This window comes from Tiliqua scincoides, chromosome 6, assembly GCF_035046505.1.
Source record: "Tiliqua scincoides isolate rTilSci1 chromosome 6, rTilSci1.hap2, whole genome shotgun sequence".
Lineage (NCBI taxonomy): Eukaryota > Metazoa > Chordata > Lepidosauria > Squamata > Scincidae > Tiliqua > Tiliqua scincoides.
The window spans coordinates 40,966,687-41,110,865 of record NC_089826.1 but is presented as its reverse complement, the minus strand read 5'-3'; the positions used below and the strand labels follow the sequence as shown (position 1 = coordinate 41,110,865).

At 43.7% G+C, this 144,179-nt stretch overlaps 3 protein-coding genes across 6 annotated transcripts; 2 read left to right on the top strand and 1 right to left on the bottom strand.

Annotated features, from left to right (window-relative positions):
- Positions 1-25,584: 25,584 nt before the first annotated feature.
- Positions 25,585-59,834, top strand: OTUD4 (OTU deubiquitinase 4). 3 transcript variants are annotated; one of them, XM_066632647.1, is made up of 21 exons: positions 25,585-25,937; positions 28,188-28,271; positions 29,701-29,751; positions 37,821-37,867; positions 38,426-38,498; positions 39,800-39,881; positions 42,221-42,359; positions 43,158-43,200; positions 43,963-44,080; positions 44,184-44,248; positions 45,704-45,804; positions 48,792-48,913; positions 49,008-49,170; positions 49,727-49,889; positions 51,432-51,570; positions 52,082-52,137; positions 52,223-52,300; positions 53,186-53,324; positions 53,921-54,190; positions 54,787-54,827; positions 55,539-59,834. In XM_066632647.1, the coding sequence occupies exons 1-21, from the start codon at positions 25,773-25,775 to the stop codon at positions 56,754-56,756; spliced, it is 3,357 nt and encodes a 1,118-aa protein (XP_066488744.1). In that variant the 5' UTR covers positions 25,585-25,772; the 3' UTR covers positions 56,757-59,834. The 3 variants fall into 3 exon arrangements, with proteins under 3 accessions (XP_066488744.1, XP_066488743.1, XP_066488745.1); XM_066632646.1 differs by having other exon boundaries at positions 43,158-43,212; XM_066632648.1 differs by lacking the exons at positions 43,158-43,200; positions 43,963-44,080; positions 44,184-44,248; ... (9 more) ...; positions 54,787-54,827; positions 55,539-59,834 and having other exon boundaries at positions 42,221-42,363.
- On the bottom strand, positions 59,440-79,203 carry ABCE1 (ATP binding cassette subfamily E member 1). Its single transcript, XM_066632649.1, has 18 exons — positions 79,066-79,203; positions 73,990-74,161; positions 73,593-73,678; positions 72,005-72,102; positions 70,176-70,293; positions 69,145-69,282; positions 68,908-68,977; positions 68,309-68,405; positions 67,057-67,146; positions 65,373-65,494; positions 64,650-64,871; positions 63,634-63,693; positions 63,486-63,544; positions 63,279-63,389; positions 63,055-63,197; positions 62,809-62,931; positions 60,720-60,831; positions 59,440-59,901 (listed from the first exon to the last, which is right to left on the bottom strand). Exons 2-18 carry the CDS (start codon positions 74,090-74,092, stop codon positions 59,854-59,856), a joined length of 1,800 nt encoding a protein of 599 aa, XP_066488746.1. The 5' UTR covers positions 74,093-74,161; positions 79,066-79,203; the 3' UTR covers positions 59,440-59,853.
- A 163-nt stretch (positions 79,204-79,366) lies between these two features.
- On the top strand, positions 79,367-126,325 carry ANAPC10 (anaphase promoting complex subunit 10). Of its 2 annotated transcripts, XM_066632651.1 has the most exons (6): positions 79,367-79,417; positions 90,003-90,123; positions 95,472-95,562; positions 96,693-96,813; positions 111,243-111,324; positions 126,033-126,125. In XM_066632651.1, exons 2-6 carry the CDS (start codon positions 90,009-90,011, stop codon positions 126,038-126,040), a joined length of 417 nt encoding a protein of 138 aa, XP_066488748.1. In that variant the 5' UTR covers positions 79,367-79,417; positions 90,003-90,008; the 3' UTR covers positions 126,041-126,125. The 2 variants fall into 2 exon arrangements, with proteins under 2 accessions (XP_066488748.1, XP_066488747.1); XM_066632650.1 differs by lacking the exon at positions 111,243-111,324 and having other exon boundaries at positions 126,033-126,325.
- Positions 126,326-144,179: the final 17,854 nt, after the last annotated feature.

Genomic DNA, 144,179 nt, shown 5'->3' with positions numbered 1-144,179 from the left:
TCTTTAATTAGCTACCTGCAACTACAGCACATAACTACATTTTCTTTTCTGGATATATAGTTTATTTAACCTTGAAGGTGGGGCAGGGGGATGGAGAACACCAATTTTTTAGAATACAAGCCTGATTCCAAGACACTCAAAAGGTGTTAATACCATATACAATTTTTGGCACAGACTGAAAGGTATCATCTGTCATGTAAATAGAAGCATAACTATATGGGTGGCAGAGGAAATAAGACAGTAAATGCTCTGCCCTTGCTATTGTTCTGTGCTCATTTACTTGGCTTTCCTTGTTTTCTGTAGTTGGCTTGCATACTCCAGACTTGGTTTAGCTACAGCCACTATTCTTTAATCATTACTGTTATTAATCATTGCTCCAGGCATTGTAGTAGGCAAACATTTTGCCACATCACTACTTCCTTCTTTGTAGTAATGGAAGAAGCTATGACATCATAATAGCTTGCCAAAGGCTATTCATTTTTTTGGCTTTGGAAAGATTTGAATTGATAGTTGATAGATTCAGGGCTAGCATTCTTGCCACTGGACCTCTCATATCCTGATCCAGCTGTACCTGCGTATTAGCAGTCATGGAATCATCTGGTGGGGATCATGTAATGCATTGCATTTTCCTTTAAAAATATACCCAACTATAAAATACATATACTCAATGGGGTCTGAATGAGCATCGGGATTCAGATATGCTCCTGGAAGCCTGCTTCCACATGCTGATCTTCCTTCCTGGGTTGGGGCACCTGGCTATAACTCAAAACACAGAAAGGAAGTCTTGGAGACTATTCTGATATAGTGGTATTATTTCTTTCCCTGCAAAATGCGCCTCTGACATAACATAATTTTTTATTTCCACTGGAAACATTAAACACTCGAAGAAGGGGAAAAGTCTTTAGAAGCTGTGCCAAATAATAAAGTTCTTTTTTTATCTTCAAATAATTCTTTTTAAATAACTAATTGCCTAAATACCTCTATGACAGTGTTATCAGCTAGTTTACTTGGCAATTTATCATCAGTTCTGTGATAGGATCATGGTACCATGAGCTTACATGCATTACAGGAAATTAAATCCCATCAATTGCCATTTAATGGGCACACATTTTTCTGGACCTCATATTTAAGACATGTTGGAAAAAGTTGTCCTGCTGTACTTTTGCTCTGGAATGTTCTGATATTCAAGACAAGTAACTACTATTTCAGGATCACTGAGGTCTAGCAGGGCCAGCCCTTCTGTGAAGTGGCAGATTAGCAAGAGGTATTCATTTTTACTTGCCTGCTATTCCTGCTCCCATTCCCTGAATTTGAAAAGAGGGGAATGAAGAGAAAGTGTAGAGGAGAGTATTGGGTTAAAAAGCATTGGTCCCAATGCTCTAACCCAGGGGTCTCTAAACTTTTTGGCTGAAGGGCCACATCAAATAACTGGCACAGGTCGAGGGTTGGAAAAAAATTAAATATAAAATTTAAATAAATACATTAGAGATGGAACTTAGATGCATGAATAAATAAATGGGCTCAAATGTCCAGGACTTCTCCAAAAACAAACACAGCCCAAGAAATAAAACACACACTTAAATGGACCCCCATTCCCCCACCGCACAAGCACAACTCTGGTTGTGTTTGATCAACTGGGCCAGAGGCTCTCAGGGGATCAGAGACTGGCTGCAGGCCGGATAGAGGCTTGCCGTGGGCCACATCTGGCCCCCGGGCCAGGGTTTGGAGACCCCTGCTCTAACCTACCACTTTTTTCTCCTTCACACCTCCTTTCCACTCCATTCACCTTTTCCTTTTCAAATCCAGGAGGAGGAGCAATGGGCTGGTGTGTCACTGGATAAAGGGAGCATTGTCTTAAACTTTTGATTTTTTAAATAGTAATACCAAAAATTAACAAATGCAGAACCAAATCGTTTCTCTGGTACCAAGTTCTCTGCAACAGAGGAAATAATAATGGAACAATGATAATGGTCCATTGGAAAGCAGACTGTACACATCTTGAGGCATTTCTCTCTGAAATGATTAAATATATATACTTAATGACTGAGAATAGTCAATGGCCAGATTAAATATCCTTATTGTAACAGTTTATGAAATGAAATGCCATGGCATAGCAGATGATTGCATCATTAAACCTAAGAGTGGGAAGACACTCGCTGTCTAATTCTACAACTACTAGTAGTATTTGAGAGGCTAGCTCTATGTCTTTAGGAAAACCTTTTACAAGACAGGGCCTTCTGCATTATCTGTGGGTTCCATTCCAAGAACCCCCGTGGATAAGGAAACCTGTGGGTTTTGGGGGCCCAGTAATCCTCCTCGCCTCCAGAGGATTACAGGGCCCCTGAAATGCAAGTTTGCTTATCCGCAGGGGTTCTGGGAGACCACCTCAGCCCTCTGAAGGCCTTTTAAGGCCTTAAAACAAGGGTTATCAGGAGTCAAACTTCTTGGGAAAGGCAGGAAAGTAATCCCCAGGATCATGTCGCTAACAGGGTAAAGGGGGGATTGACTTAAAGAGGACACTTGCAAGGTCCAGGTGTTGAGGGGAGCCCTGCACAGCCCTCTGCAGGGCTCCCCAAGTCTTAGAATACTGAAAATAAGTGATTGCAAACCACTTTCTGTTTGTGATTGTGAAACCGGAAGTGGTTTCCGATCTATTTTTTTTCCAGTATTCTAAGACTCAGGGAGCACTGCTGCATTATATGTCATCATGACATACCTTGTGAAGATCTTTTCCTCCATAAATCTGTCCAATCCCCTTTTAAAGGTATAATGCCATCACAACAACCTGTGGCAAGGAGTTCTCCTGATCAATGACATGTTGAAAGTGGATGTACCTTTCATTTTGTTGACATTTTCACTCCTCATAACTCCTTGTAAAATTAGCAATTATTTGATATCAATATGGTGTTCTGAAAAATGAATAACACAAGTGGACCCAATTTGTGAAAACTTCTGCTTAAGGGCAAAGGGGAGAGTGTTATTTACCCCCAAAGCAGCAAAGGAGGAGGCATTCAATGTCCTCCACAGTGCAGCATGCTCCTGCACTTATTCAAGCTCCCTTCCGTGGTGTACAGACTTAAAAGGAACTTTCAGTTCACTTCCTGTTAAAATATCTAGTTGGGCCCTCTCACTTATGCAAATCAATAACCAGTTCCTTAAAAACAAGTTACTGATTTCAATGAGGCAATTTGTTTCCAATGTAATGTTGGGCACTCACAAGGTGACTTTTTTAAAACAGTACTGCAAAAGCAGTATCCAATACTGTTTATGGAAGAATTTATTGTTCACATGACTTTTTTGGAGACAAAATAATAAAAAGCTTGACAGGAACAAGATCTAGTTCAGAGATTCCCAAACATTTTAGAGGCTTTAGAACAGTGGTTTTCAAAACTGGTGGGTCACAACCCACCAACCAGGGAAGCATTTGTCCCTACTCCTTAAAGGGGCAAGAGGGGGAAGGCAGCAGCATGATCTTCAGGTTCATGCTGCTGCCAGGGATGGAAGCTTTTTTAAATTACCTGCAGCCAATGTTGCAGTCCTGGGGGGTCCGGGGGGGGGGTCCTCTGCAGGGCTTCCCATGCCTGCAAAATTTAAAAAAAGGGGGGGCACTTCCAGTTGCAACCATTTTTTCCCAAGATCCCCCAGCGCTGGCTGCAGGTAAGTAAAAAACTTCCCTCCTGCTCTTGGCGGTGTCATGATCCTGATGCTGCCGCCTCCCCCACAAGAACTTACAGTGCTCCCAACTCCCTTGTAGAAGCACTTCCCTAGAGACTGCTGCCTGATTTATAAATACCAAGGGGTGTGGCTATAATGGTGATTGGGCAGGCCTGCTCTCCCTTCTAGCTTGTTTAGCCCTTGATGCACATAGCCTAATTTGCTTTGCCAGTTCCCCACCAAAAATTGGGTCATGAACCACTGGTGGGTCCCAGACCCACAGTCTGGGAACTGCTGCAACTTGTAAGAGCTTTTTCAACTGTGACAGTCTGTTTCTATAACTCCTTTCCCAGAAAAGCTTGTCTGAGTTCCAAAGTCTCTTTCTGCATCAGGAAGAGCTAAAAAAATTTATCCCAGACTTTCAAATAATTTTAGTTTTCAGTTGCTAATGGTAATTGCCATTATAAATTAAGTATGTTTTTAATCATAAACTAACTACCTTGAAGGATTATATTTGAAAAGCAAGATATAAATGTTTAAATTTAAACAAATTTATTCCTAGAAGTAAGTAAATAGTGACATAATTTCTGATATAATTTTTCCAAAGGCTGGTTCAAACAACAGCAATGATTAATATTTTAGTCTGGGAGGAGAGCAAAATGTGAGCAAATAACAGAAACTTCACCCTTCTTCTGGCTAATTTTTGATTAGACAGCCAAAATGAAAACCTGATGCAGTTTCATTTGTTAGATCAACATCTGCTTATGTGGCGATTTGGGTTTTTTTCCTAAATGACGTAGAGAATATTTGATTTCAGTCCAAGAAACTAGCCCTGTCAAAATTTCACTGTTTCATCAAATCTTTGTGATGACTAGGATGTTTGAGCTGCCATACTTTTCACAGTTCTGTTCCTAGCTTTAATGCAAAGGTACAAGTGTTTGTGATAATTAAATAACCAATTCTTTGAGGCTGAAAGGCAACACTGAGTGTACAAATTACGGTTACCAAACAATCCAAAATCACAGCCAAGCCTCACGAAGGTGACAGACAGAGAGCTCATGATTTCATCAAGCCAGTGATAAAACAAGACTGAAATAGGAATATAAAATGGTTGGCAACTTTCAGTCTCGAAAGACTATGGTATAAGCCTACAGCAGCTGGTATTCCCAGGCGGTCTCCCATCCAAGTACTAACCAGGTCTGACCCTGCTTAGCTTCTGAGATCAGGCGAGATCAAGCATGTACAGGGTATTTTTAAATCCAATAGGAATATAAGGTTAACCACTTCATTCTCACATTGTTCTGCAGGTTATGACTACAGGTCCAGCCTTGTTATACACGGATTTTTTATACACAGATTTGACTCAACAGGAATGGCCACTACAAATGAGAAGGAATGTGCTGATCCCTGGAGAAGGGGAAAACTGCATCCCTTTAAAATCTGTTTAAAAAACTGAACAGTCCTTTAACAATAGCCTCCTTAATGAGAGGGGGGCAGCTGGCTGACTATCCATCAATCCTTCTGTCTGCAGATGACCCCCCCTTCCCCCTGAACAGTGGAAGAAAGGTGATCACTTTGCATTGGTGAAGGGAGGGACTGAGTGAAACGCCTTTCTAAGCTCTTGGAGGGGGACTGATTGATGGATTGTCTTCTTAACGACTCTTATCTTACATCACAAAGGTCAACAAGGCTGTTTTTAAATCACAGGAGCAAAGAAACTTTGTTTTTTAAATGGATTTGCTATAGTGCATTTTTTGCCATCCACATGAGTGCTTGGAACAGAACCCACAGGAATAATGAGGCTCAACCTGTACTTACCAACCCTCTGATGTTTACTGTGATTTAGCAACACAGCTCCTTTGTTTTTCTGGCATCATTCATCATTCCACCTGGCTGCATCAGAGGGAGAGGTGAGAAAGTAAGGCCTCTTCCACTGGCTCTGCTGGGACTATCCTTCCCTCCAGCAAAGACTGTTCCACCTGGTCATTACATCACAATATGAAGTCTCTGGTTCCTGAATTTGCTTATTTCTCCTTTTTCCTCTCACTGACTTCACTTTAAAAAAATATGTCTATTAAATTGTATGTCATTATTTTGAACAGTGAACCACCTTAAGTGCACTGGCAAAAAGGCAGTAGAGAAGTGTAGTAAATAAATCTGTACAATATATAACTGTTAATTGGGCTAAGGGGCAACTTTTCAGTGGTGGTTTAACGATTGCTAAATATGTCAGCCCAGCAGAACATCTTTTCCAGTGGCTGGTGTCTTTTTTGTGTCTTGTCTTATGTGAGCCCCTTTGGGAGAGGGGATTTTTTCCCCCTTCATATATAAAAAAAAAATGAACCATTTTGTGAACTTTTTTGGAAAAGCGATACAGAATGACATGAAAGCATACATTTCAAAGAATAAAAATGTACCTTAGGTATAAATACATGTGCAAAGCTGCCCATGTGACGTAAAATGATACATCAATTTAATGCAGTGCAATGAGTTATAAAATAAAAGGAAATTCCTTTTTAATGGAAACAGAAGAGGGACTCCAGCAAAACCTTCCTTCCTTCCCCACTATGGGCTTCTTTAGTAGCAACCTGATGTCAGCATATACAGGCACCTCTTGTTTTACATGGATTTGATTTACATATTTTTGAAATTACACACTCCCAAAAACCTAATTTAAGTATGCTAATTTTCAAAATAATAAGGTAAATTCCTAGCTCTCCTGCATGTTTGGCTGGCTTTGCATATGTTCCTTTTGATATTTAATTTTTGCATTTTTGAAATACACACTGATTTCATGAATATAACTCCTGCATGAACTCATTGCACTGCATTCTATAAAAATAATAAACAGGTAGTTTTTTGTGCTTTTTTTTTTTGCTTAGATGTCTCATTGCTTATAAGGTTATAGGGAAGGGGCTATAGCTCAGTGGAAGAGCATCTGCTCTGCATAAAGAAAGTCCTAGGTTCAATCTCTGGCATCTACAGGCAGGGCAAATGAAAAATCCTCTCTGAAACCCTGAAGTGCTGCTGCTGGTCAATGTTGACTGCACTGAGCTAGGTGGACCAATGTTCTGAATCAGTAGTTGGCAGCTTCCTACACAATACCAGCTCTTATAAATGACTATACTCAGTGTCTTTAAGTCAGTGGTTCTCAAACTTTTAGCACTGGGACCTGCCTTTTAGAATGAGAATCTGTCAGGACCCATAGGAAGTGATGAGCAGAAATGACATCATCAAGCAGGAAAATTTTTAGCAATCCTAGGCTGCAATCCTACCCACACATACCCAGGAGTAAGCCCCACTGACTATTATTGTGAAAAGCATGTACAGAGTAGACTGTTAAAAGTATATATCTGCAATTCCCCAAATGCAGTCACATATCATGATCTTTTCACCTGGGCATCTCTTCACCTGAGCAACTGTACTGCTTGGGGGAGAGGCTGTACAAATTTTGATGTAAAAACAATGACATGACACTGGGGTTTTGGGAATGACATGAATAAATTGTTCTTGGAAAGGGATAAATCAGCTTTACTTGGAAGTACATTAGAACTTATCAAAATATTAATAGTGAAATATATGGCAGGGTTTCTGCCAAGGTTAACACCTTGGCCAAGTGTTAACAGAGGGAGGCATATATATGAGTTGATAAATTGTCCATGGGAGCTCCATGGACTCAGTTTGAAGGAAGAGGGATTGGCTTGTGCTAAGAACAGTCAGACTTTTCAAAGGTCCTCAGTGATGATTGGTACTCAAGGAATATCTGAATGTCCAGACCATTTATGGAATGCATAGCTGACCCCATTCCCTGCACTGAGTGTGCCAATGTGGTGGTTGATACACAGCATGTAAAAAGCATCTTGATGTTCTTCTCCTCCAGCACAGTTGACTTGTTTGAATATATTTCATGTTCTGTCTTATTCCGTGTTGGAAAATCTTGTAGTTTTGCTCTATGACATTATGAAGAGAAAGTCTGTATACAAACTGGCACAATTTCTTGATTAATTCTGTATTCGATGTAATTTGGAAGGATCTGAAAATAGAGGTCTGATTTTTCTGAGGTGGATGTCAGGGGCTCGCCACGGGGCCAGCCCGCCTTACCTGGCCAGGCAGTGGGGACGGAGGACAGGCGACGGAAGCCCCCGGAGGGCGGCAGGCAGACTCCGCCAGTCGCCCCCGCAGGCAACCTGGACAGGCGGGGAGGCAACTGCGAGAGAAGGAGCAACCCCCAGCACAGTGGCGGCTCCTCGCCTCACCCGCGGCAACCCAGGGAGTGCGGAGGGAGGCCTTGCGGCCGAGCCCAGCCAGGGAGGGCGAGTGGGGGAGCACCCGGCGGGACGAGGAAGCTCCTGGGGAGAGCGATGCTCTCCGTGGCCGCCGCCGAGGCTCCTCGCCCCACGGCTGGAAGCAGCAGGGAATGAGGCGGCTGCGCACTTGGAGGGGGGAAGGAGCAAGAGGCGGGAAAGGGCGCGACGCCGCTGGGACTGCTCGCAAGACCCCACCAACACCTGCAGCAGGGCGGGGGGGGGAGGCCAGGAGCTGCACAAAGGCGGGGAGGCCGAGGATGAGGAGCCTGCAAGCCGGTGAACGGAAACTGCCTCTGCAACCAGAGGGGGACCAGGGCGAGCCTGAGGTCCCTCCGCCTTGACGTCTCGCCAGATTCTTGATCCAGGCTTCATTTAGAGAACCTCTGCCTGCTTTAAGCTAATTAGGGGATCTTGTGCATTTGCACATAGGGGGAATGTTGCTCTCTACATACCTCACGCAAATTAACGAGACGCGCTCCTGCTGAATAGATGCGCCTTGACAGGGATGCGGGTTCTGTGCCATATCTTGAGAGGTTTAGTGGCACTGTAATGAGACCCACACCTGACTTCTGCCTGTTTTTCTTCCTTCTTGGAGACTGCGTGAAGCTTCGGCAAGATCTTTAGAGACCAGTTCTAAAAACCAGCAAATCATGTGGAATTTTGGTTCTGCCCGGTACAAGCTATGGCCCCTTCTTTCATATAGTATGCAACTGAATCCAGAGTGGCACTTGCCTTTTGAACGTCAAACAGCATCTCTTTTAAGTTATTTGAACAATTAATAAAAAGTCTAGTAGCTTCTTGGTAACGAGGTCCAGCTTGATTCAGGATTCTAGCCACTTCCCACAGTGATTTTCCTGCATTAACACAATTCCTAGATATGGTATCCATAAGGGAACTTAGCAGGCGTCCCATGTTCTCTATTCAGTATAATTTATAACTGTTCCCAGCCACTTCCCTGCCTGCCTGTTTTCAGAATCTTGGGAGGGTTCCTGTTAAGAGAACCTTCTTAGGCATTGTTAGGCATTCTTAGGACTCCAGTGGGGAGGCTCTGCCTCCCCACCCACCCCTCCCCACCCACCCCACAGTCCTGGTATGTATAGGATGTGACAGCCTTCCCCACACACAGAATTCTTCCCGGGGGGAGGAAGTCAAGCAAATGACCCACCTCCTCAGCCTTTCCCACCACAGGCTGCCTAGAAATAGAATTGAATGGGGTTTTACCTTGGCGGGGAAGGTAGCAGGCAACAGGCAGCAGGGAACAACATGGTGCTGGCTGAGGCAGAGAGTGAAGGGAACCCTCCAGCCTGGTGTCTTCACCCACCGCCTCCCCTCCCCTCCCCTCTTCTCCCTCACTTGCAGAAGGCACTCTGGCTCTTCCAAGCAGCCCCTCTGTCCTTTGCCCCCTGGAGAGTCACAGCCTGGGCTCCATATTCCTTCCACTTGTCAAGCCACAGCAGGCACTACTAGCTCCCTCACGCCCACCAGCTCACAGGGCAGTGGCACCGTTGGCTGGACACTTTCAGGAGATGGGAGCTCCTACTACTGTACAGTACTCCGACACGAGGGAGAAAAAAACTACCCTTCCCAGGACGCTTTGCGGGAAAAGCTTCCTCCCCGCCTTTTGCAATGGCAAAGTGCACTCTGGGAGTTGTAAGAAAAAACTACCTTTCCCAGGATGCTTTGGGAAAAAGCGTCCCCCTTTCGCAATGGCGAAGTGTAAGGAAAAAACTACTATTCCCAGAATGCTTTGGGAGGAAAAGCTTACTCCCCTTTCTCTATGGCGATGTGTATCCTAGGAGCTGAAATTGCAACCTGTAACATGGTGGCAGGCTAGTCTACAGAGACCAAAGTAGACCAGAGTCATGGAGATCTCACTCTCATGAGATCTTTCGGGATGGAAGGTTTTTCATGTCTCTCAGGGGCTGAAGTGGCAGACAGCTGACAGCCCAATCCTATCCACACTTTCCTGAGAGTAAGCCCCAGTGACTCTAATGGGACTTACTTCTGAGTAGACAGGCCTACGATTGGGCTCTTAGACTGCTATCCTATCCACACTTACCTGGGAGTAAGCCCCATTGACTATAATGGGGCTTACTTATGAGTAGACAGGCCTAGGATTGGGCCCAGACTCTCACTGCTGCTTTCTCACAGGACTGGCCTCTATGGGCTGTTCCTCCCTCTGTGCTTCTTCATAAGTGGATTGTGGCTGACCCTCAAGCATGCAGCTATCTTCATAGCTAAGTGGGGATTTGAATCTAAGCAGTGGTATACCTAGGCCATCTGTCACCTGGGGCAAACTAAAATTTTGGTGCCCCCCCCCAATTTAATTAATTAATTAAATTAATTAATTTTATTATTTGCAAAACTGTAATTTTTAAAAAGCTGCCTAACACACTGCTGCCTAAGATAGACAGCACCACATTGGACAAGCAGCACCGCAGCTTATTAATGTTGCACAAAAGACTCGATTTGCAGCCCTGGACCGCTTGAGATCATAGGGAAGAACCCTGCTGAACACACTGAGAGCAACATAGATATTTATGGCATAAAACCACAAGACCAGATTTGCAGTGTTAGTGAGACACTGACAGCAAAACAGACATGTGCATGTGAGTTCACTGAAAGCAAAAGAGACTTGTGTGAATGGTTCACAAGACAGCATGGAAACAGGCCAGGGCAAGGCCAATCTAGCATCTCTATTTCCCACAGAAAGCTGGAAAAGGTAGACACCACTATTGGAGAAGCAGCACAACACAGCAGCATTAGCCATCTCACATCTGACAAATGATTTCAAGGCAACACCACTGTAGCAAACATACTTCTGGGCATGGTGAAAACCACAAGGCCAGCAGAAGAGACTTGTGTGAGTGGTTCACAAGAGAGCATAGAAACAAGCTATACTAGAAACAGACCAGGACAAGGACAATCTAGCATCTCTGTTTCCCACAGAAAGCAGCTTAGGGTAGACACCGCTACATTGGAGAAGCAGCACAACACAGCAGTGTTCGCCATCTCACATGTGATTTCAAGGCTACACCACTATAGCAAGCAAACCCAGACTTCTGGGCATGGTGAAAACCACAAGGCCAGCAAAAGAGACACGCGTGAATCAACCTAAGCCAAGGCCAATTTAGTCCTGCTTTCTTTATCTCTGTTTCCCACAGATAGCTGCCTAAGTGGTAGACTAAATAACAGTGAAGGCCAGAACAGCACAATAGTATATTACTGAACACAACACTGTAGCAAGCAAATGCATGATTTGTTTATGTGAAACAACAGTAAGGAGCACTGGAGTTAGAGCATTAGAATAAAGCAGCAGCAGCAGGGCCTCTGAGAAGAATTCTGTCAAGGGGTACAAAGTTTCTTTTGGGCCCCTTTCCAAAGGAGGGGGGCAATGGGGGCAGGCAGAACAGGGGGCTGACAGCCAAAACAGTCTTTGGAGCCTAGGTCTACCAGGCTTCTTGATGCAGAGCCCAGTTCTATCCAACCACGCAGCATTGGCAGCTAGATATAGTAATATGGAAAACCAGACACACTCCTAAATCTCTCTGAAATCTTTGAAATATAGAAAATCCATTGCAGAAAATTAGCATCATCAGGCTTGCACTAGAATGGACAGTGCGCTATGTGCACCAAAATGAACTTCTGCAGCAGCTGTAGCCCCTGAACCCCTATACCAGCCACTGTCAACCACTGTGCCATGGCACATTGGTGTGCTGTGCGTGGTTCACAGGCGTGCCACAGGAATTTGGGGGAAAGTCATTTATTAGTAGGGCCAATGGGGAACAAAATAGGACTCACTTCTGAGTAGAGCCAGCTCTCTGCTGACCCAGGAAGTCAGGAGTGTCAGCTTGAGTTCTGAGTGATGCAGAACCAAAGCTTTACATGTTGGTTCAGGGAGCAGGTGCAGAGCAATGATTCAGCAGAATCAGCAAGCACCTGGGACAGGCACACCCTGGGTGTGACCAAGCCAAATACTGATTGGCTGAGCTGACTATATGAAGATAGTCAGGAGGAGCCTCAAGTGCAGCAGTAGGGGAGTTGATGGAGTAACTGTGAGACTGCTGCCAGTGACTGAAGAGGCTGGATACTGTATGTATGTGATATTACTGAATTATGGACTGAACCTTTGACTGTGTATTATTGGAACTGATTTGGATTTGTTATACTGGAACTGACTGCTCTCTGTGCTGACTCTTGGACTGTTCAATGACTACTCTATATGTGATATCCCTTGACCAATACAACTGCTGAAAGTACTCTGCTGTAGTTGAAGTGTTGTTCTTGCAACCTGCTCATATTGGGACAAGACTGGGAACCTACACCAATCCTCTTATAATTTTATACAAGCCCCCCTTTAACCTTAGCTTGGGTTATGGTCCCTGGAACTGCTGAATTGGTACCAGGAACTGCTGAATTGGTCCCTGCAACTGCTGAGTTGAACCTGTGAGCTACAAGAACTGCTGTTGTTACTATTAGAGCTACAAGTGACTGCAAAGATTTAAAGAGCATGGAGATGAGCACAGTCGCAGCCTCAGGGTTCTTGATAACCTGGTTGAATGGACATAATTATGCCACTTGGCCACGTAAAGTCTCATTACTGCTGAAGCGAGAGGGTCTGTGGAATGTGGTTGTTAATCCACCAGACTTGGCAGTCCTCAATGAGGAGCATGACACAGAACTGATACAAACTTATCAAAGGGAAAATGAAAGAGCGTTATGTTTAATTGGCTTGACCTTGGAGGACCAGCAGCGGGTCCACATTGACGGACAAACCTTGGCTAAAGAATGTTGGGAGGTGCTCAAAAGGATTTATGTGCGAGATAGTGTTGGTGCGCAGATACATCTCATGCAGAAACTACTACAGACACGCCTCCAGCCAGGAGGGAACATGCTGACTCACCTAGAGTTTATGAAACGAACTCTGGGGGAACTCCAGGAAAAAGAGCTAAATTTTACTGAACTGCAACAGGTGTATATAATTCTCTGCTCCCTTGATGAGAGCTATGACCAGTTTGTGGTGGATCTGGAGGTAGTACCTCAAGCAGAACTAACAATTGCCAGCCTGATAAGTTGGCTCCTTGATGAGGAAAGGAGGAGAAAAGACAACAGAGTGCTTAGAAATCACAAGCCGAATTCCTCAGCCCTGCAAAGAGGGAAAGCACCGGTGGAAAGAGTAAGTGACCTTGACTCTGCAAAAGCTTACTCTGCCGTGAGAAAATGTTATAACTGCCAGAGCCCTTCCCACTTTATGGAAGACTGTAGGTCTAAAAGGGGAGAAAAGAAACCCCTCCATTATGGCAAGGGAGGAGGAGTAAATTTGACTGTCACTGGAAAAACAAAGGACTGTGAAACCTATTTTGTTATTGACAGTGAGGCAATGGCAAACATTTGCAAAGATAAGAGACTGTTTCAATCATTTGAGCCAGCAACAAACCAATGTGTTACACTAGCTGATTGAGTCACAGCAAAAGTGTGTGGAAAGGGAAAGGTTGTCTTGCCAGTACCGCACAGAACTCTTGAAATGGTGTATGTGCCAAACCTAACTTACAACCTCCTATCTGTTGCCGCGTTGACAAGGCAGGGCTTCACCCTGCAATTCAATATGGAGGAGTGTAAGATAATGAAAAATGCTGAGCATGTAGCAACTGCTAAACTACATGATGAATTGTATGTGTTATACAGTAGTGCAAAAGAAACTGTGGGGTCAGTGTTGACTAACAGAGCAGCACACTCCCATTGTATTCATAAGTTGCACCGTCAACTTGGTCATGCGTGTTTTCCAGCCCTCAGAAAGACTGTTGAACATTCAGAAGGGATAAAATTAAAACCCTGTGGTTTATACCTGGACTGTGAGGTATGCAAAGCTGTAAAGTCCAAAGCTACACCCACCAGAAAGCCTGGTAAATATGAAACCAAAGAGGTCCTGGATCTAATCTTCATGGACTTAATTGGGCCATTCACTCCCAGCATGGGAGGAGCAAGATTTGTGTTGTCCATCGAGGACCACCATTCTCATTATGCTTTTTGTTATCTAATGGGCACAAAAGCACAGACCAGCCAGACTGTAGGCTAAAGTTTGTCAAAAGAGAAACTGGCAGACTACCAAAATGCATCATAACTGACCGGGGTGGTGAACTTGTAAACCAAAGGTTTGAAAGATTGCTAAAACAAAATGGCATAGAGCACCGTATGACAGCACCTTATCGACCTCAACACAATGCCCACTGTGAGAGAAGGGGTCAAACATTGCAGAATATGGCATTCTGTATGCTTAAGGACAGTGGTCTACCGTTTAAATATTGGGGCGAGGCAATGATGTGTGCTTCGCATACGTTAAATGTGATCTGGCATTCTGGCACTGGAGAGATGCCATACAAGATATGGCATAGGAGAACACCATCACTGGACTATGTACATATGTTTGGTGTCCCTGCTTATGTACACATACCTAAGACTCAAAGGCTTAAAGGACAACTGAAAAGCAGGAAGATGTATTTCCTTGGGTATGATGCGAACCACAAGGCGTACAGATTTGGGTACTTGCACTCAAAGGACATTGTTATCAGTGCAAGTGCAAAATTCCTTGAGGACACTACAGGGTGGGAACATTTGGGGCCATGTGTTGCCACATCCTACCCGATAACAGACGTTAATAGATTACAACCAAAGAAATCTGTCCCTGTGAAGGAGAAAACGCCTAAAAGAATACCTCCTATACTGAAGGAGGAGCCTAGGGATGAGGAGACATCCTCTGAAATGGGTGACAATGAATTGAAATCAAAAACTGAGACTGAAATACCAGACCCACAACCTACTGATGCTACTGATGATTACGTAGATCTACAAGAGAACGTAGGGAGCCTGATCGATTTAAACCCGGATTTATTTGCCAAGTATCCATTGAAACTTCCTCATATGAAGCTATAAAGGACATGCCTTTAACTGAACAAACAGCGTGGAAGGCAGCGATCAATGCTGAATTGCAATCTATGCAACAGCTAAATGTATATGAGGAAGCCTATCTCCCACAAGGGGAGAAAGCAATTGGAAGTAAATGGGTATTCAAGGTGAAGAGGGATGAAAATGGTCAGACAAAATGTAAGGCCAGACTAGTCGCTCAAAGATTTGGGCAGGAAGCAACCGATTATGATGAACTGTTTGCGCCTACTCTCAGGAATAGTTCCTTGTATAGTGCGCTGGTGTTGGCAGCAAAGGAAGGGTATAAAATTAGTCATATAGATGTTAAGACCGCATATTTACATGCGCCACTTAGACACACTGTATACATGAGAAAACCTTTGGGGATTGCTGAAACTGACAAAGGATATTGGCTACTGAAAAAGAGCCTATATGGACTAAAGCAATCTGGATATGAATGGAACCAATGCCTTTCTACTGCACTGAAGGAGGAGGGATTCCACCAAGGCACAGCTGACCCATGCATTTTTACCAGGGGTAAAGGCCAGCTGAAATGTATTGTATTATGTTTTGTAGATGACCTGGCAATATTGTGTAAAAATGAAGAACTAACAAATGGTCTTATTGAAGCATTGAAAAAAGGTTTACATTACGTGATTTAGGGGAAATACGTAATTATGTTGGTTTGGATATAACCAAAGTAGAAACTGGCTATAAAATCTCTCAAAGAGGCAAAATAGCAACCTTACTGAAAAAGTTCAACATGGAACAGTGTAATGGGGTAAAGACGCCCATGGAGGCTAACTTTGAGAAGGATGAATCACCCAGTCCCATGTTTGACACTAGTAGTTGGCAACCTTCAGTCTCGAAAGACTATGGTATCGCGCTCTGAAAGGTGGTTCTGGAACAGCGTCTAGTGTGGCTGAAAAGGCCGAGTCGGGAGTGACAATCCCTTCCACACTGGGAGCAAGTGCAGTCTGTCCCTGGCCTGTCTCCCTGGCTATGGGCCTTCCTTCTTTGCCTCTTTGCCTCAGACTGTTGGCCAAGTGTCTCTTCAAACTGGGAAAGGCCATGTTGCACAGCCTGCCTCCAAGCGGGCCGCTCAGAGGCCAGGGTTTCCCACTTGTCGAGGTCCACTCCTAAGGCCTTCAGATCCCTCTTGCAGATGTCCTTGACACTACCATGTACAAATCATTACTGGGAAACTTAATGTATATTAGTCAGTGGAGTAGACCGGACATAGCAATGGCTTGCAATATATTGGCCAGGGCATCCAGTCAACTAAAACATAAACACTGGATAGCAGCCAAACGTGTTCTGAGGTATTTAAAACAAACAATTGACTTAGCATTGTACCTAGAACCTAAGGGTAGTCTGAGTATTACAGCATATGTAGACGCTAATTTTGCCTCAGACACAGAGACAAGGAAGTCAACCTCAGGCATGACATTATTTTTGGCAGGAGCCTTAGTTGGGTGGAAAACTGTAAAACAGAGACATGTGTCGCTATCCACATGTGAGGCTGAATTTGCCGCGCTGAGTGCAATGTGCACTGAGATTGTGTGGTACAACCAACTACTGATAGACCTGGGCATACAAGTACCTAAACCTATCGAAATAATGGAGGACAATCAGGCAGCCATACAGATGGCTATGACACCTGGTGTGAGAGGGAGATCAAAACACACAGATGTTCGCTTCTAAAACGTGAAGCAATGTGTGTCTGATGGCTTAATAAGCCTAACGTACTGTGAGTTGAGCCAGAACGTGGCAGACGCACTGACCAAAGTGCAAGGAAATAAAAGGCATCATGAAAACTGTGAGATGCTAGGACTAAGGGTCTAAATATGAGAGAGGACCTGAACCAAGGAGGAGAATGTCAGCTTGAGTTCTGAGTGATGCAGAACCAAAGCTTACATGTTGGTTCAGGGAGCAGGTGCAGAGCAATTATTCAGCAGAATCAGCAAGCACCTGGGACAGGCACACCCTGGGTGTGACCAAGCCAAATACTGATTGGCTGAGCTGACTATATGAAGATAGTCAGGAGGAGCCTCAAGTGCAGCAGTAGGGGAGTTGATGGAGTAACTGTGAGACTGCTGCCAGTGACTGAAGAGGCTGGATACTGTATGTATGTGATATTACTGACTTATGGACTGAACCTTTGACTGTGTATTATTGGAACTGATTTGGATTTGTTATACTGGAACTGACTGCTCTCTGTGCTGACTCTTGGACTGTTAAATGACTACTCTATATGTGGTATCCCTTGACCAATACAACTGCTGAAAGTACTCTGCTGTAGTTGAAGTGTTGTTCTTGCAACCTGCTCATATTGGGACAAGACTGGGAACCTACACCAATCCTCTCATAATTTTATACAAGCCCCCCTTTAACCTTAGCAAGGAGCACCCAGCAGCATCATGTGGAATGAGAATGAATGGCTGGGGGGCAGGACTGCAGAAGGAGGGCAGCTCCTGATCCACTGGCAATCAGCCAGTGAAGTGGTCTGTACTGTTCCAAGAGAAAAAAGCTGGGTGGTGATTGGCTTGGGCTAGCTGGAGACTTGGGCAAGGGAGAAAAACACAGGACCTTAGCAGAGTACAGCCAGAAAAATTAAAAAGGGAAACCCAGGTGGGGTGGCCGGACAGGAGGGCAGTGAGCTCAGGGGGCAAAGGGAAGCAGCCCTCCCTCCCCCCAACACACAGAGGCAGAAGTAAAAACACAGCTTCAGCACCCCACCCCAGGCTGCCTGGCCTCAGCGCCTGGGGCTTTTGCCCCGTTTGCCCCATAGCCAGGCCTGCCAGTGGATCTAAGGATGCCATCCTGACCAACTTCCCAGCACTGACTTAGTCGATATGTTTCCCCCAAGGCAAGGCAACAAACATGTCCTTAGCTTGAGGAGGTCCCCTTGACTCCCTCCCCACTGCAAGATGCAGTGCATAACACACTGGCACAACTATGTCAGTGCTGGAAAGTTGGTTCGGATTGTGCCCTAAGTAGACTTCGGCTCCAGGTCCAGGCAGGAGCCCAGGTCTACCCAGCCAGCAAACCTCAGCCACAGAGGCCATCAGCTCAGCTGGGAACTCAGGTCTACCTGGCAGGTAGATCTGGGCTCCAAGTGCAAGTGGGAACACTGGTCTACCTGCCCAGCAAACCCAAGCCACAAAGGCCACAAGCTCAAGTGGGAAGCACAGGTCTAGCCGCCTGACAGACCTGGGCTCTGAAGGTAGCGAATGGGTGACTCTAGGCATCAGTGGTAGGAGGACGCCTGCCAGCACTGGCACTTTGCACGGGGGAAGAGACTGGGCAGGGAGGAGTGTGGAGCAGGACTGCAGGGCGGGAGGCGCTTCAGGTGCACTGCCGGCTGTGGGAGGGAGCTCCCCTGCCAGGCAGCTGCAGCGGGAGGGCAGCGCAGGGCGCGCATCATCTCCGCAGGTGGGTGGGGGCGCTCAGCCGGCCCCACCTGCCTAGCGGGGTCGCTCCTTCCAGCAACCTCAGCATTGTGCAGCAGAGGCTCTGAACACCTCGCAGCCCTTCCCCTCTAGGGCACCCGGGAGGTCACCTCCGACGTTCCCCCCTCAGGGACAGTCGTGGACAAGCCGGCCGCCCCTCGCTCGAGGCAGGGCACGCAGCGCGGAGACATCCTCAGAAGCGCGGAGCACTCACGCCCTGGAATTCCTCCCGGTGCGCGGACGCGAGACCGAACTCAGCTTTGCACGCCCCCTGGGGCGACAGCGGTCAGAGCCGACCCGCCGGGCTGCGGCGGCGGCAGGAGGGGCCCCGTGCGCTCTGGTTCAGGCGGCGTGTGTGACGTCAGCGGTGGGGATTCCTCGCCCGCGGGGGGAATCCTCTTCCTGGAGCAAAGAGGCCCCTCCCCCACCCAGCAGCACTGTCCCAAGTCCCGTTGCTGGTGCAGCTGGGCAGAAGTCAGGCAGTGCCTGTCCTGGTGCGCTCCTGCTGGCCCTTCTCTCTTGACCTCCTGCAGCTGGAGGGCCTGGTCAGTGCAGGTGCCAGCTGCTCACTGGGAGGCCTGGCTATGGGGCAAGCGGGGCAAAAGCCCCAGACGCTTGTTTCACTTAAAAAAAAAAAACCCGGCGCTTCTACAAGCCTCGGAGCCGCCTCTGTATGTTAGGGGGAGGACAGGCTGCTTCCCCTTCCGCCCCCGAGCTTACTGCCCTCCAAGCCCATCCCTCCGTCGCCGCCCTCCTGCTGGTTGGCTGGTAATCTTCAGTCTCGAAAGGCTATGGTATAAGCCTACAGCACCCAGTTTTCCCAAGCGGTCTCCCATCCAAGTGCTAACCAGGCCTGACCCTGCTTAGCTTCCGAGATCAGACGACATCTACTCAGCTGAGGTCCTAGGTTTTTTTTTTCCTTCCTCCAGGTTTGCAGCCAGCTCAGTGAGCCAATCATGATCCAGCAAACTCCTGGGTTTTTTCCCCTTGGAATAGTACAGATCACTTCACTGGCTGATCACCACCCAATCAGGAGCCGCCCTCCTTCTACTGCCCTACCCCCTCAGCTATTCAATCTCACTCCACGTGCTGCTGCTGGCTGCTCCTGCTTCCTGGGTCACCAGAGTTCAGCAGGGATTCTTTTTGGCACCAACCAACTGGAGAGGAGTTCAAAAGAAAAGCTGTAAGTACTGCTTTACTCAAGGGAGGGGGGGGGGAAGAGGAAAATTCAATACTTAGCTCTGAAAAAAAATGATTTGGGGGGCAATCCTGCCCACACTTTCCTGAGAGTAAATCCCATTGAACAAAATAGGACTTATTTCTGAGTAGACCTGCTTAGGATTGTGCATGGGAGGTGGATTGTGCCCTTATATATAAATTTTCTTGTTTGAGAAGTGAGCAGTAGAGCACCTGCTTGCTATTAATAGATACCACTGACCATTCAAAATTTGGGGAGGAGGTAGGCAGAACTGGATTACTTAGCTTTAAAAATATTATTTTCTTGTTTGAGCAGTGGCCACTAGGTCTTGAGTCACCCCCTCCCTGCCAATAATAGAAGCCACCACACATTCATAATCTGCTGGGAGGCAGGGAATTGGCTGTTTATTATTACACTGTTATTCTGTGCCACTGTTAATAATAATAAATATATATGCAGTAAAAAATGAGGACCTGATCTTTGAGTGCTGCTGCTTTTAATGCTCTAACTCCAATGCTCCTTACTGTTGTTTCACATAAACAAATCATGCGTTTGCTTGCTATAGTGCTATGTTCAGTAATAGCTATTGTGCTATCCTGGCCCTCACTGTTGTTTAGTCTGTCACTTGGGCAGCCACCTGTGGGCAACAGAGATAAAGAAAGCAGGACTATATTGACCTTGGTTTAGGTTGATTCACATTTGCCTAGGAACAGTACATTACATCATGCCTAGGAAGAGTATGAGTTGTTTTGGTTTTGTACTTTGGTTGTTCTCTGTGGGAAGCAGAGAACAGCAGAGGCTGGGCTGGATTGGCCTTGCCCTGGCCTGTTTCTCCTATGGCTTGTTTCTATGCTCTCTTGTGAGCCACTCACACATGTCCCTTTTGCTGATTCTCCAATGCACTGTTGTCCGCTTTGATTGTTATCTGTGGAAAACAGAGAACAGCAGAGGCTGGGCTGAATTGGCCTTGCCCTGGCCTGTTTCTCCTAAGGCAGATGTGACACAGCCAATGCTGCTCTGTTGTACTGATTCCCCATGCTCTCTTGTTAACCACTCACACAAGGCACACTTTTGCTTTCAATGAACTCCCATGCATATATCTGTTTACTGTCAGTGTCTCACTAACACTCCAAATCTTGATTGAGACATACAAAGTTATGCATGGGAAGGATAAAATGGATAGAGAGATGCTCTTTACACTCTCACATAACACCAGAACCGGGGAACATCCACTAAAATTGAGTGTTGGGAGGGTTAGGACAAAAGAAAGTATTTCTTTACTCAGCGTGTGGTTCGTCTGTGGAACTCCTTGCCACAGGATGTGGTGACAGCATCTGGCCTAGATGTCTTTAGATGATGATTCTGGCTACGTCAGAATGCCAGATGCAAGGGAGGGCACCAGGATGCAGGTCTCTTGTTACCTGGTGTGCTCCCTGGGGCATTTGGTGGGCTGCTGTGAGATACAGGAAGCTGGACTAGATGGGCCTATGGCCTGATCCAGTGGGGCTGTTCTTATGTTCTTACCATGCAGAGAAACAGAGAACAGCAGAGGCTGGGCTGGCTTGGCCTTGCCCTGGCCTGTTTCTCCTATGGCAGATGTGACACAGCTAATGCTGCTCTGTTGTGCTGATTCTCCAAGCTCTCTTGTGAACCACTCACACAAGGCACACTTTTGCTTTCAGTGAACTCACATGCATATATCTGTTTGCTGTCAGTGTCTCACTAACACTCCAAATCTGGTCTTGTGTTTTATGCCATAAATATCTATGTTGCTCTCAGTGTGTTCAGCAGGGTTCTTCCCTATGCTCTCAGGCAGTCCAGTGCTGCAAATTGAGCTTTCTGTGCGACATTAACACACTACAGTGCTGCTTGTCCTATGTGGTGCTGTCTATCTATGCTGAAGTACTAATACAATTACTCATAGCATTATATACTTGTATTCTATATTATATACTCGTATTTTATACAAGTACTCCTGATATACTCCAACTACCAGTAATCATTTAGTTTAATTGTAGTTCTTATTCATTTCCCAAACATCAACAGGAAAAGCACAATGTATGCTGAAGTACTAATTTTTCATTATGTACTTGACTGCATATATGTATTCATGATACCCAATAAAAGGATCAATAAAGGCCAATATTCTTCATTTTATTAATTTAAAATAAACTTGTAACAGCCTGTGTTTTTAAAATCACATATTTTTGCAAATAATACATTAAATTAATTAATTAATTAATTAAATGGGGGGGCAAAATTTTAGTTCGCCCCAGGTGACAGATGGCCTAGATATGCCACTGCAACTGGTCAGTCCTTCCAGGAGAATGGCCCAGAGTCAGCAGAGACGGCCTCTTCAAGATTCTCCCCAAGATTGCATGTCCACCCAGGCTCCTCAGCATCATCAGATCTTTCCACAAGGACATGAAGGGCACTGTTGTCTTTGATGGCTCCACTTCAGACCCCTTTGACATCCAAAGTGGAGTGAAGCAGGGCTGTGTTCTTGCGCCAACCTTGTTTGGGATTTTCTTCGCTGTCCTGCTGAAGCATGCCTTTGGAACTGCAACAGAAGGCATCTGTCTCTGGACCAGATCAGACGGAAAGCTCTTCAACCTCTCCAGACTGAGAGCAAAGTCCAAAGTCCAGCTGAAATGTCTGTGTGACTTCCTCTTTGCCGACGATGCAGCTGTCACTACCCACTCTGACAAAGATCTCCAGCAGCTCATGGATCGTTTTAGCAAGGCCTGCCAAGATTTTGAACTGACAATCAGCCTGAAGAAAACACAGGTCATGGTTCAGGATGTGGACTCACCTCCCTGCATTACAATCTCTGTGCATGAACTGGAAGTTGTCCATGACTTTGTGTACCTTGGCTCAACTATCTCCGACACTCTTTCTCTGGATACCGAGCTAAACAAGCGCATCGGTAAAGCAACTACCACGTTTTCCAGACTCACAAAGAGAGTCTGGTCCAACAAGAAGCTGACAGAACATACCAAGATCCAGGTCTACAGAGCTTTCGTCCTGAGTACACTTCTGTACTGCAGCGAGTCATGGACTCTTCACTCACAACAGGAGAGGAAACTGAACACTTTCCACATGCGCTGCCTCCGATGCATCCTCGGCATCACCTGGCAGGACAAAGTTCCAAACAACACAGTCCTGGAACAAGCTGGAATCCCTAGCATGTATGCACTGCTGAAACAGAGATGCCTGCGCTGGCTCGGTCATGTCGTGAGAATGGATGATGGCCGGATCCCAAAGGATCTCCTCTATGGTGAACTCGTGCAAGGAAAGCGCCCTACAGGTAGACCACAGCTGCGATACAAGGACATCTGCAAGAGGGATCTGAAGGCCTTAGGAGTTGACCTCAACAAGTGGGAAACCCTGGCCTCTGAGTGGCCCGCTTGGAGGCAGGCTATGCAGCATGGCCTTTCCCAGTTTGAAGAGACACTTGGCCAACAGTCTGAGGCAAAGAGGCAAAGAAGGAAGGCCCATAGCCAGGAAGACAGACCAGGGACAGACTACACTTGCGCCCAGTGTGGAAGGGATTGTCACTCCCGAATCGGACTTTTCAGCCACACTAGACGCTGTTCCAGAACCACCATTCAGAGCGTGATACCATAGTCTTTCGAGACTGAAGGTTGCCAACAAACTGTGTCAGTCCAGAGACACATCCTCTCCTGAACAACATGCCCTGCTCCTCATGCCAGCCTGTGAGGCTTGCCCAAGCAGTTACACATGAGACACTTGAATCAACCAAATTCCGGACAAAATAAACACATTTCTTGGAAGATAGATGGGGTGGGCCATAGAACAGTTCTCCAGCAGGGTATCCCACAGGCAGATGGCACCACTGGAAAGGGCTTTCATGTCTTGCCACTAGCCCTGCACCCACAGATGATGGCATGTGGAGAACCTCCCCAGAACACCTTGGGATGGATAAACTCCAAGGGGCGAAGCTTTCCTTCCAGGATTGACTTCCTTCCCCATTGACTAATGGGGCTTGCTTCTGAATAGGCAGGGCTACGATTGGGCTCTTAGGCTGCCATCCTATCCACACTTACCAGGGAGTAAGGCCCACTGACTATAATGGGGCTTACTTCTAAGTAGACAGGGCTACGATTGGGCTCAGACTCTCACTGCTGCTTTCTGGGCAGCCAGGACTGGCCTCTATGGCAGTGTTTCTCAAACTGTGGGTCAGGACTCACCAGGTGAGTCGCAAGCCAATTTCAGGTGGGTCCCCATTCATTTCAATATATTTGACTTGATGCTATCATGGTATGTGTCTACATTTGGGGAAATATTACAGATCTGTACTTTTAACAGGCTACTATGTATATACTTTTAACAATGATAGTAAATGGGGCTTACTCATGGGTAAGTGTGGGTAGGATTGCAGCATAGGATTATTAAAAAATTTTCTTGCTTGATGTCACTTCCAGTCATGACATCACTTCTGGTGGGTCCTGACAGATTCTCATTCTAAAAAGTGGGTCCCAGTGCTAAATGTGTGAGAATCACTGCTCTATGGGGTGTCCCTCCATAAAAATTGGGCTGTCATCCATTAAAATTGAGTGTCTGTGGAACTCCTTGCCACTGGACGTGGTGACAGAGTGGATAGGGGGTGTTTTCCCTCTCACAGCACCAGAACCAGGGGACATCCATTAAAATTGAGTGTCTGTGGAACTCCTTGCCACTGAATGTGGTGACAGAGTGGATAGGGGGTGTTTTCCCTCTCACAGCACCAGAACCAGGGGACATCCATTAAAATTGAGTGTCTGTGGAACTCCTTGCCACTGAATGTGGTAACAGAGTGGATAGGGGATATTCTTTTCCCTCTCACACAATACCATAAGAACATAAGAACATAAGAACAGCCCCACTGGATCAGGCCACAGGCCCATCTAGTCCAGCTTCCTGTATCTCACAGCGGCCCACCAAATGCCCCAGGGAGCACACCAGATAACAAGAGACCTCATCCTGGTGCCCTCCCTTGCATCTGGCATTCTGACATAACCCATTTCTAAAATCAGGAGGTTGCGCATACACATCATGGCTTGTATCCCCTAATGGATTTTTCCTCTAGAACCTTGTCCAATCCCTTTTTAAAGGCGTCTAGGCTAGACACCAGCACCACATCCTGTGGCAAGGAGTTCCACAGACCGACCACACGCTGAGTAAAGAAATATTTTCTTTTGTCTGTCCTAACCCGCCCAACACTCAATTTTAGTGGATGTCCCCTGGTTCTGGTATTATGTGAGTGTAAAGAGCATCTCCCTATCCACTCTGTCTATCCCCTGCATAATTTTGTATGTCTCAATCATGTCCCCCCTCAGGCGTCTCTTTTCTAGGCTGAAGAGGCCCAAACGCCGTAGCCTTTCCTCATAAGGAAGGTGCCCCAGCCCCATAATCATCTTAGTTGCTCTCTTTTGCACCTTTTCCATTTCCAGAACCAGAACCAGGGGACATCCACTGAAACTGAGTGTCTGGAGAGTTAGGAGAGAGGAAAGAAAATATTTTTTCACCTGGTATGCCATTGACCTGTGGAACTCCCTGCCACAGGATGTGGTGATGGCATCTGTCCTGTTTGCCTTTGAAAGGATTCTGGAGGAAAAGTCCATGGGCCACAAGTCCTGCTGGGCACGTTCCACCTCCAGGTGTTCGAAGGGGGCTGCCTCAGAAGTCCAGGTGGAAGGGAGGGCCCCAGGGTGCAGGTCTCCTGTTGTCCTGGGGCGCCTGGCAAGCCAGTGTGGGAGAGAGGAGGCTGGATGAGACGGCCCCTTGGGCCTGCACCTGCCAGGCTGTGCTGCTGTCCTTCTGTTCTAAGCAGCCTGCAGCAGAGGTGCTGGCCCCTCCCCTCGCTGTGGGTGGGGGCGGGCTTCTCCCCACCCTCTTTGCCCCGCCCCTTCCGGCGGAGTCGGACTACAACTCCCAGGAGCGCCCCGGGGCTCTGAAAGTGAAAACAAACTTTAAGGGCAGCCCGTGGTGGGGCGGGGGGGGGGAGCCTCCCAGGTCTCGTTTCTCTTTTGTTTCTGCCGCCGAGAGGGCGTCCTCGCGAGGGGGAGCGGCGCGGAGGCCCTGGAGGCGGCGGGCCAGGAGCTGCGCAGAAGGCCCGGCTCCTCGCAGGGGCGCCCCATGCGCCCGGCCGGCTCCCGCCCAGAGAGCCGCCTGCGATGTTCTGCGGCCACGCGGGCTGAGGGAGCGCCGGGCTCTCCGCCCTCCCGGCAGTGAGCGAGCATGGAGGGCGGTGGGGAGCAGCAGCGGCAGCCGCCCCTCTCGCCGGGCGGCGGCGCAAAGCCCCCCGCGGACTGCGCCATGGACAGCTACCTGCGCTCTCAGGGACTGCACCGCAAGCGCGTGGCCAAGGACGGCTCCTGCCTCTTCAGGGCCGTGGCTGAGCAGGTACCCCGTCCCGGGCGGGCTCCTCAAAGTCGGTCCCGGTGGAGGTGGGTGGGGTGCAGCCCCAGAGCCCGCTCCTAGGCATGTCTACTCAGAAGTAAGCCCCATTAGAGTCAAGGGGGCTTACTCTCAGGAAAGTGTGGATAGGATTGTAGCCTTAGCCCTAGGAGCTACGGGAGGGGGAGGGGTTCAGTCACAAGTGGAGAAATGTCACAAAATCATAACTGTTGTGAAGGGCCAACAACAACATAATAGTGCTGGATGAGAAAACTCAGTGGAGCTGAGCAAGGAGGGCCCTTTGGGGCAGGCCCCCCTTACTTTCCAAGCCCTCCTAAGTTCCAAGGAACTCAGATGGGGCAGACACGTGCCTGGCAGGGATGTGTGGTGGGTGGGGAGGCAGGTGAGGCAGAACCTCCCCACAGCAGTTCTTCAAAAAGCATTCCCACTGTGTGAGGCACCCTCATGAGGAGTGTGATACCAGAAGGTTTACCCATGGAGGAGGGGTGTGTGTGTGTCTGAGGGATTTGCGGTCAGTGGGGAGGCAGAGCCTCCCCACCAGAGTCCTTTGAAAAGCACCATCACCTTGTGAGGCACCCAAGCACCCACAAGCAGAGCGCATCACACACACACACACACACACACCCCTCCACTAAGGGGTGAACACGCTCTACACACGGGTGGTGGATGCTTGGGTGCCTCACATGACAGCAGTGTTCTGGTGGGGAGGCTCTGCGCACAGGTTGTGAATTCTTGGGTGCTGCATACAGTGGTGGTGCTTTTTGAAGGACTCCAGTGGGGAGGCTCTGCCTCCCCTGCCTCCCCACCCACTGCACGTCCCTGATACCTGGGGCTTTAGCTGGCAAGAAACTAGGAAGCTCTGTAAGTTTTATCTGCTTGTAATAATGCATGGACTCCCGAGAACCCCACGGGAGCAGTGAAGGTGTAGCCACTGAATGAATAAATGGGTCACAGAAAGAGAATCTGGGTGAAAATGATTCCTGAAGCCCTTCCTCCAGCCAAGTGTACTTGATGAACTGGCTACAGGTCATGGTTTCCTTGTTTCTAGGGTAACCTGATTTCCTCCCCAGGAAGCGTTTGTCTTGCTCTTCTGTTCAGACAGTTGTTAGTTCATATTTTTTTAAAAAATATATACACATATTGATCTTCACAGCCTGCTGTTAGGGCAGGTTGTATGCTTTTGTGTATTGTATTTGATGTAAAACATAAGACACATGCACACACAAGTGGCTGTGGAAGAAAAAGTGTAAAAGCTTTTGATCACTTCTGTAAAGAATAAGTTTTTGCAACTAACCCCTATAGTAAAATTACCAAAATGTCTTGGTCCAGTCTAGGGTTACCCTTATTTTTCTCTGGGTGATCAGCAGACTTTACAGAGCACTATGTTCAGTTGGCATTAAAATTCAGCCTGGAGGATGGGCGGAAAGCATCTGGCCTACAGAGCATATGAATGCCTCAAGGGCTGCTTTAATTTAGATTAACTTCCTGTAGCTCTAATGACTTGGCGCCTTTGAAAATCTAGGTGTGGGGGCATTTTACATGTTCCCTATATGTATCTTGCCTATATGTATTTTTTTTTTGAGCAGCTACTGGAGAATTCAGATGGGATTCACTTTAAGTATGTCATCAAATTGGTTTGTGATGCTCAAAACTGAATCTTAAGTCTTGTGTCTGAAAAATGTTGTAATAGTGGCTGAGTATGAATCAGGAAATTCTTGCCATGAATCTCATCTTGTGTTATGATGTTGCTAAGGGGTGGAGCAAGTGGCTCTCAGCCTCCCTGGCAATCTGGAATAATCATACTGTCCTGTCTTAAGGGTGGTTGTAAAGACAATAACTGATGTTGAAAGCACTTTGTACACACTTTGTGATGCTGTTTAAATGTTTATTATTAGTGGGCAAAACATACAACGTGCTGTGAATTGCAGTGTACAGATATAGTCCTGCTTACTTTCATGACTTGCAGCCATCTCTGCACAAGTTGTAGATTGGGAATTAGTGTCCAACCTTTGTGCTCTGTCTTGAATGTCATTTATTAGAACTGGTGTAGTTAAAATGGATTTTCCACTGCTGGTGTTACAGTGTTCAGCTATAGTTGCTCTAATAATTCATTTTTATCACTAAAATGACAGCTTTGACTTTTCTGATAAGCGTTTGCAGGCTTGGGACTCAGTTTGTAGCTTATACAGCTTTTCCATCAGTAGCTCAAACTCCTTATTTTTTTAAATCCTCCAGGTTTTCCACTCTCAGGCTCAGCATATTGCCATTAGGATGGCTTGTATAAACTACCTGCGGAAAAACAGAGAGAAGTTTGAAGAGGTAAGTAAGGATTTCTGGATGGCTGTCTCAGTCCAGGTTGCTTTCCATAGCTTTGCTTTGTAGGCATGATAGAATCTTGCTTTGGCCTGTTCCAGCAGGTGAAGCTGGCTGTTTCCTTGTGCGGCCTTATAGGTCACAGAGTGGGTTAGTTTTATTCCTCTGACACTTGTAAACTTTTGTTTACCTCTGTGGGTCAGAAAAAGGGTTCACTGATTTTTCTGGTCCTGAACATATCTGTGAAGGAGCAGATAATGCAATGGTTTGAGCAAGTCACTGTTGCCTTGTCTACTTCCAACATTACCCATGTTCTCTGTTTCTTCACAGCCACCCCTTTTGAGGCAGGGTCCTTGCCTCCCTCTTCATTCTGGGTGTGGGTCTGGTGATATTTGACAGACCGATTTTTCCTAAGACTTGAAGAAGGTGCCCCAGTATCCTAAGATGGGTGGTCCTGCTTGTGGAGCTGCTTCTTGCTTCATACCTCTGATGTACATTCTTAAAACTCTCTAGTAACAGTATGATGTGTATCTACATAATTTGGTAATAGATTCCTGTTGTGCCTGTGTTTGCTTTTAGCACGCTTTCCAGAAGCATTTTCTATGCATGCGTCTCTGAGACTGACTTAACCAACCTTAGGCTCGTCCATGCAATGTTGCCTGCGCTATCTCGGTTAGTTATGGTTCCACATGTGTATGGAGAAGTTAATGGGTGGCATAGTGCATACCCAGATATTGCTACCAAGAAGCTTCAGCTGTTTGGGCAGCATTTCTACAAGTTGCTATTTTGATAAGGCACTCTCTTGCACAGGCTTTGAAAGATTGCCATGACCCCCAAATGAGGCTTTGCAACCCCTCATAGTTTGAACAACGCTTGTGCAATAGTTTGAACAACACTGTGCATAAGTTATTTTTTCTTCTAACCAATCAAGCAGCCTATTAAGGTGTTGTACAACACTAATAGAATACGAATACAGAAGTGTGTAATGATAAGGAACGTCTTTCTTTTTGTAGTATGGTTATAGTAAAGTTAAGGTAGATATTCTGTGCTCATATACAGGAGAGTTAATCCCACTGACCCATAGTGGGACATACTTTTGAGTAAACATGCATAGGATTGCACTGAAAGAAACAATACTGAAATTTGTTTGGAGCAGCAAATAAATTATTGAATACTTTTATCTATGTATGGAATCCTGGCATCCGTTTTCAATTGCAGGACTTAATATGTGAAGTAAGAATAACAAGTCCCTGAAAAGGTTCAGAGTGCATTTTTCTCACCAAATAAAGAGAGTCCCTCCACAAATCTGGGGTTGTGGGAAGGATTAATCATAAAGGGCCATTTTCAGGAGTATCTGAACCTTGGTAACTTTCTCTAGAAGTATAGTGTCTGTCACCATGCTGCTAATAAAATCTTGGTCTATTGTGTTTTTAAGTTTATAGAGGGATCATTTGAAGACTATTTGAAGAGTCTAGAGAATCCACAGGTGTGTATCTTTGGTTTAAGCTAGTAATATGTACTGTTAAGTTAGTTGTCACTATGTGGTTATTATTATTTTTCTTAAAAATTAAATCAGAAATGTGAACGAGTTTTTCTTGTGTGTTGGTGTTAACACATGTAATACTTGGGCAGCCCAATCCTAGCTAAATCCTTTCACGGCGATGCAATGGTGCAGGCTATGCTGCATAATGCAGCGGATTTTTGTCTACTGGCAGTGTCTGGGTAAGAGGAAATTTGTCCCCTTGCCCTTGGGTAAGCCCCAGCAGCCTCTATGAGTCAGCTTGGACCTCTGTCAACGATATCGCTGGTGCAATTCTGAGTTGATCTGTGCAAACAGATTGAGCCTGGGAAGGGGGTTGGGATTCAACCTGTGCTGCACCTGCTGAACCCACCCCTCCTCTGAGCCTGACCTGCCCACCTTGCCCCATCTCCTCCCTGTTCTGCTCTCTCCCTGGCCCACTCCAGGCTTACCTGCTTTGGTGGGCCTCCATCACTCTGTCAACGCACCAGTTCCCTGCACTGCTGCAAAATGCTTTATGCTGCTTTCATGGCAGCCAGTGTCGGTGGAACACACTTTCAATAGAATTGGGCTGTTAGAAACCTAATAAAAATTGGATGTGTGGGTGTTGGCAAAAGAGGACATAGGAGAACCCCTGACTTTAGGTCATGGAAGAAGTGCTTTATTTGTGAAAGATCAAGGTGCTTGTCAACCTTTGCAAATTGGAATAAAAACATAAGAACAGCCCCACTGGATCAGGCCATAGGCCCATCTAGTCCAGCTTCCTGTATCTCACAGCGGCCCACCAAATGCCCCAGGGAGCACTCCAGATAACAAGAGACCTCATCCTGGTGCCCTCCCTTGCATCTGGCATCCTGACATAACCCATTTCTAAAATCAGGAGGTTGCGCATACACATCATGGCTTGTACCCCATAATGGATTTTTCCTCCAGAAACATGTCCAATCCCCTTTTAAAGGTGTCCAGGCTAGACGCCATCACCACATCCTGTGGCAAGGAGTTCCACAGACCAACCACATGCTGAGTAAAGAATGTGGGTGAATGTGAAGAATGAGTGAATGAGTAAAGAATGAGTGAATGTGGGCACTCTTCTTTCCTGCTGGGGAACAAAGCAACAGAAGAGGCAAACATGGCAATTTAAATTGTTGCATATTCTGCTTTCTAATGTATTTTGATGACATTCTCCAAATCAAAGGGTCTTGATGGATCAATATTCTTTCAGGTTGTGGTCTAGATCAGGGGTGTCAAACATAAGGCCCAGGGGCTGAAAGCGGCCCGCGGAAGCTTTTAATCTGGCCTTCAGGCTCTCAGCTGCTGAGCAGTGCCAAGGCGTTACTGCTGAAAGGGCAGCCTGCCTGAAAATTTGGCTCTGCATATTTTCTCCTCTGCCATTTGCAGCTAATGAGTTTCTAAGTGAGAAAAAAGTTCTTATTTTTGGTTGTGACCTGTTTAATGACATCACTTTCTGCCTAATAACATCACCTCTGGCCCTCAGCAGGCATCATGAATGCTATTTGGCCCGCTGTATGAAATGAGTTTGACATCTAGATCAAGATAAACAAAACCCCTTTGCTCTTGAGGAAGACTGTTATCTAGAGTTTATTGATGTTAAGGGCTAGAATCCAGCAAAGTAGAGATTGAAGGCGGGTCTGACTCCACCATAGAGTCTCAGTTGGTTAAATTACCAGGCCTGAGGAGTGATGTAATACTGAGGGCGTGCTATCGTCCTCCAGACCAGAAACTGGAAGGTGACCTTGAAATGATGAAACAGATCAGGAAGGTGGCAAGGAGGGACAGGATTATAATCATGGGGGACTTCAATTATCCTCATATAGATTGGGTCAATTTGTGTTCTGGTCACGAAAAGGAGACCGGATTCCTTGACATGTTAAATGACTGTGCCTTAGAGAGCAGCTAGTCATGGAGTGCACCAGAGGACAGGTGACTTTGGATTTAATATTGTACAGTACTCAGGACCTGGTTAGAGATGTAAATGTTACTGAGCCATTGGGGAACAGTGATCATGCTGCAATCTGTTTTGACGTGCACATCATAGGAAGAGTACCAGGCAAATCTGTCACAAAAACCCTTGACTTCCAATGAGTAGACTTCCCTCAAATGAGGAAGCTGGTTAGAAGGAGGTTGAAAAAGAGTCCAATCTCTCCAGAGTGCATGGAGGCTGCTTAAAACAAAAGTAATAGAGGCCTAGCAGAAGTGTGTACCGTAAAGGAAGAAGGACTCGACTAAGTCCAGGAGGGTGCCTGCATGGCTAATGAGCCAAGTTAGATAGGCCGTAAAGGGCAAGGAAACTTCCTTCCATAAATGGAAGTCTTGCCCTAATGAGGAGAATAAAAAGGAACATAAACTGTGGCAAAAGAAATGTAAGAAGGTGATACGGGAGGCCAAGTGAGACTATGAGGAACACATGGCTAGCAACTTTAAGGGGAATAATAAAAACTTCTTCAAATATGTTAGAAGCAGGAAACCCGCCAGAGAAGCAGTTGGCCCTCTGGATGGTGAGGGAAGAAAAGGGGAGATAAAAGGAGACTTAGAGATGGCAGAGAAATTAAATGAGTTCTTTACATCTGTCTTCACAACAGAAGACCTTGGGCATATACCGCTGCCTGGACAGCCCCTCCTGACCAAGGAATTAAGTCAGATAGAAGTTAAAAGAGATGTTTCAGACCTAATAGACAAATTAAAGATCAGTAATTCACTGGGCCCTGATGGCATCCACCCAAGAGTTATTAAGGAATTGAAGAATGAAGTTGCTGATCTTTTGACTAAAATATGCAACTTGTCTTAAAAATGGCCATGGTGCCAGAGGATTGGAGGATATCAAATATCACACTGATCTTCAAAAGGGAAGGAGAGGGGACCCGGGAAACTATAGGCCGGTCAGCCTAATATCTATTCCGGGTAAGATGGTGGAATGCCTCATCCAGGATAGACTCTCAAAACACATAGACGAACAAACCTTGCTGAGGGAGAATCAGCATGACTTCTGTAAGGTTAGGTCTTGCCTCACAAACCTTTTAGAATTCTTTGTGAAGGTGAACAGACATGTGGATGCGGGAGAACCCGTGGACCTTATATATCTGGTCTTTCAGAAAGCGTTTGACATGGTCCCTCACCAAAAGCTACTGAGTAAACTCCACAGTCAGGGAGTTAGAGGGCAGGTCCTCTCCTGGATTGAGACCTGGTTGAAGACTAGGAAACAGAAAGTGGGTGTCAATGGGCAGTTTTCACAATGGAGAGAGGTGAAAAGCGGTGTGCCCCAAGGATCTGTCCTGGGACCGGTACTTTTCAACCTCTTCATAAATGACCTGGAGACAGAGTTGAGCAGCAGGGTGGCTAAGTTTGCAGATGACTCCAAGCTTTTCTGAGTGGTGACCAGATGTGATTGTGAGGAGCTCCAGAAGGATCTCTCCAGACTGGCAGAATGGGCAGCAAAATGGCAGATGCGTTTCAATGTAAGTGTAAAGTCATGCACACTGGAGCAAAAAATCAAAACTTCACATATAGGCTGATGGGTTCTGAGCTGTTTGTGACAGATCAGGGCGTAAAGAAGGCCAGTTCTTTGCTTGGGATCATTAGGAAAGGTATTGCGAACAAAACAGCTAATATTATAATGCCGTTGTACAAATCTATGGTAAGGCCACACCTGGAGTATTGTGTCCAGTTCTGGTCACCACATCTCAAAAAGGACATAGTGGAAATGGAAAAGGTGGACAAGAGAGCGACTAAAGTGATTACTGGGCTGGGGCACCTTCCTTATGAGGAAAGGCTACGGCGTTTGGGCCTCTTCAGCCTAGAAAAGAGGTGCCTGCGAGGGACATGATTGAGACATACAAAATTATGCAGGGGATGGACAGAGTGGATAGAGAGATGCTCTTTACCCTCTCGCACAACACCAGAACTAGGGGCATCCACTACAATTGTGTGTTGGAAGAGTTAGGACAGACAAAAGAAAATATTCCTTTACTCAGCATGTGGTTAGTCTGTGGAACTCCTTGCCACAGCATGTGGTGATGACGTGGCCTAGATGCCTTTAAAAGGGATTGGACAAGTTTCTGGAGGAAAAATCCATTATGTGTTACAAGCCATGATGTGTATGTGCAATCTCCTGATTTTAGAAACGGGCTAGAAATTTTAGAAATGGTCAGAATGCCAGATGCAAGGGATGGCACTGGGATGTGGGTCTCTTGTTGTCTTGTGTGCTCTCTGGGGCATTTGGTGGACCACTACGAGATACAGGAAACTGGACTAGATGGGCCTATGATCTGATACTGCAGGGCTGTTTTTATGTTCTTAAGAGGTGTTGGGCAATTTGCCCATAACATGTATTAATGCTAGGCACCATTTAAGTCTTGGTTATCAGATGGTTGCATGTTCTGTTCACCTGGTCCCTTGAGAAAGCAGGGAGCCAGAGGAACAGGACACAATAGTGGAATGGAAGATGCTGTTTCCCTTCTCTGGAATGTTGTCTTTCAACCTTGCACAGCCACATTGAGCTTGTTAGCTCTCCTTCCCCACCATTTGTGAATTGTGTTGCTAAGGTAAGAGCACAGAGCACAGCTGTGCTGCTGTCTCCTCAGATTAAGCTTCAGTGTGATTGGGGTAGGGGCATATTTTCAACTCCATTGCCCCGGAGGCTAATGGATCCTGAAGGTTTCCTGAGGGCTCTGGGGGATTTCCCCACTGCCAAGACTGGCGTCTCATCTGAGGCCCTGGTTGACCTCTGGAATGGCGAAATGACCAGGGCAGTGGATGAAATTGCTCCGGAGCGACCTCTGCCACATCGCAGACTCGGAGCGGCTCCTTGGTTCACTGAGAAGCTGCGAACGATGAAGCGGCAGGGCAGACGTCTAGAGCAACGGTGGCAGAAAACTTGGGATGGATCCAATTGGACATGGAGTAGAACTCATTACAGAGCCTATTCCGTTGCAGTGGTAGCAGCGAAGAGATTGTTCTTCTCTGCTACCATTGTGTCTGCTGACAACCGTCCAGCAGAGCTGTTCTGTGTGGTGTGGGGCCTCCTCCATCAGGCTCCTCCAGTAGACCAGGAGGAACACATGGTCAGCTGCCGTGACGTGTTTGCACAACTTTTTGCAGATAATGTATTTGCAGATAATGTATTCGATCGTATTCGTCACGACTTGGATGCCACTTTGACAGTATCTGACGATGTCCCCTTGGCAACTGCTTGTCCACTGTTGTGGGATTTTTTTCAGCGTGTACAACCTGAGGATGTGGACAGACTCCTTTGGAGTGTGAGACCATCTGCCTGCCTGCTTGATCCTTGCCCAGCTTGGCTGATAAGAGCTGCCCGGGGTGGACTGGCTGAGTGGACAGGGAGGGTGGTCAACTCTTCCTTGATGGAGGGGACATTGCCTTGTGCTTTGAAACAGGCGGTGGTTCGCCCCCTCCTGAAGAGGCCCTCCCTGGATTCCTGGTATTAGACAACTACTGACCAGTCTCCAACATCCCGTTTCTGGGCAAGGTAATTGAGCGGATGGTGGCGTCTCGACTCCAGAGGGTCTTGGATGAAGTGGATTATCGGGATCCTTTTCAATCTAGTTTCAGGCCGGGCTTTGGGACGGAAACTGCCTTGGTGGATGACCTACGCCAGGGACTGGGTAGGGGGAGTGCGTCCCTGTTGGTCCTGCTGGACCACTCAGCGGCTTTCGATACCATCAACCATGGTATCCTTCTGGGCCGATTGGCCAAGTTGGGAGTTGGAGGCACTGTTTTGCGGTGTTTCTGATCCTACTTGGAGGATCGGTCCCAGATGGTGGTGCTGGGGGATGCCTGTTCAACACCCTGACCCTTGAGGTGCGAGGTGTCACAGGGTTCAATTCTGTTCCCCATGCCATTTAATATGAAACCGCTGGAAGAGGTCATCCGGGGATTTGGAGTGGGGTGCCATCAATATGCCGATGACACCCAGCTCTATCTCTCCTTTCCTCCAGACTCCAGGGTGGCGGTTGAGGGCCTGGAGGCAGTGAGGATCTGGATGGGGGCTAACAAGCTGAAATTAAATCCGGATAAGACAGAGGCTCTCCTGGTTCGGAAATCCTCGATTCAGGTGCTGGACTATCGACTTGCACTGAATGGGGTTGCACTCCCCCTGAAGGAGCAGGTCCGCAGCTTGGGGGTCCACCTGGACTCGCAGCTGCTCCTGGATTCCCAGGTGGCGGCTGTGGCTAGGGGGGCCTTTGCTCAGCTTCGGCTGGTGCGCCAGCTGTGGCCGTACTTGGATCATGCAGACTTGGTCACAGTGATCCATGCCACAGTTACATCAAGGTTAGATTATTGTAACACGCTCTGTGCCCTTGAAGACGGTTCGGAAACTGCAACTAGTGCAGAATGCAGTGGCCCGTGTAGTTACTGGAGGTAGGCGGTTTGACTCTGTCAGTCCGTTTCTCCAGCGGCTGCATTGGCTGCCCATTCGTTTCCGGGCCCAATTCAAGGTGCTGGTTTTGACCTTTAAAGCCCTATACTGCTCTGGGCCAGGGTATCTTAGAGATCGCCTACTCCCGTACAATCCGGGTCGTCCACTTAGGTCATCAGAGAAGGCCTTTTACAAGTGCTGCAGCCTAGGGAGGTACATGGGGCGGCGGCAAGGAATAGGGCCTTCTCAGTAGTGGCACCAACACTATGGAATTCCCTTCCCCTTGACTTAAGAATGGCTCCCTCTCTTGAGACTTTTCGGCGAGGCCTGAAGACCCTTCTGTTTAAACAAGCTTTCTGAGTTCTTGGCCTTTTTAACATCTTTTCAACACCTTTTAATATTTTTTAAATACTTGATTACAGGCCTGATTCTTTTATGATTTGCTGCTCTATGCTCTTTTTACCTGATTACTTTTTATCTGACTACTGTTTTTATGATATGTGTTATATGCTTTTATCTGTTTTTTAAATTGTTTTTAATCTGTTTTAATCTGTTGTAAGCCACCTTGAGTCCCTTTGGGGAGAAAGGCGGGGTAAAAATAAAATTATTATTATTATTATTATTGTAGAATTATTATTCCAGAATATCTGCCTTTGCTGTAAACTTTTAAAGTAATATTTTTTATCAGCAAAAAATGTTTTAACAATGAAATTGCTGAGGATATGGTCTAATTGGTACACAGCTGGGTATGCACAACTCTCAATCTATTGGGGAGGAACCTTGGCCCACACCTGGAAGTGGTGGAGAGTCTGAATGGCCCTCAGTTGGGGTTTTAGTCTTATTTAGGGCTACATTTTTTTTATCAGTATGCATATTCTCTTGTTCAGATCATGAACAGAGACTTTGCTCTGGTTGCTAGAGGTACATAAGGTACCCACTAGAAGCAGGGCTTTTTGGTGGTGGTGCCAAACCTTATGAAACCCTCCTGTTGGAGACCTGTAAAGCTCTCAAGTTTTTCTGTCTTATTCTGATGGTGGTTTGAAGCTAGGTGTTTTATTTCATTGTTTCCTTTGTTTTAATTCCTTGTACTTGGCCTTGGGCTGCTGCCTGGGAAGGAAAGATGGGAGAAAAATGTTCGAAATACATTGGGTGGGCGGAAATAAGGAATATGTGAAAATCCCCTTCTAATTGTTTGAAATAGTTGGTTTTGTGTTTACTGAAAATATAATTCTAATGACCTGTAGTTAACACATATTAGCCAAGACATTATGAAATATTAACATTTTAAAAAATGTTCATGCACTTTGTTGTACTTGCACAGAAGAGAGTTTTGGTGGGTTCTGTTTTACCTGTATATATTCTAATGAGCCAGGGTGTTGTAGTGGTTTGGGAGGTGGACTTAGACCTGGACAATCCAGGTTCAAATCCCCCCTCAGCAACGAAGCTTCCTGGGTGACCTTGGACCAGTCACTTTTCTCTCAGCCTCACCTACCTCACAAGGTTGTTGTGAGGACAAGGAGGGGAGTAACTGTGTACACCGCCCTGAGCTCTTTGGAGGAAGGGCAGTATAAAAATGTGAAAAATAAAATAAATAATGCAGCAGTTTATTCAGTACAGTAATTTTTCTCCTTCTCTGTCATAGGAATGGGTTGGACAAGTGGAAATAAGTGCCCTTTCTCTTATGTACAAGTAAGCAATATCTCCATATGCTTCCCTGACATGATTCAGAACAGTCACTTTTAGCTAATGTGAAATATAAACTGCAGTTTTCTAGGCAAATGTCAAGCTAATGGATGGTTTCCGTTCTTGCCACTGGCAGCAGTTCTGTCATTGAGGCCCTAACTGGAGAAGGGTTCTCTGGGGGGATGTGGTTTTATTCCCAGTCCTGGTTATGTTTACTTGGAAGAAAGCTCATTGAAATAAACAAGGCCTTATCCTAAAGTATGGGACTGCTATTTAAAAAACAAAAAATCATCACCTACTGAAAATCAAAGGAAACTGGCACATCTGTTTGTCAGTGTTGGATTTTCAGGCAGTGCATAGAATGTGTTCCTGACATGAACAAGCACAGCTAGCCTGTCCTTGAGCCTAAGACATTAGTCTCTGAGTTAGTGGGGGAGGGGGCACCTGTTTGCTACCCCACCTCCCCAGTTCACTCATTCTCCCTCCCCTCATGCTGTTACTCCTTTCATAGTAAAGCTGGTGGGTTTTTTTTACATTTTGTTTTTTCCTTGCATGTTTTTCTAGGAAAGATTTTATAATCTATCAGGAACCAAATTCAGCTCCTTCGCACGTAACTGAGAATGGCTTTCATGACAAGGTAAGAAAAACATCAATACAACCTGACTGGCTAAGGTGAATAGTTCTGAGGCTTTGGCAGGGGTGGCCCAGGTTGTTTTGCCACCACAAATGCAGGTATTGCCCTCTGCCACAGCCACACTCCAAGATCCTGTACTGTGTTGCTGAGGTTGTTGGATGCAATTACTGGACACTGCACACTTGGGAGGTGAATTCTAATATGCTCTGGGGCACTGCAAGAGTTCCTGGAGTGTGCTGCTTGCTCTTCTCTTTGCTTCATTGGTATCTCCAAAAATGGTATTGCAGCTTGCAGCTAATTGCTTGGATTGATTCTACAATTAGATGAGCCCTGACCTTCTAGAATTAGGGTTCGGTGCAATTTAGGTAGGAGGAATGTGTACAGTATTAGGAAGTCTTAGTGGTCCTATTTAGAAGCCTATGGGGGAAAAAGTTCAATCTTCCAGAACTGTTGACTTGAATGTCACCATTGTATAATAAAGGAATTTTAAAGGGATACTTCAGTGAAAAATGGCAGAACTAAGATTTGTCCAGAAAGTTGATTCTATTCATTTTGGCTTGAACAAAGCTGAAGGTTTTTTATTATCTCACAACACTGTTAAATTAGTTCAGTCAGAAGTCTTGTGTTATTCCCTGATTGTACTTATTTCATGCATTTAGCTTCACTTAAGGATAGTCAACTGCTGTATTTCTTGTCTTCTATGGCCATTTGATCTCATTCCATCACAGGTCTGTACCATTGCCGGATTAGGCATAAGCTAAACAACTACAGCTTAGAGCCTCACAATCCATAGGGGCCCCCCCAGAAAAATCAGTATTTGTTTTTGGGGAGGCTTAAAATTTTATGTGTGCTGAATAATATATTATGTAGACCTTTTTGAAATGGCTTGTGTAGCATATTTTGGTGTAATTTTTTAACAAGGGGCCTCCAAGCTTTATATAGCTGAGGGTCTCTGCAGATCTAAATCCGGCATTGGTCTGCACCCACCCTGGTAGGCTATAATAGGAAACTGTTGTTTCTACTGGAATACTTCAGTTAATCAACTTAACATAGCCAGGGAGTCTGCTGATGTGAATTACCATCTAGTACCACTGTGCTTTGCATAATAATGGTCCCTGACTGTATCTTTTGCATGCCCAGGGACATATCCCCTGAAGTATTTGAGGTATTACTGTATTGTACTACTTTATAAGTATGGGGTATAGAAACAAATCTGTTTGTTTGTCGCGAGTGCATTCTTTTTAGTTTTGCTCACTTACAGATTTTTCTAGCATTGTGTATTAAGTGTTCTTCCCCCCTTCTAGGTGTTGCTGTGTTTTTCAAATGGAAGTCACTATGATATTATCTATCCTGTAGAATATACACTCAGAGCTGCTCTTTGCCAATGTAAGTACTACTGTGATTAATCCACTTTGCAGTCTTGTTGCAGTAAGCCTCAGCAGAATCGCTCCCCAAGCTAGAACCTTGTTTTCTTGGTTTTGGTGCAGCAGTTTTCTCTGCTCCCAAAAAGAAGTCATCTCTTAAACCAGGGGTGTCCAGACATTTTGGCAGGAGGGCCACATTATCTCTCTGACACTGTGTTGGGGGCCAGGAAAAAAATAATTAATTTACATTTCAAATTTGAATACATATACATATATGAATGTATTAGAGATGGAACTTACATGAATGAATGAAGGTATTACAATAGGTCAAGGCCTATAAAAGGTCTTGCACAAAGCAAGACCAGCCTTTCCTTCACTGCCACTGCTGCATCACAGACATGAAAGAGCAAGTAGTGGAGGGCGCCCTCATCCCACAGCTCAGGTGAGAGGTCGAACAGTTGTCCTCGCACTGAGAGCAGTTGCATCAGGCTAACACGGACTCCAGCAAGTCTCAATGAGTCAGAGGCTCATTGGAGACTGGGGGCTCCCCGCGGGCCAGATTGGGAGCCCCCAAGGGCCGCAAGTGGCCCCCGGGCTGGGATTTGGGCACCCCTGTCTTAAACTGAAGGAAGTTCTCACCTTTGGTGAAAAATAATTGACTTTTTACAATACTACCTTAGTTACATCAGTAGTCTTCTTAGCAGCCCCAACATTCTTTATTTTACATGTGTTTAAGGCCATGTACCTCATGTCTCCCACCCCCCCTACCTGCCACCGCTTCAGAATGGACTGAGTGGGGAAGGTCTTGGAAGGAGAATGAGTGAGATGAGAATGGAGCAGCAGTAGAGTAACCAGGAAGGCAATATTATATTGCAAGGGAAGTTGGTGGGCAGCCGTAGGATATCCTTTGCCAGTCTGCCCCCTTCCCCAGTTCATCATTTGAAGCAACTGCTTCATCTCGTCTCATGGATGGCCGAGCCCTGCCTTTAAGAATGCACATCTGCACAGTGTCTTTGAGTTTTGCAATATTTAATGATTAAGTTTTATAATTTATGATATTCTAAACTAGGGTTTAGAATATCCTAAGAACTATTCCTGTTCTAATTCTAAAGACTGAGAACTTCTGAATATGATTGTTGGGGTGCAACTCAGAAATTTGTATTAAAACCCCATTGAGGTGGGTGCTGAAGCAGCTGTGGCTTCCTCTGACCCCTTATTTTCCATTTCTGTTGTTCATCATTCAGCTGGCCAGGAGTCTTCAAATTCTGGCCCATGGTGCACCAGCACAACAATCTCACATGTGGTGGCGGCAACAAAGCTGTACTGTTCTGCTTTGCAGCCGATCTTTCCAGAGAGTTGCACCAGGCAGCCACTTCTGTCACACATCACCCCAGAAGGCTCTGTGCCCTCATTTCTAGGGGGAAGTGGCTGTCCAGTGTGACTTTTTGCAAAGATTGCTGAGAAGATAGGAGGTTGTGGTGCAGTACAAAGAAGTCTTTACCACTGCTGTGCCCAAGTTCTATATGCTGATGCGCCGGATCTGACCTGCTGGCTGGAGTTTGGAAGCCCCTGACCTAACCTGATGTGTCAAATAGAACTATAGGTGTGCTTTATTACAGGTAGGAGAGGGGGACAGCTGAATGGATCCAGGAAGGAATTAGGAACAGCTGAAGACCATGCGGTGCCTCAAATGTGGCACCCCCACCCCCTTACCCAGAAGTGCACCAGCCACCCCATTCCTCCTCCCATCCTGGGTTTAAAAGATAGGAGAATGGAACAGGAGAGGGTGGATTGAAAGATGGTGGATGAAGCCATGCCTACCTCCATTTTCAGCTTCATTGGGTACTTTAAAGACCTAATTTGAGGATGTAGGTCATGACCTGGCTACCCATGTTTGAATGTGTTGCTGAAATTCTGTATTACTTTTGCCTGTCCTGAAGAAATGTTGAAATTTACCAAGAATTTAGGATTGTTAGCATTTTTACCAGAGTACTAAAATAGAAAAATAATTGTCCTGCATTGTCAAATGTAAAAATTCAGGCCCTAGTTCTTAATTGACATCCTATCCTAGATGTAACTCTGTTTACTTCCCCTGACTTACTTGGAGCCCAATCCTATGCATGTCTACTCAGAAGTAAGTTCCTTTAGAGTCAATGGGGTTTACTCCCAGGAAAGTGTGGATAGGATTGGGCAGTTAATGCCCACTGCAGATATTTGTGCAGCCCATTAGTTGCTTAGCACTCCATAAAGGCTATGTTTAATCTTAATGTTTGTCTGTCTGTGTCATTTATGGAACTCTTTAAGAGTATATATATACCTCAGGGTTAAGTAACTAATATATCTTGTCGTTGCCTCCTTTAGCTATTCTGTATGAACTGCTGTACGAGAAAGTATTTGATGTTGAAGTGAGTAAAGTCTTAGAAAGACTTAACTCTCCTGATATGACCGAGGATGGTGATCAGAACAGTGATATATCTGATTCAGAGGATGAAGACTTGGAGTAAGTCTGCAATGTGTTAAAGATAAAATACATGGAGAACTTCATAGCCATCTGCAGTTATAAAAGAAATGATGAAGTAGGAAGTGAAACTTTGTGAGGAAACTTTTCCTGATCTTGAATTTAGCCACTCTTATGTTACAACTTTTAAAGATCAGAACGTTCCAAGAATGCATGTGGAAGTGGTGCTTTTTGGGGTGTTTTTTTTTTTTTAGCAGAAATACAAGAGTTGGCATAGTTTAGTGGTTAAGGTGTTAGACTTTGGAAAATAGATTTTTTTTTTAAGTTGACAGTTGAACTAGTTACACCAATCACTGTGTGTCAGCATTGTGAAGGTTGACTGGGGTGGAGTGGGGTTGGTACTAGATGGGGAAACGTGTATATAGTTTTCAGAGTTTAAAAAACAGCAACTGAATGAATAGTTCTAGTTTCTTCCAGTGGATGGATCTAAAACATATATGTTCCTTATTTCATCCTGGTGTTGTTTGAGCTGGTTAGTCCTGGCTTGATATCTTGCATGTCCATACATAATTGTTTTAAAGCATGTGCTTGATGATTTTCTTGTTTCACTATTAGGTTTTTACCAGTCTAATCTACAATTCAATCAAACCAGGGAACTTCCATTTGAGATAATTCAGTAGTCCTGAAGGTGTTGGGTCTAAGATTGAGTTAGGAATGTGAGCCTATTTGCTTTCTAATCGGTTGGAATGATGAGTGATGCAGTGTGTGTGTCATTCATTGTGTGTGTCAAAGATTCTGCTTCTCTTTTGAAACTTTTCTGTACTGTTTTACTCTTTGCAGAAGTGAAGCATCTGCTACGAGTGACATCAATGGATTGAAGCCTGTAAGCAAGAAGGTATTTTTACTTTTCTGTTTGCCAACTTCAAGAAACCAGTGGGTTCTCTGCCTGCATTTGAAATTTAGTTTCAGTCACATGAGGATGTTAATGCGGGTCTTTAGTAGTGATTTAAACTTGTCTATGAAATGTTGGAGCAAAGTGTTTTTGTATCCCATTGCAAGTAATGGGTTTTATGTTCACAGATATGTTCACAGTCTTTGGTATGCTAATCTGCAAAATTTTCTTGATCATACTCTCTGTATGCAGGGGGAGGGGAATACATCCTGCTTGTTCCATTAATTGAAATGTGGTCAGAAAAGGAACAAAATTCTGATTGCTAAGCAGTGATTCATTGTTTGTGTTCTGTGCAGTTGGGATCCTTCTATATGGTCAGCAGACCAGCGACATAATCCAGCTAGTGTTTGACTAATTTTCGTGAACCTACAAAATTCCTGAATAGTATTAAAATTTTATATTTGTAATGCTTTTATTTGGTATGGATGTTATGTTTTAAAACTTCATGTATTGCCAGTGCTGCTTCGGTGTGCTCACAGTCATGGCCATGTCGCAATACTGTGTCTGGATGTTCAGTGATTATGTTGCGTGTTATTGCTGAACTTCCAGGTTACCAAGCGCCGTGCTACACAGAGCTTGGCTTTGAGGTGCACAGCTTAGTGGGAACTCTGTTCCCAATCTACTTTAAATTGTTAATATCTGTGCAATATTGGTAACCTGTTTCTCTGGGTATCTCTTGTGTTTTATGCATAGAAACTTTTCAAGAATGGAAACCCCACCTCTACTACTTTGCCTTCTAAAGTTCTTAGGTCACTCAATCCATCAGTTTATCAAAATATTGAATATGAAGTCTGGCAACAGTCAAAGAGAGGTAAGATCCAGTGTATAAGATTAACACCCTGGAGGGACAGGGAAGAAAGTTGGGTATTTTTCTGTGTTTACGTAGCATATCATTTTTATTTATTTTTTTGTAGAGCAACAAAGGCAAGATTTTTCTATTGCTGCTGGCATGCAGTACTCGGTTGGAGACAAATGTCAAGTAGGTGGCATTGAATTTAATAATTCCACTTATCCCATGCTACTTTTCCATAGATATGCTGCCTTTTTCCTGACAGGAGCTTTAAGTATGATGGGCAGAAATTCAACAGAAAGTTTTTTTTTTCCCCTCCCAGCATGGAGATACATTAATGGAAGAAGCTGTTGAAATTTCAAGTCACAAAGCCTCTTCAGGGGAGAAGGGAGGCAACTCTCTACTTGTTCTCTGCCTTTCTTGACCTTCTCCTCCATTCTCTTGTTCACCATTTTCATTATCTGGCTATGCTTTTCTGTTCTGATTGGCTAACATGTCTTATGAGTTCACACCTCCCTCTCCTTCCTCCTGCCCCACACTCAGATTTACTTCCTCTTTAGCACGCACTATTGTCCCTGGAGTTTGGCAAGCTCAGAGCTGGCCCATAGAACTTCAACTTGCCCTTAGGTGGAGGACTGGCTGTTTAAAGGGGTGTTGGCTCCTACTGTAGGGCAGTTGCCCTGAGGACTTGCACATTCAGCTATTTGGGACACTTAGCCAGTCAGGTGGAGGTGCACAAGAACTTGTACTCAATGCAAGGCTCATTTTGCCTAGGAACTGTGCCCTACTGTGTCACAGATTGTTAAGATCATTGAGATAGTAGGATACACAAGAACAATTTAAGAACATGCATTTTGAACGCACTGGGAGCGTTAGGCCAGTGAACCAGGTGTGCATAGATGATCAGAGACCCAGGACTGTGACAAGTGGGATCATCAACTAGCAAAAAACCTTGCATAGCTTCTACCCTTAGCAAGAAAAGTACAGATCTACAAATTGCATAATTTATGTGGTTCCCAAATGTTTTGCTGGCATTCCCTTTTTACTTTGGCTTATCTTTTCCAGGTTTCATCAGAAATGTACATTGACATGGGTTACCATTATAAGATTCCATTCTCATAAATGTACTGTTGTCTTATTATAATGAACCTTTTTGGTGTCTTGCAGCACTTTGGAGTATCAATGAATGTTTTAAGAAAAACTAGACAGACTGGCCACCAGATGATGGCTATGTGTATGGTATAGCTGTGCTAACTGTTGCTTAAAGTTCTCTGCATTTTTCTTCCAGGCCAGTTAAGCATGGTAGTTTGCCCTCTTCCTTAGTGTGAATGTGTAGGGTAGTAAGCATGCTATTTGGTGTAAGGCTTCTGAATGTAGGGATAGTCAGTGATATTATCCTATGTGTTCCTAATGAAGAAAGTCCATTTAAGGGGCTTGCTTTTAAGTGAAAAGTTGTAGGAGTTGTAAATATAGTGTGACGCCTTCTCCTTCCTCTCAGTTTTTCATCAGGATCTCTCCTGCCTACTTGTGCAAAATGGTTCAAGAGGAGACTACAAATGGGCCTGCAGATATGTAGGGCATTATGATAGAAAATTTCTTGTTCTACTTAATTTAGTATATATTTTCTTTGTCTTTGCTCCGCAGGTGCGTTTAGACCACAATGGAAAGTTTTACAATGCTCACATCCAAGAAGTCCAATCAGCCAATGGACCTATTATTGTCTTTGTAGAAGAGCTTGGTGCCAAGTAAGTGAATAGTCTCATTTTCACACACAAATGTGGGGTGACATAGTAAAGAGATGACCTGTAGCTGACATGAGTATATTGGCTCCTCTGAAAATTGAGGTGTTCTGTGTGCTGTCTGGTTTTCATGAAGAGGAGTTGAGGCACTATCCTAATCTACCAATCCAAGTTAGATTCCATCTTCTGCAAAACACTTGGAAGCAAGCCTATTATAATGGGGTTACATTGTGAAGGATATACATTTTTCTTGGACAAGTATGAAAATGTACAAAGGGTAATATTAGTGTAACAAAGTTCAATGAAATGATATGTATGTTGTATGATATGTATGCCTTGTTGGCATCCTTCAGTCTTGGAAGACTATGGTATTGCGCTCTGAATGGTGGTTCTGGAACAGAGTGTCCTCTCCAGTGCGCGAAGCCTGGGTAAAGTAGATATGGAGGATAGACTGTTATCTATGCAGCAAATCCCCCCTCTCCACGTCGCTGAAATGGTCCAGTGGAAAGGCAGAAGCCAGTATGGTTGGTTCCAGCGGCGTCACGGGAATTGCCAGAACGTGACTTGTGTGCAGCCATGAACTGCCTCAGGGACTCCGGCTCCAGATTTTGCCTCAAGGTTGACTCCTGAAGCCTTTTCCGTAACTGGATGTAGCCACAAGGCAGGGGAGGTTTGGGATCTGAATTTTCCTTCTCTCAGATGAGTTGCCTTCCCAGGCTGATGAGTCCCATCTACCCGGTGTATGTATGCAGATATATATATGATATGTATGCAGACAAGCATTTGCTGGGGAATTGTACTAAAAGTACTCTTTTGCATAGCTAGAAATAGATTCTGGTTCTGTTGTGATAATCGCTGAGGAAATAAAATCCTGGCTTTGGGGGAGGCAGGATCAGTTAAGGAGTTTTTTTCCCTTGCCTTTTGCAAACACATGTGACTAAAGAAATGAGATTTGGAAGTAGTTTTGTTTGCAAATAAAATTTTGGGTTAAAGTGGAGCTGATTTAGTCTGAGAAAATGGATACAATGTATGGGCTTTACTGCTGACAGGCTGTGCTGAGGGAGAGAAAAAGCAGAGTTTTGTCAGGCACAGTAGTGTACACCACTATCTCAAGGTGACCGAAATGTGAAGGTTTGAGTGTGCCTAGATTGTCCAGAAGGCACTGCAAACCTGCAGTTCTGATTGGGCCACAGGTGACTGCTTCCAATTGGTCATTCAAAATTCCCTCCAAACGCTCTCATTGGCTTTTAACAATGAACCAGTGGTCTGCGAAAGTCTCTTTTATACTTGGTCACAGAGGCCAAGAGAGATGGAATAAAAAGAGCAGCAGAGCTAGTAAGAGAGGTTGTGTGTTAGTTTTGGTGATTGGGATTTGAGAGGTGGTGTTGGTAAGGCAGGAAATGATGATCAGGAGAGAAACTGGTGGCTGATAACCACCAAAGAAGTTGGAGGAGAGAGCTTAAGGAAGCCTTTACAGAGGCTGCTTCTAAATGAAGAACTAGGAGTTGGCTACTTGTTGGTGTCTTAGGGTGGTGATTCAGTGAAAACCTGTGTCCTGAAGCCTTTGGTGAGAGGACCTGAGGGAAGACTTCAGGAAGAAGGTTCCAGAGTTCTGAATTTTCCTGAAGTCTGACACTAGCCTGCTTTCCAGTGAAGCCCTCTAGTGTGTGACTGAGGTGTAGATAGGAAGGATATTGGCTATCCAAATTACCTAAGGAATTGAAGTAGTCACTTGTTTATTCTTAGGAGCTGGTATTAGTGTAGGCTTTATAAGTAATGGAACATCTAAGCAAATAGAGTAACAATTTTATAAATTTTGTTTTGTTCAGTTTAATATCTGGTTGTGTAATCCTTCCAGATTTACCTTGGTTACAAAGAGAGAGGTTTCTAGTCCAAGGCGATAGCAGGTGATTGGAAAAGGATTCCATAGTGGAGATGAAAGCAGAGAGACTTTTTGTAGGAATCCTTCTACTGTTACCATTAATATCCTTGCATGTGATTAAACTGGGTGGGATTTTAGAATGCCCTTATGGTATTGTGTAAAGGCCCATGCTGGGGGCTTCACAGATGAGGATGGTGCCTGACCTGGCTCTTTAATTCATCTTTACCCTCTCCACACACATCAGTGACACATGTTTGAAATGCTGCAAAGCTGGTCTTGGAGATGGGATGGGAGGTACCTGTAAAGGGGTTGGAGACAGGGACTAAATAGCAGACTTCCAGCATAATTTTATTCTTCTGTTCCCAGGTCTTGTTTATATGAAAGCATCTGTGACTATATACAGTTAGATAACAGCAGGACTATGTGTTTCATATAATGGGGTGCTTCTAGTTATGTAATTTCTTAATGCATTTCTTGTGTAAGTTACTGGGTGGTTCATTTCATTAAGGACCCTGAGAGATTGCATAACATCTCTACTAATGTGCAGCTGTGTATATCTGGTGAGAAGACTAGCTAACCAGGATTGCTACTCATAAGTACCTTGACTCCAAAAGGAGTCAGCTGACTATGCATGTACACCAGAATTTTGCAATACCTGATGATGAAAATTCACCTTTACACTTAAAGTAAGAGACTCGTTGGTTTTAATTCCTCCCTGTTTGTATTCTGTGGCTTTTCCCCCCCTTTAAACCTTCGGTATTGTTTGTAACCAAGGGATTGTATCCCCAGAACTGAATGCAGAAATAAGGTGACATTGCACTGTTGCTCATGAGGTTGTGCAGATGAATACCAAAGAAATTGCTCAACAGTGAGGAGCTCACAGCTCAGTTTGACATTTTGTGCAAGTGCAAAGCCAAGTCTGGATTTTGTTCAGATTTGTGAAAACCTTGTGCTATAATTTTCTTTATCCTAGCAGAAGGATAATTTATGGTGCAGTGCTTGGAGCTATGCAATTGAATGCTATACAAATCTAATAAATATTTTTTTTAAATGCAAGTGGTGGTAGCCAATCTGTGTGATACTGTTATGAGTTTTTCTCTCTTCCTTTCAGGCATTCTGTTCTGCTGAAGAACCTGAAGCCACTTCCACAGGGCTCTCCTATGGGAAGCTGGAACACTGTGCCAGGCAAGAAGATGAAAAGGCCTGTCTTGCATGGGCAAAATGTTCCAACTGGTAGGATTCATGTAACCCCCCTCCCCCCTTTTGAATTGTGCAATCCTTATTGCTGGGCAATGTGTCTGTAACAAAAGAAAAACGTGTTTTACAGATGCAGACTGCAGAGGGTCAAAGAATCCAAACAAACCAACAAAACCCCTGCCTCCTCGACTGCAGGGACCGAAGCAGCATCACTTGCCTGCTTCTGGAATGCAATCCCAGCAGACTTCTCCTGAGCAGAGAACTCTTGGCAGAAATCCCTCACCAGCTGTAAGGTGAATCCAGTGTCACTTCAAAGCTTGATATTTGCTCAAGAGATGATGGATTGAATCTCCTGAATTCTCATCACTTTCTAATATGCACACTTTCCTGGAGCAAACTCCACTGAACACAGCGGGATTTACTTCTGAGTAAACATACATAGGATCACACACTGTCTTTGTGTTTCTAGCCTTAAATTATCCCCAAGTACTTGGTGTTGCTCCCAGGTAATGGATTTGCTCCTTAGTTTTAGCAGAAGGCTGAATCTGGCTGCCTTAACAACTTTGTTGCTGTTTGTATTGGTGAGTTTGTTTCAGTGGTGATATTGACTGATATAATGTTGGCATATGGCTAGTGAGCCCATAACTTAGCATCTCCATATGGCTATCTTCTTGCTAGGTACTGTTGCTACTTCCCAACCATTTGACTCCTGCACCATGTTGGGAGTCCATTACCTTAGCTGTGCCTTTTTAAAAAACCAAACTGTAGTTTTGGGGAAGGGTGTATTGGATACAAAGATAGCTATCTTGTACGGTTTCAGTGGCTGAATATTATTTTTTCCCTTTGCAGAAAGGTAGATCGTGAGAGAACAGAAGACTTGGACTGTGCAAGCAGGGACTGTAACTATTTTGGCCATTCTCCAGAGGCACAGAGAGAGAAACAAGCTAGGGAAGAAACGCATTCGCTTGATGAAATTCATTTCTGGGATGAAGACGCCTTTCCTGCACTTTCTGTTTGTGTGCTGTTTTATTTAAATAATGCATTGTTTTCCTGTCAGCTATCAGTTGCTAATTCACTGCTGCTTATTGTCTCATGACTAAAGCATCTTGGAAGGCTCTGTAAATGTAGAGTACATTTATACACAGCAGGACTGTAACAGGCATGCTGGACAAAATTCCAAATGTTTCAGTGAGAACCAAAATTATGGAAATTTATCTGCAGAAATTAATATTTTTATCAAGGAGTGTGATGGGGATGGGGGAGGAGGTTGGGTTGTGGGGATAGCGGTGTTCCTTCCTTTGTTCCAGAGAGCTTTAGTCAAAGCTGCTATTTTTAATATTTTCATTGAGAAGAGGGCACTCTATTTTTAAACTGAAAAGTTGGGGTTCTCTGTGTGGAAGCTGCCAGATTTTGTCCAAATGTCGGTCATGAAACATGCAGTGAAACATGGGAACCGTTGTGTGTGCCCAAGGAGGTGTTATGTTTGTGTTTCATGAATGGCGTGCTACCCCATTCTGTTCACATGCCCTGCCACTTTGTGGTGCAATAGAGATGTCTGTTTAAAGGTGATAAGGGGGAAAAAATCCTGTTCTTAAAGTAGCTCTTTGGATCTGGGCTGCTGTGATTAGTATTATGATTGTACAGGTATTTTTCCCTTGTGACTAGATACATAAGGCACCCCCCCCCCAAAAAAAAAGCTGGGATGCAGGATCAGGATATAAGAGGAGTTGTGAATGTTTTGACAGTTTTGACACACTTTGACTAATGTTGTTCAGGTTGTACTTGCTTAAAACCCTAGTTCCCAGCAATACAAAGCAAATTAAAAGGCATACAGCCTGCATCCATGTGGCCTAATGACATTATTGCAAAAGGAAACAACTAGTTACAGCCAAACTTGGATCAGATGGCCTCCAATACATGATTGTACATGTTTTATCTCAATGCTGCCACTGCAAAAATTAAGTTTGGTAAATGGCATTTTTTCCCTGATCAGGCAGAACAGATTTTTTTCTAAAAAAGGAGGAGGGTGAATAAAGAAGCTAGATAAATATCTTGGAGGACATTGCAACAAGTAGGGACAGATCCTTCACCTGGAATCTAGTAGCATAAGATTGCAGGACTAATGTTGTGCTTGGCATTCTTAGCCTTGGTGAAGCTGTTAAGGCTTTACAGTAGGAAATGACACTTCAGGTTGGACAGAACCCAAAGCTTGACTTGTATTTAACTTGCATTTCTGATGTAGAAGAGAATCTGTAAGTAAGGCTGCAGCTGTTAGTTCAGTTACTAGCACCCATGGGACTTGCTTCTGAGTAAAACTTTAAAAATAAGACTTTTAAAAAATTCTGTGAGGAATTGGCATGTACCTAAATAAGAGCAATCGTCTCATACTAGCCGTACTCTTAAAGTAACTGAGCCTTACACCAGCAGGGTAATATATTTGAATCTTGAAACCTCATTTTAGATAGTAGCACTCTACTTTAACCTTGATGATCCGACTTTTTATGTAAAATGCTGGACTACATTTATTTTCAGTGAAACGTTTTAATTCTTTCAGAACCCATCGGTCTCTCAGGCAGCTACTCAGACCCCTGATAACTGTGGACGGAGAAAACCCCTAGTTTCTAATGGGAGAAGAAACAGCAGCCTGAAAGAAGAGAAGGAGAGAGAAAATGTGGATGCAAAGGAGGAGAAAGGTATCAGAACTGTAAACTACTTTTTGTATTTGTGGTTTAAATGGCTAACATTTTTGTAGTTTGAGGCCTTGCCTTGTGAAATAATGAAGCTGGGCAATATGAGACCAGTTGTGAAGGGGAATAGTGGGCCCTCAGTGTCCACAGGGGATCCATTCCAGGACCCCCTGCAGATATTGAAATGCATGGATAATTCTGCAGGGGAAGGCAGCACAGCAGCACAATAATGTACCTGGGGGCTATGCCCAGCTCTCTGGAAGTCACAAGAAGCCTCCCAGCATCCTCAGAAGGCATTCCCAATTTGTGCTGGCAACTTCTGACCTGGGAGAAGTTCAAGGCTCTCCAGCCGTGGGCTCTGCATGTGTAGATGCAGAGCCTATGGACAAGGAGACCCCACTATATTTAAAACACCCAAAGTTTTTCAATAAGACTCAGTTTCTTTTAAATTAACATACATTACGGTATCCTGAAACTTCAGCTGAGACTTCATTAATACTTTACTTTGCTATTGCAGAATGTAATCCCAGGCAGATCTTCCAAGTTCAGAAGCCTGAGCCAAAAATGTCTGAGGTAACTAAAAGATGTGATAAACTTCTTACTGTTTTTGAAAACAAATGCTTGTAAAGCAACCCCGATTGTCCATTTTAACTTTTAGAATAATGGGGAAGAAGTCATAGATCCAGGAGTGTCTCCTCCCTCAAATGGAGATGTGCAGTCCCAGTCTGTTGAAGAGGTGAGAGAGATTCTTATTTCCTTTATATTTTCTTACTGAAGAGGTCAGAGTTGCAGGTAGCCATTTTGTCAGAAACTTTGATTGCAGGAGGATCCAGATGCTTGCTTTGTTTGGAATGTTGAACACATTTCAGTGGGTATATGCTTTGCATGAGTCCAGTTAGAGTGAATAGGATCTGGGTGAAATATGCCTTTTATCATTTGGAAGTCCTTCTGATATTAGACCTCTTTGAACTTGATCCACTTGATTCCTGTGTGGCAATTGCAAAACTGCTTGCTGATTGGATTCAGTTGAATTCATACTGGAACGCTGACCGGAATGCTTGTTTCAAAGGCCTAAGTACCAGTACAATATAAACCGTGAGGGACGATTATTACTGTTATGCCTGGCTTAAGCACTTTCAGAAGGCTGCTGACTGGCTTTTGTTGGAAATGGGATTGTGGACTAGATGAAGCCTTGATCTTAATCCAGCAAGAGTCTTATATTGGTGTGGAGGATGGGTGGGATGCAGACTGAAAGTTCCCATCCAAAGCAGCAGTGCTGGGGTAGCCCTCATGCCTGCCTGCTGTAATTTATCATAGATCTATATTGCCCTTGGCTCAGTTGTCATGTACGTCTATTTAGAGAACTTTTATCTTGCATAGTTCATGTTCTGCATACGCTTGGTCTTGGGCCACAATCCTATGCTTGCTAACAAGAGAGTATGGCTTGTTGAACTCACATCATGAAATAACTTTGCATAAAGTTGGTTTATGAGAGACTCGGTGTTTCCAGAAGGAAGGCACAGTTGGTGTTGGCCATTGTTGAATTTTGGAAAATCCTGCTCTTAGATTTGAATTAATGCACGTCCACTAAAATTCCATGTGATCTCTTTTTGCTTTGTAGAACTTGCAAGAACACACAACAGGTGTAAATTCCACTCCACCTTCAGACTTTCCTGAGATGCATTTGCCTCCCACAGTGCCTTCTATACCAGCCATTGTGCCAGCTTGGCCCAGTGGGCCAACAACCTATGGACCAACAGGTTTGGGAAAAGAAAATCTCTTCTGGTTCAAAACTGAAGAACTGTGATGTGATTTAAGAATGTATTTCTCAAACTGACCCGAGACTGGTAGTACACTTTGCCTGTACACAGTATATGGTCTGTGGAGTGAGGTTGAGGCTGTGTGAGGTATACACTCCTGTCGTGACTTTCTAAATGTTTGGAACTAATACACCAGGATTTTTGGCCTGCAAAGAGAACCAAATGTCACTTGGTATTGTAGTTAACTTTCACCTTCCCATTGCTAATGCTGCTGCTGCTGCTGCTCCTGCCTTGGCAAGCACCTCTCTACCTTCCTGGTTTGTCAGGCTGTAAGAAAAGGTGTTTTGGTCAGTGATGTTGGATTGTATGTGGCTATGGAAGTTCTTTTGTAGGTCACTGTCACTTCTGGCTGTTGAAACCAAACATTGGGAGTTCTGAACAAAGACATTTATTTTTGGTTACGGTTCTTAGAACCACAGTGTCTTATTTTGTTGTTGTACCCCACAACTGTCATCTTTAAGTCATCTTCCTTTCACTCGGAAATCTCTCCCCTTGTAACATAGCCCAGATTTAATGCATTTCTTTCTCTTTCTTAGGTGTCCCACCCCAAATACCTGTGTCATCAGTGATGTCAACATCAATACCTGGACTAGATTCTTCTCTCTCCCAGACCCAAGTGACATCTAGTCCAGTTCCTGGCATTCCAGTATCGCTCCAAGCAGTTAACCAGCCTTTAATGCATATGCCTCAAACACTGAATCCCTACCAGGACCCTCTGTACCCTGGATTCCCGCTTAATGAGAAAGGGGAACGAGTCATCACACCGCCGTATTCTTTGTGCAGCACAGGGGAGGATCTACCAAATGGTAAGAAAGGGCATATCACTGTGAACCAGGCAGAATATGTCCTTTTTCAAGGAATATGGGTAGGCAAGAGAATAAGTATATATTAAAGCTTTAGTTAAAATCAAGAGAACAAGAGATTATTTTTATAAATGGTGACAAATGTAATTCTCCATCTCCTGTACCTCACCCAGCTTCCCTTTTTTACTTCCAAATATATTGTAGTTGGGTGATGGGATCCCAAGGAAGGCTAATTGATATACTGTACATACATGGGGGTGGGGGAGAAATGTAGTGGATAATGTAGCCGCCTTGGGTGCCCTTCGGGGAGAAAGGTGGAATATAAATCAAATAAATAAATAAATAATGTCAGACTGGAAGATCTGGATTCAAATCCCAGCTCACCTGTGAAGCACATGGTGGACTCAAGCCAGTCACTATCTGTTGGCCTGAACTACATCATAGAGAAATTTGAGAGGGGGGAGAGAAGAACCACTCTGAGCTCAATACTATAAGAATCATTAAATTGCTTTCAGTATGTTGAGCAGGTTAAGTTCTAAAGTTCTAATTTTATAATGGCAGTGAAAAATGCTTCATATTGTGGTTTTTTTCCCCTTCAGATAAAAATATTCTCAGATTTTTCTTCAACCTTGGTGTAAAGGTAAATATCCATAACTTCCACTTTATTGTAGCAGAACCAGAAACCGCAGGATTCTAAAATCTATTCTTGAACATTCTGAGCTTGGAGAAATTGACTGGCTGGGGATTTGGGGTGCGAGGGCAGTTTGCTCCCAGACCAAAAGGCTGCACTTGATGCCTCCCATTGCCTTTTAAAATTTTGGGGGGACAGTTCTTATAATGGAGTTGCATAACAAAAATGATGCAGGCACATTGTCTTACATGCAAGCACCATGCCTTACAAATAACGTTCTCTGGCTACTGTAGTGCCATCTGTTGGCTATTAATAGTAAAGCAACTTCAACAAGAAGCTCTTGGCCTTTGCTAGCTGCCCCCACCACCACTGGTCTCAACATGTATGGGAAGACTAGTGTGGTGGCTGCTATCCTTATAGGCAGCTGCTTAAATTCTCTCCTTATCTCCTGCCTATCCTTATAGGCAGTTGCTTAAATGCTCTCATTGAGTGGATGTGGCTTTCATTTAGCAAAAGATGCTGGTGTGTGTGTGTGGGGGGGGGGTTACTTAAATGGGTACACTTTTAGGAGCAGTAAGAGTTGTAATGCAGTAGAAAAATGTGACGTCCAACAGCAGAAGCTGACTAAACGTTGATAGCCAAGAACGAGAACATTAGATCTAGAATGTCTTTCAAGTACAATAATAATTACCCTAAATGATCTTATATTTGGTATTACAGGCATACAGCTGCCCCATGTGGGCCCCACATTCATATTTGTACCCTCTGCATCAGGCTTGCTTAACAGCCTGTAGAATGTATCCAAAGGTGCCAGTTCCAGTGTACTCTCACAACCCATGGCTGCAAGAGGTACCTTTGACTCAAAATGGGAATGATGCTGCACAAACAGAAGGACACTTCTCTATGCAGAATGAAGTCCGAATGAATGGGCAGAGTCCACAGACTGACACCATGTCTCCAGCTATGCCCTTATTTATACCTACAGCCCAAGTGCCTGAAAGCCAAGGACTTCTCTGTATAGAGCCTGAGACTCCTCCACAGGCACTTCATGCTGAATATGATGAGTCGTTGGGAGGGAAAAGCCTATTCCCGCAACCACCATTTGGGCAGAATCCATTTTTAGGACCTGTTCCAGTTGCACCTATTTTCCCTCCTCTTTGGTATGGGTATCCTGTTCAGGGCTACGTTGAAAATTCTATAGCGAGACAAGTTGCTGTGTCGGCTGAGGATAAGAATGGTGACGGGTACTTGCCCAAGGAGCACAGTTCTCCAGTTCCAGAAGCAGGATGTGTTGAGTCACTTCAGAAGGCCAAGCAGGACAGCAGCAGCCAAGACATCTCTCCCCCTGTGACTACTGCAAAGAGTGAATGTAATGTTCTAAATAAAACCTCAACCAGAGTGCCTAGGGAGAAACAGAGCTGTACTGCTGCCCTGTCTCCTACCCCAGCAAAGCCTGTCCTCCAAAACCCTTCCACAGAGACACAGGGTGTTAAGAGACAGACAGAATCAGCAGTAGTTACAGGTGTACCAGAAACGGAAATGAAAAGTGTTCCTCTTAGTCACAAAGAAAAAACAGATAAAGTTGGTGCTGCTGGCAACGTATCAACAGGCTTGGGGGAAAGGAGGGTTCAGAGGCCTAGGGAAGAGAGTTCTGAAGACGAATGTGAGGTGTCAGATATGCTGAGAAGCGGTCGGTCAAAGCAGTTTTATAATCAAACTTATGGAGGTGGTAGAAGACCCAGAAGTGACTGGAGCTACCCTCCTGGGAGAGGGGGATACCACTATCCCAGAAATGAGGAATATTGGAAGGGGCCACCACCACCCACCAGAAACAGAGATGAAAGCTACCATCATCACCGCAGTTATCGAGGGAGGCCCTATCGCAATGAGAGAAGAAGAGCAAACCTGGGAAATGGTCAGCGGGGGCCGCAGTTGTAGTGGGTTTTAGAAGACTTCTGCCCCACAACCACAAGTGGATGGAGCTAAAAATATGGCCAACAGGCTTGCACTCCGTTTTCTTTAAAAATCAAAATGCGTTTTGTATTAAGAGCAAAGTGAGGCTCAAGGGAAATGGTCTGAAGTGTTGTTTTGGCTATTAAATGCTAAATCTGGTTTATTTAAATTTTGAAGACTACATAGTGATTGTGTGTTAAAATAAAAATGCAAGCTGTGTTGGGCTTTCCCCCCCCTTAAAGAGTTGAGTTTGTGGGAGAACAGAGAGGGCACAGGGCCTTGAGTGCAAGTGACTATCTGACAAATTATAACCAAGAATGTTACACCAAATCGAATGTATATCTTCACATACTGTATCTGGTCTAAGCTGTGCTACAAGAACTCAGTTTCTTGGACTGTTTGTGCTTCCAATCCAAAGGCCTTTCATCTCAAACTTGTGAAACTTGAATGTGTGTGTGTGTGCGCGCGCTTCAAAGAAATCTCACATTTAGCAGTTAACTATCCTTGTGTCTTAGATGGTTTATAGTATTTTATTCATAGGGGTATATTTTTTAATTTTATAAAGCATTTCTTGAATTAGTCAAAGCAATCAAGAATACCTGTGTGTAAACTGGAAGGAATTTCCATTTGCTGAATTCTTCCAGGCAGTCTTAACACTGGTATGACTAATGGTGCCTATGCCAACTGTATATAAGACAAAAGTAGATGCTGTGCATTTCCAAAATAGTTTTGCATCTGTTACAATAGAACTTAAACTTTTGCACTGACCGATCCCTAAATGCTTGCTGTGGGGAAAGACGCATGAGATACATCTAAGTTGCATTTGTTTGGGGTTTTTAATGCAAGGCTTATGCAATGAACTACTGTTTAGTCTTTTCTTTCTACTGTTGAAATCACTGTAACACCTTGCCCTGTTACCTTTGTTTGTACTGTTAATTTCTTTCTTCTGCCTTGCAAAATACTCTTTTGCTCTATAAAACTGAGCTGTGTATATTTATATGTATATATCAGTGTAAAAGGGTGGTGGTTACTTTTTATTCATATTCAAACAATTGTAGAGCTTTTTTGTTCAGTGAATTTTGTTCAGCTGCATGTTATGTCCTAATTAAAATGTTTGCCCTCTTGGATTTATCTTTAGTATGAATATCTACAACTCCTAATCACTGCTTGTGATTATAAAGATGATGGAAAGATACTTGCTGCCCTTAAAATGTAATAGTACTTACTGCATGTTAAAAATAAACCCAGGCACATAGCTCCATTTGTAACAATACCTAAGGACTTCTAGCTGTCTACCACCCCTTGAACTCACTAATCAACCTCACTATTGTATTCAAATTCCTCCTTGCATTTGGACTCAAGAAAGTGTCAGCCTGTTTTGTTTTTTTTAACAAGCTTCAGCTATAGGCCATACATCGTATAGCTTACAGTATTTTACCAGTGACCAAAGGCTAAGTTCTTTTATAGACTAGGTAGCTATAACATGCAGGACCTTGCTTGGTGCATAATATGAACACACAGTGTCTTAATGATTGACTTAAATATCTTTAAGAAATTTAAGTTGGCTTAAAGCTCTGCAGGCTGGCATCATTTTCTTTCAGAGTTAATACCTCTTTCCTCACATGTAATGTAAATGAGTGGATTTTTATATGGAGCCATTCAGCAAACAGAATGGGGAACGTAGATCTTCTAGAATTAAATGCCAAACATGGCCCACAGTCTGATTTTTTCAATGAAGGTAACTGTCCTTGAATGGCTGGATGAATTAAATATTGATATTTGATCTAGTTTAATGGTTATATAAATCCATGTATTATATGCCACACACTAAATAAATAAAACGAGCTCCTGTCTACTTGCACTTATACCTTCATCAAATTTAGCTACCAAAATTGGCCATCTTCTAATCCAGCAATCATTTAAAAACATGGATATAAAAGTATACTGATATAAATTATTTGATTTCTATTGAGACTGCTTGTGTTAAGTGATGGAATCAGGATTGCATGGTACAGAGATTTAGGATCATGGAATCCCATGCAAATTGAAATTCTCCAAAACAGGGCAATTGTGAAGCAAGCTGAGTTTTTTCCCCCCCTACCCATCAGCAGTACACAGGTTCCAACTCAATTCCTGGCATCTCCATATAAGGTTCAAAACAATCTTTATACAAAACTTACCAGTAGTACAGGCACTGGCTAAATTCAGTATAAGACAACTGAAGGGAGAAGGGCTGTATAATGTATAGTGCCATAGAGCTTTTTATCACAGCTACATTCTTCCTGAAAATATATTTCCCAGGATGTATCTTTAGAAACTAAAATTCTAAAAGTAAACTTGCAAAGCAAATATACATACAACAAATCTGCATTCTACCTTCAAGTCAAGGTGCATGGCTCAAATGAAGTAGTAATTTCACCTAGTCTGTAGGAACGTTTATCACAAGTATTCAAAGCCATGGCTGATGACAAATCCAAAATTGTTTCAAAATAAGCTTCCATTTCCCTCCACTTCTACAATTTATACACAGTGAGGTTTCTGGATTGCTATGGCCTCAATTCAACCACAGTATCAGAAGCTACAGGAGACTGGATCAAGAACTCTTCCACAATCTCACGCTTTCAAAGAATATACGCTTTATCTAGGTTCACTAACATTCAAACAACTGTAGATTTAGATGGACATTTATTTATGAAACCCTTAGATTCAGAGTTTTTCTTTAAAATAGCAATTTCTTTATCTTGACATTTTTGTAAAGCATCTTGTACAGAAAACAGCTGAAAGACTTAAAATTAGAAACATGTCAGCATTTGGTACATTAATAAGTTACATCTGAATCATAATCTCCCAGTTGTGAAAAAGCACATTGTCCTCCTGGTATGATAAATTTCAGCTGTCTCTGCTTTGAAATATTACATCCAAAAAGATGGCCTTGTCAGGCACATAAAGTGGTACTCTGACACACTGTTACGTGACAGCAACATTCTATGTTAACCTCTGGAATGAGAGCAGTTTTTCAAAACTTGATTGCATTTCATATAATAAAGTTTTCCATTCTATAAACTGATGATCAAATTTTCATTTAATCATCTAAGAAAAAGTAGTTTCCACTCTTCTTTTGTTCCACATCCTGGAAAAAGAAAATACAAATTGATAAACTACTTCTACTTCAAACTACCAATGCAGGAGTCTAAGGGCCCAATCCTAAGCTTTCCCAGTGCCTGGAGGATCAGCAGTGCCAAAATGGCCACCACTGTATCCTCTAGGGCAGCGATTTTCAAACTTTTTCATCTCACAGCACACTGACAAGGCACTAAAATTGTCAATGCACACTATCAGGTTTTTGATAATTGCCAAGGCACACCATGCTGCCAGTGGGGCCGCATATCCCTATTAGCCTTAGTAATAAATGACCTTCCCTCAAATTCCTATGGCACCTGTGGACCACGCAAGGCACACCAGTGTGCCACAGCACAGTGGTTGAAAATGGCTGCTCTAGGGCCAGGGAAGCTGTCTGACATCTCCTCAGGGTAAGGGAACAGTGGTCAAGCCCTGGAGGCTCCAATGGGTCTACTTAAAATCTGCTATTTAGTGGGCACAAAAATAAAGAGCCCCGTGTTGGTCTCTGCAGTTTGGGAAGAGGCATAGGGTATGGCAGCAGCCTCTGTCACCATCCCTGCCCCTCTCCTGGGCCCAATCCTCCCCCCACCCCAAAAAGCCTCCCCACCACCCAGTGGGGAATCTTACCACTCCATGCCCCTCCTGGGTATCTGGGTAGTGCAGAGGCCCAGCACTGATTGGTGCTGGCCTCTCCCTCCACATTGTGGGCTCACTGCTAGCAGTGAACTGCCTTACAGCACTTTCATGATGACAGTTGCCCAGGCAGCGCAGGAGTATGTGCACTGACCAGGCTCAGAATTGGGCTGTAAATGTGTCTGCTGTTCTTACCTTGATTGAATTGAGTTTGTTTATTCTTGGTCTGTAATTGTTTGGATCTCTTCTGAAAGTAATTTCAAGCTGAGACAAAAACTTATTCATGCCAGCCAAAAGGGTCTGAGGACTGCAAAAGAATCAAAAGCATGTATTACCTTCCCCAATAAGAAGCTAATTTACAGGAGGTCTGGTCTAGAGGGTAGAGCCTCCGTTATCCTGAAGATAACATCAGAAGGTCGCCAGTTCCAGGACACCGGCAGCTCCCTGAACAGCTGAGAATGGCGGGACCTTGAAGCAGCTGACAAGCCGAGCTGAGTGATTCCACCTGCTCTTGCTGTGAGCAAGAAGCGCCTTGGCTGCCCTCCATGTGAGAGATGGAGCTGCTTGCCAGCCTGCGTGGGAGAACTGGAGGCCAGAAGTGAGACCAAACCAGGAAGATCCATTCTGAAATGTTGGTTCTTGAAAGAGAGAACCACTATGATTGTAAAAATCCCCTTGAGGGATTTAGAAACGCCTGCCTATGTAAACCGCCTTGAATAAAGTCAGAGGAGTAATCCAATGACCAGAAAGGCGATATAAATACCTAGTTATTATTATTATTAACAATTCTCTAATCATTGAATAGTAACTTTGAAAGGTTAGTAACAATCCCATGAACTACAGGATCGAAGGAGGACCCAAGGATCGTGGCCAATAACTGTGTAATATTAACATTTTTCTGTATACCTGTGTCATGATGTCACCCAGAAGCAGAAGTCAGCCTTGTGCCAGCAATTCCACTCCCACCATACGCAATGTATTATTTCAGTAGGATGAAAAAGGGAACTTGGGAGAAGCACGAGTTTCCTTGCCCATGTGTCATCTCAAAGTCCCTTTGAATTTCAACTAGGCTTGTAATAAGCTTAAGCCATTCTAAGCCACCCCTACTTTTCTCAGAGTTAGCAGGAGCTACCATGGAGGCCTGTACATGTTTTCTCAGGCCTTCATTAGTTCCCAAAGCCTTATAAACAATGAAGCTTCCAGCACAAAGATTACTGGGAATTGTTTGCTAGGGCTTCTGAGGTCCTAATTTATTCGGGAACTTCTGTGGCGAAGGTTTTCAGGCCCAAGACAGAGCCCTCCCCTTGCATTCTCCCAGTTGCTGCTGCAGCAAGCTTAATTCTCGGGCAAGGAAAGGGATGGGAATGAGAAACCAGCAGCAGGAAAGACTTGGAAAAGTGAAGGGCTAGCAGGGAAGTATCTAAAATTGAAAACTGTTGAGAGGATTCTCCAGAAAAGCTCAGAAAGAGCAAACCTATGGGAATGATTATGTGCTATTTGAACATATTTAGGCAATTATAAGCCACTATCAAGATGGATTCTCAATATATATTCTCAATATAAATTCAATATTTATATTTTAATAAATTATAGCTGAGCAGCCAACATAATACCACTTAAAATAAGTTATTCTATGACTAAGAAAAAATTGGGAGACATTTTTTGGGAAATGGAGGCACAGCTGAAATGAACATCTTCATTAGTTTTCCCAGTGTCTTTTGATCTCCTCAAAGAACCAATGAAAACAAGATATTGGTATGTTCTCTCTGTATTTTAATGTCCCTTGTAAGTCTGCAAAACCTGGAAGGAACTGACAGCCAAAGTGTAATTACATTCCCCCTTCACTCATAGTTCTGTTAAGAGTAGTTCTTTGCTTTCTTTTACTCCCCCCTCTTTTCCTTTTGCCAAGTCTGCAATATATTAAGGTAATTATCTCTGCCTCATACACACTCCTCTACTGTTTTGGTCACAGGATACACACCCTTCACTTTTTCAGTCAAGTCAGAGAAACATGGCTAAGTATGAGATAAATTTATCATCAAAGCCCTCAGCCACAGTTGGTGTCTCTTTCCACTCTCTTAAATTCAAAATACTCCAGAGTGAAGGAGTGAAGCACTGCCCATCCTTCATTGCCATGAAATCAAAGAACTGTGTGGATTGGGTGATTTATGTAGTTCCTTTCCAAACTAGCAGGACCAGAATGCAGAAACATCTCTCACACTGTAACAAAGGAATCAGGATTATGTGCTACATAATCTTGTCCTTTGTCCATTGTGCTCATTACCTGTTCGCCACTGTGCTCCTGGATGGAATGCCATCGAAGACAATCACACGATCTGCTAGGTAGGTGGCCATGATGAAGTCATGCTCTACCACAAAGGCAGTTTTTTTAGCATGGAGAATGAAACTAAAATAGAACAGAAGTTTCATGAGAGTTTGCAACAGTCACTTATTTCAATTTCCTTCAGATACTGCAAATTAAAAACAAGAAAAATTTTCAACATGCATGATTCTCCCCACTCCTGATTACCGTTTGACAACTCTAGCTGCCATCAGACGTTGCTCTGAGTCCAGGTATGCAGAAGGTTCATCAATCAGGTAGACATCAGCAGGCTTGCCAAGACAGAGAGCAAGAGCAACCCGCTGCAACTCACCTCCAGACAATGTTTGCACCTGAGAAACAGTCGTTAAAAAGTTTACTTGCTATATTGGCTAAGAACCCCAAAACTCAAAACTATCTCTGATGAATAATACCTCTTGATCGATGATATTTTCTATTTGTAGAGGCTTCATGACATCAGTCACAAACTGTGGATGTGTATAAGCATCTCGAATCTTTTCATGAAGTAGCTGACGTACACTTCCCTGTTCAAATAAGAAGTTCTCACTTAGCTCCATTCAGTACTTTCAATATGCTATTTCCATCATTAATATCAATTATGTGAAACAAACAACACTTACTGTAGATTTAGGACTGATCTTTTGTGGCTTATAACTAACGTTTAGGACTGGCACCTCACCTGTAAAGAAAGACAACTATATGTAGTCATAGGAAATAAAAATGAAATCACAGTTTTAAACTGTATGTTAATCAATATACAAACATTACTTTTATCATCAGGTGTAAGCCTTCCAGCAAGCATGCGAATGAATGTAGTTTTGCCAGTTCCTAAAAAAAAAACAAAAAAAACATGGAAGGTGACTGAAATAGAATAAATGGCTGGCCCTCAAACAAATCTGCACATAATTAAAAATGACTTTAGATATTTAAAAGACTTGGGGGACAGTATTTTTTGGGATCTAGAAACACAGTTCCAGATAGTCACTATGATACTAACAATAACTTTAATTTAAAATACCTTACCAAGCACAAAGGTGTTGATAATCCCTATTTTTTTAAAAGTCTATATTCTATTCTTGTTTTAATTTTGTTACTAAACTGCTATATTACTACTGGTCAACTATCATCTGCTCTATATTGAATGACTATTCAGAAATCTCAAGTGATCTGTCTGTAGCCTGATAGGGGCAGGTCACAAAGCTCCCACTGCACAAGCTTTCAATTCTTTTCTAGGTTCAAAATTCTGGCAGTTTGACTTTTGAAGCCCTAATTGACTGGGCCACATCATGTGTCTCAGCCATAATCCTCTCTCTTATATTCTATTGCAAAGAATACATGCTTGACTGAATGAGGTATTGCACTGCAAATTTTCCTTGCCATTAAATTCACTAAATGAAGAGCCATAGCTTCTAATATAATCAAAGAGAGACTAGCTCCTATTTTTTCAGGATCCTGAATTTTCAGACAGTAGTACAAAATGAGAGGGGAAAGACCATTTTAAGATAGTTCACCACCACTACCTCTGAACAGGCCATCTGAAACTTATACATGTGATTTGTTGCCATCTACTGGGAGAATAAAAATGCTTTAAAAGCCTCTCCCCTAAAGGTTTCTGTGTCTTCCATTTCAGTCATTAATGGTGATTCAGAAAAAACAAGTATTACATGAGACTGAATATATACTGTTGTTAACAAGTTCTCTGATTCCTGACAGAGCCTTGGGACATATACATTGACACTGCAAAACCAATCCCATTGAGTTCCCCAAAGTTGTACAACACTTACCATTTTCCCCCAGCATTACCATGATCTCAGAGTCAGTGAATTCACCAGCTACGATTGATAGCTCAAATTCTCCCATCTTCTTTCTCATTCCAGGATATTTATACATACACATTTTTTTAACTTCTTCTTCATTAGCAGTTTCTGCCACTTTAAAAACAAGTGACGCATCTCGGAACCTTAAGTTTTCTGTCGGAACGTAGCCATCCAAGAAAATATTTATGCCTGAAAGAAAAGTGGGCTGCATTATTAAGAGTACCAAATGAATTCTAGAATAACTGGAAGATGGGGCAAGACAAAAAGCTACTGAACAGCTTGACTCAACTTCATTCTGAAATGGTCAGTACAAGGTCTCTAAACTATGAAAGGTTGGGAGACAGTAATAAAGTGCAAGGTCTTATTATCTCTCTCTCTTAAACCTACGCCTGCACACATTGGGAATGGACCAAACAACACATGTTACTTCTCACATAGTAACACCACATATCACTTTACTGAGGAAAGGAATAAGTAGAACCATACAAGTTAACTTAAGTTCCACACAGGGCAAGGACTAGAGACGTATCTGTCCAATATTGCCTACTCTGTAGTAAACAGAAACCACACAATACATAGGAAATGGTTTGTTCTCCATTTTTTAAGAATACATAATATCAATGTTTTTTACAGCAGGAGTAAGCCTTTTTAACACATGAAACCAGGGAAAACAAATTTAATAATAGTTACCTTCTCTTACACTGAAAGGCATAGTGACAACACCATAAGCACTTGGCACACCATACAAGCAGCAGATGAAGTCAGAGAGATAATCCAGCACACTCAAGTCATGCTCCACGACAATAATGTATCTGGAAAATAAAGTATAAACCTTGTTATTTTACTGTAAAGAACTCAAAGGCGCTAGAGTGGGAGGGTTTTGATGTTTTTTCCAAACTATTCAAGCAAAAATGTATGCTAAAAACATTAATACAGTAATTTACTGCTACTGTCTAGATTAGGGGTGTCAAACTCATTTCATACAAGGGGCCAAAAACCATTCATGACACCTGCCGAGGGCTGGAAGCAACATCATTAAGCAGGAAACGACCAGAAATAAGCTTTTCCTGCCTTCCTCTCTTGTTCCCCATCAACTTCTCTCAGTCTCCTTTTCTTTACTGGATCCTATTGCTTGTTTCTCCTCTCTTTTGTTGGCTACCTTTCTCTCCTCCAAATTCAAAATGTTCCTCTTTCTCAAGGTCTCCCTACTCATTCCCAACTCCTTCCTCTCCTCCCACCCCCACCTCTCTCTTTCCTCCTGTTTATGCCTCCATTTACGCATATAGATTTCACATTTTTATCCTTGCTATATTACATGCTTCATCTGTGCCGTGAATAATTGTTAATTGTTTTTATTACATTTTTATTATTTTATGTTTTAATATATTTACTTCAGCGCCCTACAGGTAGACCACAGCTGCGATACAAGGACATCTGCAAGAGGGATCTGAAGGCCTTAGGGATGGACCTCAACAAGTGGGAAACCCTGGCCTCTGAGCGGCCCGCTTGGAGGCAGGCTGTGCAGCATGGCCTTTCCCTGTTTGAAGAGACACTTTGCCAACAGTCTGAGGCAAAGAAGGAAGGCCCATAGCCAGGGAGACAGACCAGGGACAGACTGCACTAGCTCCCGGTGTGGAAGGGATTGTCACTCCCGGATTGGCCTTTTCAGCCACACTAGACGCTGTTCCAGAACCACCTTTCAGAGCGCGATACCATAGTCTTTCGAGACTGAAGGTTGCCAATATACATTTACTGTACAGTACACAGCTTGGAGCACTGAATATTTAGTTTATAAATCTTTTAAATGAATAAAATATAATATAATTTAAACATGTAATCGTCTACTCTTAAACACATAGTAAATTGGCAGTATTCAGCATTCTATCAATATTCTTACAGTAAAATGCAATACTTAGAGGCATCAGTTTGATAAATTCTCTACTTTTGCTGATTTGCAAAAGCAGGCACAAGACACTCATGAGACAAGAATTAAAGCTGCAGACAATCTGTAAGATATATGCAGGAGAACAAAATTCTCAAGGTGACTCTGCAGATTATGCTGATAAGTTGATGTAAGAAACATACATTTTAGTAATGAATCTTATAGAACATCCTCCTGAAGCCAAATCCTACTGCTTTGGAGTTAAAGCTAGAAAAGACTAATGGAAGAGAGTTGATACACCAGTAAACAAGTGCTTAAAACAGGCTATACCAACATCTGTTCCAGTTCAAGGCACAAAATCTGGTATTGCACTGCATCCAGCAAGTACTTGAATAACACATAATAAAAATAAAATTGGATAAGAATGCAGACATTATCTTTCCATAAATGGGTTCATACTATTACCTAGGTTGTTATCTGTACAGTACTTACCTATCTGGGTTAATTAGAGATCGAATGGTAATGGCAGCTTTCAGGCGCTGCTTAACATCTAGGTAGCTGGAGGGCTCATCAAACATGAAGCTATTACAAGGGAAGAACAGATTAAGTTCATCATATCCAAAACATCACCCTGTATTCCCGAACTGACATTAGAATTCTACAAAATAGCAAAACCTCCCCCCTTCAAATAAGCTATGGCCTTTGTTGGCCTTCTTATCCCTACCATGCTATCATTATCATAAGGTAGAAATAGTTCATGAGGAGCCCGTGAAGGAACTATATGAGAATCCAGAAGCATTATTAAATTTTCTTATGACTTTGTTAAGTTCTGCATGTAAAGTCCACTTGGAGAACACTATGAGAATTTTCATATACATTTTACCATATTGCTGTTGTGTGCTCTAGAAAGGCAAAGTACAAGTGCTGTTCTTGAGAACTATTTTGAGAAGCCCATTCATGCTCTGCCTTCCCCACAGTCTATTACACTGCCTGAGCACAGATACTCTATAAGACTGTAGCCCCTACTCTTAGTTGGTGCCTACTTTGATAGAGCCCAAATGAAGAGAGCAAATTGTATGGCCAAATGTATTTCCAGTCTGTGCACAGTGACTCACAAAGCAGCCACATGAATAAATACACCACAAACACTAATACCTCTTTCAAACTACTTCCAACTATCTGGAATAAAGTCTGCCTCCAAACCACAGTACTAAAGGCTCTCTGTTAATCTTGATATTAAGTCCAAATGTTTATTTGTAATCATGGACCAGTCTGCCCCCCCCCCACATGCTGCAAAAGACGGCAGAATCTGAAGCAGGTGAGAGGAACTGAGAATTGCACATGACTGCAATATACAGGATTTATGACTGCTTAGTATTTGCAATTGCTGAGTACTGTAGATGGTGTCACATAGTTGTGAAAAAGCATTTTGAAGGAATGGAAGGGCAGCATAACATTTTAAAAACTTAACTTTAAAAAATGCAATCATTCAGAGAAAATATTTCATCTTTTTTCCAGTTTTTTTCCAAACTTTTGAATTTTCCACTAGATATACTGAAAAAGGCCTCCCCCCTTTTCTATTTTTTCCTCAGACCATCACACCTCTACGCTCTACTTAGTTTAACATTTTGGTCATATGCAAACAGATCTGTCCTTTCTAGCCACATAATATTGGATTATGGATTACTTTTCCCTAACAGTGGCAAAGTTACTGAAATGAAATTAAAATGCAAACATTACATACATGTCAGCCTTCTGAATGCAGACCACAGCACAGGCAAATCTCTGAAGTTCTCCTCCTGACAGATCTTCAACATTTCGCTCTTTCAGATGGGTCAAATCTGGAAGAATTTTTATATACAGCACATGCTAAAGTATCAACTTCACTGAAAAGTATCAGCTTGTATAGGCAGTGAATGCCCAATACAGTTGACCCTCCTATTACAAGGCAGCTCTGAACACACACTTGTATTACATGTGCGGACTTTCCCTAGCATGAAGTGATAACAAAAACCTAACCTTGAAGTTTGGTATCAGCACAGCACATTCTCAGATGAAAGATAAACTGTTTCTCTCTTAAGGCAAGTTATATCCTTTCTGGCAGAATGAAACTTATCAAACTGTCTTCCCTAAATAAAATGAAAACTATTATAATCGTAAGGCCCTAAAATTAATAGGTGTGCTCTGCAAATAAATTTCCAACTACTGATAGGCTTAAACCTAAAAATAACATTTAATATGCATTTTGTATAACTGAGCAATAAATGATAAATATTTTTTAATGTTTAATTAAAACATTATATAAACTTGATTCTAAATATCTCACATAAAAACATCACTTACCGAGCTGCTGACACACAATAGTCTGGGTGCCAGTTTCATCCTTCCTGTCCAATATAGAGCCCACTGTTCCCTGTCATGATAAGGCAACAATCAGACCTTTTCTTAAGACAAATTTTGAAATACAGTACAAGAATTGTAGCCTGCTCTTTGCTGATAGCTGTGAACTAACAACATAAACTTCTCATGAATTTTTCACAGCTTGTTCATTCTCCCCACACTACGAACAATTTTACTCACTTTAGCAGCTTTAGGAATCTGGTCCACATACTGGGGTTTAATGATTGCCTTGAGATCATCTTCAAGGATCTTTGTGAAATAGTTCTGCAACTCAGATCCTCGAAAGTAAGTCAAGATTTCTTGCCAGTCAGGTGGGTCCTGTATAAAAGGAGATTAAGTAAATATCTGAGAGGTACAAACACTTTTATCAAATGTCTTTTTGAGGAATCTGCTGCAAGTTGCTGGTGAAGAGGCAACAGCTGGATTTCCTAGGCTGACTAAGGCTGTCATCCTAAACACACTACTTAGTGAGTAAGTCCCACTGAACACCATGGGACTTACTTTTGAATAACCACACATAATAATGCTCTGTGAAAGCATTATTACCTTTGAGACTTACTCCACTTTCCTATTGTGCAGAACAAAAGCAGCACTGCTACTTTAAGCTTAGAGCTCCCCCGTTCTTCTACCACACCTCAGAGTTCATGGACCTGTCAACACCACTTCTTAGGAAGTTAACTTTATGTGCACCTAAGGAAACTAGTTTAGCCCATGCATTTTGCATACAATACAGCTGGTAAAGGTCACTGTGCATTTGTCTGAACCCTTATAGAAAACATTAATCTGAATATTAGGTAAAATAGGTAGAAGCAACACATCTTGACCTAGTCAAAGTTTCTTTTTACATGCTGCCCTATGTTGCTCTCTCTCTCTCTCTCTCTCAACATTCCACCTTTAACACTCAATGCCTTGACCCTACAGGCAAGAAATGATTAATATCCTCACATGAAAGATGACATCCAAGGAAAAGCAGCCTGCTGTTGGGGATTTTGGTAATTAAAAATACACTGACATCTAGGTAATTTTACTAAAGATGCTGCATGTCTCCTAAGATGCATTTTGAGAATTTCTGTTTTTCTAATGGTTATAATGCATTTCACTTATTAGAAGCCAAGTATTTCTATCCATCTAGCAAGTTATACTAGTAATAGGAAAAAACTCAGACACAAAATTTAAGAAGCTATTTGGTTACAGGTATTTACAATACATACATCGTATTTCCCAAGGTTTGGCTTCTGTTTTCCTGCTAAGATTTTCAAGGCAGTTGACTTCCCAATACCATTAGTTCCAACCAAACCCAGCACTTCTCCGGGACGTGGAATAGGCAACCTGCACATAAAATAATCCAATATCAACACAATGCTAAAAGAGCCATTAAAAGCAAATCACAATGGATTGTATCCCAAGTGTTTGTTCTGTTCACACAAGGGGCCACTCTTCCCCCTCTCTGCAACAGGAGCAGATTTCAGGAGAGAGGAGGTATGTGTGTGTGGGGGGGAGGGGAGAAACAGGAGATCTGCAGAAATCACCCCACTTCCCTTGTACGAAACAGAAGACATCAAAGCTATAAACCAATATTTCAGGTTTAATTAGTATGCTTCCATACACTTTATATTTCTAAAAGAAGAAAAAATTCATGAAAATACTTTATGAAATGAACACAATGAAATGAAAATACTTTAACTCAGCGGTTCCCAAAGTGTCAAAACCCACCACATCCTCCATGGGTGGTTGTAATGCAGGAATGACTCACTGGGAGGGTGGGGAGGCTCTTCTGGGTGGCACTAGGCTGGCAACCCACTCTACTGGCCTCTGGAAGGCCCACAGAAGCCTTGGAAAGCCACTTCCAGTTTTTGGAAACAAACAGGAAATGGCTTTCTGAAAACTGGAAGTGGCTTTCCAAGACTCGCCAGCCCAATGCGACCCAGAAGAGCAGGTTGCCAGCCTGATGCAATCCAGAAGAGGCCTCCTCCCAGTGAGTACTTTGGCTTCTGGAATGGCTCCAATTTGGAGCCAAACCAAAGAAAGGGTGGATGGGAGGGTCCAGGTTGCGACCCACCACATGTGGGCTCATGAACCACAATTTGGGAAATGCTGCTTTAACTTTAAATTTAAATCAACCAAAAATTAGTGGTATTCAGTGTGACCTCTCTCCATTACCTTTAGAACTTTTTAAAGTTCTTATATTTTACTCTGTTCTAAAACATCAAAAATGGGTCAAATCTAAAAATGAAATGAATTGCAAACCAAAGACATGCTCTCAGTGTACTTTTACAACATGCTCTCAGGTAGTATGCATGTATCACATACACACAGAGAGAGACATTTTTAGCTGAGTAGGAAAAGGTTTTCCAGGTTTCCCTCTTCTAAATCTAGAATTCATCCTACCAAGTCTATTACTACTGTACAGACAAGCATTCTTAAATACATTATTCATAAAACAGCAAAAGTTCAATTCGGCCTGTAGCTACTGGGGAGAAGGACCTTCTTACACATACAGAGTCCATATGATCCAGCAATGGAAAACAGACTAATCCTAAAAGAGACATAGTGTCGTATCTTCCTGCAGGAGGTTAGCTTCACTGCAGTAGCCCAGGATCCTTTGTTGACAAATGGCTTGAATGTCATCTATTTGCATAAACAACAGCACCATCATTCCTCTCATGTTAACTTCCTCAGTTTCACACATGCAATGGTACTGAGTGAAAAGAACATGCCTGCCTGCCCAGAAAGAACTGGAGCATTCAGTCAGTAGCACTTAGTGAAGTCACTGAGATCAAGTGAATTGCTCTAATTCAAGCAGATGTCTCCATGCTGTCATGGGTGTCGCTAGCCTAAAGACAATGATATAAATGGAATTCAGTGGCAATGCCACAATATGAATTAGTCTCACCTACCTCACAGGGTTGTTGTGAGGACAAATAGAGAGAAGGAAGCATGTATACCACTCTGAGCTCCTTGGAAGAAAGGTGGTATAAAAACATGGAAAAAAACTACACTTAGTTTATATCAAAGGTGTTCTATAGTTTACAAGAGATACCTGTGAAGTTTGAAGGCATTGGCACAGTATCTGTGTGTTGTTTCTTTCTCCAGATTGCTAGGTAAGTTAACAATTGACAAGGCTCCAAAAGGACATTTCTGGAACATAAAATGTTTATTAAATTACACTATGACCAACACAAACCAACCACATTACTGAAACAAGACTGCCTTCTATTTATATTATCTTACTATGACAGTCAGTACTAATCATTCTGATGTGAGCCAACTTTTTTTGTAATACCTCCAAATAGTAACTATCTTAGACCTCATCCACAAAAGACAAAACCAAAGCTTTTTTCTTAAATCCTTCTTGAAAGAGTCAATGGGGGGGGGGGAAACGAGTCAAAAAAAGACCAAGAGGTTCAGAGTACAGTCATGCACCACTTAACGACAGGGATCGGGGAATGTGATCCCTGTTGTCAAGCGGTGCTTGATACAATCCGGTCACTCTGCAGAGAAGGGAATGCTCCGCTCCCCTCCCCTCCAGAGGGTTGTCTGAGATTCCCAGCAGCAGTGTGCGTCCACTCGCTGCCTCTGTGGAGCTCAGTCTGAAGGAAATTACGTCTCTTGCGCGATTTCCGGTTTCACAGAGGCAATTTCCCTCAGTCTGAGCCTTGAAAAGGCAGCGCACAGACAACCCTCTGGAGGGGAGGGGCAAAGCTCCCCTCGCTTTCGGAGGGTTGGGGTATGCGCCCCCAATGACCATGTGACCTCACATGGTCATCAGTTATGCAATCCCGACGTAAGTTGGAACGCCGCAAAGTGGTGCACACCTGTATTTAGCCTCTCTTGTTCAAAACGTAGTCCTAAACTCATTACTCACACATGCAACATTGGTTTCTCATGATTATGAGACCTAAAAGTTTACTATATAAAGCAGCTTAGACATTAAAACAGCCATTTTCAACGACTGTGCAGTGGCACACTGGTGTGACTTAGGAGTTTGGGGGAGGATTATTTGTTAGTACAGCCACTGGGGGATGCGAGCCCCTGCTGTCAGTGTGGTGTGCCTTGTCAATAGTAAAAAAACTGAGGGTGTGCCTTGACAATTTCAGTGTCTTCTCAGTGTGCCATGAGCTGAAAAAGGTTGAAAATCATTGCATTAAAACATAATTTAACATGTTGCTTGAGCCTTTAGCCATTGCTAAAAATCTACTACTGCAGCAGCCATCAAGACCACCTGGAAGGGCAGTTGGAGAAGGGAATTCCCAAACAAGATTGCACTAAACAAAAGACACAGTATAAACTGTAAAAGATAGTTCCTATAATGGAATCCAAGTGGCATTACATCTGCTTGGAAAAGTAGGATAACTTCCATTAAAGAGCAAACAACTCTCTTTCCACCTCTAAAAGAAATACAATGGGATCGTTCAGGGGTTTTAGCATTCAAAACTCTCCACACAGGGTGTGATCAGAAGCAGATCTGGCCATGTTTCTCAGAATGGACAGGAGCAGGGGAGAGGAAGGAAGCGCACCAGCCCAAGGATGACAGAATGTGTTAGAGGAGGGAGGTGAGAAGACTCAAGTCTCAGCAGTTCCAATGTACTATGTTTTTCAGTATTATTAGTGATGAGATGCACTCTTACCTTAATGCAAATACCGCACCCAATGCATAGTGTTTCAGAAATCCATGCTATTTTGCACTGTGATGTTACTTCTATGCACAGTTTTCCTGTGAAAAAGAACATTAACTGTAAGACAAGCAGATTTCTTGTTCTAAGCATTAGCATGGAACTTGGCAACTATGTTCTCAAACATCCCTGAACTGAGTTTCTAAGCATTTAGTTTTGACGGTGCCCAACTTCTCCCTATTCCTTTGATGATACCATCATATGTTACTGATTCAAACAAAACTCAGATTTATACACAGGGCAACCAGAAATACAACTCTGGAGTCTAGGAATCCTGAACTGAAATATATTTCCTGTTCTAATTGTATATATCTATAACCTAGTTTACATGAAACATCTTTAAGTTCCTTACCCATTCGAACCACAGGGCAACTTTTCTTGCATTCCTGGCGGCATTTCTTTGGCTTACATTTATCGTGGTTGACAATAGCAATTCTTGTTAGTTTATCAGCCATAGTGAGGAATTTAAAATAATGTATATACACCAACTAAAGGTTCCAAAATGGAGCTTGATAGTTCAAGTTCTAGACAAAAACAAAAAAAATTGTAAAGAGAAAGGAAACAAATTGGAGAATGCCTGATTTTGTTAAGCCCAGTCAAAATACAATGCTCAGTATTATTAATCACAAGTTCTTTCATCATCTCTATAATTCTGATATTCACATGCAAGCCCTAGACCAGTTATCAATCTTGACAGTTTATTTTTACTGTCCCGTCTCATATGCTTTGAAAGCTAGCTCTTCAGGAAAGGGCTTATTAACAAGTGCATATCTTTTTTCAATAACAATTCAATAGCAATTCAAGGGTTATCAGGCTTAATCTTTATTTGTCTTTCAAAATATGGAAAATAAAAATCAAATGCCCTTTAGAATAAAAAAATAGACTGCCCAGCTAGATACCATATCTCCCTCCATTTTTCATACTCCTGTCTCACTAATTAGAAAGGCAAGCTGAGCCTGGACAGGGATTCTAGTCTCTTTCTAGATAGCTGCTGGACAAAGAGGATAAGGATAAAATATTACTTATAGCACACTCTATGCACACTTACATAGGAGTAAACTAACTTAACTCAATGGGACTTAGGGCCCAATCCTATCCAATTTTCCTGTGCCGGTGCAGCCGTGCCGATGGGCCATGCACTGCATCCTGTGGTGGAGAGGCAGTCACAGAAGCCTCCTCAAGGTCAGGGAACAAATGTTTCCTTACCTCAGTGTTGCATTTTGGTTGCTCTGGTGCTGGAAATTTGGATAGGACTGGGTCCTTAGTTCCCAGAAAATAGGTACAGCACTGCTATGCTAGAGACCAAAAGAGGGTCTCATGATTAGGGAAAGTTGTTCATTAATCTGAAATACTAACACTGATAGAAGTAACAGCTTTTATAAAGAAAGCTAAAAACTATAAATGCAATGAAAGGTAAAACAAAGACATCTTTTCTTGTATTCCAAGGTAACTGTTTCAAAAATATGACATAACTAATTTCATTTTTAATATTACTTCTACATTCTCTATGAAAGAAGCAGCACAAGGTGGATAAGGCATTATATTAAGTTTAGAATTAGTACATTTGGCTACCTGAATTGCATATAAAAGCACATTCCTTTGTTTGTTCATACAAAGATGAGAAATAACTTCCCATCAGGATGTCTGTCCAAGACAGCCTATGTGTTCATACTCATACAGATCAGTAATCTCATTCTCCACTTGCAAACTATTTTCATGTGGAAGCTGGTTTTGATACCAGAGAAGACTCTGGCAACCACACTGAGTAGCATTGGTGTTATCTCCCCATAGCCTGCCTTGTGGAAACAAGTCCACTATTAAAAGGGAGAGAAAGTTTTATATACAATGGGCTAATATGTAGTTGCTTATTTTGGATAGTTAGCATAATACAAAATATCTATGAAACTGACTTATCTCATTAAATTATGGGATAACCTTTTCTGGTACAATCCAATTTTTTTTTAACTGGAACTGGTAAAAGTAGCACTGAATGACATCCCTGAACTGACAACTACAGATTAAAATAGTAAATCTGAGATGCTTTCAAGATCATGTTTTCTTCTCCTGAGAAACCATCTAATTATCTTATAACCATGCTGTCTAACTGACCATAATTTGTGAAACAAACGCTATGAAATTATAAGTTGGACAAACTACTAGCGTGCTGCTAGCACCTCCGGCCACGCTCTTTAACTACAAGTGCACTGTCCTGAAAGTCAGGCATTACAAGAATTGGTTGGACAGAATAATGTAAAGTTTTCCGGTTTTATTCTAACACAGAAGTGCTTGGGTCACTGGAATTTGGACCCAACAGGCAGTTGCGCATGCCAATACCAGAAAGGAACATTATGTGTCCTTTCACCAGTACTATCTAGGAAAGAAAATACATCTGTTCTTAAAGTGTTCAGTATAACAATGTAATAATTGAAAGATTTTTAACTTTTCTCAGAAATATTACACAGTCGAGAAGCTTACATTACAAACACAACAATATAACACAGTTATAGTAAGCAAAAAATTATTGAAACAACTAAATATGATGTAAAGTTAGAAAAGCAAGTAGGAAACTTTATTCCCCTAGAACAGACCTGTACAACTACAACTTCAGCTCCATTGGCCTTGTTTGGCAATCTGGCAGAGGCTTGATAAGCATGCTGGGCTACAACTACAATAATAGTGGGGTTATCAAGCATTTGGCAGCCAGAACTTAGGGTTATGCTCAAGGAGTCACAAGCTGTGCAGAGGCACAAATCTAAAGGCAAGATCTCCCACTCTGGTATTTCCTGACACATTTATTTTATGCATTTAGAACACTATTCAGATTCAATCTCCTTTTGAACATCTGGAGCCTACTGGTAGTCTTCCAACCAGAACACATATCAAGATTTTTCATCTCTCATTTCCTTAAGCATAAATTCCCACTTTTCAATCATGTTCAGACCCTCAGTTATCTCATGTGCTTCTCACCTAGTACAGGACCAGAAGTTGAACAAGGTACCTTATTCATATCATCACAACAAGTCCTCAATCCATAAAACATAAGTAATTTTATAAATAAATGGTCTTTGCTCCAAGGAGCTTACTATCTAAGTTTAAAAAGTGGGAAAGATAAGAGGAAACAGCAAAGAATGAATGTTTTCTTCCAAGGAACAGGAAAAACATATGTACTGTAATACTGTTGAAGAGCTAAATACACTTCTGAAAGGGTGTAAATACACTTTGCAAAAGGGGAGCAAACTAGAAGTTAAAAAAAATCAAAATACAGTAACAGCTTTGTCCAATTTCACTTCTAATTCTGAGAGAAATGCTTTCAACTACATAAACAAACCAATCTTGTTTTTGTTTTTTTTAAATTCTGCAGTATGCAAGTATACTACACGTATGCATGACTACACATAAGTGAATGTTCTCCTTAACTGGGGACTTCTTATTGCTAGATGGGCTCTGTAATAAAGTTAAATTGTAAGACTGCTGGTCTGTGAAGCAACTTCCAGTGCTTGGACCACAGCCTGGAGAAGAGACTGGACCCAAGAAAACACAGTTGGCTGCTGTTGCCCTCCCCACACTTATACACATATATGCAAAAAATTGATAATTTTGCCTCTTGAAATCAGAGTTTTGCTTTTTATTATTGCTGTAGCAATTTAAGAAGAAACTTGCATTTTGACAGAGAGAACTGCTGACACAAAATGAGAAAGCAAAGCTCCAACTGCACTGAGTTCTCTCCCTGCATAATTACCCTTTCTTCACATCCCAAATGGAATTTTTACTTTGTTTCAGTCTTCTTCTATGACACAGAGGCTTACTGCAATTGCTGTCATGAGAACAACTGGAAAGGTATAATTCACAATACTTTCCAACTTTCAGGACCTAGAGAACTGCCTAATATGACCAAAGTTATGGAATTATTTAAAAGTTTATATGGAAAATTAGTAAAATTCACGCTGCTACATCGTTTGTGCCTCTGAGATGCCATGACAGTTGTTTACCCCTTTTGTAAACAATTCCTCTTTTTCATTGAATTTTTGAAAGAAATTCCTATGCACGAACTTCTTATGAACATACATAGAGATAACAGCTGCTACCCTCAGTGATGAGCCTAACAACACAAAGATCAATAAGTTGACATATCCAATGTTATTTTGTGTGTGCATATGTGCACAGGGAAGAGTTACACCTCTAGATGCTGCATGCAGACTTCTAGCTATCCTAAATACTGATTACCACTTTATACTCCAAAGCATCTCATACCAGCACAAGTTGATTACCAAGCTCAAAGAGGTCTCTTTGAAACAGCATCCCATCTGTGCCAGTACAGAAATACTATGGCTACAGAAATAAAGGTAAAGCAATTATCCTGCTATGTGAAAATATATCTGTGTATATGTATTGAGAGGAGATAAGCACAAAATCCAGAGGGGAATGACCAGCACTGCTTATCTGAAGGATCAGAAGCAGGATGCAATTCTAACAGTATTGATGAGGTGTCCTTAACCCCTATTAATTGTTCTGTCCTCTATGAACATAAAGACTGGAATAAGGGCTGTGAATAAGAGTCCTGAGATGCAAGACACCTTCAGGATGGGAGCAGGTGTGCTTGTGGCTTTGAAAAGAGTAGGCAAGCACTCTTAACACACAGACCTGCAGTGGGTGGGGAGGCAGGTGAGGCAGAGTCTCTCCACTGGAGTCCTTTGAAAAGAACCACCAACATGTGAAGTGAGGAAGGGCCTTCCCACTGGAGTCCTCTGAGAAGCGTGACCACCGTGTGAGGTGACGCAGGTGAAGCTGAGCCTCCTCACTGGAGTCCTCTGAAGAGCACCAGCACCATGTGAGGTGAGGCAGAGCCTCCCCACTGGAGTCCTCTGAAAAGCACCACTGCTGTGTGAGACGCCCAAGCACCCACAACCAGGTGAGGCAGAGCCTCCCCACTGGAGTTCTTCAAAAAGTGCCTCAGCCGTGTGAGACACCCAAGCACCCACAACCAAAGCGCTCTGCATGGGTGGGGAGGCAGGTGAGGCAGAGCCTCCCACCAGGGTCCTCGGAAGAGCACCGCCACCATGTGAGCCACCCAAGCACCCACGACCTGCACGCAGAGCATGTTCACCCCCGGGGAAGGGGTGTGTATGTGCGTCAGGGACACACTCTGTGCATCGGTTGTGGGTGCCTGGGTGACTCACACGGTGGCGCAGCTTTTCAAACGATCCTGGTGGGGAGGCTCTGCCTCACCTGCCTCCCCACCCACCCGACCTCCCTGCAGGGGGGGGGAGAGAGGCAGCCGCGCCCAGTCAGCGCCACGACTGGACGGGGACTGCCCTGCATGAGGGGAGGTGCCTGAGGAGGCGCCGCGAACCGGGCGGGGGAGCTGCGGCCCAGCCAGTGCGGCCCAGCCTGAGCACAGAGAGCACCGCCTCCGCCTGGGTCTACTTACCGGGAGAGACGGGGCGGAGAGGGGCCGGGCGGGGGCGGAGAGGGGGCGCCGGCAGGGCCCCGTAGCGCACAGCTGGGCACGGGGACAACGTGCTGCTCCTGCTGCCACCCGGCCAAAATGGCCGCCGCCCCGAAAGGAGGAGCCGGCGCCACTCACCATAGAGACTGACGTTTGCGTGCGGGTGCCGCTCACCATAGACGGAACGAAACGCCGGAAGTACAGAGAGCCGTCTTCCGGTGTGCGTGGGGACGTCATGGCGTAGCGACGGGGCGTCTGTGACGTCATTGGGCGGGCGGAGCAGCAGCTCGAGAGGGGGCGTGGCTGAGGCGGAGGAGCCGCGGACGTTGGAAGTGTGAGTAGCGCTTCGGCGGGAGCTGAGGGGAGTGGCGGGTGATTCTCTCTCTCGTCCGCGGCGCGTCTGTCTGGCTCTGGCCTCCCCCCTTGTTTTTAACAATACCACTTCCCTTTGAGCGCAAGAGCGTCTCTGACTGTGTGCAGAGTGCTTGTCCCTGTCTGTGTTCAGCAGTAGACGCTGACCTTATAGAAATCGGCTCTATATTAGGCTGCAATCCCAGCCACACTTTCCTGGGAGTAAGTCCCATTGACTAGAATGGGACTTACTTCTGAGTAGACAGGCCTAGGATTGGGTTCTCAGGCTGCAATCCTCTCCATGCTTACCTGGGAGTAAGCCCCATTGATCTAATGGGACTTACTTCTGAGTAGACAGGCCTGGGATTGGGCTCTGAGTTCTCAATGCTTTCAGGCGGGGACTTTGCCATCTGTTCCAGAGATCGAAGATGTAGAACAGGGGTGCTCACACTTTTTTGGCTCAAGAGCTACTTTAAAACCCAGCAAGGCCCAGAGATCTACCAGAGTTTTTTTTTACAATGTTCGCGCCATCATAACATATAACATTTATGTGTACAATGTATGTTGGTGTACCTTGAGCCCCACTGAGTATAACAGGACTTACTCCTGAGTAGACATGCCTAGGATTAGGCTGTGAGGCTGCAATCCTAGCCACACTTACCTGGGAGTAAGCCCCATTGAGTACAATGGGCCTTACTCCTGGCGTTTCCTCCCAGAGGCACCTGAAGGGGGGGGTCGGCACTCCGCGATCTACTCATTTTGCCTCGCGATCTACAGGTAGATCGCGATCCACCTGTTGAGCACCCCTGATGTAGAAGATCTTCTGCATGCAAAGCAAGTGCTCTACCAAGGTCCGGCCCATTTATGAGGCCGACTGAGGCAGTTGCCTCGGGCCACGGATTGGTGAGGTGTGGTGACCACCTCTGTCCTTCCACCCTCTTCATTTCTGTTCCCTGGATTGGAAAAGGAATAGAGCAGGAGAGGAAGTGTGGAGGAGCCTCAAGCCCACCACTCTTCTCTTCCATGCTTCCTCCCCCCCCCCCCATTCTGCTTTCTGTCCAAGAGGCTGGCACATCACTTAGTAAGGAGTTTAGGGCACATTTGGCAAACTGCCTCAAGCACAGGGTGGTCTTGGGCTTCCCCTGGCTTTACCCTGGTCCATATGACCTTTCTTCAGCTTACATGCCTGGGACAGTGGGGTCCCCAAAATGCTGTTCTGCTTGTTCAGTAACCGGGGACATGGTAGTAGGCAGGCAGGCAGGCATTTGAATGGAAGGGGAAGCTTCAGGTTCTGATCGGACTTGGCTGCACAATAGAAGGTGTGCTGGTGTCTCTTGTGAGTACAGCCAGTCCTCACTTAAAGTTGTTAAATTCTTGGAAACTGCAAATTAAAGCAGAATCATTTATAAGGAAACCAATTTTACTGTAGATGGGTTCAACCACACTCAGGTGGCAGGCTCTTTAAGCACTTTTCTATCGCACTCCGGAATGCCTTGTGGAAGCTACCCACAAGACATACTGGGGCACTACAAGGCCAAAGAAATGGGTTGTGGGTCTGGCGCGACATAGAAGTGGCTTCTGGTAGCCCTACAGTGTGCAGCTGTGGAGAACACGAAGGTCAGAAGATTGAGAATCAGTGACCAACTTTAAAACAAAACAATGTTGAATGAAATAACATTAAGTGAGGACTTGCTGCACCTTTGAAAAAAAAAAAAGATTGTCAGCTCCACTTGGACGGGGAACTTTTTCCCCCCCTTCATTTATCTTGTTAAATAAACTATTTTGTGAGGTTTTTTTGTAATTGCTGAAAAAAAGTATAGAAATAAACTACTAATAATGATAGCTGAACCTCTTCTTTCACATCATGGAACATACCTTGCAAAAAACTTCACCCATCATTATTAAGGGGCAGTTCTCAATGTGGCAACAGTAAATTATGTAAACATTTTCAAGATATGCACAATTTATCACTCATCTGCTTAAGCCAGTGTAATGTGCAAGAGGTACTGAACCCTCTTTTCTTGCTTGGTATGTCTCCCTGATTCTCTCATCCCTTTCCTGCTTCCTGGGTGTGCAACACTGATGTTGTTCCCCACTGTCGCCTGGCACCATAGTGGAGAATGCAGAATGAATCCAATTTCTCCACCCCAAAATACACTCTCTTGACATGCCCCCCTTTCTTCAAAAAGTCTTGTTGTATACCAACAATCGTTTTATCTAAGGTACTTATATTTAAAATGCGTTAGTTTTAATATTATAAAACTTTGAACCTCTTATTCATATAGATACCTAGATTGACTATTACTCCCAGCTCATAGTCTTCTGACTTACATCAAAATCTTACAATTGTTTCTAAATTTTAGATATAGCAAAACCAGACTAAGATTGCAATCCAGAGTTGTGGTTAAGCTGCCGCAAGTCCCTTGTGCTAATTTCCAGGTGTTGCAAAAGTGCCGTAAAGCACATTTGTGCCACCATGGGAGTCGGGGAGGTCAGCCCAAGGATGCCTATCAGCCTCCCTGTGCTGGATCTTGTCCTAGCAGAGATAAGTTTGTGCCAGCAGTGGGCCAGCGGCACAAGAGTTTGGGGAGGGTTGGAGGGAAGGTGGCAGGTAGGCCAGCGGGTGGACCCCGGCCCACGAGGGGATCCTAATCCCTCACTCAAGCAGCCCAGCATTAGACCAGGCTGCTTGAAGTGTTGGGGTAAACTTCTTTGCTTCCTTTGACTCACTAAGTTCTTGAGGGGTGCTTTCATGCCTTGCAGAATAGAAGATGCCCAACAACTGCAGCCTCCTCCACCACCTCCTTCTCTCTGGCACCTAGCAATGCAATTAGTATCTGTTTAACCCCTTGTTTCCAAGAAACGTTCTTTTCAATATCACTCATGTTTTCCTGGGCCACAAGTTGTGTCTTAAAAGCAACTATTCGATTCCTGGGAAAGTTCTCATAGTCGAGTTCTGGTTGCATCTCAGCTGTACCTGCCTTCATTTCCATAGGGATTCTACTCACTTGCCAGCATTTGGTGTATTCTTCACCAGGCTTACATTTCCTCTTCTTTACCAACTCCCTGACTTGAAGCGTATTCACGGTCTCCAATTCCAGTTGAATTTTTCTCACCTGCAGCTGACTTGCTGTGTTTACCACCTGTAACTTTTGCTTCCAGCATGATTGTTCTGGGAAAATTAATTCTGTTTATCTTACTAGCATTCCAAAAGGCTGACATACATAACTTACCCCTTTGGGAGAGTTAATCCAGTCCCATTTTCTTTACCAAGATATTTAGCTCCAACTTGGGAAGTAGAGTTCTCATCCACTATCTTCCTACATTTCCTTCTGCTCTACTGTATCCCATTGTTACACATGGGACAGGCTCAGGGTCTACCACTGTCCAAGTTAGCATTCCAGAATTATCAATTACTGACTACTCAAATTTCATCCTCCAGTTCTTTGGGTATACCTCTTCTAATGATACTGGGGCTGCCATCTATGGTAAACCTCTCCAGTCCACTCTGCTCCCTCTCTAATCACAGGGTACATATCTAAATCCTTATTCCTCATCTGGGGTTCTTTGTAAACCAGTAAAATTCTCTCTCCTCAAGTTCTAAATAATCTTACTTCCTCTTGAAACTGGGGTTTTCTCCATGCTCTCGTTTCTCTATCTGCATCAACTTCACCTCTCTCCTCTCTCTCCTCAACTCATCAATGTGTTGCTGCATTACTTGCATTCTCTGGAGAAGGTACTCCACTCTCTCACCTTTCTCCCAATCTGCATCATCATTCCAATTGTCTTCCTGCTCAGATTCTCATTCTTTTTTTCAGAGACTCCACTGTTTAACAAGCTCCTGCAACTCTTGTTGCAACAGGTCTGCTCTTTCCCCTGAATAAAATTTTCTAATGTCTCCACATCCCCACCTTTTGTCTGTCCCATTCTCCATCATAGCTTCTCCCTGCAGACATGTATTGGTGGCTGCTTCCATCGCACCACCAGCTGTTGCTTTATTCATGTTCCCTGTCCTATTTGAACTTGAAAAATTTATCAGAGACTCCATCTCTGTTAACTTCTATTCCTTTCTTTCAACTTCTGTCCACCATCTTTCCATAGTCTCCCAATACCAACGTTTCGACATTGAAGGTAATGTGGTTACACCATCTGTGCCTCCCACAGCACTCTCTACTCCATCTTTTCCATCTTCAAAAGTTGCTGCTGCAGCCTCAGCCAGCACATTCAATGATCTAGGAGCCTCCATATCCACTACTGTAGCACCAATGCACAATCCCAACACTGCCGCCATATAATGTGAAAGGGATGCTGAACCCCCTTTTCTCACTTGTAACATTACCATGGCCAATTTCTTTAGGAACTGGACTTGTCAGGTTAGCACTTGGTCCCCATCAAACAACACTGACATAGTAGGATTTCCTGTAAAGAATTTTATTGTAAACTTTAGAACAGCGAGGTAAGTTTTAATGTGTATTCTACAGGAGGTTTGCTCAGTGGAGCTTTCCAGATGGTCTTCAGGGAATGCTTCTCATGTACTTCAGCCCTTCCCAAGCGTCTGCTCAGCAGTTTTTTGTTCACAGCAACTGTCTCTCTCACACACATTCTTTACCAACTGCCTCTTTTAACTGCTCTTCCCCAACATTCCAACTGCCATTTCCCCATGCAAAGTTTTCCTTTCCTAGAATGTGTACCTGCTTTTCTCATACCCTTTCCTGCTTCCTGGGGGCGCGACATTGATGTTGTTCCCCACTGTCCCCTGGCATCATAGTGGACAGTGCAGAATAAACCACCCCAAAATACACTCTCTCGGCAGCCTGACTCCCAGGCAACCTGAAGCATCTCTGATCCTGTTGTTGCCTTTTCACTGTTGTCTTGACTGTACTTTTGTTTTACTACTGATTTTACTTTTCTCCCCTTACCCACCTTTTTCTAAGCTAGTTCAGTTTAAATGAGCCATCAGTCATTCATCAGAACATCTCACTGAGAACACGATTATCACAGACCTTCTGTTTCTGCAGTGCTTCATGACTCTCATCTGCACCATTCCCATGACTTTTTTCTCTAATATTCTCCCTATCCCATCTTTCAAATAACTGGAGCAGAGTCACCCCACTTTTATGTTCTGTACTGTGCCTAGCATGCAATTTGTGCACATTTGTGGTAATTACAGAATCTTCTGTGGAGAAGTACAATGAAAATAATAGCATAATTTAAAAAAATAATAGGTTTTATTTTTCCGTCTGACTAAGTAGCATTAAATTCTGAAAACCATCAGTTGTTCATCTGACAAAAGCATTTCTATGATGGGAACCTTGTTTGTTATTGAAGGCTGTCGATGATCCTTTTACTATTTTGATGGTGTCTCCTACAACCCACCTTACCTCCGCCACGTTTTTATTGTTGAATCATTTTTGACTTTCACAAACATACTTCTGTAATAATTATTCTATGTCTGTGTAGTTATGGCAGAAAAAAAAATCTACATACATGGAATCTTGAATGGTAAACGGCCCAAGGGGAGAGGCTGAGTACCTTGTCCTTACCCACCAGCTTTCTACTGTAAACTGAAGGGAAAAAAATTGGGAGTACAGGTCGTGCCTCATTATCCACTGGGATTCTGTTTTGAATCCATAGTGGATAAAAAAACCAATGGATACCAAATCATTGGATACCGAGATCATACCCGTAATGTTTCCTGTGATGATATATTCTGTTAGTTTGACCCTTTATGTAGCACAGATATAGGGTCTAGATAGATGTTGTGGTCCTGGGCAGTTGTCCATTCTGTGAAGAGAAGTAAGATCTGGCTATTATTCCCTGCCCACCCTCTGCATTACTGTACCTTCCCCCCATTACTTTGTGTAAGAAACTGGAAGTTGTAAATAATGACCCATTACTTGGTGAGTAAAACAACTCTTTGCACATGTATTATATTGTTTGACTCAAAGAAATAACCAATATTTGATTTGCTGTTTCTTTGCTCTGTAATCCTGTGTTGCGGGAAACATGCCTCTGTGAAGATTTTGTTTTTCAACAATTTAAAGGTGCATGCCCTGATTTTAAAATGGAAAGCTTCTGCCTAGGAGGCAATTAGTATATGGTTGCAAACCACAGATTCTTGACATTTTGAAGAATGTGAAAACAGTTTGGAAACTAGACCTGACACACTGGAAATTTTTCTTCCTATTAATACATTTGAAACTATTCCAGTAGCTGTAACTAATACAACTTAAAAGTCTCTGACTTTTCCCATTGTGTAATTATTTTATAATTCGTTCCTGCTAATGGCTCTTAATGTTTTTGTTGTGACTAGCTCTCTAAAGGACAGTTTTATTCTTTTACTGCTTATGCCAAACAGATGAGGACAAAAACAAAGATAGGGCAGTTTGTGATTATTTAACTCAGCAAAGATGGCATTCTGGTGCCTGCTACATGAGGGACTGTGTTAGGTACGGGACAATAATTATGTCATTGGTGAAATGATCCTATACAATATTATATATAGAGTAACTGGGAGGGTATCAAAAGAAAAAAGGTGGAGAACATATTATGACATTTGTATTCTGCCCTTTCTCCACGGAATCATGGCTGTATCTATGGGAATGATTCATTTTATTCTTCCCATCTCTGGCCCAAGTCCACACCACCCTGTTCACACCACCCGGGTTTCCTGTTCAGTCCTGACTGTGAGTAGGAGCTCAAGAGCTGAAGCTTGCAGGTTATGGGGAACAGTCTCAGCAGGTAGTGTTAGCTGAAGCAGCAGGACCTTGGACAGCAGCTTGTTCAAAAATTCTGGAGCACAACTGAGTCCTGATTTCCTCCCCTGACCTGACTACCTATCCCATGCTGCACTCCTTCCATGGTGGATGAAGATGTTAAAGGAGGCAGTTGCCGTACCTGGAGCCTTGCACCATTGTTGCTCAGTTGTCTAAATGGGCATGTTGTTGTATTCATCAGATGGAGGTTAAGTCCAGGAGGGTTTTGGGGATGACAGTAGTGACCCCCCTCCCCCAAATCAGTACTTCACTATATTGTAAATCTTCCATATTATAACCAGTGTGTAAGCAAAGTAAGAAATATTGAAGATGCAAATATGTGACTTGCGCTCAGAGGCATAAGGCACTGCCACTTCGTGTCACTTGATGTCACTTCTGGGTTCTCCCCAGAGGAGATGTGCTCACTACAGTGGCTTGGCCCCCCGTTCCTTCTCCTGTGGATACTCTCCTTCAAGGGTACAACAAGACAGTCAGTTCTGGGTTCTCCCTGGAGGAGGGACACTTGCTAAGGCAGCTTCACGCTGCTCCTTCCACAAGAGAAGTGGGCATAGAGGGTGAGAAGTCATAATCACTTCCAGCATAACTAGGGCAGAGCCTGAGGGATAGTCATGCGCATCCTCTTGGCGTAGCACCCAGGGCAAGTGCCCCTCAGGCTCTGCCCTAATTACACCTCTGCCTACGCTTATTGGTAATTACTTGGATACACAAAAGGTATTAGAAGGAAGACTTCCTGCTCCCTCTTTGCTGCTTACCCCCTCGCCCAACTAATTTTGACAGTCAGGGGACCTAAGGTGGGAATAGCATAGCATGCAGTATGGTGAATATACTTAGATGAGGGTAGAAGTGGTAAAATATTTCAGAGCTTCCATTGCATGAGTGGAAGTGCCTTCAAATTACACCAAACTGTGAGTCGGGACCCACCATTGGATCATGAACCCAATTTTTGGTGGGTTGTGAAAAGTTTTTGTAATTTTTTTTTAACTTTGTGAGCACTCTTGCCTGGTTTGCAGAAAAATATCATTAGCCGGAATGCTAACCTGTGGTATGAGGTAATACCCCCAATTTAAAATGTCACATTTTCTGATTTTCTCCTGTAATTGGAGTGCTGTAGGTCATGTATAAACCCACTCTCAGCCTTTTGTCTGACCTGGAAGTCCCTAACTTCTTATCTTGCTCTCCAGATCAACCTTCTGAGTACCCTGGAATGACTAAAAGTTTGGAGGAACAGGGAGTTTTGAGGGACTCAAAATTCATCTTTAAAAAGGGAAAGAGGGGGGACCCAGGAAACTATAGGCCGGTCAGCCTAACATCTATACCGGGTAAGATGGTGGAATGCCTCATCAAAGATAGAATCTCAAAACACATAGACGAACAGGCCTTGCTGAGGGAGAATCAGCACGGCTTATGTAAGGGTAAGTCTTGCCTCACAAACCTTTTAGAATTCTTTGAAAGGGTCAACAGGCATGTGGGTGCGGGAGAACCCATAGACATTATATATCTGGACTTTCAGAAGGCATTCGACACGGTCCCTCACCAAAGGCTACTAAAAAAACTCCATAGTTCAGGGAATTAGAGGACAGGCCCTCTCATGGATTGAGAACTGGTTGAAGACCAGGAAACAGAGAATGGGTGTCAATGGGCAGTTTTCACAATGGAGAGAAGTGAAAAGCGGCGTGCCCCAAGGATCTGTCCTGGGACCAGTGCTTTTCAACCTCTTCCTAAATGATCTGGAGACAGGGTTGAGCAGTGAGGTGGCAAAGTTTGCAGACAACACCAAACTTTTCCAAGTGGTAAAGACCAGAAGTGATTGTGAGGAGCTTTGGGGGATCTCTCCAAACTGGCAGAATGGGCAGCAAAATGGCAGATGCGCTTCAGTGTCAGTAAGTGTAAGGTCATGCACATTGGGGCAAAAAAATCAAGACTTTACATGTAGGCTGATGGGTTCTGAGCTGTCTGTGACAGATCAGGAGAGAGATCTTCAGGTGGTGGTGGACAGGTCAATGAAAGTGTCGACTCAATGTGCGGCGGCAGTAAAGAAGGTCAATTCTATGCTTGGGATCAAGAAGGTATTGAGAACAAAACGGCTAATATTACAATGCCCTTGTACAAATCGATGGTAAGGCCACACCTGGAGTATTGTGTCCAGTTCTGGTCGCCGCATCCCAAAAAAAACATAGTGGAAATGGAAAAGGTGCAAAAGAGAGCGACTAAGATGATTACGGGGCTGGGGCACCTTCCTTATGAGGAAAGGTTATGGCGTTTGGGCCTCTTCAGCCTAGAAAAGAGACGCCTGAGGGGGGACATGATTGAGACATACAAAATTATGCAGGGGATGGACAGAGTGGATAGAGAGATGCTCTTTACACTCTCACATAACACCAGAACCAGGGGACATCCACTAAAATTGAGTGCTGGGAGAGTTAGAACAGACAAAAGAAAATATTTCTTTACTCAACGTGTGGAACTCCTTGCCACAGGATGTGGTGATGGCGTCTGGCGTGGATGCCTTTAAAAGGGGATTGGACAAGTTTCTGGAGGAAAATTCCATTACGGGTTACAAGCCATGATGTGCATGTGCAACCTCCTGATTTTAGAAATGGGCTATGTCAGAATGCCAGATGCAAGGGAGGGCACCAGAATAAGGTCTCTTGTTATCTGGTGTGCTCCCTGGGGCATTTGGTGGGCCGCTGTGAGATACAGGAAGCTGGACTAGATGGACCTATGACCTGATCCAGTGGGGCTGTTCTTATGCTCTTATGACTCCGGTTCTAGGAAGAGTCTAGCAAATGTCTACACACAAACACACACACGCACAAGCACAGTCCCCAAATATTATTAATTAATAATTTATTATTTTAAATTAACAAAATTTCTTTCTTGATCTCTTGTTTTAAGTCTGGTGGGTCGCAATAGATTGTCATTTCAAAAAGTGGGTCCGCATGCTAAAAAGTTTGGGAAGCAGGATCTTTTGGTTATAACCCAGTGTCATTATTTATAGTTGTTAGGTTTTGAGGCTGACATGGTGGCACAGCTGATGCAGCTGTTCATGTTTGAACATTTTAGATGTTTCTGTGATTATCTTTTAAAAAAGCAAACTACAGGTCCAACCTTGTTATACACAAATTTTTTATACGTGGATTTGACTCAGCACGAATGACCACTGCAAATGAGAAGGAATGTGCTGATCCCTGGAGAAGGGGAAAAATGCACCCCTTTAAAATCACAGCTTGAAAAACTGTTTTTCTTACTGTTGTAGAGAGATAGTCATGCAAGTGATCATTCCATTCTTCAGCTCAACCAGGCAAAGGCAAGGGGTCCTTTGCATTTCTAATTGCTGACTGCTTCTTTACAACAGTAAGAAAAACTGTTTAAACACCACAATTGTAAAGAGACACACCTTTTTAATTTTTTAAAAATTGCTTTTATTTAACACATTTTATGGTATCAGCAGGGAGTCCCAGAATCAAACCCCTATGAATGTCAAGACACAACCTTATTAGAGCAATGGAGGGGCAAGAAACCTGGAAGTGGGTCTTTAAATCTATTTTTCCCACTTTTTTTTATCCACGAATTTTTTTATCCGCTAGGGGTTCTGGAACAGAACCCTAGCGATGATGGGACGCGACCTGTATATGTTTGTTGTTCTGCAACCTTTTGCCCTTCCATGTATCTAAAGGGGCTCTCTGGATCACAACCAAAGATGGCTATATTTGTGACAAGCATTCTGAAAGTATTCTTATTCCTCCAATTATTATGGCATGTAACATTTCATAGCTTTCTTTTTCTTGCTAGTGAAAAATGACCACTGCTAACAAGACACCTCCTGGAGCAGATCCAAAACACCTGGAAAGGACCGGAACTGTTCGAGAAATAGGATCACAAGCTGTTTGGTCACTTTCGTCTTGTAAACCAGGTAATTTGAAAAAAAAACCATAGTGCAGACAGTGAAACCACATTCAGCCTCACTGTTTTTGTGCTTTTGTGCTGTTTTTGTGCTCACAGCATTTGTTGCTTGCCATCATTATGGCTTAACTTTAAATTAACATCAGAATCCTAGGCATGTCTGCTCAGAAGTAGGCCCCATTGTGTTCAGTGGGACTTACTCCCAGGTAGTAATATCCACTCTAAATGTATGTTTACTCAGAAATATTGAAATGTGAGACGAGCAGCCCAATCCTGAGCTGCCCGGAGCTGCAGGACCCGGCAGCTCCACAGAGGGCTCCCACCGGATCCAACACCTCCCGCACTATTGCAGGAGGCTCCTCAGGAGAAGAGAACATTCGTCCCCTCCCCGTGAGTAAGGGAAGCAGCCCCGCAATGGGGCTACTCATTTTAGCGACTGTTTGGTTGCCACTAAAGTGAAGGCGCTTGTGTAGGGTGAGCAGCCCTACCCAAGCGCCCTGGATCCTGCAGAGCTCCACTCCGCGGACCCGCCTCTCCCCCTCCCCCGACACACATTCCCCATACTCCTGGCCAAGCCTCCCCCTCCCTGGAACACCTTCCCCACACCCCCAACCAGGCCCCCATCTCCTGTTCCACAGCTCGGCGGTCCAGGAGACTGCCAAGCTGCGGAGCCTGGCGCCTGCCATGCACTGGCTCAGTGCCAGCCGGAGCTGAGCTAGCTCTGGTGGGAGCCCAGCGGTAAGCCCCGCAAACCTGCCTTACCACACGTTTGCAACTGTAGTCCGCACCATTGAGCCGTGCCACAGACCACAGCATCAGGCTCTTACTGAATTATTACCTGACCATCTTATTAAAATAAATGGAACTTACTTCTGAGTAAGCATATTTAGGATTGTGCTATCTAGGATGGGAATACTAATCATTTTGAGTGAAATACTACTCAACAAATTAAGGAGCACGTATTACGGTCTTATATCTTGATGTGACAAATGATTGTCCATAACAATTGTATATATTTACATGGTTAAAACGTTTAGGTTGTCCATTTTAATAGGAGTCTGTCAATAGTAAAATATTCTAAAAGTGCAACCCTAGTCTTTATTTATAAGTCTATTTTCTATAAATAGAAGTGGGCAATTTACTCAGCAGTCACAATTACCAGGTAATGAAAACTGGAAGCTTAGTGCATATAATTAAAAGCTTGAATAGTATGTTAGTGCATATAATTAAAAACATTTACATTAAGTTCATATGTAGGTAGTGAACTCATTCCCTTGGCCCAAGCTAACTCCTTGCGCGGTGGGCGCAGCAGTGGCAGTGAGGCAGAGTTTTGGCTCCTGGCGGTCTCCTTGGAATAAGAGGACACTTGTCTCCTTGCTCTGGGGTAAGCCCCAGCAGCTGCCATGAGTCATCTTGGACTTGGGACAGCTATATTGCTGGTGCAAGTTCGCATTGATTTGTGAAGGTGGACTGGGCCTGGAAAGGGGGTTAGAATTTAGTGAGTGCCACTGCTGCCAAACCCACCCCCTCCTGTGCCCGATTTGCCCTCCTCCTCACCTCATCTCCTCCCCATTCTGCCCACTGCTCATCCTCCCACTGAATAGTACTGTGTATATGATAAGTTTTCCTCTTCAGCCATAAATATAGATAAAACATAATAAATAAAATACAGGGGGCCCCTGTACCCACAGATCCCGTATCAGCAGTTTCATTTAACTGTGGATTGGATCTGCAGGGCTGCCTGCACACTCCCTCCGGAGGATCTTCTGAGCCCTGCAGAGGCTATGTGCAACTGCCCGCAGCCTCTGCAGGCCTCAGAATGACTGCTAGATTGAAATAAGTTACTTCTGGTTTTATTGTTGCCCAGGCCTTAGAATGCCTTTTAAAAATGTCATTTCCAGTTTTACAATATAACCAGAAGTAATGGTTTTTTCAATCTAACAGTCATTCTGAGGCCCACAGAGGACCCTCCAGAGAGGGGAGGAGTCCCCCGGCATACACGCATTCAGCTATCCACGGGGGGTTCAGGAATGAAATCCCCATGGATATGGGGGCATGCCTGTAATAATAGAAAATATCAAACATAATAACATGATCTTGAAACATACTATTGATATTTATGGCTGGAGAGGGAAACATATCTACTGTTCAGTGGTCCATCAGGCTCATGATTAGACATTTGACAATATGTTCAAGCGTGATGGATTAAGTGATGCAGCAGACAGAGGGCCAGCTTTGGACACTGGAGTGTCAGAGGTTCAAATCCTCACCCAGCCATGAAACTCACTGGGTGGCTTTGGGCATCTCTATCAACAAACCTGAGTCATGCATCAGTCTTTCAACTTCATTGGGACTACTACCCTGAGTTAGTACAAGTTGGCTTTGCAGTGAGCAATAACTTTAAACAGTCCTGCCCATTTACTCTCGTTTACCAGTCATTTCCAAAATAGTCCTGGGGTTTTGGACACCTTTATAGAAAAGTCTTCAAGGGAGGTTTACTTGGGTTATTCCGCATTTCTATAGCTTTAGCCTGTGGTGGGTCCAAACCGAAATACTACCAAGAGTACTTATTTTCCCTAAATTTTGCCTGTTCAGAATTGATTTTGGGGTAGAATATAATGATCACTTGGATGTCCAACTTTCAAAAACATGCTATATGAACTGTGTTTCCTGTTCAGCATTTGCGTATTTTGAGTATGGTTTGACCACATAAATTCTGCTGTCCAAGAAGCACAGGTATTCAGTATAACTGCACTTCTTCTAAAGTCATCTTTCAATAGCTTTTTTCCCCAGTCCTTGAAAACCTTTTTAACCTATTTAAAAGCTGCCAAAGTAGAAAGAAAATGTGAAACCATTTTACCTTTCAGCTTTCAGCAGGTTGTTGGGGTGGTTCAGTTTAATGTCTCCAAATCTGTGGGCTTGCTTACGGGATACTTGTAGAACTCACCTTATGAGCCCTGCCTGTAATTTAAGCAAGACTGTTCAAATAACATTGCAAAAGAGCTTTAAATCATTTATTTGCTTTGCTTTCTTGAGTTCTGACGCATTTGAACTGTCACAGGATTTGATTGAGAGTGTGAGTCAAAGTTCCAAGCTTCTCTTACAAACCAGGATGTATAACTACTTTTGGCACCAAACTCTCATTTTACTTCAGCTTCTGAATACCTTAAAAATAAAACTGAATGGTGTCAATTAGGCTTGTGTAGTTAATATACATGAACAAATACGACCAGTATCATGTTCACTGGTGGCCAGGATCAGGTCCCCACAGCTATTCAATGTGAGTTTCAAACTCAAAGATTTTAGGAATGAAAATCTTATAGGCGGTCACCATTTCAATGTTGCATTTTTTTCTTCATAATAAAAAAAATTATAGAAACATCATAATCTCTATGTGTGAATGTTTCAATCTTAATCATTGTCATACCCTGAGGAACCCTACAAGTATAGCTTCTCTTGTCCTGCTCCTCTCCCAGTCCTATCTAGCTTCTCTTGTCCTGCTCCTCTCCCAGTCCTATCTAGCTTCTCTTGTCCTGCTCCTCTCCCAGTCCTATCTAGCTTCTCTTGTCCTGCTCCTCTCCCAGTCCTATCTAGCTTCTCTTGTCCTGCTCCTCTCCCAGTCCTATCTAGTTTCTCTTGTTCTGCTCCTCTCCCAGTCCTATCTAGACTAACAGTTCTCAGATTGTGGGTCGGGACCTACTAGGTGGGTTGCGAGCCAATTTCAGGTGGGCCCCTATTCAATTCAATGTGTATTTTGTTTTAGATTAGACTTTATGCTACCATGGTATGTGACTGCATTTGGGGAAATGTTACAGATCTGTACTTTTAACAGGCTAGTATGTATATGCTTTTAACAATGAGTGTCAGTGGGGCTTATTCCCAGCTAAGTGTGGATAGGATTGCAGCCTTTGGGATCTTTGGGGATTTTTTAGTAGTAGTAGTAGTAGTAGTAGTAGTAACTTTATTGTCATTGTGCTACAGCACAACGAAATTTATGCACCTTTGAGATACAAGCATAAATATACACTACAGTTCCAACAATCACTCACTCACCCACACATTCTGTACAACATGCATCATAATATAAAAACAGTATAACAGACCAGCAACTGCTGAACTGCTAAGCAGATCAGCAACTGCTTGGGAGGGTTAGGAGGGTTCTTCTTTATTTTAAATAAATTTTTAAACTTATACTTACTGTAATCTTTTAGTTTTTCTTATTTAATTGATTTGATTTTGTCATAAGGGGGGGTGTTAAAAATCTTCTTACTTGATGATGTCACTTCTGGCCATTATATCACTTCCAGGTTAACCACATCACTTCTGGTGAGCCCCGACAGATTGTCATTCTAAAAAATGGGTCACTGTGCTACAAAGTTTGAGAATTGCTGTCGTAGACACAAAAGATGACTGATCCATCACCCCTTGACATAGAAATGCTGATTATTAGCTGAAAGTCATATTTAGCTGGACACTAACTGTTGTAGACCAGAGTAGCCAAAGATCCTCTGTCCAAGAATAATGTAATATGATGAAGATATGACGGTCTCTTACCCTTCCCAACATCCTAGTCCAACTCTATCTTGCCAAATCTTTGCACTTTTTCCACTCCATTAGTGTACATCTGCTCCTACCCTTGTTCCTTTTCAGTTGGGTTTAGACAAAATGTGAAACCATGGTTTGTATTAACTGTAGAAGATCCTACACATGGTTTGAGCTTGCAGATGTGTGACAGCAAAAGACTCAGCCTCATTTGTTCATTCCAGTCTCTACTGTGCAACAGCCTTCTGTGGAAGAGCAATAACTCTGATTAGTCAATGGTCTGAGTGTTCAGACAGAACATAAAGTTGCCCATAACCTAAACTGTGGTTTACAAACCAACTTCAAGCAATAGCTTCACGCCCTAGTTTGTTGACCCCAAACCACACAGACTCGGGTTCAGAAATAATGCAAAACCATATTTTAGTTAAACAAATCATGGTTTTGCATTTTGTCTGAACCTAGCCAATATTTTCTACCTCTGGCAAGAAAACTGCATTTCCCTTGATTCACCCAGCTCAGTGATACTGATGTGCACCTACGTATGCTGCATACCACCATTGCCTCATCAGACACTTCTTTTCAGTTTCAGAATTTCAGTGATTGATAGGGTGGATGTTAAGTCCAGCTGCTGTTCATCTCTGTTCAGGCATTTTATTGGATGACTCATGAGGTTCACTTGAACCGATTAGGAGCTGATCAACACTTGAACTTTCTCCATCTGTTGCACACACGTATAGATGAAATAACTGTGCCTGTGACATCTGCATTGTAGGAATTACTGAAAACAATATGAACTTTTTGTGTTTTGTGTGTTAGGGTTTGGTGTGGACCAGTTGCGAGATGATAATCTAGAAACATACTGGCAGTCTGATGGATCACAGCCTCATTTGGTGAACATCCAGTTCAGGTACTGAATACTGACTGATATATGTAAGTTGGGTTTTATGCAGTTGCCAGTATCACTTGTACTGAAAGAAGTAAAAACCGAGCCTGCAGTAGGAATATATTGTTCGGTCTTCAACATTCATAGCCCTCAGCTAGGCAAATGGGTTAAAGTTTTTGTAATTAGATAACGTTTCTGTTTTAAATGTTACCTGTAGTGCAAATGACCAAGTAAATGGTAACTTTTGCAAATAAGTCTGTTGGGTGTGGCTCAAAAGTATTATGATTAATATATATATAGTGGACCCTCCTTATCCATGGGGGTTCAATTTCGGAACCCCCTTGGATATGAAAATTGCAGATGCTTTAGTCAGGGAAGGGAAGAGGCAGCTTAGCACAGGGACACCTCAACACTTGCTGGCTTCCACCTGCAGCCACCATCATCCTGAAGGGAAGAAAGCCATCAGGCAGGTAGGCAGGAAGATGGAGTGGCCCACCGGTGGGGGGGTGGCAGTGAGGGGATGGAAGGGCCGCCTCCACCTGTGCAGCCACTACCCTCCACTGCAGGAGTCAAGCTGCTGCAAAGAGCAACCCAGCTGGATGCTCCTTACTTACATGTCACAAAGTGACCCACTGGCAGTGGGGTGGTGAGGGGATGGCAGCACTGCCTCTGCTTCTGCAGCCACTGCCCTCAGTAAAGGGAAAGCAAAGAGCAGCCAGCTAGGCTGCTCCGTGGGGCTTCCAAGTAAGTATGCATGCACACTGACTTACTTCTGAGTAGACATACCTAAGATGGTGGTGTTGGACTCCCAGAGTTCAGATAAGCTGTTCTGTTGATTTCACCTGAGAGGCAGATCATTGTATTGGAAAGGAATTGATATATCGAAGCTTTAGCAAGGCTACTCCATAATAAAGTACTTGTATTTTGATTGTGATTAAAAATTTTAATTGTTACCTTGGTTTTATTGAAGTGTGCCCTATTACACGTTTTATTTTAAAATATTTTGTATCAGTCATGAATTTACAATAAAGGGGCTTTTAAACTGATTTTTCCCAACTGAACCTTCCAGAGTCTGAAAAAACAATAACGACACCAAACCAGCACAGGCTATTGCTTTAAAAAAAATCTTTGATATTGCTGTATCTTTTTTTCAGAAGAAAGACAACAGTGAAAACCCTGTGTATTTATGCAGACTACAAATCTGATGAAAGCTACACTCCTAGCAAGATCTCTGTTAGAGTAGGAAACAACTTCCACAACCTACAGGAAATCCGGGTGAGTACTTTATGCCCTTTTAATGCATTATGTCCTCAGTATGGACTCAGTTGAGTCTTTTTAAAAGAGAAAATACCTTTGCCTGTAGCATTTGATATTCATGGATATATGCCAATGAATGGATCCATGCGCAATACAAAATGAAAAAGCAAAAATGGAATCACATTCATGAGTCAAGGATAGGGACTTGCAGGATTACCTGTGTTCCTATATATTTTGCATGATAGTCCATTATTATGTTGTCCTCGTCATGATGTCATCTTTGATTGACTGGCTGGGATCACTCTGTGGACTAATTCAGAAAGAAGAGCAAAAATGGAGCTGCGTCAGCAAGGAAAAAGAACTGCAACAAAGAAAATAATTAAAAACATGCTCAAGTTAAAGTTTTTTCAGGAAAATATTTCTGTCCCATCCCTAAAGTACTTCTTTTGACCTGAAAACCAAAATGGTAGAAAGCTCAATACAACTTTATTTTTTCCCCTCTTCGTTCATGTTTTATTTGCAGTTGTCCACTAGATGTCGTTGTTGGCTGTAGAGAGTAGTTTTTGGATTCATGCCTCAGTGCCCACTCTACTAGTAATTAATGATTATACTTTTGTAGTGGTATGTTGTTCTTCTACATACAACCTTGATAATTTGCAAGGGGGAAAACCCTGAAAATGTCTGCTCTTCAGGCCACTCTTGCTGTGTGTATGTCGTGTGGGTGACAGAAAGAAGCAGTATTTTGAAAGCATGCTACAGTAGACAGTTTTAGACCTCATATATGCTTGCATAGAGACAAATCATAAACTAGTTTGCTTTTCTAAAATGCTGCCAAGATAGTTTGGATTAGTATTTTCTCTATATTTGTTTCTCTTTGTGATTTGATATGATTTTTTAAAAAATTCATTGAGAAAATTCATTGACGGGCAAAAAGATTTTGCCTTAGTTCTTTCTTACTCACTGGAATGAAAAACATCACATAAGTCCTTGCCACTTCCTGCATCCTGTGATTTCAGAGCAAAATAAGAATATAGATGACCATCAGAGTGCAATCTTCCCTGGCCTGATCCACCCATCCCTACCCCATCTCCTCCCCATTCTGCCCATCCCATTTCACCCCTCCCTGTCCCATTTCACCCCCTGCACTGGGCATACATGCTTCAGCGGGACTCCCAACCTCTGTCAGTACATGGGGGAAGACTCTGGCCTTCCCTCCAGTGCTCCAGCTGCTTGGGCTGCTACAAAGCACTTTATGACTCCTTTGCAGCAGCCTGCACCAGGAGACTGTGTGTTTCACCAGTACTAGTCTTTCATAGGACTGGGCCATAAGAAATTGGACTATGAATCAAGAAGTCCCCAGTTCAAGTCTTACCTTTGCTGTGGGTTCACAAGGTGCCTTAGGCAAACCATTCCCACTCAGCCCCCTGTGTGCAACAGTACTCATCTTACAGGTTAATACCACGTGAAGTGTTTTGAATGCTTGAAGGCATTATACCTATGCCTAGCAGCAGCAGTAGTATTGCTATCACATTCATTTTTTCCAGACTTTTCCTCTCTAAAGAAGCAATTTTCAGTTTCTAAAAATGTACTTAAATGAATTGATGGGAATTGTTCATTCTGATGGCTTTATTAGCAGGGGTTATAAAGCTCTACACTAACACCTACCAGGAGAGACATCCTTGTGCTGTATCAAAAATTGCTTTTGAAAGTCATAACCAGATTGCTGCATGGGGGGAGGGCTGCAAGAAACAAGTCCAAGCCCCATTGGCTTGTCAAACTACTTGTGAGGTTGATGAGATCCTGGCAATACATTGCATTATAGAACTAATATTTCAAAATGCAGGTTTGCCAAACAAAAGCTTTGCAGAGCAAACAGGAAAAATAATCCCTACCCTTCTTACTATTGATAACTAGCAAAATCTTTTACTGCTGTTGTATAGCATCTAGAAGAGTGTATGGGTGATATAAGCTGTGCTTTTTAAGCACAGTCTTATTGGCATGATCAGTGTTGGTGACATGAACCCTCCAGCTCAGGCAATAAGCCTATCCAGAATGCATTATGTGTTGGGCTGCCATAAGGCTGCATAAAGTAACTTTAGCCAACTTCTGGCCTGATCCTCTTCCAGGGCAGTGCCAGTCTCCTGCATTCTGCCCAGGAGATGGTTGTCACAAACATGCCATAAGACATGTTGCAGCAGCCAGAATGACAGAGGCACAGGCGGGGAGGTCCATGTGGGCAGACACTGGGCCTCCGCCCCATTCTTCGGAGCCCCGGGAGCCATTGATGGTAAGTTCTCTGCTGAGCAGCAGGGAGGTGTTCCAGGATGAGGGAAAGCAGGGAGGGCTGAATCTAGGCAGGGAATGAGGATTCAAGCCCAGGATGGGGGCCGGATGGCAACAGAGGCTGCCACCACCATCCTATCCCCCCTCCCATTCCTGAAAGCCCTATGTGGTTTTACTTGGTTCTGTGCCAGCCATTTGCTGGTCCAGATCCGAGTAGACCTGTTGAGTCTGCTGGGGCTTGACACGAAGTAAGGGAACTGTTCCCTTACCTTGAAGAGTCCACTGGCTGCCTCCTTGGCCCCACGGGATATAGCAGTGGCCGTTTCAGCACCACTGTACTGCAGCACAGGCAGTCCCATTAAGATTGGGCTACCCCCTCATTTCTCCAGATTTCTTCTTTCTTACCCAATTGAGATCTATAAGAGCAAAGTGTTCTAAATCTTTAAAAGATATATTTGAGTAATTAAAAAAATATGAAGTATTTGGACATTGATTTGGATTTATATCCTGTCTATATCCAAAGATTCATGCCAGTTGACAGTGAGTTCACATTCCTTAAAGGAGGTGCCTGTACACAACAACCACCATTTCATATTAATGGGCCCAGGAGGAGCAAAAGGAATGTGTGTATTAGACCATATTAGGGAGGGGGGAGAATTGGAGAACAGAGCTAAAGTTAACAAAGTGGTTAAGTTTTGCAGGGCAAGTTATTGATTATTTCATTGTGCCGAGTCACAGTGGGTTATTTTAGGGGTCAAGCTGCAGAGGGCACTCAGTTGCATGAATGTTATGCCTGCTTCACATAGTTTATTTTTTAGCAGCTCTGAGCAGTTGCAAGCTGAATTGGAAATTCACTGGGGTGTGGAGGTGGGGCACTGATCACTTGCTCCTTATGCTGCTCTTCTTAGAAAAACCCACCTTCTCCTAGCTGCTTGTTCTGTGTAGAAGAAGGTATCTGTATTCTGCCCCCACTTGGGCTCGCTGATATATTGTGGGGGGCTTTGTAACAGACCTAAGTACCCTCTCCCTTTCCACTCCAAATTGCAGCTTCAACACCTACTTTCAGTAAAAAATGACAACGCACCACCAGTCTGAGGGAATATATTTGTGAAACTGAGCACCACTTGTCTTTTGACACTGCAGTAATTATTGGTAATGCTTTACGGGGCTCTGCCTGGGCTGAAATGCCTTCCATATTGTGCCCCCATTTATAGGCCAAGAAGTTGGAGTATATTTTGGTGAGGAAGAGCATGGTTTCAGAAGCAAGAGCAAAACTCAATGATGCCCATTAGGGCTCTTTTTGTCTAGCAACTACCATTTTATTCTCAGAACATTCCAGAACACTAAATGTTCTGATGTTGTGATGGCACCTGGCCTAGATATCTTCAAAAGGGGATTAGACAGATTTATAGAGGAAAAGTCCATCTCAAGTGACAAAGCCATGATGACTATATGCATCCTTTGGGTTTTAGAGATAGCCTATATCTGAATGCCAGATGCAAGGGAGTGACAGCAGTATACAGGTATCTTACTGTCTTGAGTACTTCCTGAGGCATCTTTTGCGCCACTGTGAGATACAGGAAGCTGGACTAGATGGGCCTTTGGCCTGATCCAGCTAAGCAGACCTTATGTTCTTACTACTATGTCATGGTGTAGCATCGTTCTGGGGAGAATAATAGCAGTTGAAAGCCATTCGTAATATCGATGAGCTTTGCCACATAACACCCTTGAAAATCAGGGCTTTTCCCCTGAAAATGCAAAAGAGATGAAACAGTTTTGTCTCAGCCCCAAAGTTTGGCTGAACTTTCAGAACTCCAACCACTATTGTACCAATGAAACACTACTGATGTTTATTAGGTTCTAATTTTCATGAAAATACAAATATTATGAAAAATTCTTTTAGGCAGCAATCAAGCTTATAAGGACATAAGGGGAGGAGGAGGAGGAGGATGATTAACAACATTTATATACCACTTTTCAACAAAAAACTTCACAAAGCAGTTTACAGAGAAAAATCAAATAACTAATGGCTCCCTGTCCCAAAAGGGCTCACAATCTAAAAAGATGCAAAAGAACACCAGCAAACTGCCACTAGAAATGACATTGCTGGGGTGAGGTGGGCCAGTTACTCTTCCCCCTACTGAAAAGAGGGGCACCCGCTTGAAAAAAGTACCTCTTACCCAGTTAGCAGGGGTTGTGGTGTAATGTTCCTTAAACAACATGCTTTATGCTTAATGTGCAAAGAGGCAATGCTCTTTTTTTTTTTTTTTTAAAGACCTTATGTTTACCTGGTTTGGATGGAATCTTTTTGATAGTGTTGCAAACCCCATGTTCCTAAGAATATTCAGTTATTTCATGTACCTATACTTAGGCTTAGTTGCAGACCTTGGGGCTGGGGATAGACGGACTGGGCCTGGGAGGAGGCAGATTCAGTAGTAGCGGTACCTGCTGAATCCTAACCCCCTTCCCAGACCTGATCCGCCTTCATGGATCAACGCAGGCTGCAATATAGGTCCAAGTTGACCCCTAGCAGCTGCTGGGGCTTACCTTGGGGCATGGGGACAAATGTCCCCTTACCCTGAGGAGATCTCCAGCAGCCAAAACTCCCCCGCGGAACACAGCAGACGCCACGCCATTGTCACATGGGGAGTTTGAATGGGGCCGTTAATGGAAAGTGACTTAATAGGCATATTTATCATATTTATGTAGCTATATTTATGTACTCCTTTTTACCCATAATGGTGAAAAGTGGTAGCCAGTCAGCCATGTTACTACCTTCATTTATGGATAATTACTGCTTACACCCATTTGCAGATGATTTGCTGGTGGCATCTCTTAATTGTGGGTAACTGTTCTTGCATAATTATGACCCACTGGGTCATAAATGTAAATATTTAAGTTGGAATCTTATTTCACTAGATTTTGTAAATAATTTTCTGCTGCACATTTTAATGTTGAGTGGTGGGCATGCATTGGACACTTGCTTTTTCTGATGCTAAGGTTTGTGTCTGCTTTTTAAAAACAGACATAGTGAGACTTTTCTGTGTCACTTAAATATTGGAACCATTTTTCTTTTATTGGCTATGACTGGAGTTGATCTGCTCTATTGGTTTCTAAAGCAGTTGCAAAGTCAATTTCAGCAGCATCCTCTTTGCTTGTTTTTGTCATAGTTGTTTTCATCTGATCCACAATAATGCACGCTTGTCTCTTCAGTACTTTGTGATAGCTTCAGGATAAGGGTCAATTCACATGCTACACTCTAAATCACTACCTCATTGGGTGAATTCTTCCCCTGTGGAAATGTCAGTGTGAATACATAATATATATATAGTTCATAATTTCAAAAACTGCAGCTAATTCCATGTGTCCAGTTTGCTTTTTAGTTTTTTTAACAGCAACATTCCCAACTACTTTTCTCATGCAGTGCACAATGAACTGTTTTTAGAATTCTGAACAGACATATTTTTTAAATGCTCCTCCCAAATGAGAACTCCTATACCACACACAACACAGCAGGGGAAGCATCTTCCCTGATGTTCTAGTTGTCTACATGCAGGGAATTTTTGTTGTTGCTGTTTTGCATGAACATAAGAACATAAGAACAGCCCCACTGGATCAGGCCATAGGCCCATCTAGTCCAGCTTCCTGTATCTCACAGCGGCCCACCAAATGCCCCAGGGAGCACACCAGATAACAAGAGACCTCATCCTGGTGCTCTCCCCTACATCTGGCATTCTGACTTAACCCATTCCTAAAATCAGGAGGTTGCGCATACACATCATGGCTTGTACCCCATAATGGATTTTTCCTCCAGAAACCCGTCCAATCCCCTTTTAAAGGCGTCTAGGCTAGACGCCAGCACCACATCCTGTGGCAAGGAGTTCCACAGACCGACCACGCGCTGAGTAAAGAAATATTTTCTTTTGTCTGTACTAACCCGCCCAACACTCAATTTTAGTGGATGTCCCCTGGTTCTGGTATTATGTGAGAGTGTAAAGAGCATCTCCCTATCCACTCTGTCCATCCCCTGCATAATTTTGTATGTCTCAATCATGTCCCCCCTCAAGCGTCTCTTTTCTAGGCTGAAGAGGCCCAAACGCCGTAGCCTTTCCTCATAAGGAAGGTGCCCCAGCCCCGTAATCATCTTAGTCGCTCTCTTTTGCACCTTTTCCATTTCCACTATGTCTTTTTTGAGATGCGGCGACCAGAACTGGACACAATACTCCAGGTGTGGCCTTACCATCGATTTGTACAACGGCATTATAATACTAACCGTTTTGTTCTCAATACCCTTCCTAATGATCCCAAGCATAGAATTGGCCTTCTTCACTGCCACCGCACATTGGGTCGACACTTTCATCGACCTGTCCACCACCACCCCAAGATCTCTCTCCTGATCTGTCACAGACAGCTCAGAACCCATCAGCCTATATCTAAAGTTTTGATTTTTTGCCCCAATGTGCATGACTTTACACTTACTGACATTGAAGCGCATCTGCCATTTTGCTGCCCATTCTGCCAGTCTGGAGAGATCCTTCTGGAGCTCCTCACAATCACTTCTGGTCTTTACCACTCGGAAAAGTTTGGTGTCGTCTGCAAACTTTGCCACTTCACTGCTCAACCCTGTCTCCAGGTCATTTATGAAGAGGTTGAAAAGCACCGGTCCCAGGACAGATCCTTGGGGCACACCGCTTTTCACCTCTCTCCATTGTGAAAATTGCCCATTGACACCCACTCTCTGCTTCCTGGCCTCCAACCAGTTCTCAATGCACGAGAGGACCTGTCCTCTAATTCCCTGACTGTGGAGTTTTTTCAGTAGCCTTTGGTGAGGGACCGTGTCAAACGCCTTCTGAAAGTCCAGATATATAATGTCCACGGGTTCTCCCGCATCCACATGCCTGTTGACCTTTTCAAAGAATTCTATAAGGTTCGTGAGGCAAGACTTACCCTTACAGAAGCCATGCTGACTCTCCCTCAGCAAGGCCTGTTCGTCTATGTGTTTTGAGATCCTATCTTTGATGAGGCATTCCACCATCTTACCCGGTATGGATGCCTTACCCGGCATGGGAGGGTTTGACATCTAAAACCTATTTTCTCATGTGAAATGTGATCCCCCAGCAAGTTTGCAATGTGGCATGCATTGCAGTGGGGAGAAACTTCTATCCAGTGGGGAAAAACAAATCAAAAAGCTCTGCTAGGTCTATCTGAAGAAGCTCTCCAGATTATAGTGAGGATTTGGTTCACTATTAAGCTGTGTACAGCGGAATCAAATTTGAACAATCTGGGGAACAGGGTTCATAAAGAAGGGTCTTGTGTGTATTAAGGTGTAATGATTTTTGTGTATTTTGTGCTAATGCTGCTGTCTGCTATACGAAAGGCAGAAATGACATGGGGCCCAATCCTATCCCAGTGCTACATGTGTGAGAACTACTTCTTTACAATGTTTAGAACAGCCTTTGCAGCCAAAAACTCGAAACTTTCGGTTTCCTTGGGGATGCCCTAAGAAGACAGCTTGCCAAAATGTATTGGTCCTATGACACATGCTCATATGAAATGCTTTTTCGCAACTTTTTAAATTTCTCTGCCTCTCTCACTGTCAAGCAACAGATTCCCCAAACACAGTCATACTGTCCTCTTTCTGACAATTGTGCCTCTTGACCCATGCCAGGAAAGTGGGCAGGCATGGCCACTCACAGGCATGTAAAATATTATGATAGAAGCTCGTGTTGTGGAGTAGTAATTTATAAATGTTAAAATTAAAAAATAAAAATGGATCCAATTCCTGAACCCCTTTTATGGACTTCATTTACTTATTCCCTGCTCCAGGCATTTTGTGGAACTGTAAGTAAAAATGCTTTCAGGGAAAACATGTAGTAAAGCAAAGAAAAGAATGCTAAGGTATGCAACAGACCACCATTCTTTTTTTTGCTAAGGATCTGTCAATGTACTATGAGGCTATTACTTTGACATTTCCCTTCCTTTATGTTCAGAATGCTTTGCTATAACTTACATAATCCATAAAGATTTTATGATTCATGCTGAGCATGTTGGGTACAAACTGTGTAGTGCAAGATCCCCCCCCCCCAGTCAGTGATTTTCCATCAGAACAGATGTTTTCAGGTGTTTCATCTGTAACAGAATTGTTTTGGCGATGTCACTGTAAAGCTTCCCCAGGTAGAAAGAAGAATAAAAACCAGCTACTTGATACTTCCCAATGCCTCTCTCTGTCTATACCTTTGAAGGGGGATGTGCTTTACACTTTAGTACCCATTGATCTTTAGCAGGAAATCTTAGTGTTATGTTTCTGAGACAGTGAAAATGTAGTGTATTTTCACATGTGTAAACATGTGAAACATGTATACAGCTTAGACACATATCAGTCTAAACCAAATTCTGGCACAGATTCAAAGTGTGACCTATACCTGGTGTTTGATTTAGAATTATGAGTAACTTCTCTTGTGGACAGGCAGTGGTCTCCTATCTTACATTTTGTTGTGGATTCTGAATGCACTCAGTAAACAATCTTCTGAGCTATTGGACAGAGTGACCAATAGGTCGCTAGACTAATTGACCTTGTCACTGTATAGCAGAAATACTTGCAAACACAATTTTTCCTGCCAATAAAACTGTAAGTGAAAAAGTTTCATAAGAAATTGGAGTATCCTCTAAGTACCTTGGAATGCTATGATTCAGTCAGCAGAGGGTTTACTGCATGTGCACATACCAAGTGTTTGAATGAGTTTTGCTGTTTTGATAAGCATGTGTGAATTCAAAAATCTACTAAAAAGCATACTTTTTCCACTTAGAGTGTATTTTCCAAACAGTTGTTGAGTTAGCTAATAATTCACGTTGCCTTCTTTTATTTGTCTCCTTGCTTGCCTTCATTGTGATGTACTATTTTTCTGATGAAAAGACAGGAATGTTTGGCTGGCGACCACACGCTGTTGTAATGAGGGTGGAGTATGTTTTCTGATTTTTACATTAGTGAGCCAATCTCCAGAGTAGTACATCTGAATACTCAAGAGATGTTCTTGTGAACCTATCAGTATCATGTCCTTGTGGAAAGTAATTGCAGTAAATTGACTACTTCTGTGTTTAAAATCTTGATCATTGTGGTTGTTTTTTAAAAATTTGGTGATGATGAAGATATCACTGTAAATATGAAAAAGAAGCACTTCTTTCTCCAAGAAAGAAGGATACAGACAGGCACTCTCTAGCGTATCATTTTGTCTGTTTAAATCATGTGAAATGTCACATGGAAAGAAATAGCTTTGGTTGGGAACAGTGAGGCATAATTATTTTAAAATAAATAGAATTGTAAAAGTAAAAAGAAGATTTGAGACACTCCAGGATGACATGTTTGGATCCATTTGATGCCACAGGGAAGCAATTTTTTTGGTCTTGTTTTAAAAAGCAGTGATCAAAATTGTACCTGATATCTAAAATAATAGTTCAGTTGAATGGAAAATAAGCTTACAGATGGTGGACTCTCTCTCTCTCTCTCTCTCGCGCGCACACACACACACACACACACACACACACACACGTAAAAAGTCCCTTAGATTTGTAATGAAGGGGAAATGATGGTATGTTTCACCTAAAGTATGAGAGACAATGTGTAATAAGGGATTTTGTGGTTTTACAGCTCAGTGCATGTGTTTGAAAGCTGTTCTCTCAGCATCGTGGGTGGCAGGTTAATGCTACCATATAATGTATTGTAGTTGGCTCTCCACACTTGTCAGGGTTAGCGTTCAACCATTCGGAAAATTTTCCCATTGTTCTAGCATGTGAACCAAGACTAGTGTTGAATTCCCAATAACTTGACAGGGAGGTGGGGGGGAAACGGTTTAATTAGAAACTGAGCAATTTGATTACTTTTAAAAATGGTCTTCTGTATTTGATATCAACCAAATTCTTAAATCTGTGAACACAAATCTGCTTACAGTTGCAAAGCTGAACGGCCGAACGTGGCACTGTCGGGCAACCCCTTTCTCCAAGCAGAGAGGGAAATTTTGCATTCTCTGTCCTGCCTTTCTTCAGCATTGGCTCTCTGTTTCCATCTTAAGCATGTTTGCCTTAGATGGACCATAGCTTTTGGCAGCTTTTGCATTTTTAGCAAATAATACTGTTTCTAGCAAGAGTTGCAAGCAGAAAAAGGGGAAAAAAAACTTTGTGTGAGGTCCTTGTAAACTGAACCTTGGGAACATTATGTTTCTGTATTTTCTCCTTTGTGTTTTTTCCCTATTCGTGTCATGGTTATAAATTATATAGTTTGAAACAAAGAATTAAGAACATTCTATTTTGTGACTCTAAAAAAAAAAAAGGATTGGGTGTAGCTCCCTTTCTTTGTGTGTCGGGCTTTATTTTTCTTTTTACCTGTTGTTTTCAAGCCTGGCACACAGTGAAATAAGCAGTTATGGCATTGAAACTCCATTGTGCCAGGGCTTAATCCAATAAAAACAGAAGTACCGCCTGCTGAGTTGTATGCAGCGTGCTTGTGTGAACATCAATGTCTGCTGTTCACACACAATGTTTTTCTTTAAAGTTCTCCTTGGAATATTGGAGAGTGTACTGAGAGATTTTTTTTTTTTTTGCGCTTATGCTTTAAAGGTTGTAGTGAATATTGTTGAGTTTGCTTTGGTAGGCTCAGAAGATGTATTTAGCAGATGATCATTACTGCATCAAATAAAAACAGTGGGAAAGGCAAACCATGAGAGGTGAGGGCTTTGGATAGAGTAACTGTTGCATCAGGGGAAAGAAAAGCCAGATATTCTCCTATCCTGATTTTTTTAAAAAAATCTTGAAAGAAGAAAAATGAAAGGTGTGTGTGCAAATATATGTGTGTGGCAGCAAAGGAAGTGATAGATTTGAATACTGACTTATAAGAGCTGAGGATGTTAAACGTGGATTTCGGTTAGAGAAAGTATACCTTGGCTAGAAGATGCTTTAAAAACAAAATGATTGCACACTGCACTGTAACTGATACTTGGTTCTGGCATTCGTGTGGTCTCTCAGACAATGTTGAGATCAGCCATGTTCCACATTTGGTCCGATGGAATGTGCTCATCTTTTCCAAGGGATTATACACCAAAGTTCATTTTTTAAAATGTCTCATTGATGCTTGTTTTTTTGCTTCCCTTGCTTTTAATGTGTGGGTTTATTACTCGTGTACTTTTCAGGGTCTCTTAGAGATGTTGATAGCTGAATGACTAAGTGCAGACATGAAGTGCAGTTTGCAGCAACTTGCCTCTTGGGTTAACCTTTAATAGATTAGAATAGTGTCATAGGTAGATTGGAATACAGAACAAGAAAGCAGTGCAAAGTGGATTTTATCATCCTGTTTGAAATGCGACTAAGGGCCCAATCCTAAGCTTTGCATGCCGGCTCACCACCAGCACGCACTGTCGCAAATGTGCCATAAGGCATGTTTGCGGGCCCTAGCACCGGAACTCTGCTGGTGCTAGCCTGGCACTCAGCTAGCACTAGGCAAGCACCAGAGTTCTACCTCTAGACCAGGGGTCTCCAAACCCTGGCCTGGGGGCCAGATGTGGCCCGCAGCAAGCCTCTTTCTGGCCCGTGGCCAACCTCTTGTCCCCTGAAAGCCTCTGACCCAATCAACTGAACATGACAAGAACTGTACTCTGATTGTGTCTGGAGGGTGTTCTGAGGGCCAGAGAGGTTAAATGAATGAGCCCATTCATTCATTTATTCATTTATGTAAGTTCCATCTCTAATTTATTTATTTAGATTTTATATTTAAATTTTTTTTCCGGCCCTCCACACCACGCCAGATATTTGATGCAGCCCTCTGGCCAAGGTTGTAGCCAAGGAGCCTGCAGATTGTGGAGACCCCTGCTCTAGACAGTTGCACAGACCACCAAGCAGCAAAGAGGAGGTGTTCCAGGGTGGGGAGAAGACAGGGGGGAGGTGTTCCGGGGGGAGGGAGCGGGGTGAGAGGGAAGTGGAACCAGTGGAGCTTAGCTCCACCAAATCCAGCGCCTCCGTGTTGGGCTGGCACACTGCGTTGACTGACTTTGGGTCAGAGTAGAACCAAGTAGCCCCATTGCAGAGCTACTCACTTTACCTGAGGGAAGGGGACGAGAGACAGAACCCGAGGATGCTGTGGTGGCTGCCTGGAGCATGCAGGTTGTGGCAGCAGCCATTTTCAGTGCCGCTGCAGCCCTGCACGCCAGGCAGCTCAGGATTGGGCTGCAAGGATGCAATCCTATACACACTTTCCTGGGAGTAAGCCTCACTGAACGCTATGGACTTACTTCTGAGTAGACATGCATAGGATTTTGTTGTGTGTACCTTGGTTCTAGCATTCCAGCTTGTTTGGTCATTCTCAAGATAGCTGATGGGGAATGGCAATGTAATCTCAAAAAGAACATGACCAAAGATTAAACTGAAGTAGAACAACTGATGAAATATTCTCATGAGAAACTGTGGCATCCAAGCTGTCATGCTAACTCTGAAACATCTCAGAGTTGTTTCTGACTTTTTAGATTTCAGTAGGTGCGGTAAATATGTATTTGGCCATTTCCTTTATAAAATGCCAATTTTCCGTCAACTTGGGACATATCTTTTCAAAACTCAGCCAGATTGAAGATGAAACTGGAAACTACTTTGAATGCGTTGGTGCAAAAATAGCCCACCTTCCCCATGATACTGGCAATATCTTTATAAAACTTTTTAAAATAACTTTTTAAAACATTAATAATATGTGTACACAGGGGAAATGCAGTTTGCATATCTATACGATTTGGTGGTGAAAGGATGCCTGAGGCAGAAAACCAAAGCTTACTGAAAATGCTTAAGAACCAAAGACAAGGGGTTTGAACTAGGACTCAACATGCTAGCACATTAACTCTTAAACTATTCAGGGAGAATTTTTACTATTTGTGCATGCAATGGAGCCCTGAAGAAAGCAGTTAGGAGGAGAGAGGAATCCCTTAGAAGGAGAAAGTACATAGCTAAGAGGGGGAGAGCATGGAGGAAGGGAGAAGGAATATAGGTAGGCTTGCTGGACTTCCCAGAGGAACCCAGGAGGAGAAAGGGAAGATTTTTTGGGTACAGGGAAGCCAGTTGGGGGGTTAGGAGGAAGAAAAGGAGTGGGGGTACAGATCTAGCAGGAGTGGCACTGGCAGGAATATTGGAGATGTAGCCTAAACTAAAGGCTACGGGCAAAGGGTGAGCTTAAGGACAAGCCATGAAAGCACTTGACGCACTTGTAGTGGAGGAGCTGGTCTCTCCCACTGAAGAAATTCTCTTGACTGATGCCACAGGCCTAGAAGAGATCTGTCTGGAATCTTTACCTGAAAAACCTTATTTTGGACAACATGAGGGGTCAGTGAAGGTAATGTGCAGAAGGAGGCTTAGGGCTGATCTCTGGTCTCCAACAAAAAGGTTAAAAGGAGAGAAGCTCTTTCACACACATGCACAACACTCAAAACAGAGAAGAGATAAAGACAATCACTAAGAATGCAGTCAATTTGACTTTGCACAAGACACAGACAGGGAAAGATAGTGGGGATTTGGTGGGTCTCTGATGAGGTTATGCAGCAGGTCAAGGATTCCATTTCTTTTCTGCAAAACTTGGGAGCATGCATTGCAGAGGTTGCAATGACAAGGGCTGACAACACAACTGTCCTTGGACAAAGAGGAGTCTCAAAGACAGAGTGAGGGCTATGTAGCTAGTCCTTAACATGCCAGGGAGGCAGTAACCTCAAAGGGAGCTGGACAAGGAAGCTGAACTGCCTCTCTTTGCAGGGGAGAGAGAAGCAGCCCAAGGAGGTTGGCTGACCAGCCTGTACTGGGTTCATCAGCTTGGTAGCCCATGGGCAGAAAGGGAGGCAAAACACAAGAGAGGAAAGGAGGTTGCGCGATGCTACTGTTTAGGGCGCTGGTTGACATGGTGGTTCTCAAATGGAGGCCCCTTGCATTGCATGTGTAATTTTTACCACAAAACTGGAATATCATAACATGACTTAAATATTGAAATAAAATCTTTGACACCTGGGTCTTTTACTACCTCAAAACTGAATTTCAGTGGCAGATTTCATTAAACATACACATGTTTTTCTGATTGCAGCTCATTTCCTTTGTCTGCATTAGTGAATGGAACATCTTCCAACTGAACACATTTTTGCTATTCACTTTTTTAGAAGATGAGGAAAGATCTCCAGTTGGAAACTAACATGGAGCATTCCATCACCACCTGGCTAACCCTGTGGTCTCAAGGGTCAGGTAGGGCACGAATGTCACCCCAAGGGTTTGCATCCTCTTCCCCTTTACTTATACCAGTGAACCGGGTGGAAGACAGGTATTCAGATTCGACAGCTGGTTGATACTCGCAGCACCTTTGCTAAGTATTGTGATACGTAGCTCGCTTAATATGTCTCTTCCCCTTTTAGGGGCAGATTAACAAAGTAGCGAAAGTAGCAAATGCTATGGGTCCAGGGACCCCACATTCAATGGCATCACTCCCAGGGGACAGCTTGCCCCACCATGCACCAGGGGCCCAGGGCAAATGAGAGGTGGTGATAAGATGTAAAGAGCAGTGGCTTCTTCAGTTAATATCCTGGCACCATATTCTGTCTTATTTGTGACTTCGTGAATTTGGAGATGCAAGCACATATTTCACAAACACTACAAATGATATAAAATAGGACTATAAAGATACCTCATCTGCAGCAGCCTTAATATGCTTCTATTCAGTTGTACACATGCAAAAATACTTGAGTACTGTTGCTTAATTTATAATTTTTTTAACTTATTTTATTCTTATTCAGGAACTCTGTCTAGCCATAACAAACAATTTTTGAAAGTAAGTTTTGAACTTTCTTTTTGTGCTCTCATAGTCTCTTTCCATTGTATATGATACAAACAAGACAAATGGAATTAGCAGAGATTGGAAGTGAAATGAAATTATTTTCCACCAGTCGTGCAATACTCTGCGTGGAAAAATAGCACATACTGGGAGGAAATAACTAATTGTTTTTTTTTCCCCTGAGCATTTGGACATATGCCTTCGCTGGTTATGTTCTCACCAGAGCACAGCAGAACACCTTAAGTTTCTGAAGTGTTATCACAAAGGCATCCCAGTTGTAGAGATAGATGCATCTGTGTTTGTGTGCCAAGCAGCTAGCACTGATCTAACCGCAGTTCTAGTTTATGTTAATGTGCAACCAGTGGCAAACCAATAGACTGTGTCTATCCTGGTATGATACCTGTCAGTAGAGAGAGGTAAGTTGGACTGTGTGAACATGTGTTTTGGGGCGGTACTTTTCAAACTTTTTAGACCCAAGACCCATGAGAGAAGAGCCACAATGACAGTAGTTGATGGGTGCGAGGTGTGGCGACCAGAGTTCCAGGACTTCTACAGCAGGAGCAGTGATGTCATCTGCAGAAGTTCTAAGGTGCTGCTTAAGCTTTGAAACTTTCAGAGGACTTTGGCAGAGAAGATGCATCAGGCTCAGCAGGAGACAAACTGAATAATTTATTTCGGAACATATGTTAATATCTAGGTCATCCACTTTCCCAAGGCAGTATGTAAGTCTCACTAAAAGAATGGAACTTAGAGTAAAATTGCATAAATATTGCTCTGAGAGCCCAGTATTGCTATGTATAGCCCAGCTATACATGCCTGCTCAGAAGTAAGTTCCATTATAGGCAGTGGTGCTTACTCCCAGGAAAGTGTGGATAGGGTTGCATCGATGATTGTTATTCGATTTATATACCGCTTTTCAACAAAAAACACCCTTTCCGAAAAGCACTCACAAGCTAAACAAATGCAAAACAACACTAGCTGACAGCCACTAGGAAAAATACTGTGCTGGGGTGAAGCAGGACAGTTATTCTCCTCGTGCTAAGAGGAGCACCAGTTGAAAAAGTGCCCCTTTGCCCAGTTTGCAGGGTAACTGCTCATATCCCTTTTATATTTATCTGAGTTTTTTTTTGTTTAAATTCAGGTTTCAGTTTTTCCACCTTTGTTTTGAACTACTGCAACCTGCTCCAAGGATTTGGGGTGAAATGAGCTGCATCTTTAAATAAAGTATAGCGAATGCTCTGATGAAGAAATTTGAAGATAACTTTGTGTTGTGTTGTGGGGCATGGCTATGGGGCATGAGGATGAGCTCCTGCACTTCAGAATTTACCATTGGACCGCTGCAAGGCTCATCTAGTTCAGCATCCTCCTTCACACAGTGAGCCAACCAGTTGCCTTTAGAAAGTCGGCAAGCAGGACAAAAACAATATCTTTCTGATATCACTTTCTGAACAGGGAGTTTTTGTAGCTGTCGTGATTAAATAGCTCTTGATAGACCTCTCCTCTGGGAATGCTTAACTCCAATCTGCAAAGTGAGAATCCACTGTTAATTTTTTGAACCTTCTTCATCCTCTCTTTTGGTTGAGGAGAATCCAAGGAGGGAAGGGTTCCTTTATCTTTAGTAGTTGTGCAGTAGTTGTGCAGTTCCCCTGGGGGCTGGGGATAAGAATAGGCCCTCAGTTTGGCTGTACTTGTCGTAAGAGGCGACTAAACAGCCACCGGGTAGATGGGACTCGTTAGCCTGGGAAGGCAGCTCATCTGAGAGAAGGAAAACTCTGATCCCAAACCTCCACTGCCTTGTGGCTACATCCAGTTATGGAAGAGGCTTCAGGAGTCAACCTCGAGGCAAAATCCGGAGCTGGAGTCCCTGAGGCAGTTCATGGCTGAACACAGTCACGTTCTGGCAACTCCTGCGACACCGCTGGAACCAACTGTATTGGCCTCTGCCTTTCCATTGGACCATTTCAGCGACGTGGAGAGGAGGGATTTGCTGCATGGGTAACAGCCTATCCTCCATACCTACTTTACCCAGGCTTCGCGCACTGGAGAGGACACTGTGTTCCAGAACCACCATTCAGAGCTTGACACCATAGTCTTCCGAGACTGAAGGATGCCAACAAGATGTGCAGAATAGAGAATGATGGCAGGTACAGTTTTTCTCAACCCATGTTTGAGCTGATACAATTCTTCTTGCAGGGCTTTTAAAGGAAAAGGACCTCTGACCTCAACCTCTGGTCTATCCTAGTCACTTTCTGTTTTATTTTAAAAGAACCTCAGCACCTCAACATGGTTGTGAGACTCCAATGGTGCCAGCTGCTAGTGGTTCCCAATCACTAGTTGGGACATATTAATGTTCTGGGGAAGCTGCAAGCCATCAGAAAGGCATGTTTAGAGAATTATTATGTAAGTAAGGAAGAGTTGGGCTACAGCCTTTGGCTGAAAGACATAAATCCTCTAGACTGGACGTGTTGTCATTTTTAAACCAGTCCAATCTGAGAGTCATATACAAAGATGCGTCATCTGCAAAGAAACTCCATCACTGCCTGAGGTATTGTCTGATGTTTAGCCTATTGTTTTCTGTTTCCATCTACTGTGTATGTATTGATTCCCTTCTGAGTCATTCTGTTCAGTGCTGTGCTGTCATGTTTAACATTCCGGGGTAGACTTGATATTGCTGCTGGGTATTCCATAGCTTCTTGGTGTGATATCTGAACTGAACCCTGCATTATTTAGTATTTTTGAGTAGTTATGTCTCAATTGTCTCATAAAGTAGTTTATGTCTCAATCACAAGTACTTGAGTTTGATTCAGTCACAGACTGGGTGCCCTAGGAAAACAGTTACTCCATTTAGGCAGGTGTGCGTTTCAAACCAGAGAGGATGGGCTTATCAGCTGTAACACTGACAGCTGATAAGACAGCTTTAACACTAACACTTGTGTTTGGCTGGAAGTTAAAAAACTGCCTTGCTGAGTGCTGAACTAGTGAAATGTGATTAGTATGGTTAAAAGACCACCCAATCTCCTGGGTAGAACACAAGACTTGGAAACAAATTTGTTTCCAAGTGTTCAAATTTGACGTATGCATATGACAAACTGGAGACAAGATGCTCCTTGCCATGCTGCTTTTTAAAAAAAGAATAGTGATATGGGTGAAACCAGTGAGCCTTCCAGAGTATCGTAAGCAGAGCCTAGGTACGTAAGATGAAAAGAGCTTGAGATGACTACGTGGTCTCCTATCATTCAGTTCCAGCCTTGGTTAGTGCATTCAGGACTCTCTGGGCAATTCATCATCTATCCTTATATGACTGTAACACCATTGATTCTGCTTTGTTTTCCACATTAAACACATTTAATAAGAATGTGTTTGAGAGTCCCTCAGAACCTGGGGGCATTCTTTCCAACATTGTGGGCAAAGGAGAACTTTGGTCTTCACATATGGGAACAATAAGCTTACTGTCTGTTGAACAAATAAGTCATGGATATTAGACTTTCACAATTACTGATTTATAACTCCACCACAACTTTCTTAATTAAGAGGAATAAATTGCAAGTACTTAAGTGAATTTTTTTTAATTTAAATGTTTTGTTGAATTAGAGCTGACCAAGACTTCCTGGCATCTGCAGTAGCAGGCAAATAACCAGCTTATTTCCTCTACCCAGCAACTTCTGCTACTGTGTACACCTCCTATACTCCGTGGATTCAAAATGAAAGAAGTGAACAAAGCAAAGGAAATGGAAAGAGAAGAGAGTGGTGTGGGCCAGAGTATTGGAGATCTTCTCTATACCTTCCTCTTTTGCTCTCTTACCTACTTCATTTTTGAATCCATGAAGCACCAGAGGTGGGTGGAGATAAGTGAAGACAGGTGTGTGGGTGTCCCTCTCTTCCCAATCAAGGTGTGTGGGTATTCCTCTCCTCCCATTCAACCACCTTAGGCAACTACCTCAGGTGACCTCATGGGCAAGCCAGCCATATATTAAAATGTAGTTTTTCAGAACTTGATAGCAGATGAAATTATAGTTTATAGAAAGCATATGTCATTGTGTAGTTAAGGGATATATGGATTGCGGAGGCTTTCAGACCATGATCCTCTTTGAGTGAGAGACTACAAAAAGCAACCGAGACATATGAAAGGGGTAGCCAATAAATTTTAGATTTTTGAGAGCTGCAATATTTAAGAAGCATTTAAATTATTATATATTTATTCACCCTGAACTTATGTTTTAATCCAGTGGACTCTCAGTTTATACCAGGTAAATAACACAGGCCTGCAAATTTGAGAGAAAATTTTTTTTCAAAATTTATGGCACCGCAGACACTCACCCACAAGTCGATCCCACAGATAAGTCAAGGGTAGGCTTTGATTAAAAATCATGGGATTTTATATGACTCGGATAAGTCGGAGGTTAAACTTAGGGGGGCGTCTGAGTCTGACTAATTTTGTCTGATTTTACCCGAGCCAGATCCTGAAAAATAACCTACCAGTAATTGTTACCTAAGAACTGTACAGTCACTGATTTATTAAAAACATAGTATTAAAACAACACAGTCCTGGAACGTGCTGGAATCCCTAGCATGTATGCACTACTGAAACAGAGACGCCTGCGTTGGCTCGGTCATGTTGTGAGAATGGATGATGGCCGAATCCCAAAGGATCTCCTCTATGGAGAACTTGTGCAAGGAAAGCGCCCTACAGGTAGACCACAGCTGCGATACAAGGACATCTGCAAGAGGGATCTGAAGGCCTTAGGAGTGGACCTCAACAAGTGGGAAACCCTGGCCTCTGAGCGGCCCGCTTGGAGGCAGGCTGTGCAGCATGGCCTTTCCCAGTTTGAAGAGACACTTGGCCAACAGTCTGAGGCTAAGAGGCAAAGAAGGAAGGCCCATAGCCAGGGAGACAGGCCAGGGACAGACTGCACTTGCTCCCAGTGTGGAAGGGATTGTCACTCCCGAATCGGCCTTTTCAGCCACACTAGACGCTGCTCCAGAACCACCTTTCAGAGCGCGATACCATAGTTTTTCGAGACTGAAGGTTGCCAACTAACTAGTATTAAAAACACAGTATACATACATAGTATGTATACATACATACATACACTATTTTTAATACTGTTTTTGCTATACTATGTATATATGTATACATAGTATAGCAAAAACAGTATTAAAAACAGTCTCTAATTTATTAAAAACTATGATCTATCTCATAGATCATAAGATACATTTTTATTCATTAATTTTTAAAATTGTACTCTCAACAACCGTTTGTAAACACTATCAGAGTAAGGCCACAATCCCATCCGCACTTTCCTGGGAGTAAGCCTCATTGACTTTAATGGGACTTACTTCTGAGTAGACAAGCCTAGGATTGGGCTCTAAGTACACTGGAAACAACATACCAGTAGAACCAATAATGAAACCCTCCTTTAAAGTGCCTGGTGCCTTAAGCCAAAGGCTCTGTCTAGAATATACAACACAGAACACACAACTGGGAATGTGTGATTCAGGTCACAGTAGAGAGACAAGCAACAAGGAGTGACTGAGCAAGTGCAGCTGCACATAGTTGCACCTGATTTACTTGGAAGTAGACCCTCTGTGGAGGAGGGGCAGCAGCACCTCCCGGCCTCGTGGAGTTCCTGGCAGCTACACCTCCTGCCAGCCTGCACCCAGCCACTCCCCTCATCGTTCCTGGAGCCAGAGGAGCCAGGGCATGCGAGGCAGTCACCCAGGCAGACGGAGGGGGCCATTTGCACCTGGGGGGGACTTAGTAGGAGGATGGGCAGCTGTGCCTCCCCAAGCCTGCATCCGGCCGGTTGCGCCTAGAGCCTCGGAGGAGCTCCGGAGGGGGCAGGGCATGCGAGGGCAGCTTACTAGCGATGCTCCCTCACCTCTCACAGCTCTCAGTCTGCACTCCCTGCCACAGTCCCGCTGCCTGCGGGGGCAGGGAGTGGAGTGGGCGCGTCCTGGCTACTGCCGCTGCTCACCAGACCAATGGAGAGCAGGGAGCACTCGGGGAATGACCTGTGCTGCCCTGTGGCCGCGGCCAGCAGGGAGGGAGGCGCCAGGGAGCACCTCGCAGGGAGCAGCACAGGACGATCCCCGCGCATTCCCTGCCCTCCGTTGGTCTGGCGATGGTGGCGGCAACCAGGACGCCCCTGCTCTGCTCCCTGTCCCTGCGGGCAGCAGGACTGTGGCAGGGTGTGTGCGTGGAGGGCTCTGAGAGGGTGTGGGGGAGCGCCAGCAGGCAGGCTGACCCCCATGCCCTGCATCCTCCCAGGTTCCAAGTGCGACAGGCAGGGTGCAGACTGGGGGGAGGCACAGCTGCCCATTCTCCTACTAAGCCCCCCCCCATGCAAATGGCCCCCTCACCCGCTCCATCCACTGGGAGACTGCGGAGATAAGACGAGGGGGGCGATTCTCCCATGAGTTTGGGGCACAAATTTATCACCATATAGGTGAGTATCTACGGTAGTTTTATATGAATTTAGGGTGCTGATTCCAAAATGGCATTAGTTTTACCCTATTACGTCTAGTTTCGGAGATACAGCATAGCCTCATTAGTGAATGGTTCAAGCAACCTCCTCCTGAAGAAGCCATGGCATGGGCTTCCTAACGAGGAAGTTGTTTGAACCATTCATTAACAAGGTGATGATGTATCTCCGAAACTAGATGTGATAGGGCAAAACTGATGCCATTTTTAGAATCTACGCCCTAAGTAGACCTATTCCTGGGTATAACTTTTAAGATAGCAAAATGTGTGTTGACCTGGTAATTTTAGAGCTTGAAAATGTCTTATTTACCTTTTATATTATGGTGCAAAAAGGAGCTCAGCCAACATTTTTCTGAGAGCCGCACATTATATGTAGAAGAGCCACGTGAGGCTCGCAAGCTGCAGTGTGGCCACCCCTGTTAAATGACGTTGTGGAATAGGTTATCAAACATCAAAGAGACGTCTACATTATGCTGCTTGTCTGTTGTCAGGACAATTATTTTTATAGGAATCTTCCAAGAATTCTGGAAAAATTAAACTTTTAGAGCTGGAAAACTACCCTGTGTGCAAAGTTTGCTATGAATTAGCTGGTGTGTGCGTGTTTTATTTTTTTGTTTATTGCTGTTTTGTATAGTTCAAAAAAGTTTATTGCAATATTACTCCTACTAAACAATGGACCAAAAGTTGGGGCTGTGCATGTTAGGATGCATTTGGTTGAACTTTTTCCTTTTTAATGGTGCCCATATGGGGATGTCTGAGATTTGTTTGGTATTTTTGTACTGTGGATAATCTCCAAGTGATGTCTTTTTCCTTGTCTATAAATCTATTAAGGTCAGCTTTCAGTTGGAGCTGTTCTGGACTCTAAAACTTTAGAGGTCCTCAAAGGTATTTAAGCCATTTGTGCCCAGCGTTGCATATACGCAACAGGGACCAAATGTGCATACCTGTGGGCCAGGCATAAATGGGTTAATTCCCTTTAGCATATTCAACACTTGATGATAGAAAATACTCACTAGAGGATTCCAGGCCGTATGTTCCACCCTGCTCTTTTACGGTCCATTTGACGTACCTCCATTCACAGCTCCAGCAGCAAGTAACCTGCTGATCCATGGGATGGCTATAGCTAGGCTACTGTTTCCTTACTTTACTTGGAACTGTAGCCATTGATTTACTCCCCAAAGCTAGCAGTGATATGAATGAATGAAGGTGTGCTATTGATTCAATACCTTTTAAAAACAGGTCAGATTTTTTTTTCCTTTGATGTCTGCAAGGGTCACTAGATAAGGGAAGCAGGCAGAAACAAGGAGCGGGCAGCATCTTGCACTTGTTTCTTGCCTTTTTCTTAACAGTATACAGTATTTTGGACAGCAAACATTTAGAAGCTGTTTCAGCTGGGATCCAGAGGAGAGGAAGATGTGCCATGGACAGTCATAGCTTAGTGGTTCCAAACTGTGCCATGGCAAACTCACAGGGGCACCACGGGATGTCCCCAGCAGCCTTTTATTACTGGCTCTCCCAGTCACCGCCATCTTGAATCATGCGAGATCTCTTGCTGTTCAAGATGGCCGTGCCTGGGAGATGCGTGTGATGGCACTGCTGCAGCCGGGCACCATGACCAGAAATTATTCCATCACATTTAGGGCGCAATCCAAACCCTGCGTTCGGTCGCAGAGCATGTTTGCGCCTCTATGGGAGGAAGCCAGGCCAGCCCTCTGAGAAGCGCCGGCCTGCAGAGGCCAATGGAGGCCTCCGTGCTGGCTTAATCCCGGCTCCTTGCATCGGCTTGGATGAGCCGACGCAAGGATGACAGGTAGGAGTGGGGGAGGTGGGGAGGAGGAGGGAGGGAGGCGTTCCTGGGTGGGGGGAGGGAGGTTGATGGGTGGCTCCAGGTTATGCCAGATCCCAACCCCTGACCCTGGGGAGAACGGAGTGGCTTCAAGCCGCTCCGCTCTTCTCGGACTTCTGCCACCTCAGGAGGTGGCGCAAGTCCGAGGAGACCCATTGTGGCCAGCAGCCTTTACCCAGGGGTAAGGGGAAAAGTTTTCCCTTGCCTCTGGCTAAGCCTCTGCTGGCCACAATCCTGCGCTGGATACAGCGCAAGCCTCCTGGCTTGCCTCTTCCAGAGCAGGTTTGGATTGCACCCTTAGATGTGTTTTCTTTAACACATTTAACATTTATTGGCTTTAATATACTTTAGAGCTGTATCATACATGACATTTTCTTACATTGGCAGTGTACAGTTGCTTCCAGTTGTGTGAATTTGTAGCAAAATAGACACTCAAACAGGTTTTTTACACTTGACAGCATTCACCAGTTTTTATCCAATACTCAGGTTGGAGAGAGGATGTGTAAGAAGCAAGAGGCCGGCACACTGTCAGCTTTGGTTAGAATATGTCCATAGATTTTCTCTCATGCTCTTGTCATTTTTCTCCTGGTGGTCTTTCCTCATCTGTATGTTTCCCTCTTCAGAAATACTTGTTGAAATATATCCTTCATATCTGACATTTATTTGGAACTGGGCTGTCCTCCTGTAGTCTCTTCAGGAACGCCTGTTTTAGCTCTTGAGTGAATAGAAAGCTCTTCTGACCTAATGGATTGAAGTAAGCCATGTCTTGGCCATTTACAGGAGGTGACTGATGGTGGCCACACAGTCACCTTCCTAGGTGGTCGTTGGCTTCACTAGGGCAAATGAGCCTGCCTCTTCACAGTGAGTTCTTTGACTGAACCTGCTCCTGTGTTTCTTGTAAAGCTTCTCTTGTGGTGTCCCTCCTTTTGACTCACTTGGAATTTCTGAAGTTTCTCTTGGATATGCTTCACTTTCTAGCTGGAACTGGTGCATGATTGCTATTAACTTGTTCTCTTCCTTCCTAAGTGAAGAGATGGCAGGCACCCAAACTCTGCTACTTCATGTGTTGACAGTTCCAGTTTTGGAATTACATAGCAGCCTACTGAAGCCTGGTCCTTGTAGTTAGGTTGTGGTCCATGGGAGTCCTAGTGCAGGGGGTTGTGAAATTCAGGATAAGGTATTATTTCTTTATACTGTTATGTACAGCTGCATGTTTAACACTAGAGAAGTGTAGCAAAACAGGGTGGGGGGAGAAGCATATGCAAAATGAGGAGCATCAATAAAAAAGTAAACATGTATTTCCCTTGGAAAGAGCTCTTTTGACCAGCATTCAGGAGTTACTCCTATTTACTATATTTTTTTTTTTTTAAAAATATTTTTAAACTTTTTGGAAATAATTTGAGGTACTAGTGTGGTTAAAATTCAGGTTATTCAGCATTAAAAAGCTTGCAATACTGAAAAGAGGTGGATGCAGAATGGAGGTACGGTAATAATTGAGAATCAAAGGAGGGTCAACAGCAGTGACTGCAAAGAGGAAAATGGCTCTATAAGCTGAATTTGGGGGAGAGAACTGAGAGCATGGTAGGCTACTGCAGTAGCATAGCAGGGGGGGGTGGCGCTGTAACTATTGTAGGTGCCACAAAGTACTGTGTAAGCAGTCCCACTTACTGTCAGAGTCATTCTGTGCACACGATCACTTCCACAAAACCGGAAGTGGAGCACGATTACTCTAACTTCAAAGTGGCTGGGGAGCCCTGCAGGTGCTCGTGCAGGGCTCCCCACACCCCAGGAAGGCTGCTGCAGGGACTGGTGAGTGCATCCCAGTCCCTGCAGCCCCCCTGAGCGTTGCGATCCTGGGGATCGCGTTGCTGCCTCCCTCCCTCCCCCGCAAAGACTTAGTGGCTCTCTAACTCTCCCAGAGAGTTTGAGAACCACTGTAGTAAGGTAATCTGGCAGACTCTATTATTTGTGTGTGGAGTTAATTTGAAAGACTAATATAAAGTGACTTGGTTAATGGTTATTTGATAAAAAATGTGAATAAGATACCATAATTTTCTGTTATGATGTTGTGTCCCTTTTGGTGAATCAGCAATTCTTACAAAATTAAACCAGGTGCAGTTATTTGTAAAATGGAACACATGAATTGATGTTTATTGCTCACATTTTCTACAGTTGACAGTAAAGGCCATTGGGACAACTTAACAGCTCTAGTACCTTATCATATAGATACATTGTACAACAAATGATGTCATTTATTTCACAGTAGCTTATTAGTGTACAGTAAACCTTTTAACACAGTTATAGTAGTGATATATATTGAAATTTAGGCACCTTGATTTAAACCAAGGCAGTGTAATTTAAATCAAAAAGAAAAAGGATCTGTTTAAGCCAGGGGTGCTCAATAGGTGGATCGCGATCTACCGGTAGATCGCGAGGCAAAATGAGTAGATTGCAGAGCCCTGTCTCTCCAAACTGTTAATATGTCAGTTTTGTCTAGTGACTAGACGAAACTGACATATTTAGCTGACACTGAAACTGACACAGAAACTGACACTTTAGCTGCTCTTCAGGCATGCAGCAACAAAACTGACGAAACTGACTAGACTCCAGCAGGGGCTCTATACATTAAAGGGGGTGTCTGTCAGGCGCTTCCTTCCCCCCTGGTAGATCTCCGGGCCTTGCTGGGTTTCAAAGTAGCTCTCAAGCCAAAAAAGTGTGAGCACCCCTGGTTTAAGCCTTTGATTTGAATCAAGTTTCTTTCTCATTCAGATATTTACTTTGCAAATATACATATATACTGGTTGCTGGTATATCAGTTTAAATGTACCTGTTTGTCGCTAATTATATTGAGCACCTCTTCCTGACACAGTGCAGTCCTGATCTCTTCTTCCACTGGTGCAGTGGTTGCTCTGCGAGCCTAGAGTGTCTCCAACATGCGGTTGTAAGAAAAATGGTTAAAGAAAGGGAGTACAATGTTCTTTTTAAAAAGTATCTCTATCTTTCTCTTGAAAGCATATGGAGTTTAAAAAAATACCTATGTAATTGGTAGTGTAATTGGGAGGTGATTGGTCAATAAAGAGTTAAGCTGTGCTCCTCCGCCTCACCTAGTTGACATACATTCCTGCCACACCTTTTATCTCTTTCTCTAGAAAAATCTTTGTTCTTGTTCAACTTCACCCCGGTGTCTGGACTGTGCCTTTCTGTTATCCATGGTCATTTAAAGGTGGCCATCAGGGCTGACTTCAGCAACCAGTGACCAAAGGGGCCATGAGAAATTTGGCTAACACCATAAAGCATGTTTGAGACTACTCTAGAGCAAGCAGTGCCAGCAGGAAGGCCTAAACTGTCCCCCTGAACTGTATCTAAAGCAATCACCACTGGCAGAAGTGAGTACTCTGAGCAGCGCAGAGTGGGGGAGGGTGGAATGGAGGCATTACAGAACAGGATAATAGGGCAGGGGCAGAATGGTGGTGGGAAGGCCTGGGGGGGATGGGATCAGTGAAGGAGGCCTCTGCCACATCCTAAGCCCCTTTCCTGACCCTACAGCTTTACACAGAGCTCATTGTGTTTGCCCCAGTGATTTAGCTGGTGCAGATCTGAGTAGCCCCATTAAGCAGGCTGGATTGTTACACGGGGTAAGGAGGAAAATATCCCCTTACCCTGAGGAGACCTCCAGCCTGCTCCTAATCTGTGCTGGATATGGCGTTCAGTGCTTGGCCCAGCTGTACCAGCACAAGTTAGGATTGGGCTGCCCATCAGACCCTGTTTTGGTTGACCATGCCACAGTCACTTCTTGTTTGGATTACTGCAATACACTTTACATGGGGCTAACCCTGAAGACAATCTGCAAGCTATAGCTTGTGAAGAATGCAGCTGTAAGAATATTCACAGGGTGAGATACTACAATCATGTTGTGTCTTTGATGTTCTGGCTGCCAGACTGCTTTGTGATGTAATTTAAAGTGCTGGAGATGACTTTTAAGTCCTAAATGACTTGGGACCAGATTACCTGGAAAACCATGTCCCCAAATTAATCTATCTATTGCTGAGGTCTGCTGGGGAGGCTCTCTTGTGTATCCCCTGACCATTGGAGGTGCAGTCAGAGGGATTGTGTCATGAGTGCCTTCTTGGTGCTGGTCCCCTGTCTGTGGAATTCTATCCCTTGAGAGGTTCACTGTGCTATCTCCCTTTTCTCCTTTAGGAATAAAGACCCATTTGTTTCATCAAGTCTTCACTGATGCTGTTATTATATTAATGTTTAAATCTTTTTCATATTTTATTGATTTTTATCATTGATTTTTGTATTTTTTAATTATGCCATTGTTGTCTCAGGTCCTTCAAGAAAGAGATGGGATATAAAATTTTTCAAATAAATAAGGAAATAGTATTCCAAAACCACTGGTCAGGCATCCTATGATCCTTTGGCACTACAGAATTTATGTTTGCTTAGCAGAGTTATTATTAAATTAAGAATTTCTGTTTGGTTCTATACACACAGAAAGACATTAAACAGAATTAGTTTCTTGAGAATTTACAGGTGCTGAACCTAACTAGGAGCAAGACCAGGCAGTAACTGAACAGAATGTGGCTCTTTCTGACATGAAAAATGTAGCTGACAGGAGACTAAAGGCCCAATCCGATCCAATTTTCCAGTGCTAGTGCAGTTGTGCCAGTGGGGTGTGTGCTGCATCCTGTGCTGGAGGGACAGTCACTGGGGCCTTCTCAAGGTATGGGAACATTGTGGTTACACCAGAGATGGAAAGTTGGATAGGACTGGGCCCACAACTTCCAAAATTCACACAATAAATACGTGTGACATTAAATATGTTGTGGCATACAGTATTTATAAAGCTTAACTTCAAAAGTCACATATTTTTTTCCCCTGATTAAGGCTTCAATCCTAACCACACTTTCCTAAGAGTAAGCCCCACTGAACAAAATAGGACTTACTTCTGAGTAGATCTGGTGAGGATTGTGCCCTTATTCTGTTAGATAGAGAGGCAGGCTTTAAACCAGTGGGCTGGTCAGATATTGTGCAGATCCTGACTGGATCCTGGATCTGGATCCTGGCTTTATGAGACATCCTCTAGCAAGAATGTGCGTGCCCCCTACCCCCCACTTTGTGTGCAAAAGGAGGAAGGATTTTGCTTCCAGTCCTGACTTAGAACGTGCCAGGAGTAGTCTGAACCAGTTAAGTCATGCTTTTCCTAACCAGAGATTACAGATAAACCTGAATTTGAAGCTAGGATGCAATCCCTGCTTCAAATACTAGTTTATTTACAAACTCTGGTTAGAATAAGTCAGGATCACCTAGCTTGAACATTGCAGCAGATCAACTCCTTCCTCCCCTTGCATGTGTATGTAAAGCTAAGAGACATCATTCTAAATTAGAGTTCAACCCTGGCTGTACATTACACCTGAACTGAGAGTTTAAAAAAAAGTATCAGATTTGTCTAATTAAAATAATTAATGGGGAAATGTTTGTTTACTCACATTTAAGTAACTGATTGAAATTCTAAAATAAATTACTGCTTTGTCTATCTGAGACCAGGTCCCTGCATTTTAATTCCAACTTCTGCTTCCTATTCCACACATCACTCTGGCAATCCTCTTCTAACGTACTTAAATTGTCATAATTCCCAAATACTCATTAAAATATGCTGGCCATGAATTGTTTGCATTGTCTGAATTATCATATTAATTAAATCTCTTACAGCCTGCTTCCCACTGTACTAGGTATCAGTTGTTTGCTTGTGATTATTTTAATCTGATTCTAAACTTGTTTGTTTGTTTCTCCAGCAACTTGAACTAGTGGAACCAAGTGGTTGGATTCATGTCCCCTTAACCGATACTCACAAGAAACCTATTCGAACATTTATGATTCAGATTGCCGTTTTAGCCAATCACCAAAATGGAAGAGATACTCACATGCGACAAATTAAGGTTTATACGCCTGTGGAAGAAAGCTCTATTGGTAAATTTCCTAGATGTACAACAATTGATTTCATGATGTATCGGTCTATCAGGTAAATAAACAACAATTTTGTACTGGAGATTTTTGTGTAATTTTAAAATAAAGTCTTAAAATCTGTTATGCTGTCTAATGAGTTATTTTGGTTTGGCAAGCATAGTCATGGATGTGATTTTACCTCAGCTTAAAATAAATTGTTTCCTGATTTTCTTAGCAAACAGGAAGAATAAATTTTTTAGAAGTTTCTTCCTTGGATAATTTTCCATTAGTGTACTATTCCATATCATTCCATTCCATCTCTGTTCCTAAGAAAGCATTGTAATAATGTTTTCTTGGGTGTGTGCGTGGCAAGGGCAGAAGACTGAATACACCAAATAGGTGGAATCTCAAGCATGAGGTATTATTCATCCAGAATGCACTCACCTGTGTTCTCTAAAATTTCAATTATTTGTTTGTTTGTTAATGTTTGTTAACATCAACTGAAATGTTTGGTGAGGAAGCTGAGTTTCTTGAAGCTTGTAGCAACTTTCAGTTCTAGTAATCCCAGGAGGAGGAAGAAGAATCCATGAAATTCTGAGCATTAGGCAGAACTTTACTTTGGTGTAACTCAGGGCCAAACTACACAAGCACATAAATATGTGCTCTGGAGGCATTTTTCCAGTAAAAAAGGCATCCTCTTGCCTTTGAAATAGCCATGTGGGGTGATGGCCATCACAGCTAGAACCAGAGCATGCAGTGCAAGGTTCATTTTTCCCCATGTGCTTTTTTTCTGAAAATTGCTTGTTTTTCTTCCAGAAAATGTTTCTGAGTAGTGGCTATTTGTGCACAAACAAACGTCTCTCTCCCCTCATTCTGGTTCTATCTGGCCCAGCACATCTGTTTTAAAATAAAAAGGAGGCACTTCTGATTGAAAGCTTGCTTCTGGAATGTGCATTTATGTACTTGCGTAGTTTGCCCTTATGCCTAAGTACATGTGCATGAACTAAACCCTCCCTACCTTTATTTTCTCCTTTAGCAGAGACAACTCTGCTAAATTTTAAAGACACCTATAACACGCATTACTAAAATTCCTTTGATGTGCACTGCAAAGTTTGTTCTCAGTGTTTACAATATTTGAGGGGATAATATGCATTATCATGGATTTCCAAACCTTGTTTTTAAAATCAGCAAAGTGGTTGTCCACTACTTGAGGGTGGGGTTTGGAAGCAAAAACCACCATGTGCACCTTGGTGAGCATGTATGATTGAGTTAGCAGAAATGCATATGATCTCTTCACCTCCTCAAAGTAGATTAAATGCCTTGGTAAATATGGCATTGAGATCCTCCATTGTACCAAGCTGCTAATACATGCATCAGGGTTTTCTAAGAAGCCAAGTACCTTCTGCCACCCAAGTAGCATATTCATGGGCAAGTAAAACAACCTGAGTGGGTTAATGCTATCATAATATATGACTCTATAATCACTAGTTTCTTATGGACATTCTTTAGTAATTCTGTCCCCTCTCTCCCAGTCAACATTATTGAATATGATCAGGAGGTGCTAATGCAGTTCTTTCTAACATTATTTACATTGTTTAATTCTTCCTTTAGTATGCCTCTGTTAATCCTCCTCTCTTTTGCCATTTAATAAGTCCTTCACATGTCTCTGTTGACCAAGTTAAATGAGACTGTTTGACGATATAAAGAGCTGGTAATCCACACTGGAACAAGAAAGCCTATTCCTATTCAGCCTAGAGGGAATTTGGTTCTGGGTCTCAGTGTTTGTGGTATTGATCCATCTTTACTTAAATAAGTACTAAATGTGTCCCAGGTCTATGCTGTCTGTGTCTGTAGCATATGTCTTGGAACTCGAAGGAGAGCATTGGAACCTTTTAAGGTTCCAATCCTAATCTGTACTCACATATCCAGGCTGCATGGCCTTTACTGTATCCAGGTCAGGTTTGGAGGAGGCTGGAGGACTCCTTATGGCATGTGGATATATTTCCCCTTACCCAAGTAGTGCCCCAGCCTGCCCTATGGGCCTTCACAGATCATGCCGGCTACCTAGCTGGCACAAATGTGGGAAGCCTGGTCTAATGCCAGGAGGGCTGGGAGGAGGGTTAGGATACAGCAGAGGAGGCCTCTGGTCTCCTACCTCTTCCTGGGCCTGATTCACCCCTATTCCGGTCTCCTCCTGCCCAGAAGTGCCCCCCCCACCAACATCTTCCCCATGCCCCTCCACTACCTGGCACAAACTTACCTGCATCTGGCAGATTGCCTGGATGTGGCATTGGCGGGTTGGTGCAGGCCTCCCTGCTGGCACAGCTGTAGTGGAAACGCTCAAGATCCCTCAAGGAGACAGGGTGTGATGTCAACAGTGGCCCCTTGCTCTGATGGGTCTGGAAAGAATGGGGTTAACACCAGGGCCTTAGATTGCAATGAGTGTGCTGCACAGTTGCAGCCATTTGGAGGTAACAAGGCCCTCAGGAATAAAAGCAGCATCTTGAGGAAGGAAAGGGTGTGGTTAGAAGGAGGAAAGGTTGAACATAAGAACAGCCCCACTGGATCAGGCCATAGGCCCATCTACTCCAGCTTCCTGTATCTCACAGCGGTCCACCAAATGCCCCAGGGAGCACACCAGATAACAAGAGACCTGCATCCTGGTGCCCTCCTTTGCATCTGGCATTCTGATGCATAGCCCATTTCTAAAATCAGGAGGTTGCACATGCACACAATGGATTTTTCCTCCAGAAACTTGTCCAATCCCCCTTTAAAGGCCAGATGCCATCACCAAATCCTGTGGCAAGGAGTTCCACAGACCAACCACACGCTGAGTAAAGAAATATTTTCTTTTGTCTGTCCTAACTCTCCCAACACTCAATTTTAGTGGATGTCCCCTGGTTCGGGTGTTATGTGAGAGTGTAAAGAGTATCCACTTTACCGTTCCCATGCATAATTTTGTATGTCTCAATCATGTCCCCCCTCAGGCACCTCTTTTCTAGGCTGAAGAGGCCCAAATGCCATAGCCATTCCTCATAAGGAAGGTGCCCCAGCCCAGCAATCATCTTAGTCGCTCTCTTTTGCACCTCTTCCATTTCCACTATGTCCTTTTTGAGATATGGTGACCAGAACTGGACGCAATACTCCAGGTGTGACCTTACCATCGATTTGTACAACGGCATTATAATATTAGCTGTTTTATTCTCAATACCTTTTCTAATGATCCCAAGCATAGAATTGGCTTTCTTCACTGCAGCCGCACATTGGGTCGACACTTTCATTGACCTGTCCACCACCACCCGAAGATCTCTCTCCTGATCTGTCACAGACAGCACAGAACCCATCAGCCTATATCAGATTTTTTGCCCCAGTGTGCATGTCTTTACACTTTACACTTACGTACATTGAAACGCATCTGCCATTTTGCTGCCCATTCTGCCAATTTGGAGAGATGCTTCTGGAGCTCCTCACAATCACTTTTGGTCTTCCCCAATCAGAAAAGTTTGGTGTTGTCTGCAAACTTAGCCATCTCACTGCTCACCCCTGTCTCCAGGTCATTTAGGAAGAGGTTGAAAAGCACTGGTCCCAGGACAGATCCTTGGGGCACACCACTTTTCACCTCTCTCCATTGTGAAAATTGCCCAATGACACCCACTCTCTGTTTTCTGGTCTTCAACCAGTTCTCAATCCATGAGAGGACCTGCCCTCTAATTCCCTGACTATGGAGTTTTTTTCAGCAGCCTTTGGTGAGGGACCGTGTCAAATGCCTTCTGGAAGTCCAGATACATAATGTCCACAGGTTCTCCTGCATCCACATGCCTGTTGACCTTTTCAAAGAATTCTGTAAGGTTCGTGAGGCAAGACTTACCCTTACAGAAGCCATGCTGATTCTCCCTCAGCAAGACTTGTTCGTCCATGTGGTTTGAGATTCTATCTTCTAACAGTCCAGCCTAAGAGAACTGAATTAGGAGGGTAAGAACCTAAGAAGGGCCGTTCCCAGTCAGCCAGGGCAATTTAGCATAGTCATTGTCCTTTAGGAGTTGGTAAGAGCCCCATTAGGCTAATCCAAGCAACTCATTCAGGAGCCTGCAGAGTGGATTAAGCCCATCAGTGGCCTTTTCCTGATCTTTTGTAATATCACCTGGGAAGACCAGCCCTCTTTCAATCAGCAAGGAGGGAGGGAGGAGGAGCTAGCTAGGGGTATAAAGCTAGTGCCTGCCACCGCCTGAGCCTCTCTGCAGAAGCGCACATGGCCTCTGGGAAACCCAGAGCCACAGGAACGAAGTGCCAGGTTTAGCATCTGTGCAAGTTCAGCAGCAGGGCAAGGAAGCCAGGGCTCCAGACACTGCCCTTCTCTTCCCTTGAGAAGAGGGCAGCAAACCAGTGTAGGGTTTTGTAAGTACCCCTAAATAAAAACAATGGGGGAAAAAAACTATGCAGTCAGACAGCCAGCAGCAGGGTGGGGGCTATCCAGTGTTTTGCATTGAGTGCAACATGTATGACTATATGCCTCTGGGGCATAAGTCATGGGTGTGTCCTCGGTGCAAGGAACTCCAGGGACTCAGGGAACGCATCCGCTCCCTTGAAGCCTTGGTGGCCAACCTGGAGAAGCAGAGGCAGGCAGACAAGGACCATGGGGATACTTCCAGGGACGATCAGGCTTCGTCCCGCCCTCAGGCACGCAGCTCCTCAGTTGCCTGTGTGGGAAGTCTCAAGGCTGGAGGACGTCATCCTGGAGAGGAGGGAAACAATACCCTAGGGGGGACCCCTTCTCCAGGGGACAGGCCCGTATCGGAACGCACTCAGGATACTCCTCGGTGGGAGGGGGGAGGAGGCTTCTTGTAGTGGGGGATTTGATTATTAGAAACGGGGGTTTTACGATGGATGTGAGGACCGCATGGCGACTTGCCTGCTTGGTGCGAAGGTTGCGGATATCACTTCTCATCTAGACAGGCTAGTAGACAGTGCTGGGGAGGAGGTAGCAGTTGTGGTGCATGTTGGCACCAATGACGTGGGCAAGTGTAGCTGGGAGGTCCTGGAGGCCAAATTTAGGCTATTAGATAGGAAGCTGAAAGCCAGGACCTCAAGGGTAGCATTCTTGGAAGTGCTACCTGTTCCACATGCAGGGCCAGCTAGGCAGGTGGAGATCGGAGGTCTCAATGCGTGGATGAGACAGTGGTGTAGGGAGGAAGGGTTTAGATTCGTTAGGCACTGGGGAATGTTTTGGAACAAGCGGAGACTGTACAAGAGGGACAGGTTTAACTTGAACCAGAATGGAACCAGACTGGCGCATAACATTATAAAGGTGGCAGAGCAGCTTTTAAACTGATCCCTGGGGGAAGGCCAAGGGGCATCCAGTTTGGGACTCCTCATCCCTATGGGACGAGGCTGGGGAGGTTAGAGAACAACAAGGCAAAGGCAGAGTAGGAGAAGAAATTGGGAATGGTAGCATGGTGGGATGTGATAGACGGTTCGGCACAATGAGAGAATGCAGGGACAAAGGAGCTAATAAGCAGCCCATCCTGGGGCATTCCATGTACAAATGCTTTTATGCAAATACCTGAAATCTCCAAGCAAAGATGGGAGAACTGGAATGTCTGATGACAAGGGAAAACATTGACATAGTGGGCATAACGGAAACCTGGTGGAATGTGGAGAACCAATGGGATAGCACAATCCTGGGCTATAAACTCTACAGGAGGAACAGGGAGGGACATGTTGGAGGTGGAGTGGCCGTTTACATTAAGGAAGGGATAGAATTATATTAAGGAAGGGATAGAATCCAGCAAAGTAGAGATTGAAGGTGGGTTCGACTCCACCATAGAATGTGTGTTAAATTACCAGGCCTGAGGAGTGATGTAATACTGGGGGCATACTATCATCCTCCAGACCAGAAACCGGAAGGGAACCTTGAAATGAGGAAACAGATCAGGGAGGTGACAAGGAGGGACAGGGTTGTAATCATGGGGGACTTCAATTATCCTCATATTGACCAGGTCAATTTGTATTCTGGTCACAAAAAGGAGACTGGATTAATTGACATGCTAAATGACTGTGCCTTAGAGCCGCTAGTCATGGAGCCCACCAGAGGACAGGTGACTCTGGATTTAATATTGTGCGGTACGCAGGACCTGGTTAGAGATGTCAATGTTACTGAGCCATTGGGGAACAGCGACCCATTTTGACATGCATGTCGGAAGAAGAGCACCGGGCAAATTTCTCACAAAAACCCTTGACTTCCGACAAGTGGACTTCCCTCAAATGAGGAGGCTGGTTAGAAGGAGGTTGAAAGGGAAGGTAAAAAGATCTCCAGAGTGCATGGAGGCTGTTTAAAACAACAGTAACAGAGGCCCAGTGGAAGTGTATACCACAAAGGAAGAAGGGCTCGACTAAGTTCAGGAGGGTGCCTGCATGGCTAACCAGCCAAGTTAGAGAGGCTGTGAAGGGCAAGGAAGCTTCCTTCCGTAAATGGAAGTCTTGCCCTAATGAGGAGAATAAAAAGGAACATAAACTGTGGCAAAAGAAATGTAAGAAGGTGATACGGGAGCCAAGAGAGACTATGAGGAACACATGGCCAGCAGCATTAAGGGGAATAATAAAAGCTTCTTCAAATATGTTAGAAGCAGGAAAACCTGCCAGAAAAGCAGTTGGCCCTCTGGATGGTGAGGGAGGGAAAGGAGATAAAAGGAGACCTAGAGATGGCAGAGAAATTGAATGAGTTCTTTGCATCTGTCTTCACGGCAGAAGATCTCGGGCAGATACCGCTGCCCAAATGGCCCCTCCTGACCAAGGCTTTAAGTCGGATAGAGGTTAAAAGAGAAGATGTTTCAGACCTAATTGATAAGTTAAAGATCAGTAAGTCACCGGGCCCTGATGGCATCCACCCAAGAGTTATTAAGGAATTGAAGATTGAAGTTGCTGATCTCTTCACTAAAATATGCAACTTGTCCCTCAAAATGGCCACGGTGCCAGAGGATTGGAGGATAGCAAATGTTACACCGATCTTTAAAAAGGGAAGGAAGGGGGACCTAGGAAACTATAGTCCGGTCAGCGTAACATCTGTGCCGGGTAAGATGGTGGAATGCCTCATCAAAGATAGAATCTCAAACCACATAAACAAGGAGGACCACATAGTTGGAGGGAGGACGGATGGCCTGACTGACGATGGCTAACAGACTAACAGAATGGAGACTGCTGAGTGACAGAGAACTGAGGTGGCACTGCTGTACTTGGAAGAGTTGCTGCTTGGAGAGCTGAGAGGAGGAACCCTGCAGCCCCACAGGCAAGTTACCTACTGGTTACCTGTCCCGTTGATGCTGGGGTAGAGTGGTAGTTTTGTATGCTGCTAGAGCTAGCTGTTTTTGAGCCAGGGGGACTAATTAGCTTAAAGTGGGCATAGGTTCTCTAGAGCAAGTTTGGAAAGGGAGTTTGGCAAAACAGCAATCTATTGTCTGGGTGCCACAAACTTGCTTTACAGCACATTCGCAATATCTTTGACTGGCACAGCAAATAATGCCTTTGCAATAGCTCTTTTACTTCAAAGTGTCATCCAGCTAAATACTTTGGGAATCCTGCCTATTATGTTTGCCCCCTCCCCTTTTCCTTATTGAGAGAACTGCCTGTATGGAGACCAAGGGCGATAGCTGTCCTTTCACTTCCATGTGGAAAGAAGTTGCTCCTTAATAGCTAGGAAATCTTACAGGTCAATAGTGATCCAGGAAATGCCTAGAAATGCAATGCAGAAGTTGACCATGGACAACTTGAAGGTTGTTGTGTAAAAATGAATGTTGAGATACTCCATCAGAGGCCCTGGTCCAATTGCCCCCACCTTTCAGAGGTGGATAGCTCCAGTGCCATGTATGTAGTAGCACCCAGTTATGGAATATTTTCCCTAGAGACGCTGATTTAGCATGTGCCTTTCTACCTTTTAAAATCGCTTTTTTCCCTCTTGATCTTTTGGTGAGTATTAACATGATTTTATAGTCGTGTTTTCTATTTCCTGTTTTCTGTGACTGAGTTGTGTGTTTTTTGGATTGCTTGATACACAGTTTGTGGGTTTTATTTGCCATTGTTTTATTGTTGGTTGTGTGCCATCTTGAAGTTCCTGTGGTGGAAACTTAGGGTGTAAGCGTTTCAAATACTGTGCACACATAAATAATATTTTAAAATAGTAGTTGAGAAGTTAGAATAGCATGAGCCCCTTGAAGATATTACAGTGCAACCCTCAACACGTCTATTTGGAAGTTAGTCCCATAGCATTCAATGGACCTTATCTCCTCCCCTGAATGTGTATAGGTCTGCAGCCTTAGTGCTTTTCCTGAGTGTAGAATCAACAGCACTCTGCGAACCTTGCATTTTGACTGAGAGCATTGATACGTATTTTAACTTCGCACCATTTTTCCCCTTCTCTTCAAAGGAAATTTAAAGGGAAATTGAATCATCCTTTGGATGAAATGCAGTGAGCCCCACCATAAGCAAATTTAATCTCAAAAATAGTTCCATCCATGCAGATCCCATCATCTTCAGTGGGGTTTATGCCAGCAGAGCAGTCTTGAGGATCAGGCTCTCTTCATAAGACCCCAGGATACCGTCCATTTCCTTTTGAGCTCAAACATTCGAGTAACACTTTTCTAGAGTTTCCTCTGTTTCCGACTTGTTGGGATGATAGAGCAAAATGGCTTTACAATTCCTGGATTTGTGTGAATGGGTGTTTATACATGCTTACACCTTCAGACAGAATCTATTTTGAAAAATTGAATTTGGTTCCGTATGGAAAGGCCCAGACCTTTTATATTTTAATTGACCAAAAATCTAATTTGGCATGGTATTTTTTTTTTCAGCAGTAGCCAAATGTAGTCTAACAATCTTCTTACTGTAGTCCTGCATGAAGACAGTCACATTTCTGTACTTTTCCTATGACAAATTTATTTTTCCTATAAGCTTTCATTGGCTGGCCCAGCTGGCATCGGCTTCCTGACAATGAGCCAGGAGATCTGAGTTTAAGGAAAACTCACAGCTCTCTCAGATGTTGGCACGGAACAGGGTAAACCCATCCCTGGGCACTAGCAGTAACACTTGTTGGCACGAAGCATATTAGTACATACACACTGTTGAGAGCGAGAAAAGAGGCACAGATTGTGGAACATGAAGATGGTCTACTTCAAAAGTTGCAGAAGTGAATGGGCAGTAACTACCTGTCCTGTTTTTAGGAAGTGAGATAAATTGCTGTAACAGACTGAAAAGCTATGGATTCAGTGGGCAGAGTGGGGAATGGAGAAGAAAGAAGACCCACATATGGATATGTTATAGCGGGCATTTTATTAGGTGTTTATATCTGTGTAAATGTGTGTGACTGTTGAACATCTGTTACTTCAGATGCTACTGTCAATGGGACCCCTCCTTTTGAATCATTGACTGATCCAATAAAAACTCAGCTAGACAAGGCTGTAATAACCATCTGTCTCCTGCAGCTGTAATATGATGTCTGATGAGAAACACCAACTTTGGTGGTATAGGATGGTGCAGTTATATGGTAACCCTACTCTCTATTATCCTTCTCAGCACTGGTAGCTTACTCATAGCCCTGGTAGAAAGGCACTCCTTGCCTTTACTGGAAAAGGCAGGGGAAGAGACTTTCGCACATGTGCATCCAGAGTGACAGAGACATGCACACAATTATACATGTTACAACCATAATTTACATGTTTTTTCTTTCCAACTGTTCCTTACAGCAGTGGTTTTCAAACTCTCCAGGAGAGTTTGAGCCACTGTAAGTTCTTGCGGGGGCAGGGGGAGGCAGCCTGGGTGGGTGGAAGGCAGGACGTGATCCCCAGGATCGCACCGCTCAGGGTGCTGCAGGAGCTTGGGAGCACTTACCCAAGCCTCCTGCAGCCTCCCCAGGGTGCAGGGAGCCCGGTGCGAACCTTTGTTAGAGCTCCCTGCAGCAGTGAATGTAAAAGCGGAGCGATCGCGCCCTGTCTCTGCTAAAGCGGAGTGAGTGCTTGGAACAGAACCCATGCGAATAATGAGGCTCAACCTGTATTTCTGCATGGAAAAGCATGTGCTCTGCCATTAAGCCTATGACCCTTCCTGATGGCCCTTCCCCATTGGGGGGGGGAATCACCTGTGTGAAGCATTCATGAGAATTGTGGCACATCAGTGAGCACATGTTTTAAAGTAGAATGAGCTTTGCAGATTAAACTTCCTGAATGCAATTCCGACAAAATTAAGCACTCTTAAATTCCATCAATTTCACTGAGAAAGAACTAAGCACTGTGTAATTTCCCCATTGAAATCAATGGGGCTTAAATGTGCTTGGCATGTATCCATTGAATATTGATTTGCTGTGTGCGCAGAAGCTCAAATTCGAAGATAAATGGAGTTGGAAGATTTAGAAATGAAAGTTCTACATAAGAGAATTTTTAATAAGTAGGAAATGACAAAGGTTTTTGTGGTCAGAATGTTTGTTTTAATGAAGGGGGAAATGGGTGGGACCATTTTGGGTGGTCCTGCTCATATTTCTATTGGATAGATACAGAACACATTCCACCAGAGACTTTGATTGACATCCAAGTCTGACAAAATGTGAGTTTAATACATGTATGTTGAAATTGTTTATTATTTAAGTCCCAAAACAAGCATAGCATTCAGGCTGAGACCTCTGTCCTTGCCAAATTTGACAGAAGAGAACCTTACTATCATTGTAGATCAATCTATATGCTTGCTCTTTGCACCATTGTGGGAAGGAGGATTGAGAGGATAAATGTTAAAAACCATATGCAAGATAGTTGAGTCTCACTCCATAGATGACTGATGGAGATACCAAACTTGAGTACTACCACAATGATGTTTAATATATGTGTAAGAGAATCATAGGACTTGAGAGTTTGCAACACTGTCTGGTAAAGTGAATTAGGGGGCTGCAGGGGTTTGTGCCATCCAAGAAAAAAACCAAGAAATTCAGAAGTAGGGATGTAACTGACCATGCACTATGCTTGCAAACATCCACAGAAATAAGAGAGATTAAAAGTAGCAAAATTGAGATGGGGGAAATGTGCAATAGATAGCTTAGAGTGAAATCCTAACCAATATTCCAGCACTGACCTAGCTGCAATGCAGGCTCAGGGTAAGGTAGCAAACATGACCTTACCTTGAGGAGGCCCCCCCCTTGACTACCTCCCACTGCAGGATGCTGTGCACACCACATTGGCACAGCTATGTCAATGCTGGAAAGTTGGTTAGGATTGGGCCCTACTGGAAGATAAATGTGGCACTTATACATTTAGAATAAACCTTAGGAAAGTACCTACATTAGGCATTTGGAAAAGACAGGGGAAACACAATCAAACTATTAGAAATATAGATTAGGTCAGTGGTTTTCAAACTCTCATGTAGATTTTGAGCCACTGTAAGTGCTTGCAGGGGCAGGGGGGAGGCAGTGGGGGCAGGTAGAAGGCAGCAGGGGCAGGTGGAAGGCAGTGGTGCGATCCCCAGGGGGCTGCAGGGGCTTGGGTGCACTTACCCAAGCCTCCTGCAGCCTCCCCAGGGTGCGGGGAGCCCAGTGTGACCTTTGGCAGGGCTCCCTGCAGCAGTGAAAGTAAAAGTGGTAAACTTCCACTGTAGCGGAGGTGGGGCACGATCACTCCACTTTTACTTTCACTTTGATGGGCTCCTGAATCTGGTGGTTGTCAAGGGCCATCACACCAGTCTCCTCAGCCTTGTGTGGTTTGATCCTTTCAGCATCCAGGTAACTGGGGTCCAGAGTATGAGCAAATTACATTTTGATGCTGACGGCATTCATCCTGTGCCAGACAGAACTTCAGAAAGACCACCAACTTCCAAGATACAAGATGCCATTCGTGGGTTCAGCCTGAGCGACCTAGTCTATGTCCGGAACTATGCAAATGGCCCAGCATGGATCCCAGCAACCGTCATTAGAGCCACCAGTCCTGTCTCAAACGAGGTTGCCATCCAGGACGGCTGGACTCTCCGCCATCATGTGGACCAGATGCGCCACCACCTGGCTGACTCAGCACCCCCCACGCCGATTCCAGTTCCTGGCAACCAGCATCAGGTCTTGCCACAGACCGGAGAGGCCATCGCTCCTGATGTGTTACCACGGGAACCGGAGACCTCCCTGGACTTCTCTGAGCCACCTGATGCCAGTGCACCTATGGGGAATCCCTCTGCCATAGATGTGCCAACCCCAGAGCAGACTACGGTACCAGCGGTCCCGATACCAAAGCCTTGCCGCACCTTGCGAATGTGGGTACAGCCCCGCCACTCTGAGGACTATGTTTGTTAACCTTGAACTGTACTTTGGTGGGGAGGGGTGTTATGTATGCAAGTTATGCAGGATCGAAATCCTGCATAACTGATTGGCCCAGACTTATTGCTGGCCAATCGGGTGATGGATTGAAATCCTACCATCCGATTGGCCCTCTAGTTAATGTTTCATCTGCACCAATCATGGGAAGACTGGGCGGAGCTATAGGGTATAAAAGTCAGGGGTGTTTGCCTTGTGTCAGATTCATTGCCAGGTCCTGTTCTGAAGATGGGATAAACGTATTGAGCTGTTATCTTTATTCCTTTCTTTATTCGCATGGACCCACTATATAACACCAACCTTACACCTGGCCACTTCTTTAGGTGGCACAGATCCGAGTAGCCCCATAGGGGCAGCTGCCGTGCGACACAAGGTAAAGGGAATGCATTCCCCTTATTCTGAGTTGTGCTACATCCTGGCCTGCCCTGCTCTGGATGCAGCACATGCCAGCTGGCCTACTTGCTCCAGAGCATGTTAGGATTGGGCTGAAAGTTAATGAAATGAAGCATTACAGCTCTTTTACCATCTAAGATTAATGAAATCATTGGCAATAGATAGTCTTGTTCACTAGCAGATAGAGATATTCCTCTTAGATAAAATCTGTCACAAATAAGGATGATCCTCCAATCGTGATAAAAATGCAACATAAATCTATGGCAGAAATCTTTCATTATAAAAGTGTGTTCAAAAGCTTAATAAAAAGAACATGCTATGAAACTCACTAGGGCTTTAAAAATAATGCATCAGCAGTGGACCACCCAGCACAAATACCTGGAAGCTCCTAAGAGTTCATCCTTGAAACCTAAACATATATCTTCACTTTTATGAACATTCAATAATTACCTCATCCTTAAGCTTAAACATACAGCAAGGGGAGAGGATGGGTGCATTTTAAAATATCAGACCAACTTCTATTGACGACTATGCTAACTTTAGCTGCTGTTAGAACATTTGTTAACAGGGGTCACCATTGCCTGTTTTGAGGACCAAAATGGCATTATTCTGCTATGCCACTGAGGGCACAATCCTAAACAGGTCTACTCAGAAGTAAGTCTTATAGTGTTCAATGGGACTTACTCCCAGGAAAGTGAGGTTGGGATTGCAGCCTGTCTTAAATCTCTTTTGTAGTTTACACCGTAGTAATAAGTTAATGGCTTATTATGTATGTGGCTCATGAAATGTAATTGGCGCTGCAGCAATGCTTTTGAAATGATGCATTTTCACAAAGTTAAAAGGCAGAAGATCAGACACTGGTAGGCAAGACATATTTTATTTAAGTATCCATGGGTTTGTTGTTTTTATTTTTGATGTCAAGTTGCCCCATAGTTTTCTCTGACTGGACACAAAGTGTTCCATAACCACCATTGCTGTAACATTGGCGTATCTCAAAATAAACAAGGCAGCACACACTATTTATATATTTTGAACACACACGTCGCATTGCGTACAGAGTGAACATGAAAGATTTGGGCTTTGCCTTTTGGGTGTTGCATCTCACTGACGCTGCTCTTTAACAGGAAAAAGGTCTAGTTTTGTTGATAAATATTTGTTAAAAAAATCAGTGCCTGGGAACACATGAGAGCATTAAATGATTTGCACCTTTTTCATTGCAAAGGAACTGTTCAAACAGAGCTGAAGAAAGGTTCCTTTATGATGGCATACAGCAAACCTCTTTAAAGGAGGGCCGTTTACCGCCTGTGTTCTCTGCATGTGTTACTTGACAAGCAGGTGCCTGGATAGCTGTGCAAATGCGGGCTATTCCTGGAAGCTTTCACATGCAGGCCTGGTACACCAGAGAGGCCTGCTTCTGCTGGCGGCTTTCAAATGTCTCATTACAAAACAAAGCACAGTTGTAATCCCCAAAGTGAGACATGCTTTTAGCGCCCAACTCTGCTGAACTCACACATGAATATGGACGACCCTACTACATATAAAGAAACATTATTGTGAATATTAAAAGTATTAAAATTATAGTATATGGTATATCAACACAGTATAACATATAATGAAGTGATTCAATATGAACTGCACGCAATATTGACGAGAAGATTTCTCATGCCCACCCAATGGCAGTGATAAACACATAGCAAAATACAAAAAACTAGTTTATTTATTTATTTATTTATTTATTTATTTATTTATTTATTTATTTATTTATTTATTTAAGGAATTTCTGCCTTACCTTTCTCCCACACATTGGGTGCACCCAAGATAAATGAGAAGGCTATCATAAATGACAATTATGACAACCTGAGGAACACCTGAAAACCACGGTCGCTGAGAGCTGGCATTGAGCCCAGGTCAGAATGCCTGATTGTCCCCCTCCCTAAATTTTCCTACAAACCAGATATTGCTACATTTTTTAAAAACAAGCTTCTAATCCACAGTTCTAACTTAGCATGAGCAAGATTGAAACTACAGAAAATTGAAACGTTGATCAGAATGAGATAATTTCCTTCTTTTAAATAGTATAACTGCATTCCTTCTCTTCTACCAGCAAAGGCTTCTTCATTTGCTTTTTTTCCTAATAATAATGCATGGACATCCAAGGATTGGCTTTCACTTTCTTCCTCATTACCAGGGATGGGCAAGTCAAGTACAGCTTGAGTCAAGTCACGAGTCTCTACCCCCCGAAACTCAACTCAAAAATGAGTCCCAATGAGCGGACTTTCTAAGTTGCCCAGAGCAGTTTTGCAACTTGAAAAGATTCGAGTCACCTCCAGAATTAATTGTGGTAATAGAAGTGCACTCAAAGTGGATGAAAGCTATAGTGGAAATACAACCCTGAATAAATTTGTTTTGTATAGTTTGTTTTGTCATGGCCTGGGCCCCCTGAAGGCCCAGGCCCTGGGGATTGTGCCCCTAGGGCTCTTGAAAATAGTGTTAAGGTTGGCATATGCCCTACGCTCTGTGAAATTTTGATCTCTCTCTGCAAGAAAAGCTAAAGAGCAAATATGTATATCTGGGAGTTCTCCCACTATGATATAACCCCATTACAGATTCTTAAAATATAATCTGTAATGTTGTAGAGCAGTGCTTCCCAAACTTCTTAGTACTGGGACCCACCTTTTAAGATGACAATCTATTGCAACCCACTAAATTTTTTAAAAAGGTAGAAATATTTTATTTATTAATAATAATTGGGGTCCTGTGCTTCTGAGGCTGCTAGATAACTTATATATAGTATGTGTGCATGTGTGTGAAGACATTTGCTAGATTCTCCCTAAGAACTGTTTCCCCCAAACCTTTACAGTCATTCCAGGGTACCCAGAAGGCAGACCTGGAGAGCAAGATGTAGTTAGGGACTTCCAGGCCTGACAAAAGGCTGAAACTGGGTTCACAAATGATCTACAGCAGTGTTTCTCAAGGTTTGTCCTCCACCATACCACTTCACATGGTCCACCTATTCGAAGTACCACTGCAAGTACGGTAATTGGTGATACCATCATTGCCAGTTATTTCCAGATTGGAAGGCCAGATGTGATGCGAAAAATACCAGTAAAAGGCTCAGGGTGGACACGAGTGCTTTTTGGAGCTCAGAAAAGCAGGCTTTGGGGCTCTGATGGCTGAGCTGAGTCTCCTACCGCTGTTTGTTGTGTCACGTTCCAAGTCTCACTGCTGGGTGGCAGGAACCCAGGAGAACTACCAGAAACCACCTCAAGTACCACTGGTAATACTCGTGCCACTGGTTGGGAAACACTAATCTACAGCATGCCAATTACTAGAGAAAATCAGAAAATGTGACATTTTAATTTAGGTTTATGGAGATTACCTCATACCACAGGTTTATGTTCCAGATAACCATTTTCAAACCAGGCAAGGGTGTTTGCAAAGCTTTTTTAAAATATTTCAAAAACTCTTTGCAGCCCACCAAAAATTGGCTCACGATGCACTGGTGGGTGGGTCCACAGTTTGGGAACACTGCTGTAGATTATTTCAAAAACAAATTTAAAACCAAATGAGAACAAGCAACATGTACTGATCTATACGCAGTCTGTTGTAAACTTTTCAATTCCTTTTATTTAAAGTTGCAAACTCCCAACAAATCCTAAACTTTTGTTGGCAACGGCTGGAGCATCATCCCCCTACTATCATGATTCCCAAACTTTTTTGACTGGCAGCTCCCTTGCCCAACTGGGTCATTGGCCGTGGCGCCACATTAGGGCTACAATCCTATACATTGTATAGGGTGGCTGGTTTTTCATGCGGATTTCACAGCTCCTCTGGTTGGCTTCCACTACTTCCTGGGGAACCAGAGCTCACAGTTTGGGAACCACTGCCCTACTACAACTACTCAACCAGTGAGTTAGTCTGGCAGGAAATCCTGACATTTTCCCTTAGATCCATAAGTGATACCTTGCTGCTGTGGGTCCCTGGTAAGGTGCTCCCTCCAGATCTTCATCTTTGTTCCTTCCTTCAAACTTTTAAACAAACATTGGAAAAGTTTTGTGCTCTCCAGGTGTGTTTTGAGGCTTCTCTTTAATGTATGTTCCTTCCCTTTACCTGTTTCTCCATTTCAAAATGTTCCATTATTTGATGTGTTTTATTGACTGAGTGAAATGAAAACTTTGGGTTAATTTGCCTATTTGGTTGGCTTCTTTATAACACCCCCCCTAACTTTATTGAACATGGACATATTGGAATAAAATTTAGAACACGCTTTCAGGAAACAATTATATCAGGAAGAAAATACAAAAAATACATATAAATGTGACATCTACCTTCCAAGTTGAAATACTGAAATTAAAACTAGTGTCCCTCTAAACCTATCCAGCACATCATTTTCTGTTTAAAGTTTAGAATAGTTGGCAACCTTCAGTCTCGAAAGACTATGATATCGCGCTCTGAATGGTGGTTCTGGCACAGCGTCTAGTGTGGCTGAAAAGGCCGATTCGGGAGTGACAATCCCTTCCACACTGAGAGCAAGTGTAGTGTGTCTCTGGTCTGTCTCCCTGGCTATGGGCCTTCCTTCTTTGCCTCTTTGCCTCAGTCTGTTGGCAAAGTGTCTCTTCAAACTGGGAAAGGCCATGCTGCACAGCCTGCCTCCAAGCAGAATGCTCAGAGGCCAAGGTTTCCAATCTGTTGAAGTTCATTCCTAAGGCTTTCAGATCCCTCTTGCAGATATCCTTGTAGCACAGCTGTGGTCTACCGGTAGGGCGTTTTCCCTGCACAAGTTCACCATAGAGGAGATCCTTTGGGATCCGACCATCACCCATTCTCACGACATGACCAAGCCAACGCAGGCGTCTCTGTTTCAGCAGTGTATACACACTGGCCATTTCAGCTCATTCCAGGACTGTGTTGTTTGGAACTTTGTCCTGCCAGGTGATACTGAGGATGCGTCGGAGGCAGCACATGTGGAAAGCGTTCAGCTTCTTCTGTTGTGTGCGAAGAGTCCATGACTTGCTGCAGTATAGAAGTGTACTCAAGACACATGCTCTGTAGATCTGGATCTTTGTATGTTCCGTCAGCTTCTTGTTGGGCCATACTCTCTTTGTGAGTCTGGAAAATGTGGTAGATGCTTTGCCGATGTGTCTGTTTAGCTCGGTATTGAGAGAAGGAGATAGTTGAGCCAAGGTACACAAAGTCATGGACAACCTCCAGTTCATGCGCAGAGATTGTATTGCAGGGAGGTGAGTCCACATCCTGAACCATGACCTGTGTTTTTTTC

What these genes read in the sequence shown, in the direction of transcription:
- OTUD4 (XM_066632646.1), top strand. Translation starts at nt 25,773, where the DNA reads ATGGAGGGCGGTGGGGAGCAGCAGCGGCAGCCGCCCCTCTCGCCGGGC. An exon ending in TCAGGGCCGTGGCTGAGCAG is followed by an intron (nt 25,938 to 28,187) that starts GTACCCCGTCCC and finishes TAAATCCTCCAG; the next exon opens with GTTTTCCACTCTCAGGCTCA. An exon ending in CGGTTGGAGACAAATGTCAA is followed by an intron (nt 44,249 to 45,703) that starts GTAGGTGGCATT and finishes TTTGCTCCGCAG; the next exon opens with GTGCGTTTAGACCACAATGG.
- ABCE1 (XM_066632649.1), bottom strand. Translation starts at nt 74,092, where the DNA reads ATGGCTGATAAACTAACAAGAATTGCTATTGTCAACCACGATAAATGT. An exon ending in CAAACCTTGGGAAATACGAT is followed by an intron (nt 69,283 to 70,175) that starts GTATGTATTGTA and finishes CCTTTTATACAG; the next exon opens with GACCCACCTGACTGGCAAGA. An exon ending in AGGAGCACAGTGGCGAACAG is followed by an intron (nt 60,832 to 62,808) that starts GTAATGAGCACA and finishes ATTCTTTTGCAG; the next exon opens with TCCTCAGACCCTTTTGGCTG.
- ANAPC10 (XM_066632650.1), top strand. Translation starts at nt 90,009, where the DNA reads ATGACCACTGCTAACAAGACACCTCCTGGAGCAGATCCAAAACACCTG. An exon ending in TTGGTGAACATCCAGTTCAG is followed by an intron (nt 95,563 to 96,692) that starts GTACTGAATACT and finishes TCTTTTTTTCAG; the next exon opens with AAGAAAGACAACAGTGAAAA. An exon ending in ACAACCTACAGGAAATCCGG is followed by an intron (nt 96,814 to 126,032) that starts GTGAGTACTTTA and finishes TTGTTTCTCCAG; the next exon opens with CAACTTGAACTAGTGGAACC.